This window comes from Syngnathus scovelli, chromosome 11 (assembly GCF_024217435.2).
Source record: "Syngnathus scovelli strain Florida chromosome 11, RoL_Ssco_1.2, whole genome shotgun sequence".
Taxonomy (NCBI): Eukaryota; Metazoa; Chordata; class Actinopteri; order Syngnathiformes; family Syngnathidae; genus Syngnathus; species Syngnathus scovelli.
The window spans coordinates 3463992-3608170 of NC_090857.1; the positions used below are offsets into that span (position 1 = coordinate 3463992).

The 144179-nt window shown below is 42.1% G+C and overlaps 4 protein-coding genes and 2 long non-coding RNA genes across 13 annotated transcripts; 4 read left to right on the forward strand and 2 right to left on the reverse strand.

Moving 5' to 3' along the window:
* Positions 1-1211: 1211 nt before the first annotated feature.
* On the forward strand, positions 1212-11423 carry rybpb (RING1 and YY1 binding protein b). Its single transcript, XM_049733780.2, has 5 exons — positions 1212-1440; positions 2025-2147; positions 9234-9545; positions 9631-9729; positions 9863-11423. Exons 1-5 carry the CDS (start codon positions 1415-1417, stop codon positions 10113-10115), a joined length of 813 nt encoding a protein of 270 aa, XP_049589737.1. The 5' UTR covers positions 1212-1414; the 3' UTR covers positions 10116-11423.
* A 7890-nt stretch (positions 11424-19313) lies between these two features.
* Positions 19314-21967, forward strand: prok2 (prokineticin 2). The gene is made up of 3 exons (XM_049733784.2): positions 19314-20982; positions 21186-21311; positions 21397-21967. The coding sequence occupies exons 1-3, from the start codon at positions 20911-20913 to the stop codon at positions 21520-21522; spliced, it is 324 nt and encodes a 107-aa protein (XP_049589741.1). The 5' UTR covers positions 19314-20910; the 3' UTR covers positions 21523-21967.
* A 63-nt stretch (positions 21968-22030) lies between these two features.
* On the reverse strand, positions 22031-23586 carry LOC137840761 (uncharacterized). The gene is made up of 2 exons (XR_011087770.1): positions 23043-23586; positions 22031-22242 (listed from the first exon to the last, which is right to left on the reverse strand). It is a non-coding gene; the product is annotated as an uncharacterized lncRNA (long non-coding RNA).
* LOC125977364 (eukaryotic translation initiation factor 4E type 3) lies at positions 22748-25380 on the forward strand. Its single transcript, XM_049733782.1, has 7 exons — positions 22748-23064; positions 23582-23654; positions 23728-23822; positions 24041-24101; positions 24242-24308; positions 24403-24558; positions 24632-25380. The coding sequence occupies exons 1-7, from the start codon at positions 22886-22888 to the stop codon at positions 24676-24678; spliced, it is 678 nt and encodes a 225-aa protein (XP_049589739.1). The 5' UTR covers positions 22748-22885; the 3' UTR covers positions 24679-25380.
* Positions 25381-27023: 1643 nt separating this feature from the next.
* foxp1b (forkhead box P1b) lies at positions 27024-111973 on the forward strand. 6 transcript variants are annotated; one of them, XM_049733764.2, is made up of 19 exons: positions 27035-27393; positions 32729-32814; positions 46850-46910; positions 57876-58044; positions 72647-72745; positions 84313-84450; positions 84533-84619; positions 86979-87126; positions 92771-92957; positions 95499-95606; positions 99347-99434; positions 100276-100359; positions 102918-103125; positions 103205-103281; positions 104214-104315; positions 104740-104861; positions 105584-105653; positions 105829-105995; positions 108507-111973. In XM_049733764.2, exons 4-19 carry the CDS (start codon positions 57886-57888, stop codon positions 108649-108651), a joined length of 1989 nt encoding a protein of 662 aa, XP_049589721.1. In that variant the 5' UTR covers positions 27035-27393; positions 32729-32814; positions 46850-46910; positions 57876-57885; the 3' UTR covers positions 108652-111973. The 6 variants fall into 6 exon arrangements, with proteins under 6 accessions (XP_049589722.1, XP_049589721.1, XP_049589719.1 ...); XM_049733762.2 differs by having other exon boundaries at positions 27036-27393; positions 84530-84619; XM_049733763.2 differs by having other exon boundaries at positions 27036-27393; positions 86976-87126.
* Positions 93875-97387, reverse strand: LOC137840735 (uncharacterized). 3 transcript variants are annotated; one of them, XR_011087699.1, is made up of 3 exons: positions 97307-97387; positions 94451-97161; positions 93875-94378 (listed from the first exon to the last, which is right to left on the reverse strand). It is a non-coding gene; the product is annotated as an uncharacterized lncRNA (long non-coding RNA). The 3 variants fall into 3 exon arrangements; XR_011087698.1 differs by having other exon boundaries at positions 93875-93921; positions 94118-97161; XR_011087697.1 differs by having other exon boundaries at positions 93875-97161.
* Positions 111974-144179: the final 32206 nt, after the last annotated feature.

Consider the following 144179-nt stretch of genomic DNA (forward strand, 5'->3'; position numbering starts at 1 on the left):
GGACTTCCCACAAGTGAGAACTACAGCAGCCTTATGGTCAAAATAAGTTTGGCCAGGTTGCATGAAAAATTATTTGAAATCAACAATCTTACCATCACCAATTTGTTTACTTCATCTTGGCATTCTTTTAGACACCGTTTAAAACCACAGGCACCAGATTTGTCGTCTGGAATGGTTGGCAGATTTGTTTCACCACGTGCACATCACTTGTTCAAATTAATAAAAAGCCCCCACTGTTTGTTTTCTGAATTTCTCTCCAGAATGTGAAGGATCTGTGCTTAAGGGTCAGCACAAGTCAAGAAAATCTGGAGTACGGCCCTCAAACTCAATGATGTCAATCATGAGCAAAATCGGCTGTATTTATCAATCTTGCAAAATAAATATGAAACATTTTGGGAGGAATTAATTACAGGAGAAGTAAGACAAGGTCCCAGGTTTAATTGGCTGAATTTCAGTTGACCATTTTGATGAATCCCAATTAGCGCAACGAGATAAGTAGCTGTAATTATCGGGTGGAGGGCCGACTTACGTGGAGACAGACAAATTTGACTTGAATCAGAACAGGGGGGATGTACAATGGCAGTCGTGGAGAGCAGCTAATGAGCAGACGAGATTCACGCAAGCTCTCCCCCACAGAGAGTCTTGACTCGGGCAGAGTGAAGCGACACATTCCATGACCCTGCCTGACAGAGACACGGGAGTGATGAAAAGTGTCATTTTGCAGAAGATGGATGAAAGAAAGTTGGAAAAATCTAACGGAGGCATTGAACCACTCAAGAGTCACGTGCAAACATTCATCATATCATAATTAAGGCTGCTTTTGCACAACTTTTCATTGCAATAAATTGTAAAGTAAGTTATTAAAAAAATATATTGAATGATACTGCTTGTAGAAACTATTAGCGTATTATAATGAGTGTATATGAAAAGCATAAGGAGATTTTAATGAACTTATGATGGACTAATGCTTAAAAAAGGAGGACGGGAAAGTTCATATTTCTTCCGACTCCTTTTGGAACATGTACTGTGCAGGTAAATTGGCATGATTGCTGTTTTTACACACATCAAGCCTGCTTGTTTCACTTTCAGTGCAATAAATCCGGCTTCTCGTCTATGATTTCGGGGGTGAGGTAAGGTGAGCCTGTCAAATATGCCAGTAGTAACTGGCTGTTATTAAAAGGGCTGGGAAATCTCCATCCAGACTTTTAAAGCTGCTGGCGCTGTGATTGGCGGAGAGCGATCACGTGGTGCAGTGCAGTCAGTCTCTGTGCCGTGCCTGGAGCCAGCGCTGAGTGGAGCCTGTCTGCCAGCAGCTTCAGCAGCGGCTCGATCTGGATCCCAGCGCACTCGCTGACAATTCAAGGAGGCCCCCTTTTTTTCCCCCCTTCTTATTTGTCGCGGATTATTGTTCACCATGGGTGACAAAAAGAGCCCTACCAGGTAATGCGACCGCCTGTTGACCAATTTGCTCTCGCTCGAGGCGCCGCGGGCTCGCTATTTGGACGCCTTTCCTTCACTCGGGGATCGTTTCTCCCCTTTTTCACTCGCTCTACCACAGCTAAGCTAGACGAGTGCAGTCACTATGGCGGCTTCTCGCGCCCTGCGAGGCAGTCACTTAACAAAGGGATTTTTTCGCAGGAAACGCCTGGCAGTCTCCGAAAGGCTCTTCCGTCTCTAGGCAGCGTGCTGGGCGGTCCAATGTCGAATTGGACATTGTTTAGTATGGCACGACACGTTAACGCTTCGGTGCCGAAAAAGATCAGCCAGCGCTGCCTGCGCTAGGCTAACTGGCGACCCGCAATCGGACGCTGGTCGCAGTCAGCAATTAAGGGATAAGCAACGAGGTCCGCTTGGCGGGTCGCGAAGCAAAAAAATATATATATATATGGGGACGAACCCCCGCTGCTTCGCGCCGTGCCTTTGGACATCGCTCGTTCTCGTCTTCATCCAAAATCGCCTTTTCTTGGTTCTTTTTAGTTCATGTGTCACAAACTCAGCATAATATGTGTCTTGTTGTTTGTCAGGCCAAAAAGACAAGCCAAACAAGCTGACGATGGCTACTGGGACTGTAGCGTGTGCACCTATCGGAACACAGCCGAGGCTTTTAAATGCAGCATCTGCGATGTGAGGAAGGGCACATCAACAAGGTATTGTGGCGCTCTCTCTCTCTCTCCTCCCTCTCTCTCTCTCCATCTCCCTTTCTCCCCTGGAAGCACTGGCGTTGCTTCGTTATTTATAGGAATGCAACTTTGATGGACAGTGGCACTTTTTGATGGTCACCTCTGCAAACGTTGAGCTCATTCGTTTGAGGTTTTTGCCAAGGTAAGGAAGGCATGCTGCTGCTGAGCAGAGGTGGGGGTGCTTTGCGTGCATGCTTGCTTGAAGGTGCTCAGATGGAGAAACAGCAGCGGCGCGGAAAAATAAGGAGAAAGGTGTGCTCGTCTGTATTTGCCAATTAATTGCGCATGACACGCATTTAATTACAATTGAAGAATTGGACATCATTTTGATCGTGTATGTCGTGACGTGATGGCTGTCGTTGGTCATTCTCCATTGCATGCCCCCTAACTCCACTTCAGGTATTCAAGTTGAGTTCGTCAAAGTATTTGAAAGATTCCTATAAGCGTGCTTACGTGTCTTCAGGGAGAATCAAACTTGTGGTGACATTTCTCAGAAGAAGAAACTGAGATGAAATCACAGTCGCGTATCACGACGGGGTTCCCTTCAGGTTCTTAATAATAATACCACCCCCGCTTTCCTGGCAGAGAGTGTTTTTGATGACAAATAAGTGTGTGCACCACAACTTAGTTTGCACGTCATGAGACTGAAAGACAGATGAGTCATTTGTGGTTTGCTGCGGAGTCCTTCAGATTCGAACCGTTCGAATTTGACAGCGAGTGTTCAACCACCACCCGTCAGGACTGGGAGAGCATGTACCTCTGCTGGTTTACGGAGGAACGCAAACATGGCTTAATTGTCCTGCTCCCCTCCCCCACGCGTCCATTTGAGGACCGCGCCTGACTATGCGCACTCTGCAGAAGCAGGAAACAGATAAGCGTGTTGTGGTCGTTGCATCGTAGCGTCTTGGCAGAAGTCCGCATGTTTGTGTTTGGCCCGTGACAACACTGTCGCGCTTGTCGTGTACGTCTGTTTGATCTGAGGACAGAACCTTTGATTCGTGCAGTTGTTGGGTGGCCTTTGATTTTAATGAGTACCAGTGATCCCCGCTGAATTCAATTAGGGTCGGAGGATAGGCGGAGGCGTTTTATGCCGCGATGTAGCTCGCATCGAGTGGCTCATGTCGCCGTTTGAAACGCCGACACTCTTCCGCGCATCCAGGGCTCGTCATCGGCGGGTGCGGGATGGAGAACCTGTTTGCAAACATCTCCGAGTCGACTCGTGCCAGCTGTCCTTTGCGCTGTTGTGTTGAGCAAAGTCGTTCTGGTGTTTTCCAATCACGTGATCACGATATCAGAGAACAACTTTGCAGTCAAGTTCCACTTTGCATCCACTCGTTAACGTTGCAGTTGGTTAACAATGCTACGGCAAATTGGCAACGGCGAAGGCGGCGGTTGACCCTTTCGGATTAGCTCCCACTTGTGCTGAGCTAATTAATTGGCAGCTTTTTTGACCAGGAAACTAAAGACTGCAAGTGCTCTCATTCAAAGCGGCAAGATGCACGCCAGTGTCAACTTCTGCAGAGCACTTGCTTGTTTTGACAGTCGTGACACTTGAACCAATGTTGGTGTTCCTTTAAAATAACAACTGCGTGACTTGATTCATTTCAACTCAGACGTGGTGCAGTCTGAGTTGAAATGTTCACGTCCAAACGAGCTGCGGGCAGGCTAGCTGGTAGGTCCCCGTTTTAATTTGTGTTTCTCCAGCCAGAGAATGCGTGTTAACAAGGACAAACCGCGGCTGTGACGTGAGCACGGAGGGACACTTCCTCCCCCGTCAGAGCGCAGCCTAGCGAACCTGTTGACCCAGTCCCGCGCCGTGATGTAACTCGATCTCCAAGTAGGCTAAATGGAGCCTTGCCTCTTCAACAAGGACGCCCTCTGCCTTTTGGCACTTGACCCCCACGGCCATCGACAAGCCCGTTCACTGCCGGACGCTTTGAGATGTTGGGTGGGTGGGTGTATGGGGGTACCCCAAATGCTCCTCATTGTTGCTCACAGGAAACCTTCTTCAGCTTTATTGGCATCAGTACTTAAATCTGAGCAGGCCCTGTGTGTGCGCCATGGACCGTGGCCCAATCTTTACATGTTTTTAAACGTTCTTAATGACTTTGTGAGATTTGGCAGAGCATCCGTGCGCGCTTCAATACAATTGCCAATTTGGCCGTCTGACAAAACAGACAAATGTTGAGCGAGCGCTGAGTCGTGGTGCGTAGCGTCCAGGGGAACGCAAGCAGAGCGGGGAGAGAGTCTCCATAGAATTCCGAAAAAGACACAAGGGGGAAATGAGGGCATTTGGATGTGTTGAGTCACCGCTGGCTGAAAACATAAAGCGTGCACAGAAGGATGAGATTTTTACTTGAGGTGAAGATTTGTTTCAACGTCACTGAGAGTGTGTGCATGCGTGTTGCCGAAAAGACCGGAGGGGGGGGGAGTCGACATAGCTTTAAGGAGGATATGCCCATTCAGCCAAGAGTCTCAAGGGGCTCCAAAGCAGAGTCAAGCGCATCATTATCCATTGAGAGGGAGCCGACGCTCTTTTCTCTTCATAGCGGCGCCATCAAGCTTGGCGGGGGAATCGACTGGCCGTACAATAAAGAGCTGCCACGCTCGCGAGGCGCAATGGAGAGTTGCAGCGCCGACATTGAAATGCAATATTTCCTGTCGACTGCAAACGAGATGAGCCGGGACAAAGTTACAAGAAGGCCCACGCTGGGTTGCAAATCTCCTAACCGCTGTCTCTATACTTTCTTGCATCTTTGTTTTGTGTCATGCTAATTTGAGACCCTCTTAAATGTGTTGAGATTTCCAGACGAGAGGGTAGGAATGTCCACTGTCGATTGTTGTCGTTGAATGAATCTTTTGTTTGAGAAGTTTGTTTGCGCGCGGCAAGATTGCACGACTCGAGCTCGGAGTTGATGAACGTGCCGCGGGGCAAATTGTCTGCCACCGTCCAAACAATGCGGGCAGACAATGCTTCCTCACAGCGAGCGCTGCTGCGGAACGAATGCGCGAGATTCCGACGGGTGTGTACTGCCCAGTTGGTTTTGATTGATTCCGAGACTCGAATGCATCATGGAAAGACATGATGACTTGATGTGGCATTTTCAACTAAGTGTGCAACTCTTCCCTCGAGATTTGCTTAAATTACAATTGAGAGCGTGAGGTGTTGATTTGATGACACACTATTGATGAATCAATGCATATTTGTTTTTTAAATAACTTATTAAAACCTTTTCTATTTCTTGATCAAGGTAAATGACAAGAAAGTACTTTCATTTTGATTGAATTGGATTTGACAAAAGAGGGCATGTTTGACACAGATGCTAAAGCAGATGCGGCAGATGTCCACCGGCATGTCACTCCTGCCAACAAAAGATGGGCTCAGCAAGAGAAAGGCTTCCAAGAAGGGAGGCAGACAAAGCATCACGATTCGCACAAGGTAGCCACGGAGGCTAATGTGCAGCGACAAAGCGCGGCCGGTGGCAGGCTGAAAGAAGACAAGAGGGAGAACGATGAAGTGCCGCTAAAGAAAGGAGCTTGACAAATGAGTGATGTGAGCAATACCGCCTGAAGCGGCTCAGACTTTGCAATGACACGCTGCCGTCTGCCTGGACTTCCGGGCAACCTTGTCAACCAATTTTGGGTGAGCACGGATCCGAAATCAAGCCGAACGCAGCCAAGCTGCGGCAACGGCTCTTCTGATTCTTTGTCTAGAAACGAGCTCAAAAAAAGAACAACGTGTCGGCTTCCCCAAAACGTACGCCTGGAATCCTGACAGGAAGGCGAGGATGTAAAACGCTCCCGTGGGTGAGTGAGAACCAAGAGAGAAGCGGTCCAGACCGAAGCTCCTCTTCAGGCGCCGTCCTCATTTAACCTGCTGAGCGCGCACACAAAATACTTGATCCGATGTGACAACGCTGAAGCAGTTGCCGCCATTGATCGTCGGCTCGGGGCGAACGTGAGATGCGCTTTTGTTTTCAGCGATGCATCCAAGTAAACTTGTAACAATGTCACATCTGCTTATTGTCACTTGCGTGCTTGCGGGGAATGAAGCGGCATGACTGAATTATCCATCTTGTATTTTGTTGTGTCTTTAATTTGCGACCTTTTGAACACATTAGGACCAAACAGTACTCAGTCACCGAGGAGTATTCGTAGAAAATAGCGATGACTGGTTAATGCGTTTAAAAGAAAAAAAAAAAAAAAACAGATGCGTTACACAGCTCTGCTCCATTACCCTCCCTTCGCCGTGGTGGGGGAAGGGAGAGCCTCCCACGCTTGTACATAATCCTCAAAGTGTAATACAAGTGTTGACACAGATGAATGCGTGATGATCATTTGTTGGTTCATGCTTGTCAGCACATGATGGGGATCTTTTGTAGTTAAACAAAGCCCCGGAGCCTCCTCGTATGCGAGATGCCAGTGATGTGCTGCGGGATCTGACTAAGTGTGCGAGCGTGTGTGTGCGTGGAGGAATACATGCTAGTCATGTGGCCAGCAGCTACCAAGCTTAGAGACCAACCCAGTTGGCGCGCAAATGAAAAACAAGCCTCGCCTCTTAGTGATGTCAGGATACCAGAATTTCAGTAGTCGGTACCAATACCTGTGATTTACGACGATTCTTGGTACTAATTTGGTACCATGGTTAAAAAAAAGCAACAGAATCCACTTTAAAATCACAAATTTATTTAAAACTGCTGCAACTGTATTGGCCTGTTCGAATCTATTATTGCTCCGGTTTAGAGTGACCAGACATCCTCGTTTTCCTGGACATGTTCTTCTTTTGAAACCTAAAAAAAATATCCGGGAGGGATTTCAAAATTGTCCGGGGTTTTGTGTTTTGACTGCTGCTGCCCACTCCAGCGCTCTCGCTTGTTGGTACCGAAAGTATCGGTTCTTTTGACAATACTACAATGTTGCCCTTGCCTTCAGTCATGGTGGCAGGAAATAATTGCTTTTCGTCCTCACCACTTGAAATCAAGAGCTGTGCTAACTCCCGCTTTCCTGTCGCGTCTCAATCTCTTCCTCTCAACCTTTTTTTGTTAATTGCCGCGTCTCATTTTGCGTACTTGTAATTCCTACGCGCGCTAGATAGCCGGTAATTGTGTCTGGCTCGGATGCTTAACATCCACACACATGCCAAGCATCCTGATTTGTTCGTATTTTGTCACCCATTGCCATAACGTTAGTGTTGTTCTGAGTCTTCATGGTGGCGTCTGATTGTTTTGGCTGACTCACAAATGTTCCCAACCAAATCAACATTTCCAAAATGTTGCTAAGAAGATATTTGGCATATCTCTGTTTACCGTCTGTTGACGGTGTTCTTTTCACGGTCATTTGCCAAGCATCGTTTTCGTTCATTTGAATCTAACTCGGGCGTCCCGTTCAGACAGTTTCGAAGCCTGCGTTTGGTTTCAGGATGAGAAACAGAATAAATCGTTCTTGGCCGAGTTTGTTGAACCCCCCCCTCCTCCGGGGACTGTGTGAGGAGCTTTTCAAGGTAATGACGGTCATTTCGGGGCATCCTGTGAAGAGCGGCACAAATACTGCCAACAGTAGCAGCAGAATCGAAGAGTAAGCGCAAAGGCGGCTGTCAATAGTGCATTGTGGTGCAAAAGGGGAGGTAAAGTAGCGGACAAGGATTTCCCACTGCGAGAGCTTGCACTCACTTGCCGTGATTGGCCTGGAACGGATTGGCAGTTGAGCCGCCTGTTGTGCCCAATGCAGTTGTGACAGTTGCACTCAACAGTTCGCTCCTGCTTCTGCTCACAATTTCATTCATTGTTGTGAAGAAAAAAAGGAAAAATAGGTTTGGTGGTTGTTGCATTAATGAAAAATTCTAAACATATTTCTGATTATTATAAATGCTATCCCCTGGACTGGAGCTACTTCAGACTTAAGGACTTAAATTGCAAAGCTATAAAAAAAAAAAAAATCCATGTAATTGCCCCATGTTGCGCATTCAAGTGTGAGCAGTAAGTAAATGTTTGAACACACAGTGGTGGCAACTGCAACACAAAACCGCTGAGCCCAAAAATCTAACCACAAGCCAGCAAACGCTGGCGCAGAACATCATATTCTTACTTGAACTTGAATCTGTGTAAAAAAGGCTTGAGATAATCACTTGTGGACCAGCGGCTCATAGTTTGGCTTCACTTCTGGACAGACTTTTGATGACAGAAAAACATTTTATTTCTTCTCCTCTCCGTAAAGTACTGTTCCGCAGCCTGGTAGATGGGGGGGGGGGGCTCTTTGGTTAGACGTTCTATTTTGCAACTGCAATCGGAGATGAGAGAAACATTTTCGGTCTATATTAGCATCTCTTATGAACCATTAACGGCCCCGTGTGGGCACTTAACACACGAGCCCCGTCCTCTGCGCAAGCCCGCAATGGAAATGCGCAGCGAAACGGCCCGCGGCTCATCACCATTCGCCACAGCTGCTGTATTGATTTGAAAGTGGTGCGAGTATCATGACAAGATTGACTTGTGGTCAGCTACACAATCCCCGCTCCCTGCGAAGAAGGACTGCCTGAAAGAGCTGGCAGCAGGAGATTACATGTTGCGGCCTCGAGGGAGATAAATTGGATAATCTGACTGTCATGTTTGAAAGTGTTGGCCAAGCAGACTAAAAGGGGTCTTAATACACTGCTCTTGAAAATCAAATCAGACTGTTCAGTTTCATATTATTATTTGCTTTGGGAATGATGACATTTATGCTAGGTAGAATTTAGCCGCAGGCACCGGCAAGAGTCTCTCGGCTGTGCGGCAGCTCCGTCACGTCCCCGCAGAGTGTCGGCCTGTGACAAACAAATGGGGCTGCGCGTGCTCTAATCAGATTAGAAAAGCTAAGTGATGTGTTGCAAATGTTCCACCTTGCGATCCCAAGCATTCATTTTATGACGGTCGTGGCCTAATGAGATTAGCTCCCTCCCGAACAGGCCCGCCTGCGAGTAGCCGTCGCTCAAGCACGCTAGCCCCTTGCTTGTTGCGCGAGCGTGGTCGGCCGCCGGCTCTGTCGGGAGGCTAATCCATATTTGGCTCAACTCCACAGGAAACCCAGGATCAACTCCCAGCTGGTGGCCCAGCAGGTGGCCCAGCAGTACCCGATGCCGCCCCCGGCTAAAAAAGAGCGACGGGAGCGGAGCGAGCGTGCAGACAGGGAGCGGGCGGACGGCGAAGGCGAGAGCGCCCTCGGGGAGGCTCGCCCCGAAGGCGAGCGTCCTGAAATAGTGAGGCCCGAGAGAGACACTCCTCCTCCTGACAAGGACAAGAGTGACAAGGAGCAACCCGTCCAAGACAAAGCCGACAGAGAGAAAGACGTCGTCCCGGCCGTCGCCAAGAAGCCCGGCATTAAAAAGAGCAGGTCAGTGGCGACGGGGGGTCGGATGGACACCTTTCGCCCGGGGTGGCATCGTCTCACATGTCTTTTCATCTGTCCTCCCCCCCAGACCCAAATCGGACAGCCATCAGAGTCCACCCAGTGACAAACAAAGTATACAGTCCGGCAAATCTGCAAGCAAGACCAACAAGAACAGTCACATTTCCAGGTGGGTGGGGAATTCAACGATCTAATTCCGATTCGTTTCATTTTTCAGCTTGATATTGTTTTTTTTCTTTGGGTAACGACTTCACGCTTCCGATGAAGCTGTTGAACTTCCTCTCCCTCGTTCTCTCCGTCAGGCCCAAGCTGAAGAACATCGACCGGAGCACGGCGCAGCAGCTGGCCATCACCGTGGGCAACGTGACGGTGATCATAACAGACTTTAAGGAGAAGAGCCGCTCCTCGTCCACATCTTCGTCCACCATCACGTCGAGCGTGGGCTCCGAACAGCAGCATCAGAGCTCGGGCTCCGAGAGCATGGACAAAGGCTCGTCGCGCGCCTCCACGCCCAAAGGCGGCGATCTCTCCGTGGGGCACGACGAGTCCTTCTGAGGGCCCGGCCCGTTCTCCGTCGACCCCGCCCACTCAACCCCCTTTTCCACCCCACGTACTGGACACTACGGATCCCAAAGGGGGAGAGACTGGAGCTTCCCCACGGCCATGCCGCCTCTGTTCTCTGACCAACCTGGAGGCGGCCCGGATGAAGGCAACGCAGCGCGCCCAACGCGCAAATGAAGGCCTCCGGCCGAAGAGGAAAAGGAGCTGCGGACTATACAGAGTTAACGCCCAAGACGCTTGTATGTATTGTTTTATATTTGGACGTGGATGTGAGGCCAAGTCCATCTTTTTATTTTATTTTTTTTTGTCACGAACATTTCTCCGCCAGGCACAATAACCACCCTTATTTTGTTATTATTATTTGTACCTTTATTTATTACCTGTTGCACCTGTATACTTTGATATTTTCCTTATGATGTTGAAGCTTGGCTGCGTAGCTCTGCCGGCCCATCGTTCCCTCAGTGTTTTTGTTGCCGTTTGAAATGATGCCAGACTACACACACACACACACACCAACACACACACACGAAGGTGCTAGATACACTGTGAAAAAGTTTTGCAGATCTCCCAGTCACTGTATGTGATGAAGAATCCGATTGTCACTCCCGTTTCCTCAACAAATCCCGTCTCACTCTGAACACTGTTAGGACTTTCCTCGTGGCTGCTGTGTGCATCACAAGTCCAAATCCTCAAACTCTCAACTCATAATCTTCTTCAGTATTGTGCGTCCTTAACTGTACAGTGTAGGCTGTTGTGTAAAACACTAAAAGCTGTCGCTATTTGCTCCGTTCTGTTTCGCAAATGTCTGGCTCAAGGTGAAGTTGTGCGCCTCTCAGATTAGAGTTTTCTGAAGGACTGGTGCTCGGGGTCCCTCCGGTGAAACCGTACGGGGCTGTCGAAGACGCCTGGAAATGGCGCGTTTGTTCTGATAGAAGCCAGTTGCCACTGCAAATGAGTTTAATGTCCTCTTTTCATTTTTGCCAAATAGTAATTTAAAGACCACAGTCATCGGAGGTGAAACTCAAATCACTATGGTGCTCTCTTATTTTGGAACAGCAAGGGTTCTTCTCATTCATTTCCACTCGTAGCTGATACCGTAACCACCTAATTTCCTTTCCAACTGTATGAAATTGTATAAAGAATAAATGTGTATATGATATCTTAGTTTTATTTATTGAAGGACCAAAGGAATTTCATATTGACATGATACATAGATGAATAACAATTTGAAATGCAATTACTGCAATTATCTAATGTTTGAGATGAATAACAGTTTAAATAAAGAAAGACTAATATAATCCATGTTAATGGTGTTCTTATTGTGCACGGCACGTCACACTGGACACGTGCAGGTAGTGACGGGCGGGCTGAGTGAACATTGTAGATGTGATCCCCCCTCCACCCCTCCCCTCCGCCCATCAGCACACCACCTCCATCCCAGGAGCATTTGACACATATGCGTTCTCATGAGGGGATAATCAGTTTTTGTAACTCATGTTTTTGTTCTTTTTTTGCTCTTAAGTGGTTCAAATGTAATCATGTACTTCATTGCGTACCAAGAACGCCATCAGTGTTCAAAGTGGGAAGAAGCCAGGCGACTAAAGTGAAGCTGAAAATGTTGGAATTTTTTTTTTTTTAACACAAAAGAACCCAACCCAGTTTTCTAACGCAACATTTCCAAAATGGGCCTAAAAAGCCATCGCTTCACTTGCCTTATCCGCCCGCACCCACCTAGTAGCGCAAGTAAAAAGATTTGTTAAATTATTGACAAATGGTCATGTGATGCATTGCTTGTACATACATTTCAAATCTGCAAACACTACGAAATGAAATGGCATCGAAGCTTTTGTTCCTCGTTTCCTTTCCGCGCAAGCATTTCTGTTCTTGTGTGCGACCAGTAACCTTAATTTACTGTGTAAAGATGGTTACATTTTTTTAGCTTTGTTTGTCAGAGATCCAAATATAGAAATGCTTGTTTACCGACTGTATATCTTAAACGTGAATTCCTCCACTCAGTGTATTATACAAACTCATTCCTCCCTATAAGATGTCTTGTACAATGCTTTTGAAAATGATTGCTCTGTTGAAAAAGAAATGTGGGAACATTTGTAGGACAGTACAAGAAATAATCCATTCTTTGTTTAATTCTTTACGTTTTCCTGTTTGTTTAACTTTTTTAGCTGATGTGTCATTGTTTCTCTTTGTGAAATGCTCACATTCTGTTTCTGGTGTGGAAATGTACGTAGCATTTTCAGCAGCTCACAGCTTCTTGGTCCAGCTTCTAATGTTGAAATAAGACATGTTCCTGGCATGTGCACGACTTTGCGCTTAATGGCTAACCTGATCATTTTTCCTTCTTGCTTCAAATAGAAATGTCTATTTATGAATTTTGCTTGTAGTTTTTCACAAATAAAATTGTTGAAGTTATCTATTTTTGGGCTCTGCGCTGTGTTTTTTCGCACAAATTGAACTTTCAGCCTTTGTTTGCATCAAGAAAGATTGTTTGTGACTGAGGTGGGCGTTTTATTGATTGATCGTTGCTGTGTTGTTGGCAAAAGTGTCCTCACACATGACATGTCCATGACAAGCTCACACGTTGACAAGAGCTGTCAATCATCTTCCCCTCCGTCGGCTGCTTATCCAGTGTGTCATCTCAAATTTCCCATCAACAGTACCTCTGAGCTTTCAAACAGTGATGGGAAACTTCAAATCTGCTTCACGAAACAGTATTTTTTTTTTTTTACTCCTTTAATGGCACACTGATTAAAGTTTAATCATTAAACCAATAATGTTAGAAAATACAACTGGTTCATGAAGCAAATTTGGAGCTTCATTTTCCCATCACTACCTTCAATCATGTGGGATTGAAAGCAAACAGAGCTTTTTATCCAAAGTATCCGAATTATCTTATATTGCAGCTTTCTGCTGTTTGTATGAGATGTAGCTAAATGTATGACACCCTTGTGAATCAAAGCAGCAGTTTAGAGGCTTCTGGGTTCATATTGCAGTCTGCCGTCGTTCGAGCTGGAAACACACTTGTCTGTAATATGAGTAAGGTGTCGCTTCAAGCCGGATGCTGAAGGCAACGACTGGAATCCTTCCTCCTGCTCTTTGACTTATGTCTGCTTCCACAACGCCGACGAGGAAGCGCCGAATGTCTCCTTTGAGGGATACGGTGAGTATATCACACAAAAAGAATATTTGCTTAAAGTTTGAGGTCACAACCCATGATGTTAAAGACAAGTTCCAAACAGCAAGACTTTGAAGGTACCATGATGAAGTTTGCCTTGGAATTTCCTGAACTACTTGACATTTTGTGTGTTGAAATCTGTTTTTTCATTTAGTTTTGACTGGATTTCGTTTTATACAGTATATTTCCCGTGTCCCTGATTTTCATGTCTTGTTTCTCTCGTTACGTTTTTGTGCTAAACTGTTCTCGTCGACGCGGGGGTCTCTTGTATCTACCAATCAGCTCCGTCGGCCACTCACGTCTTGTCCAGATGTTCCTCATTGTCTCGTCAATTTGCTTGTATTTAGTTGGCTCCTGGTTCTTTTCAGTCGACATGTTGTTGTGCGTTGTGGTGAGTCCGTATTACTTTGTGACCTAAACACTTGTATTTTTTGACTGTTGATGGTTTTTGTCTTCCATGTGCCGTTCTTACTTGGCGTTATTTAGATTAGATATATTTTTTCAAGTGCAATCCTGCCCTGCTTCACTGCTTTGGGTCCTCAACTAGGTAAAGACTTGACCCACTGCAATTTAGATTCAAAGTAGGCTACTGACGCTATGCAAGTAGTAGTTTAGATACTGCTACTCTCAATTAAAATGGACTATTTTGCCCATTGTGATAGAGCACAGGTGTCAAACCCAAGGCCCGGGGGCCAGATGCGGCCCGCTACATCATTTTATGTGGCCCGCAAAGACAAATGGTGCATATAATTCGTGTGTAATTACTAGAATTGCAAATTGTCGTCACTCTTAATCTTTTTTTTTAAATATTTGACCAGTTTTTACTTGTCTGATTTGAAAACGAGTTATTTGTCAGTTTGTTTTGTAGCTTTTACTGTATATAATATGAGGTGCTCATACATTTATTTGGGTTGAAAGTCATAATGGCCCTCTGAAAGAAGCTATGACTACAATGCGGACCGTGAAAAAAAATAATTCGACACCCGTGTAGATAGAGTAAGGTTTAGAAAATACAGACAACTATTTTTAAACACATGGACCAAAACTCAAAATGACTGAATCACCAGAAAAAAGAATACTCAAATGCAGTACAAATATCTGAAAAAATGTAGATAAGTTCCTACCAAGTTCATTGGTGCAGCCATAAACTGTTATGACTTGCGTAGTAAATTGCACCCTGTCAAAAGCGTTGACTTAATAATTAATCCATGATGGAAACTCATACTTAATTGTAGCGTTATCCCCACCATCCGTCCATGCGGCAAGTAATTACAACGATTAAAGAAGAGGAGGAAGAGGGCGACGCCGTTGTTCACAATCTCCTTCACGAGTGGGGAGAATATTCAAGCGCGGCCTCCCTCCCGCTGCGTATCATTAGCATGCGATTGCAGCAGCAGCTCGACGCTCTCGTCTCACTTCTAATTGCAGTGCATGCAGATTTGTTTCACACGCTTACGTGGATGTCGGACACGTTGGATGAAGTCAATTTGTAGGCCCGAGCAACACAAAGGGGGCCCCAGCTTGCCCGAAGAGATCAAATTCCCAAATAAAAACACAATGATGAAGGATTTACTGAGCTGCAGTCTCGGTGCTCATAAAGTGCAACACTAAATCTCAGCTGAAGAACCTCTTCCTCCTCATGTCTGTCTGTGGGAGTATTTTTCTTTTTTTTTTTTTAACAGCTGCTGCAAATAGTCTGCTCCGTGGTACGATTGATTGCTTCATTTGAACAGAGAAAAAGATGTAGAACAGATGAAGGGAAAAAAAAGTAGCAATTCATTCTATAATTGGATGCAGTTTATAAGGTCACCATTTGGAATATTTGAAAGGAATTCCACCTAATTGACAGCAATCGTGCTTTATTGTTATGTGTTGTGTAACAAAAACGATGCGAATGAGCACTTTGATCTACGCATGAATGCAGAGTGTGCGCTTCAGCGGCACATAAGTGTGCATAAGTGTAGTGCTAACAAGAGCGGCCGTGCAGTAAATCATTGATGAACCTCGGACCTTGAGAGGCTTGTAAAGCCATTTTACCTGCAGGTCCTTACGCTGCAATATGAAGCTTCTTGACACCTATTGCACGTCTCGATAAACGCAACTGCCTCAGGTTTGATTTGTTTGAATGTAACACTCATTGAAATTCCGATGCCATTTTGATAGGAGTGAGAATATATACGGCTTGCTGCCAAAGCTTACGCTCCCCCCAGAGTGTTCCGGTTTAATGGGGCCGCATTGTGTTATCATTTTGCCTAATTACCGCTGAACAAATGCCTTCTCGTTGTCTGTCAACCCGAAAGTGTGTAATCAGTCTTGACCTGTTGTAAGTATGCCACTGTATAATAGTCACACTGTTTAATAATTAACGGGACTAAACTGTGAAGGATTTGCATATCCATTTCAAAGGAGCTGACGATAACTGCGCTTTCGCAGCCCACTGACAACTCTGTGTGTGTGTGTGTGTGTGTGTGTGGCGGGGAGTCACAATTAGGAAATTGTGTCGTTCAAATAGGTGCATAGGAAAGCAATGGCCCGATCAAAGTAATAAAACAACAGTCATCATTCTTCTAGAAAATAATCTGCCCTTTGCAAGTCATTATGGTCAGGAGCGATTTATTATTTTCAGGTTTCGCTGTCTTGCTCAAGGGCACCACAGTCATGGCTGTGAACTGAGAACTGAGAAGTCTCGCTGTGGAAGAAAGTGTTTTTTTTTTTAACCGAAAACGAAACAGAATCAGGGTTAGACCTCACGTCTGCAATCTCACAGATGAGCACAGAGCAGTCAGATTTGCAAGAGGGATGGCTGCGACGCTGTGGGAGTGATCACAGCCAGCTTCACTCAAAAAAGCTTCTCTTATTCCTTTTAAATAAATTACCTACTGAAGGTCTTGATATGGGGAGTTTTTGACTCATTCTTCTAATATTGGTGTATTGCCATGAAAGGACAGTAAACACGAGTTTTCAATTAAACCTTGCATTTGTGATTAACGACTTTTGACATATGGGAAGAAAAGCTGTGGACTGGAATGTTTGAACGTAAGGTCAGGTGTGCAACTTTGTTCTGCAAAAAATGCCCAGATGATGATTCTATTCAAGCCGGCAGCGGTCATCGCTCACTCACAAAATCCGTGCTGACAATTTGGCCTGACTCCAAAAGTGCCGTTCCATTTGGGAGCGCTCCAAACAAAACAGCGAGTGCTCCGCCAAGCACAGAGGAAGGCTAAACATGGACTCATTCATTTGGCTGACCCTGGACTGTCAATTGTTACCTCTGGCAGGTAAAATGGAATCCGATCCCAGGTCAAAGTGTTCCTCCTAAAAGCTCCCTGCCGCATTAACAAGATGACTCTCCAGCCGGCATGTGCGTGAGTCACAGATGAGAAAATCAAGTGTTGAATGAAAGACTTGGAAGCAACATCCGAATGGCTGCTGCTTCTGCTGCTTCTGCTGCTGCTGTCAAAAGAAGTCACTTCCTCTTCATATTGTGCCACTAACAAGTCTATTGTTTCCTGTCTCGGTTAAAGTGACAATTACTGCCGGATGGGCTTTTTGTCCACTGACAATAAATTTAACCTTGCTGATAAAAAATGACAAAGGCAGGGGGAAGAAACCATCACTCCCTCCATTTTTTTTAATTTTATTTACTCTATATCATGCACAGTTTCACTTCAGGGCCTGCATGTAACCTTGAAGACTAAGGGGATTAAATTAAAGTAAGAATGGCAGTGGTTTTTTTTTTGTGCAAATTAATAATCCACGATGATTATAACGAGTATTTTACCAACGTTGTCGTTTGTCGATGCAATCATGTGCGATTTTCACTGCGAGATTTCATCTGCCTGTAAAATGTCTGGTGAGATCTCACTGCTGTTGTTTGTCTTTGCAAGTTTTTCTGATTGTGCGATCGTCACAGATGAAGAGCGGCGCAGTGAAGCATCTGCAGCTGCTACAGCTGTGCCACGCTCAACACCGCCTGATAATGAAGATAACAAAGGCAAAGAGGGGGGGGGGGATTGGAAACCTGAGGGGATGTGGAGGCAAAATAACGGTGCTTCTGCTGTGATATTAAATCCACAAGTGAGGGCTTGCTGTGCACTGGTGTGATTGTGCTTTGGCTGCTGAGCGAGTCTTACGAGTTGCGGGGAAAAGCTTCTCTGCGGCGGGGAGCATAATAAGATGTTGAGAGGAGATGCAGTGCGTCGTCTTGCTTCGGGCTTTGGGTGTCTGGATTCATAAGGTTGGGATGGGGGGGGCATATTGGGTGTTCCAGTCCATTCCAACATCAGTAGCAGGCTAGACTACAAGGATGGAGCGCGAGCAGCGTGGCGTGGCGTGCTGTCGCCAAGTGGCACTTGTGGTGCTGCATATGGAGCGTCCCTCCTGCAGAGCACCATGGGATCTTCCGAGTCAGCCAGCCGGTGAATCATTTATGTGCTCGCTGCTACTTGTTAATGCGTGCGTGTATGACACCAGTTTTTGTTGTTGTTGTTGTTGCAGGGAGAGGAGATTTAGGGCTGAGACTGATATAACCACTGAATGGAATGTTGCAGCAATGCATTATCAGTTACGAAGCTCGAGCAAACAAATGGCCTCAAATTGGAATGTCGGAGACGCAAGCTGAGCCCTGGATTAACTAACGTTAAGGTGGCTGCATCCTTCCACACTGGCCCGCGAGCGCGATACACAAAGTGATTATGGCTAAGCGGATAATTGGTTCCAAAAACCGCGATAAGTGAAATCCGCGAAGTACGGTCACCAATAAGAAGTACTGGGCAGGCTAGCGGAAATATAATTCGCGATCGTGCAAACACGTGAAAACAGACTTCTAAAGGAATGTAAACAAACATTTGGAGCAATACTACATTGTCCTAAAGGTTAGACACGTTTCCTCAATTTATAAGTTTTATTTTGACTTTTAAATGTTTTTTTTTTTTTGAAAAAAAGATCCGCGATGTAGTGAAGCCGCGATAAACGAAACGCGAAGTAGCGAGGGATCACTGTAGTACTGTATGCAAACATACTTTTTTGCACCGTTCTGCTCTCCTTCTTATAGAAAATACACAAGATGTAACATCCATAAATTATTTAATTCAAGCAGCATATTCTACTGTTTTCAAATTTGCATTTTCTTCATTTCCTTTTTGTATTTCTTTATTGTTTTTCCTGTTGACTCAACTGAAACGTTTGCAGCCTCCTTGGCTTGTCACATAACTGTTGAGGAAACAGTCTCACATTTTCAGTCCAATTGCACCATCTTCTGGTTGTATAGTCTTTTTTTTTTTTTTTTTTGGAGCAAGCGCTGCGCAGGGCCCTGAAATAAATCAAGCCAGTAATGTAGATGGAGACAGCTATTTCCTTTAGCAATGAAACTTGATATGACTCTCCCCGGCCTCAGTTTATTAGGTCTTGAAGTGAGATGTCAGAAGTGGAGAAGAAGATGCTTAAATGTGATCAGAGGTGACACCATGTGGTGATGTGTCACTGCTGCTGCTAATCTCACACCATCACAGACAGTGGCCTCTCTAGACACCCTCGACAGGAAAACATAAAAAAACAGACAGCCTCTTACCCTCATATTGCAAATTAAATTATTCCTATTAATGATTAAGGAGTTTAAAAAAAATATTGAAGCTTGCAGCTTTGAAGTTAACCTATTGTTAAGTTAATAAATTAGAACTATTGATTATAATGATCATTAAGTACATGAAGTAAGAAAAGAGGAAGAGTTCAATTTAAAAAAGAAATTTATTAGCAAAGATGATGTAAGATACTGGTGATGAGACGATGGCGATGAAATACCATGATGAAGGAAAGGATGATGTAACCCCTTTAGCTTTAACTGTGAATTGAGCATCAATTATGAATTGAGAGTTTGAGAAAACCATAGTATTTTTGTTTGTTATATTTCGATTGGTGTTAAGTGTGTTTTGAATTGACAGAATGCAAAATCAGGGTCGTGAGGTCAGAATGGATTGACTATTAGCTCCGCTCACGTCAAGTAAAGCAAAGGAAATCAGACGATGACTTTGAATGCCTCAAAATATTCTTTTTTTGTGTCCTCACAAATGAGTCGAGACTACTTTTGGTATGGCTAAAAATTACTTCTCTTGAATGCACAAGAGATTTGTGTCTTTGATTTTCAGTCATCTGGATCTGCTCGTCGTCAAATTGGATCATCACTTCTGTCACTTTGTTTGCTTGTGGCTAATTTGCAGTCAGTTACGTGTGACGTTTCAAAAAGATGTCGTAAACTTAATTTCAAATTAGGTTGCCATTTATCCCGCATACATGGAGGAAAAAAGAAAAAAGAAAGTAAAGCTGAGTTCAGTTGGCAGTTCTGATTGCTTCATTTTGTTCTATGTTTGGTAAGTGCTGGAGTGCAGTTTAAAAGAAGGTCATACTGAAATTTTGGTAACCATGGAAACTGCTTATATAGACCATTCCATATTTACCAGTGAGTTACTGTAGGGACATCAACAACTTTGATATTTACTCAAAGCTTTGACCTTTTCTCTGTGGACTTTGTCATGTTTTTTCCTCCGCTGGGATCGACGGCAGCTCGCCGATAGCCCTGAACTGGATTTAAGGCGCAGAAAATGGATAGATGGATTTACAACTAGCAATCAACAGGCAACGGGAAGAGTTTTGTCAATATGATGATAACAATTTGCGCCACTTGAACTTAAAGCTCTCCAAAGCTGGACCAATTCATTGCATCTTTTGAAAGAAGATAGATTTTTTTTTACTGTGCTAAAGTGGAAACAGATCTGACCTGTCCTTGATTTTGTATTTGGGACTTTCAGTGTATCCGAAAATGTTATGGCAGTATCTCATTTTATTTTTTAGTACAAGAATAGACTTTTTGAAATGAAAACTGATTTGGTCTTGAGGGCCTATACAGTCGTCCTACTCAAAATGTATATATGTCAACTGACTGGTGGGGTGAGGAGTGAATAGGGAAAGAGAAAGAAAGACTGCATTAGCTGTGACCTTGTACACTGCTTGTGATGGAAGACATTGTGACATGTTGCATGAAAATACACAAAACCTTGCTGGTATTGGCAGCGTGGGTAGTTTAATGCAATTTTTTGTCAATTTGATGATTGTAAATATTGATTAATTCCTCCTTTGTTCAACCTAAACATGAAGGAATGGGCCTCTAGGTATTTTGAGAGCCGCATTCCTCTCTGAACAAGCGGCAAAAAAACAGCCGACATTCATTGATTGAAAATGAAGGTACGCTCATTGGGAATGCGCTTCAAGTGGATGTGAAAGGATGCCATGAAAGCTTCGGCCTTGGAATGTGAAAAGGTAACTCTGAGTGAGGGGAAAAAAAATTATCAGGTGGATCAAGAGTTCATGCTGCGGAAGCTCAAGAGGGAAAAAGACATGAAGGTATTGTTTTTATATATTTATTTATTTTGCTTCTGAAAAGCTATGCTGATGTGAGTGAGTCACAATGATTCTGAATGGCGGGTCGGGTTTATAAAGGTGGCTTCTCTCTTTCACCAGTCACACATGCACGTGGGGCAAAGTCGGACTCGTCTTGTCAGCTTGATTGAGTTGCTACCTTGAAGGGCACTGAGACACCTCTCCATCATGAAATCTTTCTTTCTACAGCTCTTCTTCCTGCTCTGGGTGTCTCTCGGGTCTTCGGTCGTCATCACAGGGGTGAGTCAAAACAAACTGCTCCATCGAAATGTATGCTTGAACTCATTTATGTCTGGACAACCCAAAAAATAATAATAGAAGAAATCAGGATCAGATTTGAAGTATTTAAATGTGTCACCAGTTGAATTCCATTTAGAATGCACAAATATTTTTATTGGTATTAAATTGTTGAATAAATAAATCACATCTGTGTGTGTGTTTAGGCATGTGAGAAGGACTCCCAGTGTGGAGGAGGAATGTGCTGCGCTGTGAGTTTGTGGTTTCACAGCCTGCGAATGTGTACGCTGATGGGAACGGAAGGAGATGACTGTCACCCCATGAGCCACGATGTGAGACCATCTCGAGACCGAGTTTCCTCTAGCGAGCATGAAACTGTTGTACACAAAGTCATTTGTGTATTCTTTTGCCCCGCAGGTTCCTTTCATTGGCAAAAGACTCCATCACACTTGCCCGTGTCTACCCAACTTGTCGTGCATCACTCTGGACGAGGGACAATCCAAATGTCTCCCGTCATATCAAAGAGATCAGGACTACATCTGATCGGGCAATGATTGCAAATGATTTGCCGCTGTTCATGTATTCCTTCAAATATCAATAACAATGAGGGATATATATTTGATACGTCTACCTCACACTTCTCAGGTTGAGGGTTCAAATCTCCACTCCGGCTGAATATCCGAATGTTTTGTTCCTGTGTTTCATATCAAGGAATTAGGAAGTATGTTGTGATTTAGCCTTGATTTACATGGCAGATGCAAATTCTTCCCTTTGACTGATTTGATTTATTTTGTCCATTTGCATGAACAAGGGTTGCATTTCCAATATGAGTTAATAAAAATGCTTGAAATACTTAGGGTAAAAAATAATGAATACTACAATAGGCCTTATATAAAGAAAGAATAAAGAAAAGAACATTTGTATTTTGATCCCAATGCGGGACTGTGCATTTTCAAATGAAACCCACCCTTAATGGAAAATAAAACTAAGCACGAATTTACAATGTGCAATGCATTTTGGACAGGTTTAAAAAAAAACATGACAAAAGTCGTGGCATTTTGGGGATGGTCATTCTTTTATTGGGCGTTGGGTGTCTTCGCGTCAGTTCAAATGCCACAGAATGGTTCCATTGGCATGTACGTTGCTAGGCAACAAGGCAAGCAGCATCTGAAGCGTATCCGGAACTCCTTGATGGAGAGGAAGGAGGTGATGGGGTTTGGTCCAGCTTGAGCAAGTCATCCACATTGCTGCAGACCAGAGGTGCTGTGGGATGCAGGAGCGGGATGGGGTCGCCCAACGTGACATGTAGTAGAAAGTACACAATGCAATGCACGTTAATCACTCTTGTTTGTGACTTAATTGCTTGTGACTTATCATAAGTCTGACTTGACTTGTTGCTACTTGTGAGAGCTACCTGACGGACTGTTGTAAAGAAAAAGCAGCTGTCCAAAAAGTGGCCCAGAGGTAACCAAAGATACAAAAATCACGAAGATGCTCAACTCACCAGAATTAATATTCAACATTTTATCAACTCCGCACATAATGCGACTCTTGTTGGCACGGCGCATTTGCACAGTTTTTATGACGCCGCAGTGTCATCCATGTATTGCACAGTTTTTATGACGCCGCAGTGTCATCCATGTATTTTACCCGACTACAAGATGTAAGCACGTTTGTCAATAGCACACAGGTTAAGCAGACAAAAATCTCTTCGAGTAAAGCATCTTCGCACTTTTTTGTGCTCTCCGCAACCGAGCGACTGTTACGTCTGGCACAGCGACGCAATGACGTCATTGTCGGAGTGCGGAAAGAGCGTTTCTGGAGCAGCAGACGCAACCAAAGCGGTGTTTTGATAATAAGGCGATTTAAAACAGTTTGCCTTCACATACATTTTTGAGACGCTCTCATGGCGCTTTCTGCGGGTAAGGCGGACCTGCAAATGGATAGAGGATCTTTGAGCGCTCCGTCCGAAAACAGCATCGATATCGACGAGGAAGAGTTGGAGAATATCACAAAGAAACACCGAGCCGGAGAAGACAACTCAACGCTGCCGTTGCACTCACCTTGGACCTTTTGGCTGGACAGGTAGTGAGATGATCGCATCGTCATGAAAAGTTTCGCTTTCCTGGAAGGGCACGGCTGAAATATTGGTGAAGGCTGCAGCTCTCGAGCAGGCCTCCGCAAGCAAATGTTATTTGAGTTGTCCTATTTTCTCTCTAACGGTAGTCTAGACACGAAGACGCCGTCATGATCACCAAAACCGAAAATCGGAAGTTCTGTCATTTAGTGATTGTGATAGGAATACGAACTCGAAAAGGTCTTTGTCAGTTTTCCACACGATCCACGCATCTGAAATGTATCCAGGTCATTTGAATTAAAGAATGATGTCTAGAACAGTCGTACATCATTTTGGCCAAATCCACTTTATTCTGTAATCAGTTTGAAGCCATGTCTTGGATTAGATAATTTACCGTAAAGAAAAAAAACAATTGCAGGTCCAGTTATGTTGGAAAATACTTTTGAGAATAGCACGCATAGACTTGCAGGTTGAGGAAAATGCACAGCAAATATGACACGGTGGTTGCTTAATACCTTCATCTAGGTCATTGCCAGGCACAACGGCAGCAGAATGCGAATCCAATCTGAAGAAGATCTACACAGTGACAAGTGTTCAGGTATGCATGAGTATCAACACATTATTAAAAGAAAGACCTTGCCAAACGTGCTTTTTGTTGTTGTTGTCGGCAGCTATTCTGGAGCGTCTACAATAACATCCCACCAGTCACGGCCCTTCCTTTGAGGTGTAGCTATCACCTCATGCGGGGAGAACGGAGGCCACTCTGGTATGTCTTTATTCATACTTGACTTAAGCTTGTTTTTGACTTAAGCTAGTAATTACCCGTAATTGTTGTCCCAACAGTCAGTGGACACTATAATAAGTACACCTGCACAGCACTTCACTGATGTGAATAGACCAAGACCAATATTCTATAAGTAGTTTTTATTCCTTCCAAGATCAAATATGTCTGCTCACATTTTGTTTTTCTTTGACCTCCATCAGGGAAGAGGAGAGCAATGCAAAAGGAGGTGTGTGGAAGATGAAAGTACCCAAAGAAGGCACGGTAGGTGTTTGCTGCAAAAGATGCCACATTGAGCAATCGCAAAGGAAACGTTAGAGCACTTGCCAGTTGGCCAAAATGTGGATGCCATTGAATGGACGGACTCGAGTCAAGTTCTCACTTGCTTCTTTTTCTCGTTTCAGTCTGCAGTTTGGAAAGAATTGTTACTTGCCATCATCGGGGAACAGTTTGTTGATTATTGTGCCTCAGGTGGCGAGCTCTACTTTTTCAAATGATAAGACTGACGTTGATGATTTAGTTCCGTTGACTGTCTGTTTGTTCTTTTTGTTTTTCCCACCTTCAGATGACGAGGTTGTTGGCGTCAGCGTAAGTGTCAGAGATCGAGAGGATGTCGTACAAGTTTGGAATAAAGACGCCTCTCTTGCTAACGAAGCGACCATCTTGGGAAAAATCAACGAGCTTCTCCCGGATATATCTTTTAAAGCAGTTTTTTATAAACGTGAGTATGCGTTTTAGTCTTTAAATGTTGTCGGACTTTCATTGTGATTTTTGAATTATTTTTCATTTTACAGCTCACATGGAACATCATGCCTTTGAAGGAGGCCGTTCAAGACATTAGATAGTGTACGCTTATTTTCTATGATTATTATTATTATTATTTTTATCAGAACTGCACCTGCCTTGACTGAATGACACTGTCCACAAGAGAATCAAAGGTGTTATCAATATATTTTTGTAGCGATCAAATAACCGATGCCTTGTTTTATTTGGACCGTTGAAAGAATGTACATCGAAACATTGACTGATTTTTCACAGTTTTTGTCATTTCACTGTCTCACAGCTCGTACAGTCGTTTCCTTGTATAAAGTTAGCTGCTATTTTCTCGTCTACGTTCAACAAATGTTTGCCTTTATCCACTCGTACAATGTTTAAGAATGCTGTTAGCTACCAAAGCAGTTTACAAACGTAATCGCAAATGACGAAAATGAGTTCTTGTGTCTTCATCAGTTGGATGTGAAATGTTAAAATCGGGGGTAACGCTTGAATGAGTCAGTCCGCTCACAAGTGGCCCTCACTTGGAAAGCCATACGCAGCCGTCATATAGATTTTCAACGCTGAAATGTCTCTTTGAATGTTCCAACCTACCGCAGCACATTTGGCAAACTCTTTGAATGCTGAGTGGGAAAAGTAGAACTTCACTTTCACAAATGGATCATTTGATATGTTAAACACAAATTGCACATTTGCCGGCATTGATTTGTACTTGTCAGTACTTGTCAGTACTTGTTTCCAGTACCAATAAATCTTAGTATGTCTTTTGTCCATACCCCATTTTGTCCACCTCATGGCGAGGCATTTCACACTACTATACAAAATTAACATTGCAGTATTTGTTTTGAGTATAGCAATATAATTAAAATCGCAACATCATGAATACAACATGCTACTTTAAAATTCCTCACAAGCTATCAGAATTTCTCCTTGGCTTTTATTTCATGTTGAATGTTTCTGTCCCCGCCACAGTGAGAGAAAATCTGTGCGTGTGCGTGAGCCATTGGAACTCTTTCAGAATTCATAGCGGCTCCTATTCATTAGCCTAATTACCTAATTAACAGAATGCTAATTACTTGTTGTCTGCATGCTTGCGTTAGAGAGGCTATCACGTAACTGATAGTGATCCTCAATTAATTTACAACTGCGCCCAATCAAGACGGGCCCTTAATCCACACAGCGCAGCGGCATGGTGACACGGGAGGAAACAGGCTAATAAATGGAGGCCAACAAGCATGTTGGGAGCTGGCCTTGTTGACCTTGTATTAGCGAGTCTACGTGCAAGATTGACTTTATATAACAGTGCACATCTAAATTGTTTAAATCAAGCCAACCAATCATGTTCAGAACCCAAGCAATGAAACCGTAGTTTATATTTTTTTCAAAAAGACAACTACACCCATTTTAAGGAAATGCATTTTAAAAAAGTGTGCATTGAAATACAAATATGCTGAAAAATTTATTCACAACCATCATCAGCAAATAGTGGAAGAATCCAATTGGGGTAAACTAATGTTGGTCAGTAAAGTCTAAAAGTTCAATAGCATAATATTTATTTTTTTTGCTTATTTCTTCATGTTATTTTACCAAAACGCTTGTTCAGGCAATTTTAGATAAACAGGTAAATTGTCATGAACATATACAGGATGTACTAAATTCATGTTTGAAAAAAATGGGCTGCCGCCTACAACCAAAGGGTGGCGCTGTCTACTAAGAAACACACTGCAACAGCAGCAGCAGGTCTCAGCTGCAGCATAAAAAAGATGTACACTTGTAATGTCTTCCATAATGAAAAGGGCTGTGCTTCTCAGACCTTGATCAAGGACAAAAAGCGACTTAAAGTAGTTTCTCGTGAAATCAAATCAATGTTGCTTTACAATTAGTGTTAACTGGACTGTTAAACTGCCCTAGTAATTTCTTTCTGAGTCAAGCAAAATACACCCGCTGTAACATCAGTCATGCCCAAGGCAAAGCAAAAACTCCCAAATAAATTTGCCAATAACCAGTCTTTCTTGATCATTTAAAAACTAAGCAAATAATGGACACTAACCAATGAAAATACTGCATGCACCTGACCCATTTAGCCTGATGTACTTCATCTTTACAATCAGGAAGCTTTAAACTCCTCCCAACCTATTTGGTAGTATGTCAAAGTCTATTATAAAAGTATTTGAAATGGCTGAAATGAAAAAGAAACATTATTGGTATTTTAAAAATAATATGTAGTTCATTGCCTCTGTGTTATAATTAATAGACATACTTTTTCCTGACGCCCCCCCCACCCCCCAACCGCACCTTCTGCTAAAATGCATATCATTACATCCATCCCCCCCTGGAAAGAAGCTACTTATTGCTTCTTAGCGCTCTTTTCCTCTGAATAGTATTGTGGCCGTTGCAATGCAAATGAATCTTGTTTACGCAGCAGGTGGATATGACGTCATGGACCTGGAACATCAAAACAACAACATCTAAATCGGCGCTTCTTGCACCGTTTCTTTGTCTTTTTATATCTTATAACAACAGCCAGGAAGGAGCACGAGTATTTTTCATCTACCTGGACGACAAACTATGTGCTTGCTTCAGCGACCGATACGCTAAGTTAGGTGTGAAGTTAGATAGTGCCCCCGCCACCGTTACCAAAAAAGGCTGGCGGAGTAATCTTGTTGGTGTTTACGGTGCGATTTGTATCGCACGCTGTCTCCGTACACAAGCTGGCGTGCAGCCTAACAAGTTGTGTTCATCCGCGTGCGTCAATAGCAGCCCTAAAGCCACTCGGATCATGGTAAGTTTCTATTATCGCGCTAACCATGTTAACATTTAATCTTTGTTGTGTCCTATCACGATGCCTTGTGCTTCGGCGCGCACAAGTGCATGCGCACAGACATTTCTTTTGCACATGGCTGTCGCCGAGAAGTTTGCAGAACGAAATGGACAAATAACACACACACGCACACGCACGCACACGCACTCACCTGTAGTAAATACAAACTCGTAGGATTATTATGTCGGTGTGGCGTGTAGTCAATCAAGTGTTTTAAAACTTCACCAACGTTGTGTTCTTGCGGTGTTTTGAAAGTTTTGGCGAACTTCATAGGATGGCAATGTCTTAGGGTATTTTTGCAAGCAAGGTAAACTGTGTGCATGCAGTTAGTTACGTCATGACGTCCCATTGACGACCATCTTTGGATAAAATGACATCTTGTAGCTCATGCAACAGAAGATTTGCAGTGATTTTTTTTGCAGGAAGAGCAAAGTAGCAGCCGCAGCAGCAGCAGCTTTTGTCCACGTGTTTACTGTCTCTCAAAGTCAAGACACTACAACTGGCACATATTTAGAAAGTTTCGGGGTTTTAATAGTAAGCATGTAAAGATTTATTTTTGGTATCTTATACTGTATAGAGTTGTTCGGCTTTTATTTGCTATTCTTATTCAGGCACTGCATAATTAATTAAAAACTGTCACTTCATATATCTAGGCATATTTTTTGATAATTTACCTCCGTTTAGCATTTAGTGTGTTTAGTATGAATAAAGTTTAACTTTGCTACTTTGTTTTTATTTCTAAATGCAGAAGATGCTGACCACTTGATTAATTCATAATTGCCAAATATTTTGTCAAACGCATTTTTTTTATTACTTTCTAACTGCAATTCAGAACTACTTTACTTAAAGCATTTTGTGTGTTTTAAAATATCTTTTTTAGCAAGTGCATTACCAATCGACAATAAACTTGGCTTTAACTTTTCAGGAATTTGATTTGTTCAGCCGTGTATAGATTTTGTGCACTCATCACTTTGACAGATTATTACCATTACCATTGCACCCGCACCCCCCTTATTTAGTTTTGTCCCCCACTTGTTTCTGAAATCACTTCAAAGTATGTTAAAGAGAAACTGCCGCTTTAAGACGGTTTATGGCAGTGCTCCCTCCTCCTTCGTCTTTGGATTAGTCATTGTCTGAGAGAGGAGGGAAAAATACTTTTTGATAGAAGAAGGAAAGTAAATACACTCCAACAGGCGAACCTTGACAACCCAGATTAAGGAAAACATCAGAGATCAAATAGTGCTGCTGCTGGGCTGTTGTCATGAGCTGCCTGAGGGAGGGAGGGAGGGGGGGGGCATACACTATTTGAACAGCCACTGGGGTCAGTGTGCCTGCTCACTTATGCAGAAACGGACCTTCAAAAAATGGCATCCAACTTTTGAAAGAAACTTGTTTTTCTGTAAATTCTCTGGCCTTTGTGTTTGACCTGGATATCTGACATTCAGTCCGATGGAGTCAAACGTAGATTGTCTATTGCCGACATCTGTAAACCATTCACTAATAAATGCATATGAATGTTCATAGTCTGTGTAGAATGATGGGTAAGGCTTGAAATATTTGCATCCACTCGTATGCTGGAAGCTGTGCACCGCTTTCAAGCGAAACCTTAGCACCCGTCAGCTGTCGGCTCTGGCTTTCAATTATGCATGTGTAGAATGCAAGTGTGATGTGGGAAGGTCCAATCAAACAAACAATAAGCAAAACAAATGTGTGCCAAGTCAACCGACTCACTGAAATAAAGCTTGCACATTTTTTTTTAAGAAAAAAACTGTTTATCGTTGCTTATTCAGTAATCAGTCTATAGCAGGGGTGTCAAACTCAGTAAAAATTGGTCAAATATTTTAAAAAAAAGATATTAAGAGTGAAGACAATTTGCCATTCTAGTAATGACACGAATTTGATGCACAATTTGTCTTCGCGGGCCACATAAAATGATGTGGCGGGCCGTATCTGGCCCCCGAGCCTTGAGTTTGACACCTGTGGTCTATATGTTGAATAAATGACTAATAAATCATTGGAAAAATAGAGAACCTGACGAGTATTAATTCCCAGTTAACGTAGACATCAACAAAGCCTCATAAAATGAAATGGCAGTCGGTTTTAAAGTTGTCTTGTCTGTCTACCCGCTTGGCTTACAGGAAACCCAACAAGTCAGGGTCGTTCCGTTGCCATTGCTGGTTGGAAAGTTGGATTTCTTTCATCCCGTCTTCTGGATGCATCACTCTGGCTAAGCCGGCTACTCGCTATGTTCTAAAACCATCAGCGTGTTCAAATTTGAGTCGGCAACTCTGTGGCTGGAAGAGGGATGAGCCGAGCGATGTTAATGTTGTTGACAGGCTGTTGCTGCTGTTTTTATTACTCTTCTCTTGTCTTTGAAGATCAAACCAGTGAGTGTCAGAAGTGTGCTTGTCTTCCGTTTCGCAATTTGAGGTGCATTCCAACAACACTTTAAAAAAAAGTTCACTCCAGAGTTGTGTGATCACTGTTACCGCCGCTATCACTGCATAAAACATCAACGTGAGCCGCTGTTCCGAAAGGGAGCTCCTTAATTGACTGGTTGTTGCTTGTTTATTTGATATATATTTACAAGCCGGGCCGTAATTGGAAGGTCGTAATTACCCAAGATGCAGTGCTGTGCAGCGCTGAGGTGCTAGCAGGCAGATGAGAGCGCAGCACAGATAAAAGTTTGCAGGTTCTTATTATAATCTAGCATGCTGCTTGATGGCAGACGGGGAGATTGCTAATTGGCCCATTGTCTCACACACAATGTCATTGTTTACTATTATGGTGTCCAATATGAGCATCAAACACAAGGCTGCTTTTATTGTTGCACCTTTTTTTTTTTTCCCCGAGCATTAACGGCGTCTTCCAGAACAGAACTGAATCATTAAGTGACAATTGAACGAATGTTACTCCTTCACTGAGAATGACCTAAATGAAAACTGATTATTTCCTTATGCCAAGGTGCTTGAATAATGAAATCCATTTTGGCCTCCTGGGTTTACTACTATGAAGTCATACTTGTTGTGGTTGTGTGTGTGTGTGAGCTCTTCACGGAGGATGACGGTATCTTCCCTGACCCTTCATGATTCAGTTGACCTGAGAAGTGGCAAGATAGCGGTGCCATCTGATTTATTTTGTCTCTCGGTTTCATGTCCAAACAATCTCGGTAGATTTCTCAGAGACACTATCTCTTGCTTTCCCAATTCCCCCCTCCAAAAGAGGTGTAGACCTTGTTTATACTCTGCCTGTTGTTTATTTGCTAGCTTGCTTTCCCAGTAGAGTTTCAGACATTGTTTGCCTCTTAACGCCGGAGCTCCTTAGAGGCACTTTGTTTTTGCTCTCAGAGTTGTAAATAAGGTGGGGTGCCATTCCCAAACCACTATGGTTAGAGTTTATTTTGTTTTGAAATATTTCACTTTATGGAGAAGTATAAGTAAATGTAAAATCATAAATGTGCATTTTGTAAATTGCCCAAACCAATATGTAGGAATGTAGGGAAACCAAGCCATCACTTACAGCCGTTTGATAGCATGGTTGCAAAAATGCACACACCCTCATAAACATGCTACTTTTTTTCACCAGTTACAACAAATGTTCACATTAGGGAGAAGGGGGCAAAATGCTTTCCTTTCATGTCATTTTCTATTTTGTTGCTGCCATTCGTGTTGGACTTTAGCTACCAGCGATTCATCCAAAAGTAGGGTTCGGGTTAGGGTTGAAGATTTAATTGGAGCAGCTCATAGCGTTTGGTTTTTTTCACCGTCACCTTGTAATTGTTTCGGTGTTATAAGCAGCTCCCGCTATTGCTGCAAAATGGAAATGCTTTGAGTCATCTCTTTGGAGAATGGCTCTCGATCACACATTCTTTTAAAAGGGAAAAGGAAGATGAATTTTGCCCATAAAGGCTGTATCACAAGGGCTTTTTATCCTAAATGGCTCGGGGAATTGTTATCTGTGGGAAGTGTGTCCTGCCTCGATCGTGTTCAATCAAGTGTCCACTTAGCTGTGACTAGGAGTAATTGTTCCCAAGTGGGCCACACACTGACCTGTTAATGTCTGCTTTGACCCGCTAACCTTGTCAGCACGTCTTGGGGAGGAGTTTAAATCATGTGGATTTCTGTCGTGTCTTTACCCCACCGGGTCAAGTGGGCACCGGCCCAGAAAGACCACTCTCTTGTAATTGTTCCCAGCACCGCGGGTCAGCTCGGGGTGTTCCCAAAGATCAACACTTATTGGATGCGTTACTGAGAGTGGCGTTACTTAACAGGTCAAGCTATTGATCCCGAGCAACGCCCGGTCGGTGCCCTTCCATGCCTTCGAGTCACAGCAGCTGATGTTTCGGTTTGTTTTCAAAACAAAAAATGTTTCACCTCTTTGCAAAGTCCGCTTTACTATTGATCCAAGGTGACAGGACCTCACAAACAAAGGACATGCTTGTTTCATGGACATGTAAATACAGTTGTGTAGCCACAAATCCACACGGTATGGCCGCCTGTCGGGATCAACATATTTTTGGAAATAATGACAAGCATGCCAGCGAGTAATCAGACGGGTGTTATCTTGGGCCAATAGCAAGCCCAAGAATGTGGACAGGCTGTGGAAACACAGCTACAAGTGGAGATGCTTGAATTCCTCTGGTGAATTATGGAGAGTTGGGACATTGGACATTGGTTGCTTTGTTATTTGTCTACTTGTAAAGCTGCCTGTTAAAACCAAGACACGTGTTTGCATGCTTTGAAATTAATATTTGACAGCTGACCATATTTGCGTGTTTATTTGTACTGTATTCAAATGCAATGTATTTTCCAATGATCTTCAGTAGTCATCTGAAAAAGTACAGTCCTGTCAAGTGACATTTGAGTCAACATTTGAACACACACAACTGTATGCAAAATAATGTGTGGTCCACATCACACGCACACAAAAATGATATGAGTCAGTTTGTGGCATTCCGTTGTTTTAAGATGAGCAATGAATCAGTCAATCTGTGCTTCAAGACACAAGCCTTGTGGCCAAAATTGCTTTGATATGTTAGTTCCGATATGACACAAAAAATTATGCATGTAGGCCAGGAATCAATGTGTCATAATGTGTCAAATTTGGTAACCAAAAAAATCACATTCGCCCCTTTTAATGTCATTTCTTGGCTCAGTCAACGACTGTAGGGGTTCCCCCCCACACACGCACACCTTTTTTACTTCCTGTTTGTAATTGTTGTGTCGCTTCCTTCCCTCCTTTTTTTCTCTCTCTCTCTCTCTCTCTCTCTCTCTTTCTCTCCCTCTCTCTATTTTAGATGTGCCAGTGTTCTTGGTCTAAGACATCAAACTCAATTCTGATTGGTGGAATGGCGTTCCTGGAAATTCAGCAGGCGTGATTTGGGTACGTAAAATCTAGCCCACTCTTTCTTCTTTCCATTTGACTAATTACTGATATTTATTTTATATTAATTTATATTTAAATAGTTTTGCCATTATTTTCAATAAACCTCTTGGTTTATACATATTACTGAAATTTATTATTATATTATCCACCTTTGCCAATTATATTATCTTTGATCTGTGGGACTGTGTTTGTTAATAAAAGTCGGTTTGTCGGATTTTGAGGTGTTACGCAATGACTAAGACCGTCTTGGACCTCCCTTAGTTACGATAACTTAGATTCAGCTGCTTGCCACGAGTTGGTTCAGTGCGGAGAATTACAGACGTGCGTATTTATTCTCCGCTGACCAACTGTAAAGACACAAAGTAGTGCTTTCAGTCATTAGCAGACGTTTCTTTGAACAAATATTTCCGTTCCCGCAAGTGCCTTTCCAGTTATTCGTATAATACGAGGATATGTTCCTCTTGTTCCTGCCATATGACTTGTGAACGCGTTCTGTATGTGGCTACATGCCGCCAGTGGTTACTGTAACCGCTGATCAGGAGAGAATGCGACACTTGTGCAAAGTCATGTAATCTGCAATTAAATATGGGACTGCTCCCCTCCCATCAGCAGGGGTGCATGTTGGCCGGACCATAAATCCAACACAGCAGGGCGTTTGCTGTTCCCACTGTCTCCACGTCAGCGTGTTTTTTTTGAGTCTTCCAAATCTCTCCACAAAATCAACTTTCATAGATGACCTTTGAACGAGAGGCTAACACATCGCTCCTGATCTTTTTAGGCAATAGATTTGTGTTCCACTTGAGCATGTTTTGACAACGTTTCCCAGTGAGGAGCCCGTTCAAGTGAGAAAGCAACGTCGGAGAGATTCACGCATGGATGAGAAGAGGGTCATATCTTTCTGCTCCTTTTGCGCGCTTGCCCCGCCATGACACTTAACGCCTCATTTGTGGGCTCTGTGGTCAATGGCTTGAGTCTGTGATCTGTTACCATAAAAGGCAGCTTTTCTCTAGCTGCTGATGGGGCACTTACTTGTGGGCACCGGCACTCCCCCCTTGGATTGACTATCTACAATATAGAGGCTATAGGAGGACTTGTATCTAATGGATAGTTATAGATCATAAAGACAAAAAGCTCTTCTGCCATTTTGCTTGGAAGAGCGAGTTGAAAAGGACACGTCGACTGTGAAAGCACTTCCCTTGAACTTGTGTAGGAGTCTTTCTTGTCAACACTGGGTGGACAGAGATGCAGGATATCCAGGTCAAGGTTTGGGCATGTCTCGTTTCTTCCCACTCGGTCCACACCCTTGTGTGTCTGCAGTCCATGGTAGTCGAGCCAGGTTTTGTCATCCGTTTTGCAGCTTTGTTGGTATTTTGTGACAATGAAAATATTCGAATGTTAAATGGCCGCGCTTTTGCTGCCTGGGATGGATTTTGAACAAGTACCCAGATGATGCCCCGTCTCAAATGTGCATAGTTGCTCACCAACATCCTGCTAAAGGCTTGCACTGTAACTCTATTCCTCTTGGCTCTCTTTGTTTTCCACTGATGCAGAGGCTTTGCCTTCATTGTCATATAGGGGAAAATACTTTGCTCGGGGAAGGATAGAGAGAGCGGCTTACTCCATTAGTGTCATTTGAATGGCTTATTAGATCAGTCTGACTGATAGATGCAGAAAATTGTTTTAATTGTATAATTTCTGTGGTTAACCACTTGTGCGTAAAAGAGCCGTGAAGCGGGCGAAGCATTTGGCCCCTTTTTTTTTTTCTTATCGTTGCCTTTGCACAGGAAAAGAACAACAATCGGGGCTCTTTTGGATTAGGCGTAAACACGGCCAGAGTCACGCAGACTCACGCGCCCCTTGGGCAGGTTCAGATGAGCTCAGTGAGATGCTGCCCTTTTAGTAATGCATCTGACCAGCGAGACTCCTCAGGCAAAAAGAACAGCGCCTTTAAGCGGCGGATCAAGATGGCATAACTTGGCACACATTTTACAGCCTCGGAGAGCACGGCTCACTAAGCCCGGCACCCACAAGAGATGGAGACTCAATATGTACAGTCGGTCCAAGTCCAACATCAACCTCCGTCTGCCATCTCCTGCATTTTCCTGTTTGGACTTGAAGGTGATTCAGAGCCAAGGTGGTGACAGTTAACGGAAGCTCGGCAGAGGAGAGAGTATTTATTTACAGTGAGGCTCAGTGATGCTTGTTCAGGATGCGGTTTTACGCAGGATGCCCCCCCCGACACCCACCCCTCCCCAAGAAACAAAACAAAACAAACATCCAAGCTCCAAAGCTCATCTTATCTTTCTCATCTCCACCCTTGCAGGTTTGATTATGAATGGGGGAATGTGTTCTAGTGGAGAGAGGGGGGGCTTTGCCCCTCCGTATTGTGTAACTGTCAAGGTCTGGACGCAGCCAGGACGAGACTTACTCAAATTGCCTTCCTGCCTGCCCGGCCCAGGACTGGCACTAATGTCACCACAAGTCACCGGAACAAAATGAAGCGCCAAAGAGAAAGAATTTTATTTGGGAGCGATAATGTGTATTGAGAACTTCCTACGATAAATCAAAATCAAAATAAAAACTGCAATGTCATGACATTTAATTGCCTTACTGTCATTAGAGATGTTTGGAACATTTCCAAAGAACCGTATCACCAAAAATCATTGAATGATACGGGCCTGCTCATTGAAAACAAACCACGTGGAGCTTTTCTCCTTTTCTGCCATGTTGACAATCTTTTCCAAGTTTCAGCAGCAGGCTTTATGGTCTGCCTTACGGCCTCATCTGTGTGGACGGGGCCATTTCAACTGCCACATAAAAAGCACATCTGTTCAAGTCCAAATTGTAAAACGGACGCACGTGTCCGTCCGTCAGGGAATCATTGAGTTCAGAATGCAGTAGGAGACATCACCACGTTCAAGTTGATATTTTGTTCCGATTGTTTTTTTCAAACACTTCCATTGTGGTAGTATAATTGAACAGCGTTTTGAATTTAACCAAACATGCATGTTTGAATTTATGACTCCAATAGTGAATTTGGTTTATAAGGTGGTTTTGCTCCAATCAGTGCATTACGTTGATGTTTCAGAAGTTCACTATGCAGGCCTTCTCTCCACAGAGGCCTTCAATATAAATACTGTATATTTTTATCGATGCATTTATTTAATGGTCACAGTTGTGCATTTTACAAGCTCCCAGGCACGTCACGTTTTACTTTCTCAAATTGTTTTGTATATTGCCATCATTTGTATTCTTAGGATTCCTTTATGGTGTGCCGTGAAGCCATTTGCCCTTTGGGGGAACGGCGTGAGTAGTTAGTCATTTCTTTTTTGAAACCAGTTTTATGAGTTACTTGTTGTTGCTTGTTGAAAATGCACACCAATGAAAAATTTGTACATGGATTAATATTTTAGCTAATATCTGCAGATGTTGAGTCTTTTTGTGAAGAAGACATGGTGTACTCAGACATGTCATTTTGCATGTAGTGATGATGTCGAGCTGTTTCCTGTGCTTTGTTGTGGAGAACTTTAACACCTCTCTCTGAACTCACAAAACTTCAAATATAATTTTTATACACGACATATAGCTATCTCAACACATTTTATAACTCCAATGGGAAAATGTAACAACTTTGTTAGTATATATATATAAATGGACAGAAATATTTAATATTTTCCATAAATAGTTTGTCCAGTATATTCATTAATTCATCAAAAATCTTTGTTTTTCTGGCCTGCAAAAATATATATATATATTTTTTAGCTTTTGTATTCTTTGCAGTGAAATTCGGACAACACTTTTATGTTGTGGTTGCAGAGCCTTATCTGTGTTTGAGGTCTCCACTTTAATGGGCTTTATTGATCTAAACAACATCAGGGGTTGTGGTCATGTTCGTCAGGCTGAAGATAACTTCTGTGTAATTCCACTTCAACTATATATTAGCCTCTTATCAGTCTAAATAACGTTGCCTTTTAGGCTGTAATGCACCAATAAGTCACAGGAGCTCTTCATGTCGGCGGGATCTTAATAAAGCATATCCTGTGGACATCTTCCTGCGGAGAGAGTGAAAAACTAAAAGGTTAAAAGGCATGCTGGGAAGCTTCCACACCATTACTGAGAATCGTCTCCTTTGAAATGCTCAGTACGTAATAAATGTAAAAAAATAAAATAAATGAAAAATGGTGGTTTGGGAATCATTAAAAAAAAACATACCATACCATTCTGCTCAAATAACATCAGGTGGCAACTAACTCATCTGTGTAAATCCAAATCCAAACTATCCAACGCATTTCAAGTTGCTAAACGAAATCCCAAGCTAACTCCAAAAGAAAAATCCTAAACAATAATAACTCTGTTTCTGTGCTGACAAAGAAATCTGTTAGCATTTCTTTTTTTTTTTTCAAAAGACAGAAGTGAAATCACTGCGTTTGGTCATCATTTATTCTTGTGCAGGCTGTGAGTAGTCAGTTCCTTACAGGCTCGTTCAAGCCAAGTGTATTTTGTTTCCCTTTAATAACCAAGCACAAAACAGAGATGGGCATTTGACCAAATTTGAGATATATATTTATTCATAGTCAAGGACAAAGCGTGTTGGAGAAGGCAGCTCTAGCGTAGAGTCCCCGAGCTCTGGTTGAGCAGGAGATCCCTTTTCAGTGCCAGCTGTTCTCTCAGATACGCCGTTCTGTGCTGAAATTCTCTTAATATATTTCAGCGGGCTCAGGAGAATAGTCCAAAACAAGCGTGCCAGGAAGGAGAATGTTGAATTTTTTATCAGCGGGCCTCAACTCGCTGAGCTGGTGGGCAGCGCTCTCATTCATGAGCAGATGTTCGGTGCAGTTCGACACTGCAGCTAATGTGAACTTGCTGGCCTCTCTGCCATTGGCTGCAAGGACGTTGGCAGTGACCTGGCATCTGAGAATTGTTCTCGGTAAAAGGCACGGGTTTCAAATCGGAGCCCCCACCTTTTTTCGCCGCATCTTAGCCCAGGAGCTGTGTCCTGCCTGGACAGCCTATCTGTCTTCCGTTTGACTGTGATTAAACACTCACTTCTGTTTATTGGGGCATACACAGGGCAGCAAATTTTCTGTTTATTTCTAATTGAGAGGATGAACCGACAATCCTCGTCATCAGGAAAATATGGTTCATGATTTAGAAGATATTTTATGGGTGACGATTTGTCAAAAAGCAAGAGTTGCTTCTTTTTAACATTTTATTGCCAGTCACAGGTTTAACCAACACACAGAAAGTTTGCTATTTTTCTTCGCCCCACATTATTGTGGTTTTAGATTTCAGTGGTGGCAGGGTTGAGCTTTTTTGACATTTTGACTCCCCACTGGTGTATTTTTAAAGGCCAAATTTTGTCGATTAATCGGTTCACTCTGACAGCTCTAATTTATCGGTTAAATCATAATTAAACATAGGCTCGGTAAATTGAAAGTAACAAATAACACGGTGTCTGTAGTTTTTAAGTGAAATTTTGACCTTTGTTTTGTTTTGAAATCAACAGTATAGATCTTGTTGCGTTTAATTGGACAGTTGTTCATTTTCTCTTCTTGTTTACTGCCGTTGGCATCTTCACATCTTGGCAAAGGCGCACCAGCTTTTGGCGGGTTCCACTTGTGACTCGACGAGCAAATTGCATAAGTAGTCGTGAAATTTACTCAGAACATAACCTGCGTCGTCGGCGGTGTGACATTGCAAGGCATGCGGGAGAATTACTGCCGAGCGGCGGGCGGGCGGTCGGGCATTCGTATAAATAAAGCACCTGTGAGAGGCAAGCTGCTTGGCTCTGCTTGGTCTTCTCCTTAGCTGGAACCAGCTGGTGCTGCGGTCAGCCCGGCGGACGCTTTCCTCTCTATGGACCGGTGCTGCTGAAATCTGCACGGACAAGCTGCTCGGCCTGGCTTTGATGCGGCCGTATAGATTTCGAACGCTTTCCTTTTAACGAAGCTATTTGGTGCGTATAGTGCCATTAACAAATTGGTTTGTGTGTGACATTGACTAGAGCAGGCACCCTGCCAGTCATTTTCCGTCGGAGCGTATGAGTGAAAGTCATCCCACAGTAAAGTTGTACATAAGGGACTCGAAGATTGGAAATGACAAGCTCTTGTTTCGTCTGCATGTCTCATTTTCACTTTCTAATTGGTCGTTTTTCAGGTTGGCTTTATGAGAGCAAAACTAATTAGTGTTACTAAATCCAGCGGAAAAAAAATAGCACTCTGCTTGATTGTTCTGGTTTCCTCTCCTGTGTCAGGCGCTCAACAATAAAATGTGACTGTAATAGTTTTCCAATCGCTCGTATTTCAACGTCCCAGAGCTGAATGGAAATCCCGGTCTCTTGACATTTTGTTTGGCAAGATCCGGGAACAGTGGTTGCCCTCTTGCTTGTGTCTTTGTGACTCATAGGAAGCTTCATTTTTTGGGTTGTTGTTTTTTTTGCTGGGAGGGCAAAACAATGTGCTGTGTTTTCGAGGGGGGCACTCTCTGCTTTGATTTGGACGTGTCCTGCTGACAAGAGCAGCCAAACAAGTTTACAGTAGCGATGACATTTAGCGTTACCTTTATTCAAAGCGCTCCAGCTGCAGCGAGCCCTCAGGAAGCACATCGCGGGCCCACACGGGCGGCCACCGTCCACAAAGAGGAATACGAGCTGTGTTTGAGTTGGCACACGCTCTTCTCGCAGGGAAGTTTTGCTGTCGGTGCAGAAAGTCCAGTGGTGGCGGCTCTTGTGGGGTGGCGCTGATTCCAAAGGCAGGATGGGCCTTTTCCACCTCTCCCCTCTTTCAGGAAGCACATCTTGTCGTTTTTTTTTGTTTTAAAGTAGGCGACGGCAACGAGCTGGCTTCCTGGTGACACTAAAGTTGTGATATGATTTTAGACAGAACTTACCAGGCCGTTCTTTTGTTACGCAGCCACTGTGGCTTTGTGCAATGAGCTAATAAGATGTGTGGCAACATCAGTGTGACAACAATTCAACTTAACCATTGCAACCATTTTGTAACCCCCACCAACAACACAACAACTCTGTTGGGAACTTGTCCTCAGAAAGCCGTAATTAAGAAGTGCTTGATCCAAGGTTAGGGAGGAGCGGTGTTTAACCGCAATTAGAGCAAAGCGCAAATTAATTTGGACTCGTTTACAGTTTTTCAAATGTGTCATTATTTGTTTAATCAAGGGGGGTCACGTTGCTGTGTGTGTGTGTACCAGATTGGGGGTAGGGTTGTGTTGCTGCTAATGGGGAAATCTATTTATTCATTCAGCTTTAATGAATCGTAATTTGAAAGTGACCTGTTTTGTATCCCCATGTTAGTCCGCTAACATTTCTCTCTGAGGTGCACGACTAATGTACACACACGCGTCTGCATTATGTCTCCTGGCGGTGGTGCGGCTCTTGAAAGCTTAACACATAAAAATAAATTAGGTCCAGGTTTCCTTCAGTCAATTGTCTAAATAATGTGGTTTATTTCTGTGTGAGCACGGCAATAATAAATCACAGCATTTACAAGCATTTCTAAAGGAATCAGGAAATAAAACACACACACATTTTTAAAATACAAAGACCCGCTTTTTGTCGGAACTCCAATAACACATGATGATAATAAACAATATTATTATCCAGATATGTGGTGGGAATCAGAGACAGTTTTCCGGGTCTGGATGAGCAGGCATTCGCTAACTATCCCACAAGTCATTACTCCTTGTGTGGCATATAAACACGTTGAAAACAAACAATGACCCTGCGCAGACGCCAAACCGCAAAAACAATTTCAAAGCTACGCAATGTAGTGTAAACACACAAATGACTAACCTTCATGCTCGAAAGGCTACACCGTGGACATACTGTATTGTTTGTATTATGTTGACCTTTGAGGGATTTACTTTGTATTTCTTTTTTGGTTTAGGGTCCCTTTTTTTTTTTTTTTTTCCAGAATGGCCTGAAGTCTAGAAGAAGTTGCTAAGAAGTTGATGAGAAGTCAAATATCCAAATATCAAATAGTGAATATTTATATGAACATTATACTCCTGTGAGCTCTTAGGAGACTTAAGGGTGATGCAAAGTCATACTTTTAATAAAGCCTAGCTGCTGTATGATCAAATCATTTCCCTAATTAAGACCTGAGTGTACACATATGTAACATTCACCACGGAATGCTAACAACCTGTGATATTTCCAGAAGAGTTGGCTGCACGTGAGTGTTTGGATTCTGAGCTTGGGGGGGGGGGGCATGTTCATGTGGCAAGATAACATCTTGTTCGCATCCATGTCAGGTTGAAGCTAATGAAGGCCAGAATGATTCTTAGATGCAAGGCTTAAGCAAATGATCCCTATTTTGAATATATTAGAGCCCCATAGCTGCAAAGTGCCTCCCCGCCACGCCGGTGCTGCTGCATGTTGACTTGTGGTCTGCCGAGGCAGTTCAAAACGGCAGTCACAGTCTTCACTCATGCTGTAAATCACCTTACCCTTAAAATAAAAAAAATAAAAAACGCAAATTCGGGTCTTTTAAAGATCACTTATAATACAGGCATATTATTAACCACTTTGATAGATATAAGGTGCATCTTCTCACAAATAAGTTTCCATTAAAGCATGGATGAAGTTTTCCTGATACTAATAACGCTAAGCAACACATGTAAGTAAATTTGCCGTATCGAATGTGTCATTTTCTACGTAGCGTTCGTGTGGGTGATCACACATTTAGCCAAGCCACAAAGTGTCCCAGCGGGCGTGTGCGCTGCAACATTTTCATGTGGAAAACAAAACTGTCTACATTTATTGTGTTACATTGATGGAAATTTAAATGGTGATGTTGAGATCTAAAACACACCATTTGAATATTCAAATGTACGCACAAGTAATGTCATGCATTTTGGCTTTTAGTATTTGCATACAGGTCTGCTGCTCTGAGCTCGGGTGGTTTAAAAAAACAACAAAAAAAAGGCAACAATGATACTTTTTTGTTTCTGGACATAATAAAGTAAGAAAGTGGAACTATGCCACTTCAGATGTCTAAAGTTTATCTGAGATGTTAAGATGCTTGTGCTGTAAGAGATTTTTTTTTTTTGCTTCATTAACAATATCGCCAGATTTTCGCTCATCTTAGCTTAACATTCAGGTCTTTAAATATTAATATAGATACTTAATTATTTAAAAAGGATAATTTCTGTACAGATTAATTTTATGTCCCTATGAAATATTGATTGATTTTTAAAATTATAAATTTACAGAACTATTATTATATTCATAAACAGAAACGCGAAATGGTAACATGTTAAGTAAAATTTGATCAGACAGCGTTTGGCGTCAGTGAGGAATTCATATTTTATATGTATTTTTAGCTGGTATTTTTTTTAATTATGTCAGTTTCTCTTCTAATGCATTGGTAGGTTTTGGCAAACTGATTCAGGGAAACGTATTTTTTCTGTTTTGAAAAAAATTATGAAGTGATATGTCACATTGCCATTTAAAAGATGAATTCATTACACATGAATCATTTCCATATATATATATATTTGACACTAATATATACTGATACAAACAGTATCATTTAATCTTCATCCTATATATATATATATGTTCAGGCCAGTGATGTTATATAGAGACATGAAAGTGTTTGAATTTAAAATCTGATACTCCTGGAAAGGCAAATAATTTCAAATATTGTGAAATGATTCTCAAATGAACAGAGACATGAGTAGAGCAGAGGCGAGTACTTTCCCCTGGTGATCCTCCAGGCGCCCGCCTTTGTTTCCTTGGTGTGTCTCCAGCTCATTAATGTTCTAAGCATGTGAGCAAACCAGACCATACTCCATAACCCATAGATTGGTGACATCACACATGCACGCACGCACATAGCCAACAATCCCTCAGCCGTTTTAAGTCCTCTGGCTCTTTTAGGAAGTGATGGCCACTGAGCTGCCCTGATTAAAATGACAATAGTCTAATTAACTCGACCTCGGTGTCAGTGCACTAAAATGGCTGATGGCCTGTCAGTTCCTGTTTGAAAACCTTTTGTCTCCTCATTGTCCAAAAATAAGACCCCCCCCTCCTCCCCCACAAAGAATGCCTCAACCTTACTTGATGGGATTTGCTAATGGCAATTATTTCTCAAAAGCTAATTAAATCTAGACATTTATTTCAAGTGTTTTTTTTTTTTTTTAATTTGTTATAGTCCTCGAGTTATCCTTTGAAGGTGTACAGTTACATTAAGTAGCTACCTGCGAAAAAAAAAATTCAAACCAAGTTTTGAAAGGCCAAAAAGGTGATGAGTACATAACCTTTTACTCTGGACCTCGAAATGACTGTGCTACTTGCACCCCCATAAATTCTTACATTATTTGATGAACTCATCTTAAACACTTTGAGGCAGAAAAAGAACAACAAAAAAAGCTTTAATGATTGAAATCGACCCTCCCCCTATTCTCCTATCCCCGATCAAGGCCTACAGGGAGATAATTAGGCTTTAGACTAAAGTTAATGAAATGAAAACCTTTCTTTGCTTTTGAAGGGGAACTTCATCGTAATATCTGCAGACATCTCTGTGAATTAGTTTTGTTTTGGCTTACAAGCACCTCTTCTGGCTGTCAGTCTGTGGCTGATATGGGTAAGATGCAAGTGGAGCCAAAATCATCCAGGTCTGCCTTCTCTGCATCTGCCTGTCTGTGGCGATCTCATGAAAAACTCAGTTGAAGTCACATGGGATAAGTCTGGATTTGTGAAAGAAAATCAATTCTAGGATAAACGTCGGTGGCACGTACGTACCTGCCAAGGGCTAACAAATGCCATTAATTCTATTAATAAATCATCCATCATTATGTAATCATTGTTCTACATCACTGACTCTCTAACAGTAAACCATTAAGGGGACCAATAATAAAATATACATCATAACGTAAAAAGCCACAAACAATGAGTGAGAGACAAGAAAAAAACAGTTATTTACCGCATTTTCCGCACTATAAGGCGCACCTTCAATAAATGGGCCATTTTAAAACTTTGTCCATATATAAGGCGCACCGGATTATAAGGCGCACCTTCAATGAATGGCCCGTTTTAAAACTTTGTCCATATATAAGATATATACATTTGGCCCACGGGCCGGACTTTGGACACGCCTGTTGTAGTGGCTCAATATTGGTCCATATATAAGGCGCGCCTGATTATAAGGCGCATTGTCGGCTTTTGAGAAAATTGGAGGTTTTTAGGTGCGCCTTATAGTGCGGAAAATACGGTAAATACAATGGACAACAAATCCCTGATTGGCTACTAGTTAGCACAAATGCAGCAACGAAAAGAAACACGGAATTCAAACGTAACGAGTTGTTCTTTGACTTGTAACGCATGACATTAATTCTTGCAAAGAGCAGACACCTTGTTTATTAACACAAATTGAGGTGTTAGCCATGCCGTTGTCTGACCCAAAAGCACAAGTGGTGACCAGAGAGCAGTGCATATATTAAACTGTCCTTGTGGAAATTCACATCTGGTGTGTGTGTTTGTGTGTGTGTAGTGTGCAACAACCCCCACTTCCCTTCCCCCAACTCCACTCTCGCATTTCATCCTCTGTCCACCAGTGCCGCGGTGCTTCTGCATTAGTTGTCTGCTCTGCGTCCATCTGTTGTTATTATTTTCCATTGATAATTGGCTTCAACAATGGAATGCATGTTTCCCCCCCCCTTGCCTTTGAAATCAAATCCCGTGTTTGTTTTCCAGAGGTCTCACTTATGCTCTCTGTTGTCTGGTACTCTCTCTGACCCCACAATTTGTCACTCATCTAACTACCTCCCTGCGTTATGTTTAAGACGTTCAGATCAGCAGGAAAAAAAAAAAAAATGACGTCGGTACCGTTTACATCACTCCTCAAAGATTCATAAGGTGCCGTGTTCTGTAATTTGGCCAGGCATTTACTATATGTTTGATGGAATTTGATGGTGGCAAGTGTTGCTTTTGGATTTAACAAAGTCTCATTTTTTTGTATCATAGCTTCTTTCGGAGGGCCATTATGACTGTCAACCCAAATAAATGTATGAGCACCTCATATTATATACAGTAAAAGCTACAAAACAAACTGACAAATAAGTCGTTTTCAAATCAGACGAGTAAAAACTGGACAAATATTTAAAAAAAAGAAGAAATTGTTAATATGACACAGATGACGAACCGAAAAGCCAATTTTTGGAAAAATGAAAGGATTTTAACTGGTCTAAAAAAAATTGGTGTACAGCACATTGCTGTCCTCCCTACGTTTGCAGTTCCTATTTATATTCCGATCAGTTCTCCGCCACTCGGTTGTTCATACAGAATAGTGAGGTGTAACATTGGCGACCCACTTCTGCAGTGAAATGGCCGTAAAAGGGGCTATTGATTTTAGCATGAATTAATATGATGGTGATGTGTGAAGTTCATTAACGAGCCAGCGCAGACAGTATCAAGAGTGCTTAGAGAAATTAATGGAATATCTTACTTAATGTAAATATTCATGAGCTCTCATCTTTTTATCTCCACAGTGTGAAACGTGATGAGAGCCTGTCCATTAGAGGACCTTGAGCCCATTGTTGGGATTGGTCACATTTCTATGGAGGGGTATCAATACATATGAGCATAACCTTACAACAAAGCCATTCCCATTGATTTCAAATCTGGGCCGAGAGAGAGCAAATTGTGAAGCAAAGTCCTCTTCACAGGTTTGTGGGCTTAATGGGTCCACCGTTGTCCATTAGCATCTCCAGTTCCTCTTAAAATGTAAAAACACAACACAACAAAAAAAAAAAAAAACCCCACAATGGTTGAGCTGTATTTTCTGAAAAAAAATTATTTGGATCACCAAAGAATGTTTTGCACACGCCGGTTATACATATTTTACATTTTAATGTGCCGTATTAACAACATCTTAATGTGTTCCTTTGATTGATATTTGTAATTTATTTGTCTAACAGAGCATTCAACTAAGCCACCTAGGGGGATAATTATCTCGACAATAATTTGTTCCGTTCCCTAAATTCCGATGTCGGAATGTGTGATGACTTCTGACGCAAGCTCCCCTTGTTTATCCTCACCGTGTGTTACCTGCTCCCCGACCGATCTAAATGGCAACTTTGCAGCCTGTTGCGGTTTGAAATTGAGGCAATTATCTTTCTCTTATTAGCTCTTCCGCTGTTGTCTTTACAGTGCACAGAGAAGAGGTGTGCCCACCCTGGCTATTAGGATCTAGTTGTTGCTGGTTTGTTCCAAGCAAATACCAATTTGCTGTCGTCGAAAATGATGGAACACGTTTGGAGCTTGAAATTAATTCATTTCATTTGTCACCACTTGGAATTGATTGATGATTCAACTGGTGATGTGTTAATTGAAGTGTAATTTATCACAATAATTGGAGGGTATTTGAGTTGAAATGAGACAGCTTTTGTTATTGTTTGATCCGTCTGTCCTTCCGTCCAACCTGTTTCCATGCTCGTTGGTGTCTTTTTACTTAAATGTCTATTTTTGATGAATACCAACTCTTGGTCGCAGTTTTGACTGTCAAATGTTTGACAAAACAGGGAGGGTTTGGGGTTGTGAGATTTTTTTTTTCCTCTATCCGCCTCCATATTTGGTTACGCTTTAATGCTTTTATTCAAATGCACCTGATATCTTACCCCACAGTGACATTTAAGTTTTCCATAAAAATACAATTTTGTTTCCTTCAGCTTTTTTCCTTTTTCTCAGGTTGAGTGCTCAGTTGGGAAAGTCTTGCGCAAACACATCAGTCGCGTCAAATGCATCGCACACTGGCACGTCACATTAACCACAAGGGGTTGAGGTTTTTCCATCAGAAAGATGTTTTCCATATCAAATTACCAACACAATTTTTAATTTGTGCAGTTATAATAGAGTTGAAATGAAAGGATTTGTAAAAAGTTAACTTCACAGGAGGATAAACCCAATTACCTAAAAAGAAAACAAACAAGCTTCTGCAAATAGAGTCAAGGAAAGAATTTGTTGGTTGCGTTGACAATTAAGCCTTAATCTTATTTTTCCATTTCTTTGGTCTAGGTCAGTGTTTTGCCAACGCTGGAAGAGAAGATTGCGTTGACTAAGCAAGCTCTTCAATAAGGTAAGCGATGTTCCCAAATTCAGGGACTACACTGGGGCTGGCATTTGCGTACTGTACGTAATGCAAGAACATTTGAAAATAATTATAGTGTTTTGATTAGAATAAAAAAATATATATATATTACAAGTGAAAATAAACAATTTGGGCTTTGTGCACATTTTGGAGCTCAGTTTAATTTACTCTGTTGCCTTTACTGGCTGCTTTAAAATGTAATTTCTTTATATCAGCATCAAACGGAACTGTCCACGTATTAGTATTTGGCTTGCTAAGATTCTAATTCGGTGGCATTTACTGCCGTCTGTTTTTCAATGCATTTATAAGACTTTGATTCGACAAAGCTCTTTAATCGTTTACGCCTAGGTTGGAACATAATAAACAACTGTAGCAAAAGTGCCTCGCGGGGGTAATTCTGGCAACAAAGTGAACCGCTTCTGTCACTTGCAGTGTTGTTGCTGCGCTTTAAGTACCTTCATCTATTCTCTCAGCATTGCTGCCATTGTGTAGAAAAAGAAAAAAAATAAAACAGCAAAGCAAATGCCTTTGCAAGTTGGAAGGATCGCCTTACAAATATTGTATGATGTGTTGAACAACAGCTAGCCTGCTGTCTGCTATTGTTGTTTTGGCTCAGCTGTCTTTGCATGTATTTTCCATTTGCGTGTTCAACAAAAAAAAAAAAAACATCTGAAAGTTTACTCTTTCGACCTTCAACAATACGTTGATCAAAATACATTTCCAGTCCAAAAACAAACAAACAAAAAAAAATCTGTTTCATTTCCTCCTATATTACGTGGTGCTCTTGTATGTATTGGAAGGTAGAATGAATCACATTTTTGTTGTATAGATGGTCATGTCCAAGAAGATTTCCTTTTGGGAAGGAAAATGCATTTGCTGAGGATCAATTTATTTTTCTATCACTATCAAAAAGACCATTTGCACTCCTGGTCTCACACCTTCTGTGTTGACTTGGACGTGGGTAATATCAACCGGCAACCAGCAGCTGAACACGTTTCTATGAGATGTACAGTATATTGTCTTAACTGCTAACTAATGCGTAAAATGTAGTAATAATGCAAATTGTCTCCTTAACAATCACTAGTTATGATAAACAGTGAAAGCAATCATACAAGGCTGAATACTTTTTTCTTTAGGATTTGAATGAGTTCTGGCATTGCAGGTATTCTTTAGTATTGTATTGTTGTTGTATAAATAACAAAATAATTGAAGTGTAAATCTCCAGGTAGAGTTCTTGAGTTAATTTCCAAAACAATCTCCGTGGCTGGCTAGAAAAACACAAAGCCAGCGTTGCAACGAAAACTGGAATGACAAACGCCATTAGCTGAAACGTGTGCGGGTTGACAAATTATTTTGATCGTATGATTATGTTGGTACGTCGATTAGAATCATTAAGTTTGTTAAAACCTTACACCTTTCCTTGACTCTGGAAAGTTTCCACATTCAGTTTTTGAAACTTTCCAAATGATGTGGAAGCATTCTTGCTTAGTTACTTATCTAAAATGTAAAAATCTAGTTTCCAAAACCTTATAAAACAAAGAGCTAAGACCTTCTGCACTGATTAACCAGGTTGCAAAGGTGACCCCCGAAACCTGTTCACTCTCACCCCCACCTTGCTTTCTCTCAAAATATATTCTCTGCTTTCAAGCACCTCTGTACCACACAGGGTGCTGATGGCTTTCTCCGCTTGCAAGTGTAAAATGGACCAACTGTCTCACATGTGGTTCTTGCATAAAAGGTAGAGTGGGCAAAACTATCAAAACGTTTCCATCCTTTTGCAACAATCTTGTTGTTTACCCTCCCGTACGCATTCTAATACGCTTACCCCCCCTTTGTCAAAGCTGGCCACGGCCGATCCGAGAGGCCCTCGAGGGGAGACGTTTTCAGCTGTCACTTCGACAATAAGAAACAAATGTCACGGCTGGGCAAAAAAAAAAAAAGCTGCCTGACTTTCTTACAGTACTTGGCCTTCCTTTGTGTTTGACTTCAGCTCCCCTGTGTAAGCACTCTCTATTGTGACATGTCCACTTTTGTGTTGCCACTTGTCTTTCTTGCTTTTTTTTTTTTTTGCTCTGTCGTTGTTTGTCTCTATTGATCTGTGTCCGTGGCCTGGTGTTAGCTATGTGGAGGTTGAATTGATGGGTCTCCGCTTGCTGTGTTGTTTAGACGGAGAAAGGATTGCTGTGCTGTTGAAGTCGCTGTTGCTTTTGCCACTATGCAGGCACAGGATTGAAATGAAGCTTCATGAACAAAATCAATTGTCACGCTAGATATTTTTTGATTTTTTTTTTTTTTTGCTTCGGATCCTTCCACCTGCTCTTTCTTGTTACAGGCTTGATTTAACTCCAAATAACTTTTTGGGTTTCAGTTGAGTTATAAACTTAAATTGTGCAAGGGAAATGCTGATAAAATATGACCAATCAGGTCCCATCGCTGTCTGTCTTTAGCAGCGCAATCCACTGAGGATACTCTGACTGGGGTTTTGGCAAAGAGGTCAGCAGCCTTTTTCTGGCGGAGGAAATCGGGCTTCATCAGATGCATAGTCTTTCTTTTCCCCAGCTGGTGGAGGTAGATGGCAACCTCAGTTAAATCCTAAAATCCTCACGTTTATGATATTTGCCCAGCATTATCTGTGCCTGTGGATGAATGGGAGCGCCGAAGATGTGGAATGTAGAAGGTCATACGCCGTGATTTACACAGCGTACAGCCCCACAATCCCTGGGAAAAGACTTGGTCGAGGATCAAACGGACATCATGCAATATGTTCATAACACTGACCTTTAGATTCATTCATTTTACTTCTGCCCCTCAAATCGAGCACTATATGGATAACGTCGACATTTAGGAAATTCGTGATGATAAATGTATTTTCGGCCCTGGTTTGGAGAGTGCATCTGGGTTAACTCTCATGTGAAATATCCTTGTTTCGATTAAAATAAAAAAGCTCTATGAAACAAGATCATAGTCACTTCCAAGTGTCCATCCAAATCGCCATTGAAACGGAACTGATACCTTCATCAGGTGAGTTCACGTAAGCCAAATGTCTGTCTGTAGCCAATTTAGGGATTTATATCTTTGTCTTGGTTCTTAAGCAAACGGTCCTGCTTTCAAAGACTAAAAATAAAGTTCTGTTGTTGTTCCACGTGCCCTATGTGATATGCAAATTTGCCTTTATTTGATGTTGATGAACTCTGTGGAAGGCCTCAAGGTCACTTGAAAGGCAGTTAACGTTCGTAAACATATTTTCAGCCAAAGATTTGTCAACACTGTAAAGGCATACATATCAAGTCACTTACTCAGATTTCTCAAGCTATGAAAAATCGGCCTGCGTTTTCATTTGTCAAATGTTATAATAAGAAGAGCCCACTGTTAGCCGTGGAGGTGCATTTGGACTTCAACTCCTTTTAATTAGAAGTGAGATATTAGCATTTGGTTGGGCTTTATGTGGGGTGAGGGGATCGGGCAGCGACTGTGCCTTCATTAGCCAGCTTCTCTGTGTAATGAGTGCCGTCATTAGCTGATGGAGAGGATTTGCTCCAGCTTTACCTTGAAAGGCACATCTTTTAAATACTTGCAAGGAATACGGCATTTTAATGGATTTCTTAATGAATAGAATAAAGATGCTACATGTTGAAAATTTGAGTGCCCATCGTGTGGATCAGCAGTGGAGGGGGGGGGGGGATTGAAAAGCCTGTTGGGGGAAGAAAAATACAAAACAATTAGTTACTAAAAACAACATTAGAGATAATAATTAAAAAGTGATTTTTATTGTAGTGCAATTTCTGTGGGATTTGCAAGAGGCATCGAAGCTGTAGTGCTTGAATTGAAACACTCCGCATTTATTAAAGAGCACTCGCGGGATAAAGCTGACGGCACAAATGTCTACACTGAAGTGCATGTGGACTTTCTGCCGTCCTGACAGTCAGAGAGCTGGGGTGTGTTTTTTTTTTTTTTTTTTTTTTATTATGATACGGAAGTCAGTCTAAGCCTTTGACGGTGACTCCATTCTCGAAATCATGCATGAAGTGATTTGTATTTTATTGATGAGTTTTTGAAGTGGCAAGTGTGGGAAATTGGATCTTTGATCTCCTCGAGTTTGGGAAATATCTTCTGAGTGTGTTGAGCTCTCCAGGTAAAATACCCCCATCCAGCCATACGCTCTCACGAGATGTCATTTCGGAGAAATATCCCCCTCCCCTTTTTTTTTTCCCCCTCTTTCAAAACACTTCTGGTATTTGTTGTGGATGTTTTCCCTGACTCTAATTACCGTTGTTCATTAACAAAACTGGGTATTTGTTTTCGACTTCAACCAATCACTTTGATATGCTAATTACAATGTAATTTAATTTGAGCCCCCGTAATGATGATGCCGTTATTATGGACATAAATGATGCAGTTAAGCCGAGAGTAATCTCATTTGCATACTGTACATGCCAGTAAATTAAGCCCTTTCCTGTGTTGCTTCAGCTTTAATTTTCCACTCCTTTTCACACGGCATCCCTCAGCCCCTGTGCCTAATAGCAGACCAGCTTGTTTGATGTCGACAGCTGCTTACCGCACTAAATCTACTCACAATATGTAGTCCATAAAGCCTCCTAAGTGCTCTTTTAAGAAGTTCCTATTAATAAGCTAGCAAGCTTTTCGTACTTGGTGCTGACAGAAAAGCTTGCTTTTGTCTCACACCATCTTTCACCCGCAGTTGATACGATCAACTTGTGTACTCTGCACAGGAAGGAAATTAGTTAGATGAGCTGAAACATTTAAATGTGATCAATGCAGAAAAAAAATGCAGAAAATAGGAAAGGAGAAATACTTTTTCACGGCACTGTACTTCCTGATGATTTCCGAGAGTGCCCTGGAGAGGGAGAATGCTTTATGGGCTTTTTACTCTCGTATCACAATCGCCCTTTGCTGAGACTTCTCCAGCGTTATTTATATCATCAAGAATATTATTATTTATTTTTTGCTGGACAATTTTCTGTTCGTCTCTAATTGGCCGCATAAATCTAGTCAGTTGAGGGTGAGAAATGTTCCAGTGTCATCCAGTGTAATCTTCACCCTTATTTACCAATTCATTAAGATTCATTGATGCAGGCTCGCTGAGAGGAAATGACAACATAAATCAGGCCTCCAACATAATGACCCTAATCAGTTGGGAATTGCACAAAATGTCATGATGAACTATGTCCTTGTGTTAGTGCCACTGTATATTGTCGTTTTGCTGCTTTATGAGTAGGACACATTCCCCTGACAAGGGCTGTATTTAAAAAAAGAAATGGGGACCACAAAAAAAAAAAAAAAACTATTAAAAGGCAGAAATCCATGTCAGGTCTTTTGATATGTTGTCCTTCACCCTACAACTGCCCTGACTTTCTTCCATTTAACCTCTTTGTCCATTTGCTGGCAAGTTGTGGCTTTTAAAATAATAACATGCTTCACAGGGTTAAATGAGCCTGGTGTATTGTTGAAGATGATTTGTGATTTCAGAAGCCAGCCGAGGTGTCAGAGAGTAATAAGCGCTCCCGTACCGATGAAGTGAGCACAATTAGATGCCTAATTGAAAGTTATTGTGCCGCAATTGTTTTACGACACTGACAGTTAGTCAATCTTGTGGCTATCACGCGTTTGGTTTCCGAGCAGTGATTGGATGACACAAGATTTGGACTCAACCAGCCAGGTGAGCTCAATACCAGTCGTTCACACTGCTAAATTCCTACTCAAACGCCAATGGCTCTTTAGCGTGATCATTTCGAGGGTGCTACTGGCATAAGAGGGCCTCAGAATCAAAAGAAGGAAAAAAAAAGATGAGGTGACTCATTGTCAGCTCACACAGAGGACATCGGTCCCGAAAGACCGTAGCTCTAATAATATTGTCCCTTCTTTACACGGGGACACAATATTAATTAGACAAGTTCGTCAAAGCTAACCTCGGTTTTCCCAAGAAAATGCGTTTGACATATTTCATCTCCGCAAGTTTGCATCCCCACTCGCTTGGGAAGACTCCGTACATGACTCCTTGTAAAGATGATTAGAACTATGACACCGTTTAAGTAATGTTAAAACAATAAGTAGCTTTACAGATCCCAAAGGATGGTGATGGACTGAAGGTATTTTTTTTTCTAATGGTGCCTTCAAGGTCTAATTGGTTACCTCAGATTGAGGGAAGAGGTCCGCACATCTTTTATTTCATGATGTCTGTCCTCTTGCTGCCGTCTTGATGGGCATGAGCCACACGCAAGCCAAATGATCAAAGTCAAATGAAGGAGAAAACGTGCGGGGAACATCTCCGGAAAGAAGCTCCAAATCCCAGAATTGCCATTCCGTTCATGTACAAGCAGATACAAAGTCATTAAACTTTTCTATTTGCTTACTCCCACTCCGCCCTAGTTGGACTAAAAATACCATGGCCTGCCTTACTTTGCCACATGTCATCGTCTGGGCACAGTGGGCCTTTATGCTGAGCTGTTGTCGGCGTTAAGTGTTTTTTTTTTTTTTTCTTGCTTAGCTTCTTATCTGGAGTATTCATCATGAAACTATTTGTGACCTTGCGTAATGCAAATGTATCGTTATATTTGACATGCGTAGTCATGCTATTATAATTATTGTGCGACTTTATTTTGGCTTGATGACTTTCTCTGTGCTTGTCACGTTTTATTTTTTTTTTTTTTTGTTACAGTTGCTTGTTGTAAAACTAGCTCATGTTTACCAGAGACAAATTCCTTGTGTTTTTCACATACTAAAGATGATTCTGATTCTTTGCAGTTCTGTGCATCAAAGATTCATTGTTGTACCAAATGATTTTTTTCCCCATATCATGTGCTTATTTTATTGCACCACTAGTATTTGACATTATAAATGTGGGTTTTCTATGAAATGTGTGATTTTTTTTTTTCATGTATGTATTTTTCCAACTGCATCTCGTGATGTTGTCAGTATCAAACTTCGACACACAGGACCTATTGTCATTTCCTTGAACCAACTGTAGTTACTGAATAATTAAACAAAGTAAATGTTTAACATGTTTTTGCAAGTTCCTGCTGTTGTGTTGTGAGGAGCCACTGCGCGACATATGCACTCTGGGAGAAACACTTTTGCTTTGACGATGGCAGGAGCTCACCTTGTTGACTGCCCGCCGCAACGTGGCTTTTTCTCAAATACCGTCTCGCTAAGCAGGTGCGACACGCCATTGTATTGAGTCTTCAAATGTCAGAAGAACGGCCATTTGTTTATCTTGACTTGTGCCTCGCTGTTTATTCTAGCCCAAGCTGCATCTGCATCAACAATGATTCCCTAAAGATACGCCCCCACATATCTGGACCTGTTTACACTCTGCCTGCCCCCGAAAGCCTGGGAGGATATCGGCTGATCATTCTACCTGGTTAATATTGAATGTTGCTTGCAAAAGAGAGCTGTTTGTTCATAAAAACAAAAGCTGCTTCTCTTGTTTACTGTCGCCATAACAACAATCAGCAAGACACGTTTGTGTTTTGTAGTTAAATCGTTGAAGTGGTGCGACAATGATTGCTAAATATTGGTCAGTTCTCAAATCACAGCAGATTTGTTGTCCATAATCTGAAGACTTTTCCCAAGAATCTGAAGCCAAAATACAGCAAAACACAAAGTTGTTCAAAAGCCTTGAGAAAGATTCTGTTGTCGTACGAATTGTTGTGTTGTCTAGACGAGCAAGCGAGCTGAACCCAAAGAACTCTAAAGTGAATGACTCCCCTTTGTCCCCTCCTTTGTGTGTCCTTATCTCACTCAAGAATTGTGCTCTTGTTGTGTGCTTGTGTAAACAGGGCTTGTGTGAGAACTGGTTGAATTGTAGCAGATGGCTGCTTGGGCTTGACTGTCATGAGCATTAAGGAAAAACACAACATGGAGAAGGGTCAAAGCACAGCTGTGCAAGTCGAGCCTACCTTGAGTGGACTGCGGTCTTGCTTGAGCAGCCCCAAACCAGGATTTGATTTCTAGAAAAATGTTTTTGGGGGAGGAAGAAGCAACAGCAAGGTGAATGAGCTCCGGACACGTTCTCTTAACCTTCAGTTAGGAGACGGAGGTGACGCATTTTTTTTTTTTTTTGTATGATACTTGTCTTTTAGTGAGCTTGTCGAAAATTTCTAATTCAAGAGCTCCAGATTTCCATTTGTGGGTTGAACCACTCTTGCTAAAATTATTTCATTTAAAATTACTTTTTTTTTGCCATGTAGTAGGGATCATTGATCTAGTCATCGTTGCAATGTCACAGTTCATCTAATTATTTGAGAAAAAAAAATGCTTGACACTCTTGAGCTTCATTTGCCGCATTCCACTAAACCTAGAAGTTTTAACTCACGAACCGGAAATTATATCATGACTGAGTCTGAATATCATCATATTCGCTGGTTAAATCTGTGATGAAACATCATATTTAGAACCAAATCTTTCTTTCTGCTCTAATGCAACATTTCGACAGCGGGAATGGATACTGTTGGAAAACACAGCACAGACCCGACGATAAAATGATCCAAACTTGTAACGTTAGACAGAAGTTTTCTCTGGGAAACCTTGCGTTGAGCAACCACGAGGTGAATATGTCACTTTTGTGTTTACAATGTGAATATGAAACCATAGAACAGCGGTTAGAGATAGCAATACCTGCTAACAGCAAACTAACTCAAACCTTGTATTTTTCCAAAACTAATACCCCTTGGAAAGTCTTTAATAGTATATGATAACATGTTTAGATATATTTACGAAAAGCTCAAAGGTTAACTAAATAAACATCGCTCGCCATAATTTCAACCCTGCAGATCTGGTTTTATGATTGTTCTGTATGCACATAGTATGTTTGTTTTTGGAGTAGGAACTCCCATGTTCTTTACCTTAGTGAGTGCAGCACTATATATTTTCTGGACACCTGACCTATAATTACGGCTGCCCGGCAAGATTAGAAGCATACGAGTTTAATGGGAACATCTAAAAAGCACACAAAACATGGCTATCCCTTGAGTTAAGTGAAAATAAATATATCATATGAAGAAAAATGCAGGGCAGAGGAACTGGAGCTCCCTGATGTGGCATCGCTTTTTTGGCGTTTTTCATATCGACTTGATATTTTGGATGTATCTGTGATTTTTGTTTCATCTCTAATTTCTGATATTGCAACCTTAAATTATTCAATGATCAAATTAATGCCAGTGCACATTCATGGGTACTATTTATCAATGAAACTAAATTAAATAGGCAGACATTTTAGCGGTGCCTTCGTCACTTCATTCACTTTATCTGAATGCCTGTTTTGATTTAGTGGCTCGTGGAGGAGAAACTATTTGCAGTGGCCTGCAGATGGAGTTGTTAGTCGATGTGTCCCATGCCACGGTATTCCTTTTTTGCCTTCTGCCTGTTTAGAAAATCCCATTATGGAGGGAGTCAATGCCAGACTGGAGGGGTTAGTTGGGTCAACATCTGTCTAGAGAGGGAGTAGCCTGGTGAACAGGGCCTGTAGGCTGGGCTGGTTGGGGCTGTTCAGACAGGCCTCTAAATGTGTGTGTGTGTGTGTGTGTGTGTGTGTGTGTGTGTGTGTGTGTGTGTGTGTGTGTGTGCACAGGCCACAGTGTCAGATGACTCTTGGCGAGGTTGGGCTCTGTAGTATCATGCAGCCATACTGTATTTAATTTATGTTGGGTTGTAAGTTCACAGTGAGCGCTTCCTGCAAATCACGACCTCAATAGAAACCTGCTGTTTATTTTCCTTGAAATATTTCGACGTTGAGATGATTATCTCACCTATGCTTTTCACATTTTCCCTTTGACAAGTTGTCAACTTCAATTTCCTGTCTGTCAGCCTGAGTGTCGAGGCATGTCCGTATCTTGTTTCCATCCGCACCTCCAGAGAGGCTCGATCCGTCCGAGCCACCGAGTAGATATTAACATACGTCGGCCACCCCCATTACATGCCTTAAACGCAAGGCCATAAATCTGTATTTAGTTCCATTTTCTCTGGCTTTCATGATGAGGCCCTGTGTTTTAAAGGCAATTATTCCGTTTCAAATAAATAATTAATCGGCCAAGTAGATTCGCTTCTGCCTGACTTGGTCAGCTTCATTAACCCGGAATTGGGAGGCTCGGTGAGTTGCGCCGGTGTGGCGAGCAAGCCATGCGCAGCAGCTGTAAATCACCCTCCTGCTTAAAAATAGAGGCGCTGATACACACCAGTGTCATGAGGACGCATCCCTTGGGCTGCATCATCTACTGTATGTGACTTTATCCAGACACGGACCATTACAGCAAAAATGTTGGCACGTATCTGAGTATGCGTTCTTGGTCCCCGATTTGACTTAAAACATGAAACAAAATGTATTTGTTGCTCTCAACATTCTTCCCAATCATCCCATTGGGATTATTTAGATTCCAGACTGCATTTTGGTGTTAATTAAACCGCCCTGGAGAATTGCGCTGTTTTCGCTCAACCACGCATTGGATGTTTCTCATAGAGCTCGTTTGGCACGCCTCACGTAGTCGCTCGCCCTGGTTCCCATTAAAAGGCCATTGAGCAGCGGTTCTTCTGGGAGCTATGCGAGTAAATATACCCATTTCCATAGGACGTGTTTTCTGTTTTGTTTTGGAGGGCCGGTGTTTTCTTGGGCTCCCCTGCTTTAACTCAACCAGGCTGGGTTCCTCTCCGAAGAGCAACCATATTTATACTTCGTGATGGCGAACACAAACACAACCCCAGTTTGACTCCATATTTTCCATACCAGTGCTCGAAGAGCAAACAAGATACAGGCAAGCAAAGACCAACGAGGAGATGTGCAATAAAAGTGAAATTCTAAAGGAAGGATATGACAGATGTTTATATTTTGTCCTGGAGTTGTAACACAACCTGATTGCTGTGTTTTAACAGCTGTTTGACCTTGTCTCTCTCTCTCTCTCTCTCCCCCCCTCGCCCTCCCTGTCCCTGTTTTCTCTCGGCAAGTTTTTAAGTCATGATGCAAGAATCTGGGACAGCGACAACAAGTAATGGAGCATTTAATCAAAATGGAGGCGCGAGCACAGAGAGCGATTCCAAGGAAGGACAAGGCAAGAGCGCCACGCCATCGGCGGAAGTGACTGCAGCCGATCTTGCGCATCTCCGACAGCACCAGGTAGGGCAGCCCCTCCCCCCGCCCCCGCCCATACCTGTCTTCACTTTATTAAGACATGTCATCAGCAGGCCAACAGCACCTCTTTAAGTGCCAGTTAATATTTAATTCATCCTCAAAGTACATCTAGTACATAAACACATTACTATTATTATTTATGTATATTGAGGCACTTTTTGAATATTTAAATAAGGGGAAGTGCTCTCTGTGTGTGATTGTGTTTGGTTGCTAATGTGTTTACCGTAGCATGCAGCATCTGAATTTTTTAAATATTTATACGGATGTTAGGACATATTTTAAGTGTGTAGGTGCAAAAAGATCTTGCTGACAGTTGGGGGGGGATATTACATTCAATGGAATGACAGCATTTTCTTGGGATGGCTGTAAACAAACCTTGCACTCACGGGAAATGCCACGCTCTGACGCGTTAACCAACGAGGTGCAGAGTGTGCTTGTCAGCCAAGCCCAAAACATTTTCTCCCATCTCAGTTTAGAGGCGGAAAGACAGGCTCTTTCTTTTGGTGTCAGTGTTATGTGTGGCACACGACAGCGTGTTTAAGGAAACAACATTGAAAAGATCAGCGTGTCTTGTGCTATCTCGCTCTCGCCGACAGGGCAACGGAGGCTGTTGTCACGAGCTGTTTGGTGATGATGCGCAGGCTCCGTGCAGCTGACTCTTGTCACAGCACATCTGTCAACTTTTGCTCCGAGAGCGCAACAATACTGTAGATGGAGTGATAATTCAAGAATCTTATTCGGAAAAAAATGTTTGTCGAGGGTCACAACCCAAAGTGTGTCCTTAGTCCTCAGTTTTAGTGTTCAGCTTTTCTGCTCTTCATCTCGGCCCCTTTTTTTCCATCGCAGGAGGAGAATGTCGTCAGTGAGAAATTCCTAGCCATACTGAATTCATTACTGCAGTAGTCAGAGAAAACCACGGATGAAATTTCAATAACTGCGGGCCACACTTGAGTAAACAGTTGTGCTGAAACCAAATTCCTGTTGACTTTTTCCTTCATTCTTTACCAGAGGCATTTACTTTGGTTCACTGTGCAAAGAACACTCGGTTGCATGTGAGACGATGTCAAAAGATGACGGGCGGGGGGTGACACAATTTTATTCTTGGGTGTTAAGGAATAAAAATCCCCTAATTGATGGAATCAATCAAAATCTTTTACCTCTATGTAACATACTGTGCATGTTTATTTCACTTTTTTTCATCTATCAAATTACCTTCCCAAAACATCCAATAATCAGTTTCAAGTATATTTAAAAAAAAAATCAATCTGAAATATTTTTTCGTCCTCAAATACAATTGTCATGGACTCACTTAACTGCGCAATCATAACAAACCTGGCAGTGACATATCATTTATTCTTATTAGGCAATGTAACAATGAAAGACAGTCCTCATTAATAAAGACGGGGGGTGAAATAATTGTAATCTGTTTGATCATCTTGATTTTGACAGGGGAATTCATCTTGTCGACTAGTCAGATCTGCGGGGGGGAAGTGGACCATGAGCTGAACTCAAGCATGTCTGCTCATGATATTCGATTCAAATAGAAACCTTTTTTTTTCTAATTGGGTGTGCTGTATGCTTTCGCAAGACTTACTCCCTTAAAATGTGCGTATGTTTGTTTTGCAGAAGCTGTGGTTTACTTACTCTAGACGCGCATGAGGAAGTGAAGATAGTCTTGGAAACAATTGTACAAAAACACTTTGCACTCGCCTGTTATTTGATTCGACAAATTTTGCATTTGCAAATAGTGTGACTCCTTTAAATCAATAGATATTCATCCTGAGAAATTTTGAAGCATGATCTAACACCACAACAAAAGTTGACAACCGGAGGAGTTATGTGGTCGATCCGATTTTTGTTCTTAAATATAACAGGCAAACAAATTGAAAGCTCACTTTCTGTTCTTCTTTTGTACTGAATGGCCAAGATGGGCGTAGTATTGTGTGTTGAGGGAATAGAGAATGACACGCATAACAGACTGCAGAAAGAGCTGAGCAGCTACAAATTTCCACTTTGCATAATACAAGTCATACATGATTCCCCCGTGGAGGCCCGAGAAAGTGAAAATGCACTTTTCAACCCCGCCGTCATCGACCGCTATCCTGTTGAGCTTGCGATGACTTGGTGCTAAAACCTTACCACATGATTAACGTTTAAAAATAAATAGATCTAATAAAAACCTATTTTGTTTTTAGCATTTGGTCTAGATTATAATACATTCAACGTATTTACCAGTCACATTTTTTTTTTTACTCCACACTACTTTACGTATCCTAATAATTATAATATCAAAATGGTTTAAACTCCAAACTATGATCTCCAAACATTTTGATATAATTACAAACTCATTTTACAACCTGACGCCTCAAACTACAAAAGCCTTCCCTATCAAATTGCTGAAATCATTCTTCCCCAGTCTGGTTGTGAATTCTCTGTGAATCTCAGGTATCTCCACCTGTTCTGCTCATATTGTCCCAATATCACATGAGGCCCGCCCGGCAGAGCTTCTGCATCCAGCTTATTGGAAAATCAGTGAAAGAGGATAACATCAGTGTTATGACACTGCATATTGCCTTAAATTGCTTTATTGGTAAAATGATAGTGCTCGTCCAATTTGAATAATTTCATGGAATCCCTCACAGAACAGATTAATTATGTTATCACACAACTGGCAACATCTGTCTTTATAGCACACCACATGACAGTTTTATTACAAGCTAAATTTCTTTGCTGGTTCTGGCAATTGATGTGTGATCTGATTATTAATCACAGATGCACAGTGATGGTAAAAAAAAAAAAGGGATGGGAATGATTTGAAAAACAAGGACATTATTACAGTGGAGCTTCCAAATGCAAACACCAGGCTATATCATTTGGGAGCTGATTAGAATTTTCTGAAAAGTTGCACAAAACGCAGAAACAGGAACTAAATTTGCAAGAATTTAAAATTGTTGACCATGTTTTTTGCTTGAGACTGGACCTCTGACAACTTGCCCGATTTAGTGAAAATGGCAAATACTGCACAACTTAAAAAATAGTATTTTATTGTCAAAACACTGTTTACCCCAAACCTGTCCTTTCACCCATTTAGTTGTGTAACAATACCCGTTTTAGAGCGGGGCGTCCTTTAAGGACCGCCACTTGAGAGACTTAAAAAAACAGAGGCGCAGGGCCTATTCATTTTTAATGAGAGCACTACTTTGAAAACTTCACAGAATTAATATGTATCAGTGAAGTCTTTCCTATGCATAAAACTTGAGGGTAATTAATATTCATAGGCTGTGCTTGTTAACACCCCAATGCCAATGCAATGTAGATCCAATTAACATAGAATGGACCCAAAGGAATTGTCCAGATACTGTAAGCCATTGAAATTGATAGCTGGGCTGGCTTCTTTTAAAACACGTTATTTGTTTAATTCGGCCCTAATCCTTGTCTGATGAAGGCAGCGTTCGGGGCCTGGCATAAAAGCAAAAAGATTTTCGTGTGTGTTGAGGTACTGCGGGAGGGGGTTGACGTACGCAGAGAGGGAATCACCTTCACTGGCCGACTGATGTGAAATTCCTGTAGTAAGTTGAGTTTTTTATATCTTATTCATCATCTCTCGGCTTAGAGGTTGTTGTTTTGCTTTTTTGTGTCAGAGCAAAAGTCTTGTGAGTGGAAGAGAAAGTGCTGCAGGTCCAAGGGGAGCAAAGTGAAGAGAAGGGGGATGCCACGCTGTCAATTGTTTGCACACAGCTTGCAGGTTTTGCGCCTCAGCACACACGCAGGGCAAGCCCCACTCAACATCTTGCTGCATCGCAGTTCAATGTGATTATCAGCAGAGGACTTTGATTCCACTGTCAGTTGACATCATCGTTGCATCGCGGCAAAAACGTTTGCGTGACGCTTTTCTACCGTCCGTGAGATCAAACCACGTTCTCAGCTGCTGATGAAACGACTCAATCTCGAGAACACGTGGTCAGAACCATCGAGTTAGCCCATGGCCACTCAAAAATCCAGTGGAAAAATAATGAAACTAAAATCTTGTGCAAAATGTTGATAAAAAAAATCAGAATATAATTATTTGCAAAACCTTTTTAATCCATGTTCACAAAGACAAGAATTTTAATTGCGTCCGAAAGTATTAGAATTAACGAGTAGACGAGTCGAACATAATTATTGCTACTCGACGTGGACAAAAGCGGTGTTTGTAAAATATATGCTGATCAGTAACTGATGATAAAAGTACCGTATTTTCTGCACTGTAAGGCGCACCGGATTATAAGGCGCATCTTCTATGAATGGCCCATTTTAAAACGTTCTCCATATATAAGGCGCACCGGATTATAAGGCGCATAGAATAAATAACTCAACGTGGCTCAAACGTTAATGCACTCGAAATAGTGAAAACAATAACAATATATCAATAACTCAACGTTGCTCAAACGTTTATCACACAACACACAAACACGTAAAGCTTACTTTAATAAATTAGTCCTCATCCATATTGGTTCATATATAAGGCGCACTGGATTATAAGGCGCACTGTCGGCTTTTGAGAAAATTGGAGGTTATCAGGTGCGCCTTATAGTGTAGAAAATACGGTAGTCCTAGTAGTAAATATGCATAGGCAGCCAAATTGTGTACATCTCAAGGTAAACGTGATAGTTTGTCATTCAACCATTACAGAACGTGCCTGTGATGAACGACATCTGCTGTGCACAGTCAGCAGCGAGACGTGGAAGGCGGCCGAACGACCGCGTGATATAGCATGATGAGACGCCTCGTCATAAACAACCGGGATGTTAGCGCCGTATCATCTGAATGACAGGTGCCGTAAATACCTAAGGCAGAATAGAGACAACGGTTCTCATAAATCCCATCGCGTTTCTTTGTACATAAAACAAGTCCGCTTTCAATGGACGAGAAGAACATCACTTTGACTTAATTTGCCAGCAGGAGAAAAAGACGATGTGCGCATGTCCTTTACAGTAATGGCTGTTGTTATTTACTTGTTTACGACTTTCCACAAGATGTAATGGGATGGCTGGGTGAAAGTACTTGCTGGTAAATGACACAGAAAATAAGACCTTTATGTCTTCCCTCTCTTTCTCCCGCTCGCCCACCTCCCTCCCTCCCTGGCTATGGTCTGCATTTAAGTGAAGAAACATGAGCCTTGAACATAAGTAACTGTTTTTTACATTAGGTGCTCCCTGGAGGTTTGAGGAAAATATCGGGGCACTGTGTGAAATGTGAATGTGAAATCTTGCAGAAAGAAATATTTATGACCATTTTCTGCTTGATTAGAGGTGGAGGACAGGACTTGGAAGCCATTGAGTGGACAGTTGTGCTTCTGGGCTCACATTAAACAAAGAATACCATCGGGAAGATATCATGGTGTTTTTTTTATTGTCGCTATTCCTATGTTAAAACAAAAGCTAAGGGTTTCGTCACTTTTGTGCAGGTTAGTTTCTTTTGTTTATTTTCCAAATGATTCTTTTGGAAAACAAAAAAAAGCCTAAATTTCCTTGTCATTTTCAGTAAATTGAGTATGACAAGTTTTGAGAAAATTTAGTAATGATTTAACAGTCCAATCAAACAATCCATCCAATCACAATCCAGTTTAATACCCGGATGCACCCTCGACCATCTCAGAGACGTTTCCAACGCATCTACAAAGGCAAAATGGAGAATATAATTAATTTTTCAATTTCTCTCCGTGGATATCTAATGATTGTGCCCATGGATAGCCAAGGGCTCCAATTAAACATTAACATGCAAAAGAAAAGTTAGAAGCAGAAAGATGGTATTTTGGATTGAAACATGTAAAATATCTGGAGGGCAATATGGAAGGCATCAAACTAGTCGTCTAAGTTTATTTTTCAAATGATTTCCAGCAGAGTGACACCTACACTTAATTACTAAGATGTTATCCGCGTACTCAACGCTATATTTAGTTCTCCACACTGGAAATTAGGTTTGGTTCAACCTTTTCATCCTACGTAGAGAATATCAACAAGCTTTCAAATTGTCGGCTATGTCTTTGAATAGGGTCGACTTGATTATGTATGTATGAGTGGATGGATTGATTAATTGCTTTATTTATTTATTTATTTATCCATCTATTTATTTTTCTGCCCTGTGATTGGCTGGCAACCAGTTAAGGGTGTCCCCCGCCTACTGACCAATGACGTCTGGGAGAGGCTCGAGCACGCCCGTGACCCCCGTGGGGACAAGCGGTACAGATAATGAATGGATGATATTTTTTTTTTTTAATAATTAGGAACTCTCATACACGTCAGACTACCTTCAAAATAAATAATCCTTTATTGTTTGCCGAAGCTTGAATACATTCGAGGTGTCACCCTGTCCATCTATTTGCTTGTAAATTAGCTTTAAGAGCTTCCTCAGTAGCGAGGGTTGATTACATGTTTGATCAATCCTGCCTTTCAGCAGACAAGGAAACGTTCGGAATGTTCCCACCACTGTCCCCCACAACCAAAGCCACTCTGTGACCCGACAAATCCATTTGCTCGATACTTCGAGAGAATTCAGATGCTTAAGACTGCGGATTTGTCCTCTTGGTGTGACGTGCTATCACACCTCCAGTCTACTCTGACACTGTGATCTTTTGAGACTCTACTCTTCAAAATAAAACCGGCGTTTAGGAGTGATTGAATTAGCGATTTGTGGCAAAATTGATCTCAATCCTCGAGTAATTTGGTGCTCACTGTCTTAACACTCATGCTCAATGAAAACAATAAATTGTGTCCTTATCTTCGGGAGAGGAATCAAGATAGGAGCTTGAGGCTGTGGATTAAATGGGATTGATTTGGTGAGGAAGTTGACACAGGAAATTGATGCCCAGCTCACATTGCATCTGGCGGGAAAGAGAGAAAGCGTTTTCCTTCTTTAATCATCGGGAAGCTTTGCTTCAAAAAGTCTCAGACGTGTCTTCGCCTCGCAATGAGTGAGACCTGGTTATGTCCAGTGTTAAATTGAAAAAAGGGCTGTTGGGATTTGGAGGTCGCGAGACAAGAGAATTGGTGCTCACGGAAACTTGATCAATTATCACAGTTTGCGGAGCTCTTGAGGGCTCACTTCAAAGTGCCCCATGACAAAACAAGAAAACGCGCCGGTACTATCATGAGCCCATTTAGATGTGCAATTTAGTGAGATGCCAAGATTTGTCTTTGCTTGATGAATTTACAATCGCCTCGAACATATGACTCGGACCGCTGACGGACTTGATGTATTTCCTGATCTTCTGTCTGTGGGCCAGCTGTAAGTAAAGCTTCCACTCCCACCACATGTCCTGGCGTTGACGTGGAACATGTATGAAGCTCTGTCAGGCAGGTGCATCCTTTTTGCTGACTTCCGACCACACCGTTCCAGTTGTGTGTGTTTGGCTGGCAAACTATTTTAAACGTCTGACCAGCGGCCAGGAGGCCAGCGTGTTCTTTTCACCATCTGTTTGGAGAATGAAAACAAAAAAAAATACTGAAAATCAAAATCCTTGCAAAGCGAGATGGATTATGTGGGAAACAAGATTTGCTTTTAACACTTTTTTAAGGGACAAGAATCTACTTCACACCTTCTAACACAGCCAAGAAGTACTGTACACAGGCACTCGACTTTATTCACATTTTATTTGAGTCTTCATTTTTTATTCACCTCAAGCTAATTCATGCATTAATTGATTGAGCAAGTAATGCAGAATTGACAGTATGTAGCCCGATTCCTAATAGATTCCCTCATTTACCTTCAGGGGAGTTTGTTTTTGGAGCGCATTAGCTTTGCCGCGTCGTGGTCTGTCAGACGTTTTCTCTAAGGAATCTGTGTTTAATTTGAATAATTATACAAAATGTGTTCTTTTGGTTTGCAGGGACATCAGTGCCCCAGATGAATAAAGAAGTAAATTACTATAAGAAAAAAACACACCCAGGTAATTATTCTGAACGAGTAAATGAATGACCCATTGACGCCCAGTTTTAATTGATTTTGCAGCGGAAATTCATTTTATTACCCCTTTTGATGTGTTTTTGTCTCACGCGTTGGGGAGGGTTTTAGCCGTGTGTATATTTCACTCTTTATTTGAGCATTTTAACATAAAGAAAATCATTTCTATTTCTACAGTACAACATATTTCAACTCAACTCAATATGGCGCACGCTAGTACAGTGAGGGATACTAAGAATAGAAGGGAGCTTATTTTATACCACCAGTGTTATGTTACCAAAAAAAATACGGCTTGACCGTTTTGAAATATGCATTGCAAATTAGAATACGAGCCAGGAAAGCCTGAAAGGCTGTGGTCAGAGAACGTCGGTTATTTGTTAAGTTGCACTCCTCTACTCGATGTGCATTTTCTCGGTGATGACATGTGCCACTTAGCATGTAAATTCTTTAGCGATTCACCTCAAAGTGAACCCAGCGAGAGTGATTCCGGTACCGGCTTAAAGACAGAGGTGTGTTTTTTACGAGCAGGCGAGGCATGTCCTTTCCAAGGCCCTCGAGCACCGTATCCCGCTCCCCTCCCCTTTAATCACTGTATCAACTCCTCTCGTAAACTCCATGAGCTGTGTGTCGACACGCACGCGCGCCAATTTCTCTGGCTTTGTTGTAATGTGCTCCTTTGTGGTTGGCCATTTTTTAACCATAATCAGCAAAAATAAAGCTGTTGTAAGCTACCTCGTATTAAAAAGGCGATTATTGGTAATAAATACTTTTTTTTATACATACTTATTACAGAGGTAGTTTTCTTCCTTTGCTTAATGAGAGTAATTTGACGTGCTTGAGAGATTACAGTGGTGGAATTAATGCTGCAATCCCCATTCCAAGATAGAGCGAGATCGAAGATTCTTCACAGGTCGTGTGCTGCGAGATGCGCCCCTCTCACACAGCGGCTAATGGAGTTGAACAGCAGTCTGTCATCTGGCCGCCCACCACCCCAACATCTCTATAGCCCTCATGCCCTTGGTTCCTGCAATGTTTGTTGTTGGGACAACTTGGGCCCGCCTACGTTTTATTTTAGGCAGGCATCTTGAGTCTTGTGGCTTGCTAAAGTGTTAGGAGAGTAATAAATAAATACAAAATGAGTTAAAACCTCGAAACTTTGCCCCACCACCACGAGTCCGATCATCTACTTGCGAGACTTTAACACTTGTGTGACGATTGATATGTCTAGACCGTGTAGGAGATTGCTCCTCTATGTGGCTGAAGCAATCAGATCCCTCCCGCCCTCCTCCTTTTCTCTTTCTTTTATTTCTTTCGGCCCAGGATCACATTTCCCATCTTGGAATGCCTTCAACGGAGACAGCGCTATTCCCAGGGAGCCATCTCACTGCTGCAACTCAATCCACAGCCAATTGGACGTGGCTGTGATTCATACACAGTCCGTAGACACGGTGGGAATTCTTTCCGGCCGTTTATGATGTGGAAGGTCTTCCATCAGGAGAAGTTAAAACGCTGAGCAGCACATGGCATCCAACTGGTCCTTTGGATGCAGAATTCATGATTATTGGGTACTTATTTTAAAAAAACAATTCTACAAAAGTCACTGCGATATTGCATAACAATTCAATTGTGATTTTTGGGAAAATCTTTTCTCTCAATGCAACTTCTGCCTTTCGGTTGCTTCCTGGTTGCTCTGGCTCCACATGGACTACATTCATTTATATTCACCACAAGTGAATTGGAAGATTTCTGGATTTTACCAGTCATATCCCCAAAGTTTCAAATGTATCGTGTTGAGTCTGCTACCGACAAGGCAACGTTAGTCTCCCATTTTAAACAATAGCATTCACGCCATGCATGATAAAATCCTCTCATCGTACTCAGGGTCTCACGCTGGGTTTTTGGAAGTGCCCATTTTCCCAAGCGCAACACCCCCCCCCATCAAGTGATGCAAGACTTCCAACAAAGATGCAATCCGGAGGAGCGCATGTTTTCTGACAGTCCAACACAGTTGGCATCTATCGTCTTTCTCACTTAAACTTCTTGATTTGGATTTTTGTGTCTGCTCTGAGTATCCTATGGCATCATGGGAACAAAAAGAAAAAAAGTTGTACCTGATATCTGTCCTCATCATTGTTTCCAATGATTCGATCATCTCTATTTTTAGTTTCTTATTTATGAATTTAATCCATCCTCCTTTAACGCTCGACCACTCCAATTGCTAATTCTTTTGAGCTTGATGCACGCCAACAAGGCAACACTGAAACTCTATTTTCTTCCTTATATTTTCACACAGCATGTTTTTAACACGTCCACCATGTGTACTGTGGATGTCACCATTGCACGGCATCGCTTTGAAATCTTTTAAGGGTGCGTTGACAATCTCCTACAGGAAGAAAATTGTCTTTTTCTGGTCATCTGCCTGCTGTCACCATGTTGCAAAATTACACATCTGTCTGATTTGTCTGTGTGACCTCCCTCCTTTCCCAGCCAAATCTGAAGCTGAAATTTAAACACAGCACTTGGCTCAAGGTGGAAAGACATAAGAGAGACGCGAGAGACTTTCCGCCAGAGTGGAGTAAATCAGCATCGAGTGCCTGTAAGCTCTACTGGAGCTGATGACGCTAAAGAAGAAAATGCGCTATCTTAATGGTACATATTTTCACGAGGCAGCCAAGTTGCCTAATATGTCTATTCTTATGAGTCATTTACTTCTTTAATTACCTTTAGCAGCAGATGCACAACGGTGTATTAATGTGAATGATTTTTACTGCCACTTTATCATAGCGAGCCTCGGAAGTTGAAAGGCGTAATTGAGGCGGAACAGCGACTCACAAGAGAAACAATATACCGTAGACTTGGGAGTGTGTTTATGAGGTAACGGCCACACGGACGTTGTAATAAACGCAGAGTCGATTTAATAATGGCAAGTGAAGGAAGGAAATGCTTTTAGCCTGATCTGCTCGGTTATTGAATCATCCTCATTGTTTGGCGTAATCAGACAACAGCGTGTTCACTTCCATGTGTCTCTTCAAGTGTCTCATCACAGTTTGGCCTGCTTCTTTTTTTTTGCTGGCAACAAAAAGTTACTGCTAGAGAAGCTTATTTACTGTTCCCATATTTGCTGCCTGTGCAACTCCCAACAATCCATGTCATTTGCATATGCTAGCTTTTGGTGTGTCTGTGTGTTTTGTCTGCAGCTTGTGTACTTTCCTTGGTGTGATTTTCACCCGCAGCCCGCTCTGAATAGAGGCCTTCTTTAGCCATCTGTTGTTAAGCTGCTGGCTAAGCGAGGCTAGAGAATCCAAACAAATGCAGAATACACAGCAAACGGAAGCTGGCAGGCTTGCATATGTGGGCTGACCCCGCCGGGGACGTGAGGGCAAGGGTGACCTCGCAAGCCCTGGGCTCCACCCGCCTCAACCGCCTTCTTTGGGCACGCTTTCATTTGCTGCTGTGTTAGTTGAGTTGGATTCACTTCATGTTACTTAAAAGTCCCATTCTTTCTGAAATACTGGAGCGGACGCGGCGCGTGACCCTACTTTTACTCGAATAAGTGAGAATTGCACATCCTCTACAATCTTGTTTAACACGGCCTGGATCTTCTGAAAGTAAAAGACCAAAGACTGGTTTGTCTTTGAAAGGAAAGAGCAGAAGTGAAGAATGACAGGTGAGTGTAGAATCGGTGGCAAAGTCAAACACGTAACCTTGACATTTAGGCCCATGCTGCCGAAAACCCCGCAGAGGCCCCAGACGGAAGCAAGAGGGCCCGCTATCTTGTGAGACGGACTACATTAAGGGCTAACCTATTACTCGTGTTGTTGCTGGCTGTCTCCGAGCTGCCATCTCCTGCCTAATAATGTCTTCTGATACGTGTCTGTTAAGTAAATACAGCAAAACACACACGGCGCCGCCTGCGCCTGCTCCTGCGTGGGAACACGTGCGCATCTCATTCCATCTCCTCCTTTCGCCGTGGCCGCAGGGATCAAGTTACACCTGCTTGCACATCGTCTGGCAATTAGCAGCAATCTGCTTCAAATCATTCCACGTTCAAGGTCTCCACCACCTGTAGCGACGGGAGACAGACATTTGTAGAACGAGAGAGAGCTCTTCAATAACGGTCCAAGAAAACCAATCCTGTGTTAAATACATCTGCTAATTTATTTCATCCATACTTTGGCTTCTTAAATTAAATTTCTGCTTGGTATTCAACAATTGTGATGTACAGCATATGATAATGTTAGTATTTTTTTTTATTATTATTTATATTTGTGCCCAGAGGTTTGCTTTTGTTGTGGACTGGGGTGATGTGTTGTATCCAGCTGAGTACTAACACGACTGTGTGGCAATGCTCTGAGCTGGGATTTGTAAGACACCCAGAGCTGGCTTTAGCAGCAGGAAACCCCAAAGCCTGTAAATAATCCACATGTGCAGACAGCACATAAAGACATCCAGTACTTAGCAGTTCTCTTATCGCAGCTTGATGGCCCCGGGGACAAAAGAGATGCGCCTCCCTGTAAACACTAATATGATGCGAAAAGTAGATGCGGATAATATTTTAGCACGGGGAATCAATAGTACAAAACATGACTCCATAGGACAAATGTGTTGCTGATAAAGCTTCTCGTGTGCTGCAGGTTGTTTTATAATAACAACCCCTGCAGCTTTTCCTCCCTCAGTTGTGTGTTAATTTGTATTTTTTTTTTTTTCCTCCACAATGTATGGCCATAGTGATTGTGATTATTTGCCTTTTCCACTGTTCACTTCTCAGGGGAAGCTGCTTAGCATAGTTATCTGGCTCAACTGTCCTCTGCCCGTGCATTGATTTGTTCAATCAACCCGTTCGATGTTCAAACAAAACAAAATGGGTTAAATTTTGAGGTGCGACGAGTGTTTTGCGCCTGTCAACACTTTGCTTTATCACGTTTGGCCGAAGCGGCTATCAGAATGGAGTTGTGACTCAAGTGAGCGGTATCTCTGAATGGAAGATCAAAAAGATGAGATTGCAGAGTTAAGGGAGGAGAACGCTCTGAAATAGTGGACTGGGTGTTATGTAAACTTGTAGAAGCAGTTTACATGCTAAAATTAGTAGCCTTCCTGATGGTGAAAGAAAAAGTCCCATTTGGTGCTTTAGTCGCCTTTGAAAAGTCACTTTGTCTTGCCAGAAGAAATAGTCAAGTGCCGTCAGGCAGCAATTTGAATTTAATTTGCCAAAGTCAAGATGATCATGACTCTGTTTTCAATTGTGTGATCACATAATTATTGTCCTTGCTATAATTAGAAGAATGATTTCATATAACCGTTGACATGAATAGAATGAGGCTGGTAATCTTTCTAATTCCCCGCAAAATTGCCTTTGTTAAATTGATATGTTCCTGAGGCAGGGCGCTACCTAATTTTTTTTTTTAGAGCCACCAAATGTTCTGAATAATTTGCATTTTGTTATGGTTTTCATTATTTTTCAACAAATGATTCTTTACTGACAAAATAATCAGTGCAGGTTAATTGATACTCGCTTATTTACATAGCTACAAACATTTCAGTCAGGCAAGACTCAGAAATGTATTTCTTTATCCATTGCTCTCTGAACTTTCCATCATATCCTGTTGACTCAACTCATATGCTGACACACACACACGCACGCACACACACTTGAATGTCTCACCGCATTTGTCATCGGTTACAGTGGAAAAACAATCATGTTGACATCTTTTTAAGAAAGAACACATTTGCTGTCGGTTACTTTTCAATAACATTGACTGCCTTGCTTCTTGATGAGATTCAATTCTTCAAAGTTATCCTTCAGTTCTTCATCCAGGCACCCATGTGACTTTTTTCAAAGCCTAAGTCACACGTCAGTATCTTCTGGCGCCAATTCACTACATGTATCCCAATAATCGAAGAGAGAACCGATAGATTTTCCCACTATGAGATGAGCGATGTGCCCCTGACTCTTTGTTTCATTGTGGGAGCAATCATCTGAGAATGGTGGAAAGAATGAAGCTGGTTATTTACCCAGATGGTTTACTGGTGGAGGTGTGAGACAGGCCAGCTCGCTGTGGGAACACAAGGCTTGCTTTTCTTGGTATCGCTGACCGTTTTGGAGACCGCAGTCTTTTTTTCCCCCCCAGCACTCGTCAGCTTTGTTTGCTCTGGATGGCATGTTTGATTATTTATCGTAAGGGAAAAGGGAGTAGCTGGAGCAATAAACATGTGACTTCACTGTATTTTGTTTTCCACCGAGAAGGCTGTGTCCTTTAACAGATATTTGAGGCAGTCATAAAGTTGTTTATTTGCTTTCTTGATTGTAGTTTGGCAGAGCTGAAGGAGAGCCAAAAGCTCTGATAACTATCAGACAATATAAAATGCTCTCAACGGAACGTCTCTCTCTGGATACACTTGAGTTTGTGTTTTGTCATTTGATCTTTGTTTATACCAACTTTACCTCCGGTAAATGATATCATGGGAGCGTATCAAGCGATTGTCTGCTGTGTTTATCTGTTCATTGGCAGACAATATTGTTTTTGAAGCATCGGCGCTGAAAAAAAAAAAAAAAGGGCACAGGTGTGCACTCACAGGATATATTGCTGTTTGACAATTTTTCTGTTGGGCTTCATGAAAAAATCATTTAACCTATTTTCTCTTTCAGACTCTCCAGGTAGCACGACAGTTACTTCTGCAGCAGCAGTTTCAACAAAACACTGGCCGCAGTTCCCCCAAAACAAATGACAAAGACAAAAGCCTACAGGTACGGTGAAATATTTTTGTGCATTTTTCAGTCTGCTCAGCCATTGGATTCTGTTTCTCAAATTAAAAGGAAAAAGTAAGCTCAAATATTGATTTTTCTTAATTATGCATTTTAATACACAAATGCATCATTGAAAAGCAGATATGCGCTACCACGGAGGCGTTGACTACTGATTCGATAGCGATTTTAGCCACACTCTCTAGCCGGCCGAAATTCGTTACCAGTACGACGTAAATGGATTGCGTCTACCTACTACCCGCACAAAGGTTACACAAGCGCATTTGAATCGCCCGGCACATTTTTTGGGTACCGTTTCCACCCTTACTTTTTTTTTTTTTTTCTAATCTGTGCTTCTGCGTTTAGACTGCTGCTGCAGAGGTGCTAAATTGACATGATTGACTTTTCCATTCAGTCTATATGCTGCTGTATCTTTGCTTGGACGAGCGAATCAGTTGTTTGTATCAGTGTGAAATTGCGAACAACATCAGGGCATATTAGGTGATTAATAGGGAGGCCCTGTCCTTTATGCATGTAGTATATATAATATTTAATACCCCGACTGTCCCATTGGGAGCCCTTTTTAATGAGCCATTGTAGCGGCTAGGTCTAATGTCAGGTTGTGAAAAAAAGCTTCTTTGTTGTGCAGATGTCTTCAGAGTTGCTCCAGAGGATGAAATATGACTGCGATGACCTTTCAGTTATGTGCATATTTGTCAGGATTCAAATAAGTTAAAGGGATCAAACCCAATAGTTTCGCCAGCCTGGCAGGGAATTGTGCGTCAGAGGTCAACAGAGGGGAGCACAATCGCAAATTCCTACGTACAGCCAGTTGTTGGTACACAGTAAAGTACTCGGCCATCTTGGGCAGACAAAGACAAAATTAGAATTCTAATTTATTAATGTATACAGAGAGCTTGGCCAAGCTGTCACTCAGCTTTTGAAAAGAGAGTTGCCCGCCACCCCGCCCGACTCATGCCCACTCGGTGTGAAAAGAGCGTAGACTTGCTGGAGTATCTTTACTAACAGCATAAATTGCCTGATGTCCATTGTTCTCCTTTGCCGGGTTAAATTTGCAGCAATGCAAATGCCACACGTCCGGAGGGTGTTTATCTCTGAATTACATGTTCTGCTCATTAAACAAATCCCAGTCCCACACAATCACACTCAGAGCGTAAACATGAGTTGTGAGTACATCTCAGATTGCTCTCTCTCTCTCCGACTCATCTACTGTCCCCTTTTAAAAACCACGCAATCAGCGTGAACGTTCACCATTATACGAACACCCTGTATAATGATTTGCCGTTGGACCAGACTAGTTAATAAAAGGCATGATCCAGCAGTTATTAGGCTGTGTAGTAAACCTCATAAAAGCACCTGATGTGTGGAAAAGGCTGTGCTCAACTCAGTGCTCTTCCCATTAGGCACAAGAAGATGCGCTTAGAGACTTTTAACTCATTTGGAGATGGAGATTTAGAAGCGTACTTTCCAATTCACTCTTAGTCAAGTCCAAAATAATGAAGCGCAGTGTACGCACGGCATTGGAAATAAAGTGACTTCACAGAGGTATTCGTGGTAGTAAGTCAAAGAGGACGTGGAGCGCTTGATTTAGATTCGATAGCTCTTTTCATGGCTCCAACCAGGGTGCCCGCACAGGCACGACTCCTTTGCTGGATAAAAGATGCCTCCGATTTATCCCATCTTGCCTTGAGGCACCTTAATCATCCTCGATATACAAACAGCTGAATGGAGTGCAGCAAAACATACTTGACCGGTCGAAAAGCCAACGAATTACATTGACAGGACGACACGTGTAATTAAAAGCACCCATGTCACTCGTACCTTTAACGCTTCACACCTACAGTGACACGACGACGAGAGCCAGCGACTCCCACCCCGCTAATTACCATTATCAGTGAAATGCCGAGGCTTGACTCATTAGTTCCTTGTGCATTTAATTAGAAGCCGGCTGAAATTGGATTTAACTTATTACTTTTTCATGGATCACTTTCTTGTCATCACTTCAAATTGGATTGCAGCCCCAGGTAACTAATTATGCCAGCCGTAGGATCAGGAATAGAGAAATAGGTAATTAGGAACAACACTGTCGGACCCTTGCTGATAGTCCACTAGCATCAAAGAAGGGGGGGGGGGCAAGTAGGTGTCATTGCAAGGGATCCCGGGAAAGGCATCAACCTCCCGTCGCGGGATTAAGCGCTATTCAGCGCGGCTTGAAGACGTTATGTCAACATGATGTCTTTGCTACCCGTTTGATGCCCGGATTGCATTTTTTTACGAGACGGGATTGGCCGACATTATTCATGTCATTGGCACGGCGATGGGTCGGCCACAGGCCAGCTAATGTTCCCGTTGCAGACTTGACTCGGAGGTGGATACATTTGGCATGAAATATACATGGACCACAACAAATGATGCATGAGCCGCAAGGCCGTTATGAGTTGCATCATAGCAGAAGTGGTTTGCTTCCTCCAGAAAAGGGAACTCAAAGTGCTTTTGTGGACTTTCACCTTCATGTGCTGATCGCCTTGTCAGGTATTGGAATCGAAATTTGATTTGTGTACGGTGGTATGAATTACATGGGGTAATATTTACTACTTTTGAAGAAGTTAGTACTATTTTTTTTTCTCCCCTCTATTTACTGCTTTTGTCCTCTTTCCCTCTGCCTTGGTGTTTGTTCGCCATTGTTGTCGTGCCTCGCTGAGGGGCATCTCCAGGTCAACAGTCTTTGGTGTGTCCAGGATGAAAGGCCCTTAAGTTGCGTGGCCCTCAAACGCCCCCATTCAAGCGCATGCGCTTTTTGCATCCTTCGTTTGTGGTCTAAGCGTGATGTGACACAATCCATGGGCCAATCCTCCTGCTGACAGGACGAGGAGGAGCTGCCGTCTTTCTTTCTTTGAGTCTCCTACTGCTTCTGCAATGGGCCCGTGGCATTGCCCTGACACATGTATACCACAGCGCACCAATCTGTAAGTCATTAGAGCACTGGGCCAGCCAGGCCTGTCAGCTGGAGCCCCGCCCGCCAATGCCGCAGGGTGATCGGAGACAGCATTATGAGGTGTTTCTCAAACTAAGTCAGCCAGTTGCCACGAGTGTCAAAGTAGTTGTTGCCTGCTCGCCAAGCAGCAGTGAGCATGAGATTGTATGATCAGAGGTATGGTTGCTGCGGTCCATGCGGAAACGGAGCCCACCTTTTACTTGGTTTTAAATTTTCCCTTTAACAGAGGCTGTATTGCTTTTGTATATGCCAGGCCTGAAGTGCCGCTAACGCTGTTACAGGAAGTCACCAAAAACAAGAATAAGTGAGTCTGTGCAATGTAAACAGTCAAAACAGAGGAGGGAAATGCGAATTGCGCAAGAAAGGAGACGTTTGTGTCGACTGACGACGAGCTACAACTTGATCTCCCTTGCTAGATTTTTTAAAACAAAGACGTTTATTTTCTCAGCTATAAGGAAAAAACATTTATCAAATGTGCAGTGATTTTTGTTGTTGTAATTTTAGTTTAAGTGCTTGCACAACATAAAATTATCTCGATCCAGATACATTTTTTAAGTCGCCTACTTCAATAATATATCTGGATTCAAATGATTTCAATTTGTGCAAAAAAGGGAATCAATTGAATATCTTTTTTCCTGTGTGTATATTTGCTCAGTTTAAAAAAAAAATCCACATTCAAGTGGAAGATTCTCAAAAGATTTGATTCTATGTTTCTGTCTGTTATTTTACGTCTGGAGGTGATACTCTAATTTAATCATGTTTATATGCTTTGAGGTGAGACACTCTGTCCTTCATGATCAGCCCAAACCCGAGAATGATGCTCGCGTGAAACCCCAGGATCAAGCTGTCTCTTTTGCCGTCTTTTGTCATTGTCATGTTGTAAAAATGCATTATGCGCACTGTATAGATTCAATCCAGGTTTGGGCTAATCCTGTCAGAATGAAGTCATCTGTCCCAATTCCGTATAGCAAACAAGCACTTGGGGGGGCTGCTGTGTTTCTCCTCTTCTCCTAGCCAAGATGATGAGTGTCGAATCAGCTCCAGTCACAGCGCTGGGAGCCATTCTATCCTTTCCAGGCCTTCATTTTTGCCGCCTTTCCCTGCAAGCAATTTATGCTCTCACATTCTCACTCACTCACTCACCTTGGACAATTGAGGCACTGGTTGGCATCTTCCATCCTGGCTGCATTTGACTTTTGAGAAGACTTTGTAATTGGAGCTGTATCGTTTTCTTCAGCCGGAGCGGAGCAGGGCTGAGCCTAACCAGGCATTACAGTACTTTCACTTGAACTCAAGCAGGAAATGGGAGTGTTTTATAATGCAATTCACTCTGTCATGGGCACAAACACTCACTCCTCCTCGAAAACTATCACCGGGGATGCAGTCCAAGGCTCAAGGTTACTGATGTTTCTCTACGCGCGGGGAAATAAAATCTATATAGCGTGCATCCCATCGACACCAAAGTGTAATTATTTTACATGGCGCTGGCACAGAAGCAATGGATTAGAAAGACCGTGTGTGAGAGGAGATGCTTGAACTGTGTGTCTGCTAAATTTATCACAAGGCCGTTGGGAGTGTTGAAATGAGAACAGTGGCCTATTACTGCTAAGAAGGTGTTTTATTGAGAATACGTCGACATGCCACCCCAGGGAGGATGCTGAGGAAGAAGAAGATGGCCCTTGGCCTCAACCGAGAGCGAGCACGCATGCAGTTGCGCGAGAGCTGTCTTGCCCGTCTCGGATACAAAATAAAAGCACCTTCGCTGGCGTTTAATTATTCAGTGTGACATACAATGGAATTGTCACTTTGAACACTTGAGGTGTCCCGTTCAATAATTAATACGGGCCGGGCCGGCTTAGCCCTGCTTATTGTTAGTTATTAGCCGGTCAGAGAAGTGGCTTGTCATGCCAATACTGTGTTTAGCGGTGTTTATTTTACCGATGTGTTTGTGGACTGGAGTGCAACCCGTGAACATTCTTTCATCCTTGGCCAAGGCTTTATAGCTTGTTGATATGTGATGCGTTTCAAACTCACGGTCGCTGCCTGCTGTTTATTTTCACAATCATTAACAAAGTGAGGTGTTAATCTTTGCTCGTATTCTTTGTTGAATAGATTTATTTTTATCACTGTTGAAAATCGCTTTTAATGGCAACTTTCAGCCTTTTATTAGGGTTTGATGTACTCTTGGATGAGTAATAACATGAAGCCGGTGCTACAAAAAAAAAAAAGGGTTGGCCACATAAGGCATGCTTTGCCTCCTGCTGTCTTGGGCAGTTCAACTTCATCTCCAGTAGGTGGCAGAGGTCTATTTTCTTCTCGTGTCTTGGCTGCTCAGTGAGTGCACATGGGTGTTTTTAATGGTGTGACGTTATCACGGCAATAATTGCTCTCATTGGGATGTCATTGACGAGATTGCTTGCTAGTGGCTCTCCCTTTTTAGTTTTTCTAAAGGCCGCTAACTGGGCGACATTTGTCACTTTCATAGTCATTTTGATGACACAATACACTCAAACATGGCATTTTTGTCATAAATAACCCTCTGCAGTTGGGAAACTATCTAAACAACAGTGGGTCAGAGTTGTTTATTCATTTGTTGTTGAGTCATATCTTTTGTTCTGGCACTCAAAACATTTCCATTGAGCAGAACAATAAAGGGCTGATAGCTTGGCAAGTTTTCTTTCTTTCCGCTGGATAGCAATGTGTACTTATCTGTTGTTTAATTAAAAGCGCTTCTCATCTATAGGCTTCCATTGTTTGCATAGCATGGCCAGAATCCCAGCAGAGGTCAAAGGGTCAACTTTTTTTTTTAAGGGACACCCCTCATCCCCCTCCTTCCACAAAGCCACGGGTTCACCTGCAGCTCAGCCTCCAGCTCTCCATTGTGTGGCCCCATTTGAATTAATGATGTTTAGAGGGATGCTTGTGATTGGTGGAGAAGGGTGTGGTTGATTGGGTAGTTTTGTATCTTGTCAGCCTGGGAGTCACCTCGCGCGTGCAATCCGTCTGTATTCCGAAGAAGGTTGGAGACGCTACAGCACAACAGAGCTTGTTCTCAGCCTGCCTGCGTTGCTGCTGCCTCTCACTATCTCCCTCCCTCTCTCACCCACTCTCTCACTCCCACTGTGTGCCGCCCCCCCCCCCCTCTCTCTCTCTTTCCGTGGCTGCTCTGTTCTCCGCTCTGCTTCACTCCACACCGCGTGGCCCGGCTTTCTGTTTACCCTGCCAGCTAAATGGAGTTTGTCAGGTTTGTCAATATGATTGAGTTCTTTGATATAGCGAGCGTTTTGACTTAGAAACTTGACAATTGAATTTGACCGGGGGGCCAAATTACAAATGTATTGTCTGCTTGTTGTTATGTTCTGTCATTAATAATGGGTTAAATGTGTCATGCACATTTGCATGAGCCACAATTGACTACTTTGCTTCTCATGCCTGCTGACAAGAGAAGCCAAAACAGTTATCTGCACTTCCGTGTGTCTGTTTTATATTTTCATAGGGATGTTTGGAGTAGTTTCTTCTTTCGAAAGTGTGCTCGCTTATCTGTCATTTTACTCCTCGTGGAGGAAACAGTCTTAAGAACTGAAGTCCTTAGAAGTAAATTACCTTACTTTTTTTTTTTCCCTGCTCCTTCTGTCTTGTTTACTTTTCTGACAGTCGGCTAACCAGTTAAACAAGATTTAGAAAGCTTCTGTATGATGTTTTAATTATAGACAGTTCCTGGAAAAACAGGTGTCACATCGTCTCCACTATAATTTCTGCGGTTGTTGTTTTTAAGTAAAATATTTTATCAGTGGAATTTTCTTTTTGTTTGTTGTAGTGCCAAAGCTGGACATTCAAAATTTGATCGAACGTCTTAAGTATGTTTTTTTTTTTTTGCCTGCTGTTTATTTTGTCATTGGCCAGGTTCTGCTTGGTTTTGTTTAAATTAAATGATCAGAGTTTGTATTTAGCTCAATCACTGCAAAATACATTTGGAGGCACGCTGCCAGTCGTATGAATAGTATCGTGAAAGTTGTACTTGTGTGATCATATGTATTATTGCACGGTGATACATTTTTGGTCTAATTGCCTGACATTATTATCCCAATAATTTAAAAAATTGTTGTAAAGATTTGGATCTACTTTTATGCACCATATTTGAGTGTTCAAAAAGTGGGTAGGTGGAAAAGTATAAGTAAAGAACAGTTGAGCAGATTGTCAGCTGGTCGAGCCGAATCGAACGTCAACAGGGCAACGTGCACCGCGATGCCGCGCAGCTGCTCCGAGACTCACACTTTGGGAGAGCTGGAGTGCGAGCTGATTGGCTTGACAGTTTGTAATCAAAGTTGATTTATTGTTCATTAGTTGTGCATTAGCCCTTTCAGGCAGGGGCCTGATTTGCGCAGTGGCCTGTCAAGAAGAGGGGCTGCCAGCACCTGTCATTTCTTAACTACAACATCGGCAAACGGATTCGAGGTGTGTCCCTCGGTTTGTTAGGATATCCTGGACAAATGTGGCCTTTCGAAACGAGCTGACAGTACACAAGAGCAGAGACAAGGGAATAGTTGAGCAAATGTGTGTGCCACCTTTTTAGTCTTGCCTTGATTCCCTCACGTGTAACTATACTTAAAAAAAAAACTTTTAGTCTGTCTTTTAATGTCACTACTGCTTAGAAAATGTGCTTGCCACTTTTAGATGGTCTGATTTATTCCACCTTGAGATGCTTAGCGATGTAAAGTGTCGACATAGTCGTTGAGGTGTCAACATTTTCACCACTCAGCTTGTATAATTCAAAGAATGAGGGCTAAGGCAATATTGGCAAGTTGCACCTCCCAAGAGGACTTATTTTGCGCCACAAGTTTTGTGAAAGACACGAAACCTTTCGACATTAAAGAGTGGCGGAGCGACACAATTTGTGTTCTTCTCGTCTGCCGTCATGGAAACAAGGATTAGGTGTTCTTTGCTGGATAATATAAACAATCAGCAGCAGGATGTCAACCATTGTCTTGTGACTACAGTTTCATTTGAAAGGGATTCATAGGCTGCGATCTTAATTAAATCTCAATTGACTAAAATAATGCGTCTCAAAGACATGTCGTTGCATAACCGAGTAGCAAAGATGAGACGCGTGTACTTGTGCAATATTGTCGGTAAAAGATCAAATAAGCAAATAGTGTTGTATCGGACTATGGTACAGTCCTCTCCCAATTTGTGAGCAAGCTCCATGTTTTTAATATTTTCTGGCTCCCAAATACATATTCGAAGGTGTGTGCGACTTGACATTTACATCAGAATAATGAGGATGGAAGGACGTATTTGTATATTTTTTTTTAATATGATTCTCTATCTGGTATTACAAGACATTCTGAATATTTTCATAGTGTGTGTGTGCGCGTGTGCGTGTGCATGCGTGTGTGTGCGTGTGTGTGTGTGTGGGGGCGCTGGGTGTCATCAGCAGTGGTGAGAACCAGGGTGAGGCACACTACTCAGCTGCTGTTGGGATGAGCTCACCCGCTTTGCCGACCAGTTTGTTTATTTAAGTCTAACGGCGGGACCACCCCCCCCCCTCCAAAAAAAAATGTAGATTGAAGCGAGTCCAAATCCTTTTTTATACAGTACATTTATACATTTCATCATTTATGTGCACTGTAGACATCTGAAGTGTTTGACATTTTCTGGGTTTATTTAAAAAAGAAATTTGCATATCAAATATTTTTCGTCATTTGTAATCCTCGGTATGAAATGTTTTGGCTTGAAACATTCTATTTGTTTATCGGTGGTACAAATTGTTCAAAGTGTTCACATTAGAATCCAAAATGTTCTTATGTAATAAGATCAAATCTTTATTTCTGACATTTTGAAGGCAGTTAAAATTGTTTGCCATGATGACCACAGAGGTGAGAAATTAAAAATTGATAAGCCCCCCCCACCCCTCACCTCGACTTTACTTTGAGCCAAACGGCAAGTGAAATGTCTGAGTCTCACTGGCACCTCGTTGTCTCTATTTTTTCATCTTCTTGCGTTGAAAGTAAAAAAAAAAAGTTCTCTCCTTTCTCTTTTCGTTCCCTTTTTTTTTACGTCATCTCCTACTCCTTCTAGCAGCCCGGTGACCCCTCACATCTCGGGAGGGTCTCGGAAGCATCTTTATTATCTCGCAATCCTGTCAGTGTTAGCAGTTGAGCTCTTGTTTAATATCTTTCATATTTGTTGTGAGGTGAACTCCTCGACAACAAGGGCGCATAAATTTGGGTGCTCCGAAATATTTTGGCCATCAATGTCAATCTTACATGCCAAGATTATTTCGAGACGTCCAGAATGTGACATATTTGTGGAAGTTGGACATGTGTGTGTACATGAACTCCCTGTGCAAATGTGTCCGTATACGAGTGTGTGTATTTGTCTAGCCGGCCCGAGGTTACACACTTGATTGCCTCTGTCAGTCTGCTGCTCTGCAAAAATCTTTAAGATGTTAATGTTGGAGAGTGCCACACCTTCGTAGAATTCATAAACTATTTCAGGCTTCTTCAGAATGTCCTCTTTTTTTTTTTTTTTCCTTCCCCCCTAACACACTCATAGTTGTGAGTAGATTAGAGCTGGGCTCTTTGGATCCCTTTCGTTATTAGTGCCAGTGTCTCTGGTAGACTATCTTTAGATGCTAATGTATCTTTTGTAAATCATCTGGATTAATCCCAGAGATAACAGCCAACACCATATGGGAGTACTCCAAATGGCGACTGGCGTCTTGTGTTTGCGTTAAATGGGAATGATACAGCGGCCAGGACGATATTTTCTAGTTAAAGTGCTCCCTCCTGCCCTTCCTCTCAATAGCGTCCCGTTTTGGGCAGATTTTCACTCCTTGGGCGCAGGATTAAATGGCCATAGTTACATTGATCAATAGGTTAAGAAGCGGACAATCCCTCTCGCTGTTAATAACCTCAGTCGTATATACGTAGGTAATAAATAGGTCATAAAATGGGAGTCTGTAATAGGCTGTTGTTGGGCTGTTGCTCAGAGCAAACTAAAATAGGATCTGTTGATGCTGTGAGTCAGATGTTGGAAATCACACAAAGATGTAAAGAATTAAAGCTCTTAAAATTTGCGCTTGTGTGTAAAAACCGGATGTTTTTGCCATTCTTGGGTTTTAACATCATTTTAATGTCATTTTGATATATCGAATAAAACACAACACTGTGACATGTGCGCTCGTAAAATTACAAAATGCGTTCATGACTAGACTGAAGAGAGAATGAATATCTATTACATTCGCATCATATGATGTTTAACATTTGCATGTCGGAAATATCGGGCCGCCCGCTTGACCTTCAGAATAGTTCATAAAAATTAGTGATGCCGAGAGAAAAAAGACCTTGTAAGAAAATGACTGTGAAATTAGGGAATTAGAAGGAGGGTGCCTATGCAGATGACAGGACAAGTCATGTGCAAAACTCAAGATGAACTGCATATTAAGATACAATGGGCGAGCGGGGGGGATTAATATTGCATTTTCCTCCTCAACCCCCCGCTACGACCGCCGAAAATAAGCCAACGTGTTAGTCCTGCATTAAGGTTGAATCTCATTCATTGGCTGGAGGCTTGACAAACACAGCTCACTGCATTTTATATTATGAAGAAATTAATTACAGCACAGTCCTCCTCAGTATGTTTATTATTTATTATTGCTTTATTATATACATGGTCAAACTTAAAATGTTTCAGGTATGCTAAAAAAAAAGAGATCCCGTCTAAATTCCCTCCAGAAATTGATGAAAAAAATCAAAATTGTATAATTTTAGCGTGACATTCCGGTACCGTTTGAGCGACCTTGACTGTCAAACGTTAGCTTGCCCGACATTTTAACACATTCATTGCAAAAACGTGAATAATTTCGAGAGGGGAAACACTTTGACGTACGTTTAAAAAGTCTCTCACTTGTCAAGGAAAGGCGTTTTTAATGGCACCGCACATCGCCGCCTGCAGATAGACGGCGAGTTCTCCTCGACACAGGAGCAATTAAGGCACCCTGACAACTGTGGGGCCTTTTTAGTGTCACAACAAATCAGCGGCTTTGAAGAGCCACGCACTCGCACCTTCCAAGAGTTTGTTAGAGGCCCGCGTGTTCGTCCGCCTGGCTCCTCCTCCGGGCGCTCCAAATTGTCAGAAGAACAGATCAATGTTGACAGCGAGTCTAATGAAATGTTCTCACATGACATGTCCTGCGAGTTTGGCCTCCTCAGGTACGGCGCCTTTGCCATGTTGTATAAGTGGCAAACACAGAGATGCAGATCATTCTCAATGTGTGTGAGCGTGCGTGATGAAGGGATGTTGCTGAAAGCGAGAGGATGGATTTGGGCGGACAAATATTCTGCAGGCATGAGTTATCCCTGCCTGGCTTTTTTTTTTTTTTTAGTTGGAGGGGTGGAGTGGCAAAATTGATATGCATTGTTGTAAGGGAGTGTTAAATTGAAACCACTCGGGAGCAAATGGCCGCGTTAAACTGAGATATTGTTGTTGTTTTATTGGCTGGTGGACAATATAGCCTTGTGGATAACCTGTTTTTTTTTTTTTTTCTGTACAGGTTCCAGTCTCAGTGGCTATGATGACACCTCAAGTGATAACTCCTCAGCAAATGCAGCAGATCCTTCAGCAGCAAGTCCTGAGCCCTCAGCAGCTCCAGGTTCTTCTCCAGCAGCAGCAGGCCCTCATGTTACAGCAGGTAAACACGCTGGCCGACTCCCTTTCACACAAAAAAAAATCTCACCAAATGTCATCTGGGTTCTCTGTCTTCTCTGTAGCAGCAACTCCAAGATTTCTACAAGAAGCAGCAGGAACAGCTCCACCTCCAGCTCCTCCAACAGCATGGAGGCAGTAAGCAGAATAAAGAGGTAATAAGACTGACATCACTGCAACTGGCTGCCAGTGTGAAAACCACTGAGCAGACAGAGAGCATGGAAGACATGCGTGCACCCTCCCTCAAAGCCATCTGCCTCCAGACTGTGGTTAAAGCATGGAAAGGGGGGAGGCGAGGGGGGGAGTCAAGTGCACCCATGCTTCTGATTAGTATGTCAGACTTTCTGCTTAAATGGCAACGAGTGAGTCATGATGTGAAATACTTTTAAAAGTTTTTATTTCCCCCTACTATGATATTTTCCTTGCTTTTCTTTGGAGCCTTACTACAAAGACATGAGCGCTCCTGAGAGTCGTGTGCAGGACATAATGGAAGGCGAGGGGAGGGGGGGGGGGCAAGAAAATGGGCGCATGTAAATCGGAGAGGCTTTTCTTGGTGATTAACATGGAAATGGCAGCGGATGGGAAGGCATGTAATTGTGAGATATCAGTGCGGCGAGCGCTCCCAGCTTTGTTGTCTGTGTTGCCGTTTTTATTTCTTGCCCCATCTTTTTCGTTTGCACTCTTCCGTCCACCCCCCTCAAGTACAGTGGGGCATGCTCGTAGGCAGCGGCTTATTGCGTGCTAATGATTGGCGGATACGGGCGTCGCTACGGACAAAGCAAATGATTGTGCGGTCAGAAGAAGTTCAAAGACAATCAGGGAATTTTCACCGGTCCCCATTGAGTTGAGCGTTTGCGGAGGAGAGGAAGCTTGGAAAAACGCAGCTCGCCATCCACGCCGCTCACGTGCCGGCGCACTGTCAAAGCTCGCAGCTTCAAAGTCGAAGCTCCCTAATTAATGAACTGCGGGCTTCAGTTTGGACAAGTTGTGGCGTGATGCTCCCATAAATCAACATGACAGCGCGGCTCCTCGGCCTGTCACGAAGTCGCATCTGATGTAAACACAAGAGGAGCAAGGGAGACAAAAGGAAAGGGGTGGAGGAGCCAAGGAAGGCCAATTGATCAGTTGAATGGAGCATGAGAATAGAAGAAAAAAATAACTTTGCAAGCATATTATGTGTGATCACAGGAAATAGACGCAACCCCGCGAGGCTTCCCCTCTCTGCTGTCTCTTTCTCTCGCCGCTCTTTTTTTTTTCTGTGGCATTTCGGGAAGCCATCAAAAGACAGAATAAGAATTATGCTGTGACTCCCTAGTGGCTGCCAGACAATAACCCCCCGTTGTTGCTTTGTGCCCCCTTTTTATTTTAAAGACATCAAAATTTGCTTTTTCAAAGATCTTTAAGTTTATATTTGAAGCTCCACAATGAAAGGCCTGCCAGTGCCACTCTTTATCATTTGTCGGGGACTATATTTTTCTCTCCCTTGTGCCACTTCTTATTAACCTCTTATTTGGTCTGTTGGTTCGTGTGGTTTTTACGCGTCTGCATGCTGGGAGTGCACAGGAGACCCCCCCCACCCCAACATACACACACACACACTTCCCACCGCCCCGGCCCAGAAGATAAAACGTGCAACGACTGAAGAGACTGAAATTAATTTGCAATAGTCAGTGTTTGGTTCTTTTCTGTTCTTTTCCAGAGAAGCCAACTTGTATTTATTAAGATTTTTGATGAAAGGCCTCGTTCCCTGTGAACTACCACCCCCGTGGTACGACTCTTTGTATCAGACTGCCAGTGAGGAAGTTGCGGAGGGCACACCACTAAAACATCTCGCACTAATGAAAATGAGAAGCCATCCACCTTTCAATTAATACGGCAGATCATAGAAAATCGCAGTTGGTCCTTATGTACGCCGGAACCCTCCTTGGGACCCGTCATGTCGTCTTTGTCGTCTCATCTTTTGGATCAAATCACATTTCATCTGTAGCTTCTGTCCGTCACCCTTGCTTGGTTCAAGAACCTTTCAAAAGTTGACCCGATGAGATTTCTTCTCTCATTTTATCCAAACTAAGGGCTTTCCACATCCATCTTATCTGGCTTTTATTTCCGAGCTGCTAACAAGCGACCTGACAGCTGCTCACTGTCGAGACTTTTTCGTTTTATATATGCACTCGGTTGTGAGAAGTAAACAAAAGTGCGGCATATCCTGTGTTAGCTTAACTGGGTGCGGTACACAACTTGGCACAGCTTTGAGTGCCCCCTTCTCTCCTCCCGCTTGCACTAGCCATGTTCAAAAATGGTTGCTTTATTGATTTGACAAAAAAAAAACGGTTTCCTGATCCATAGCGCCATCAAACTGGTAGTCATAAATTATTTTTGGGCGTTATTTTGAATGTATTCAATATACATTGTTGATTTTCTTAGTTTGTAGATTTAAAAAGAAAATATTAACACTCGCTCTTGAGCTTGAGTGACTACATTTTGTGACAATATGAACGTGTGTGTCTTCAGCAGCAGGTGTCAGCGCAGCAGTTGGCTTTCCAGCAGCAGCTCCTTCAGGTCCAGCAGGTCCAGCAGCAACATCTGCTCAACCTTCAGAGGCAAGGGCTGCTCACCATTCAGCCTGGACAAACGGCCCTGCCACTGCAATCCCTCACGCACGGTCAGTACACTATATCACTGCAACTGTTTGAATTAGCATGTGATGCAGCTATGCCACTTTTTTTTTTTTTTTTTTTGTGATCAAACAAAGTACCGTTTTAAATGCCTCATTACCTTGATACCAAATTAGAGCCAGTATATTTTATGATGGGGGGGGGGGGGGGGAAGTTAATTTGGCATTAGGAGAAATAAAGCAAATCTCAAGAGAACAAAAAAAATCTTGAATAAATATAAAAAAGATAGATGGATGGATGGATAGATGGATAGATAGATAGATAGATAGATAGATAGATAGATAGATAGATAGATAGATAGATAGATAGATAGATAGATAGATAGATAGATAGATAGATAGATAGATAGATAGATAGATAGATAGATAGATAGATAGATAGATAGATAGATAGATAGATAGATAGATAGATAGATAGATAGATAGAAACCTGCCAAGCCAAATCCACACCCGACTGTAAACAGCAGCATTCAAAAGAACTTTGACAAGGTTGGATTTATGATTCATAAAGTGTCAGTATGTTTGCTTGTCCGGGAGCCAGTGTGTCTGTTTGCCTCCCAATTTTGTGTCTTTATTTATTTTCTTTATTATTTGTTAAGGAGTGGTGGCCTTGTGACAAAAGAGACTGTGGCAACATGTCATTGGCTATTCATTCCCAGCTAAGACAAACAGTTTTGAAATAACAAGATAAGGGTGATTAAAAACAGGAGGGTGCAGAGGTGCTTAGGTAATAGGCACACACAAACACGTTTGTACAGTGCTGTTATTGTTTGGACTGGCTATGGAATCACTCATCCGCTTGCAGGCAATTGCCGTGGGCACAGGCGTGGAGCGTTGCTGTGTTGAGTGTGTTTTGTGTCAGATGTCTGGCAAACAAACACACACCCTTTGAGCAAAGCATTATATGGACGCATAACTGTACTTTTAGGAGCCTTTGCAATCGTCCCATCCTGTTTAGACTGTCATCGGCAACCGTGCGTGCGTGCGTGCGTGTGTGTATTTGGATTTAACATCGCTTCAAAGTTGAGACCGTATTTAAAATATGTATTTTATCATATCTACCTTAAACATAAATTAGATACATTTGTGCAAATTGTGCAGTGATGGCAGTATTTTTTGTTAATCACAGAAATTGCTATTTTGCGTTAAATGCAAATTTCAACACTGCTGTTTTTCAGAATATTTAGAGTTTATTAATTTAGATCCATTGCCGTCTTTAGTTTTGGTCCCCACAATCCATTGATGTTTTACTCTTTGCTTCCGACAGCTGTTACATGACTTAAACTAGTGTCTCAGCTCCCCCCCCCCCCCTCCCCTTTCCTTTTTGTCTTCCTATTCAACACATTTTCTGCTTGACTGTTTGAAGTTATTGATGACCTTTCTGTTTTCCACATCACTTAACTCTTTCACGCATGAGTGGTCTTGGCCTACGGTGCTGTGATCTTATCGACACTACTCGCCTTGCGTTTAGCGCTGCGTCGTCGCAAGTGATGACTTGATCGGTTCTATCTGGGCTCCAGTGATCATGAATTCAAACTCAGGCGTAATAAATTGGCACGGTTATCTTACTCTTCTTTTGCTCATTATAATATGTTATGAATACAATGATTTTGTAAGGCTATTGCTTGCAGCCTACTATATTCTTTTTTTTTTTTCTTCCAAAAGTCAAGCTAAGTAATTTAAAAAAAAAAAAAAAATCATATCCTGTCCAAATTCTGAGGTAATTGCCTGGGCGCGATTGTTCTCTGAAGGTGGAGCACATGTTGATTTTTTTTTTTTTTTTTTTTTTTAATGAATAGCAATGATGCAGGAAAGTGGCGGTCGAGTTTATAAGTGTGGATATTTGCTATTTTTTCATATTTTTTATATCTAATGCTGTATGGAGTACTTTATTCGAATGATATAATTGACTATTTTGCAAAATAATTTTCCAAGTAGGGTCTTATATAATTCTCCAAATGTAAAAATAAGAATAAATAGATATAAATGGTGTGTATTTTTAATAGCACAAATTATTCCCATATAAATCAAACAATTCACAAAATAATCACTTTAACTGAGATTTTAGACTGTCTAAAAATTATTGAACTCTCTAACCACAAAAAAAAAATTGATAAAACCACTTTTGTTTAGCTTAATGTATTTTGTATCATTCTAATGTCCTATAATTAATGCCTTCCAACAGGCTGTTGAAATTTTGTGTCAGCCTGTAGATAACAAAGTCAAACACAATTTGGGTAGCCTCCGTACTATCCGTTTGTGCAGCCGTAAATTCTTTTGACATTAATGTTCAAAGTCCTGGAAGCAGTTAGACGATATCTGTTATAAATTATAACAATTTGCTCTGGAGGATAAAAGTCCCCCCCCCAACCCACCTCTCACCGCCACCACATGCACACACGTTTTCACACACGCGTCCTCTTGACCTGATAAGAGAGTTGCCAGTAGTGTGCTCACATTGCTGAAGGCTTGAAAATGTGTTTTCATTTAAATGCAAAACACACACACACATGCCACATCTGCACACTGTGGCTAAAATGCCCCGGTGCCCCTCGGAGTCTCGGTCTCGTTGCCGCACAACATCATTTAAGTTGCCTCCGAGAGGCCGGTGGGACGGTGACAAGACAAATTTGCCGGTAATATGAAAGCAAAGAATGTGGCCAGCCATGAAGTGGCCACGGAACAGCAGCACATCAGGGACAGCGGTGGCTAATGTGGCCGACCTGTCAGTGATTGATACATGCAGCCGTAGGTTACTGGTAATAGTTCCTGCAGCAAGAAGCGGCACATATTTCTGGCCTAGGGGTGCATATCAGCAGGCCAATGATTACTGCAACATAAACAGGGGTGCACTAAGGTCCCAGCCTGACGGAACAATAAACTAATAGCAATGTCACTCCCCCCCCTCCCCCTCCCCATGACACCGGCACCGTGTGCGAGGAGTAACAGCCCGGTTTAAAGAGTCTAGAGCACAAGGGGCCATTTTTTATTTCTAGGATGACGGCCCGCAACTGATGTCATTATGAACCTTAAATCAACTTTCTGCTTGCTTGAACATGGTCACCTGGGTACAGGGGGACAAGGACAGGAAGAGGTTGAAGTGCCCGGCCCGTCTCCGTGCCACAGCTTCCTGCCGCGGCAAAATTGAGTTGGGAGGCGGGTGATCAATCAAGTGTCCCACCAACATACATTTTTTACGGGCTTGTCCGTATTTCCCCATTGTAATGAGTGGAATCGTTGTGTTGAAAAATGGAAAGAGGAAAGATAAACCAATCGGGCGGTTGAAAGGCGGACAAACCGCCTGGGCAAGAGAGAGGTTTTTACGGATCAATGTCGTTATGTGAGGTTGTAATCGGATGGAGACATCTGCAAAAGCAACTCGATTGTTCAAGCATAAAAGATAACGTCGTCGGGGAAATTTGTGTAATGACATTTTAGTGTCATTTATGGGAAAGTGCCAGCCGGAGCTGTTGCTGGAGTTTTAGATCAAGGTAAGAGGGAGAAATGAAAGAGACGAGATCCACCTTGGTCCCACTCCGTCGCCTCTCGTCGGCCTCCTCCATCCGTGGCGCTTTCATCGAAGTAAACAGTCGAGTTGGGGTCACCGGGACTGCTTGGTAATTGAGCCGGTGTGGGCCGCCCTGTCAAGCACATCGGCTAAAAATACATCGCCCACTGTCAGCGGGCACCAAGTGGGGGGAAAATGATTGTTCCCGCTGTCTAAGTGCAGGACACCAGCATCAACCAGTGACCTTCTCTTTCTTCTCAAAAAGCAACTTTTGCCTCAAAGTCTCTTTCATAACACGCAAAGCTTGAATGGAACATTTAGTCATGTGATTGTAAATCGGCAAGCCGGGGATTTGCATGCTCAAATACGAAGCATGTTTTGCCTGTCATGGGCGTGCACTTCCATTAGAACTCAGCAAGGCGCTGAAGGCAAAAAGGGAAAACACACGCCCGGCGGAATGCCAGCCAGCGCCTTGAAATATTCCAATGAGGAAAGACGCTCCTTGGAACGTGGAAAGGTTATTGATATGTCCTGCAATCATTTCCTGCTCTTTGATATGCAAACGATCTGGTGTGAATTTAGAGCAATCCTATCAGACTCATTTCACACTTCTTAGCCCTGGCGTCTCTCTGGAGTCCTCCGCCTCATTAGGCCAATGTTCTCCATTACCAGCATAATTAAAATCTTTAGTAGCTTATCAAATTAAAAATATTTTTTGCTGATCGTACTGAGATCTTCACCTCACATTTATTTTCCACAACAGGAATAAATGAAGACTAAGCATTTTGCATACGACCGTATGACAATTTGGTGCTTGAAAGGAGCACTTGTGATATCCATAGAGCTGCTGATGAGAAATGGGGAGGGGGAGCTGGAGACCAGAAACTCCAGGAGATAAGCACGTGCAAATCATCTTTCATTTAACACTGCTCATTTGGAGAATTGCTTTAATTAATTGTAATGTTAAGCGATTGGCAGGTTTTGTTTTTCTGCGCACCACATATGCAAGGACTTCTTTCGTGGATTACATCAGCAGACTGGATTTGAATGGCAACACACAGTTTCAGATTTTCCTTTTTTATTTTATTTTAAATGGCCGTCATAAACGGGTTACGCAATTAATTAGTTAAAATAATCACCTCCCTAAAGTAATGGCCTTGGTCATTTTTTTAAAATTATATCATATCATATATATTATATTATATTATATTATATTATATTATATTATATTATATTATATTATATTATATTATATTAGAGTTATTAATAGGTTTATTTCATGCTTTGAATTAATTGATCGGAATGTATCCGATTTTAGTATGGTTGGCCAGCATCATGAGATGTTTACAAACAAAAAATATTTGGGGTCAAAATATGACTTAAGTCATTATTTTCAGGTGACAAAATGCTATAGGAGAAAAAAAAACTACAGTATATGGCTTACTGATAAAAAAAGCCAAAAAACGGATTATGTCTTCTTATTTCAACTTCTGACCTCCGGGTTTCAGGTTTGCTGTCAATCCAAAGCAGGAACACGCACATATGCACGCACATATGCACGCACATATGCACCCCCCCGACACACACACACACACTGTGGATGCGTTGTCAACACACCAATAATGTCATCTGTCTTGAAGGGATTTATTTTTCAAAGAGCTGTGCGAGATGCAGTGTGCTTGACTTGTTAAATGAGGTTTAAGTCTTGTGTGTCAATTGGAGGCGGTGCAGAGCTTTAAGTATTTTGCACATTAATGCGCTTTTGAGAATATTACCCCAGGGTCCTGTTTCTCAAAGAGGCAGGGGGGGATGTTTTCTAGTGTTGCGCTCGTAAACTTATTGTCGTGTGCGCACGACACCGAAATGATGGCCATTATTCAGATTTCATGCCTTGTCTGAATGTTAATGATTTTACTCTGGGCATGAAATTTGCGTGAGTACGAAGGGATTTGTGTATACAAATATTATCCAGATGACAGGAGAACTGAGGAGGGGGGAGAAGTACTTGCTTGGGATTCTAATTAATACGCGGTTTTGTTTACAGACAAATGATTGAATTAAACGGCGAGGACGAGAGTTGGATTAGCCGCTAATTGATTTGATGATCCAATTTGTTTGTTGCAGGCATGATTCCCGCAGAGCTGCAACAGCTATGGAAGGAGGTGACAAATGCTCACGTGAAGGAGGAGCACAACGGCAGCAACAACGGCCACCGGGGCCTGGATCTGTCCTCGCCGGCCCCGCCAAAGAACCCTCTCCACAACCAGCATACCCCCACCAACGGCCAGTACATGAGTCATAAGAGAGAAGTGTAAGCCCTTTCTTTTTGTCAGACATCATTTGCATACGCTCACAAAAAGCCGGTTCACAAAAATTCTGTGATTTAATTTTGCACAGTTGGAATGGTATTAATTTGACATTGCCAAATATATTCGGACGATCTCTATTTTATGAAATTCTTTTCTGTGTAAAGGCAGAACGTCTGGGCATTAGTGTTGTATTTAATTTTAAGTGGTGGCAGTGCCTAATGTACATGTCCATTGAACATACATTATCCATCTATCCAGCCCTCCCTTTTCATCTTTGCTTTTTATATAATCTTACAGTGGCTCCTCATCAGCGAGGACACAGCGGCATTGTCGGAGATCTCATATAATGTACTTTCTTACATTTTTCTCATTAAGTCGCATAATCTTGCAGAGTCTCCACATATTGCAATGTCCCCCACAGGCATTGCCATGTTTATGATTAATTTATATTTCATTTAATATTTCAGTAGTGTTAATGAGGGGGTCAAGTCTGCCTTTCTGTCATTCACATTGCCTTTACTTGAGAACATTACGACACATTTGCAGTTCTTGGTAACCCTATATGGGACTTGTCGGTTTAAGGCTGGCTTTTTAATTCAGACCTTTTTTTTTCCAAGTTTCAAAGATTCACCTGTGCCGACACGAGGTTTTATACAGTAGAAAATAATCCGATCCACTGACTTCCGGTGCTTCATTTGGCTCATAGCAGTGCGTGCGTGTGTTGAAGCATCGTGTAGGCGGGTGATATTGACTCACTCACTCCATCGCACATGGTCACAAGTGAGCAAACAAGGTGAGCATCGGTTGCAGAAAAACATGGAAGACGACATAGCGCTCTAGCTGGCGAACGCTGAGTGTTGGAGATTAAAGATGTCAGCGGCAGTTTAGCACGGAAGCTTAGGTGAAGACAGTATTCAGATGGAATATTCTCAGACTGGTCATGTCGTCATACGTCGTATCTTAGATCTGTCAGAAAAGCAAGCAGGTGACTCTTTTCCCCCGAGTTGTGTCATAAATCTTTGCTCATTAACAGCAGATAAAATAACAAAATATGAAAAAATATAAATGAATAATAATAATAAAATAACAGATACTACAGAATTAAAAGCCCTATCTGAAAAAAATACAAATAGTTCATAGCATTTGAACATGTTGAATTTACCTTTGTTTGTGAAGATCAAGTTTATATTTTCACAACGCCGTTATTGATCATATTTCAAAGAAAGAACCGCCTCGTAATCCATGCATTTAAAATTCCAGTCTGACAAGGACGACGAGCGCATCCTGCCGTCTTGCCGATGCTGAAGCTAATGAACTTTTAATTGATGTGGTTTCGCAAGTCCTTCTGTCAGGCAACAGCAACGCGCCTCCCTTCTGATGGACCTGTTTTCCCGACCGGCTTCAGATTGGTTTACAGCGGGCCCTAAGTACCGTGTAGTTAGTTTCATGTGTCATATCAAATCTGGCCAGGCACGACGACGCCTGCAACTAAAACCTTAAGTGCATCCACAGGAATCACTCATCGGCTTTGCGCTTCCGTCTCGAGGAAGGAGGAGAAATTCAATCACTGCCGTCTTGACACACCGAAGCCGCGGCACGTGCTGCCGCCGAGTCGTCTTGAAGAACAAACAGGCTCCGAACAGGCCTCTGTTTCTGCACATAGATCACAACCTATGAAAACCGGGCAGCAAAGGCTTTAGATTTGTTTCTTTCTCTTCTCGCGTCTCCAAAAGAAACCAATGACATGGTTGCCCGCGGTTATAATATAATTTACGCCTTCTACCCTCAGGCTGCCCCATAACTGAGCATCGTAAAATACTTGTCAGTGGTGCACATCAAATGTAATACAATGCATTGGACCATGGGATATTTTCTTTTCAAGATTTTTTTTCTCAAAAATGGAGAAAGTATATTTCACATTTAAAGCTCTACTTCTGTTTAGCCATCCGCTGACTAAAATGCCTTATACTTATTGCTGTTTATGTTTGAAAATCAGATTAATACAACCAAACAAGAGTTCTCAGAAAGAATTTTAAAAAATTAAAAAAAAATTAGAACAATAGGTAAATAGCAAAATAGTGGTAAATTAAGATTATTCACTATAGATACTTTTTTACACCAATTGTTAGACACTAAATCGTGTCATTTTCAGTACAGTATTTGGAAAGCATCAGCTGAGGTGAGAAGCAGCAGCAGTGCCATGCACCATTGGGAAGCTCAGGTGGGAGCGATACAGGCCGCTCCCTCAGGCTGTTGTGTCGTGCTTGTTTCCATATGGCGGACTGTCTTGTTCTCATGCTAGCCTCTCCACTTTTCTCAAGAGCATATTGGGCTAACATTCCTACTACACCTCTTGCCATAAGGAAGATGTCGAGTGAGTTTTGCGAAGATGTCCCTGCTATGGCTGGCGACAGTAAATAGATAGAGTGAATTGATACCAGATGGAAATATTTACAGTTTGTGCTCAATTTGAAAATGATCTGTTGCTTTTCACATTGTGGCAATAAGTTGCATTTTTTTCCCCTTCTGCATTTCTCCTTCAGATCCACCATTGAAGACTGCCACCCCCACAGCCATCCTCTCTATGGTCACGGTGTTTGCAAGTGGCCCGGATGCGAAGCAGTGTTTGATGATTTCCATTCATTCTTGAAGTAAGTAAAAGCCATCTTCGGAGCTCTCTCCTCCATTTCCAAACGTGTGTCCCGGCGATGGGTCGATTACATGTTTTTGTGGCACCATCCGTGCAAAAGCTAGTTGTTATTCCTGAGCCTGCATGGGACGGTCCTCTCTCTTGACAAGGGTACGGAGCCCGGGCCTCCCTCGGAGGACGCCATGGGCCTCTAATTCCCGTGATAAGTGCAGTTCCCATGGTGACGGCGAGCATTTTCCCAAACAAACAACCGTAGGATGTTTATCCGTAGCAGGCCACACTTTGGGCGCGCTGCGTGTTTGCCCTTGTCATGGGGACCACGGGGGTTTGTTGTTTGCCTTTGACTGCTTTGTGCTCTATTTCTGTCTTTCTTTTCCTCGCTGTATGTCCTAGCGTTCTCCTTTTCTGCTTCGACACTTTTTTCTGAATTGAATTGTTGTCCACTCCATCGCTGGGTAGCCCTCTATCTCAGACAGAAACACCTGCTTTGAAATGACAAGTCAGGAATAGATTAGAGCATGTTCAGCCAGGCGCGGACCGTTGTTGTTATACATCACGATTGGCTCGCCTGAGACCCCGCGTTTGCTTATCAAGCTTGGGGTGTGCGGTGCGCTCTTGTTAATCCTGCTCATAACGGCGCCATGGTTACGGAGAGGATGAAAACATCTGCGGCGTGGCAGCAGATCAATGGCTCACTGTCACCCCGGATTAGTCTCACTTTAAACAAGATATGACACAATTCCATTATCCCAAAACAAGCGCTCACACAGCCTCCCAACAGACGCGGGGCCAAAGGTGTCGTGCGGTGCAGCCTGAAGAGATGACTGCGACTTTTGATGCTTTGTCAATATTTTGAATCCTCTTTTGATCGTTTGCATAAATCCACACCATTGCAGCTCGCCTTTGAAGTGCTTACGACGGAGGCTTGTTTGCTAATAAATAGAAAGTGTGCCGTGCAGTTTGCTAAACAGAAGGGTAGCTTTTGCTTTTCGTCCAATCGCCACGTACAACACTTGTATTAAAATGTGCATTACATCCAAATACCCTGGCATATATTTTGCCTTTGGGGGTGCCTTTAAATCATTCATTCTTTATTGTATTCTGACATTGCCTCGCCCTTTGTTTATACAAGCAAAGGGAATAAAATTCTGGGCACACACACACAGTCGAACTCTCCCTAACAATGTGTGTAAGTGCGCTCGGCTTTGTTTTTACAAGTGTTTTTATCATGGCAACATCTTGTTTACTTTAGTTGCCTGCTCAAACTGCTTGGAACATGTTAAGAAAACATTTGGGGAGAGTCTCCACAAAGCCGTCTTTGTCTAACAGCAGGCCAGTGTGCGTGCAGCTCACCAAGGTGTTAACTCTCAAAGCCTTAAGCGCTTCCATATGAAGCCAGGCAACGGTTGCTGCGGGCCTCTGAAAAGAATAAAAATGACAACAACAACAAAAAATGTATTTAGTGGACTAAAATGTCAGAGGATGGAAGAGATTGTTGAAACTTGAAGTCAAGCTCTATCAATCTGGGAGTGTTGAGTCAGCAGCATACACACTGCCTAGCAGACAGAAAGAAAGGTGAGAAGGACTTTAATGTCAACCACATTTCAGCGGCACATGCCAACAGTAACAACCAACACCGGGCTGAAATGTTGTTTTAAACTGTGTGTGTATTTATTCTGTTTCAAAGAAAACATGACATACCTTGGTTCACTATCTTGATAAACACAAAGCACCAAATCCCCGTTCCTGTTTTTGTGCTGAACACACAGGGTGTGTGTGGTAAGAGCTCGGTGGGGAGGGGGGGGGGGGAGCGGTCAAGAACGAAATCGACAGTGTCCCGCCAGGGGTCAGTGCCAGGAAAACACTGCAGTGCCCTCTAGTGCTGCTCTGTCCGCAAGCCAAAATCCACGTTCCCAATTCAGAGATTAGCAAGGGCAGAACATGATGAATTAAAAAAAAAAAAAAATACACATGGATTCACTTGAAATTCATTCTCGTGTTAATAGCTGTAAATCAAATGACGCATAGAACAGAAATGATCCATTTGTAAATTCGAATCCAAAACATTCAGTGGGGAAAAAGAAATGTTGACCTTAAGATCACTTTGTCTAGTTTCTGTTCTCAGTAATTGCAGACGGGCAAAGTAAGTGACATACAAAAAGGATTGCATCACAGGCTTGTCTTGAGTGACTTGTTTTATTGTTCCATTTACATGAAACATTGTCAGTCTGCCTCAGAGCTTTTAAAAGTGGCTCCATTTGAAGTCCAAAAAGTGACACACGCCAACATTCATAGTCTCCGTCGTTGTCAATTCGCCGTCGCCGCTGCTCTCGTGTCCAGACAGTTCTCTCAAGGCCGCATTAGGGCCATTTGAATATTTCATTTCCTATTAATTATGCACTGTGACTCTCCATGTCATTAGAAGAAATAAAGTGGAATGTAACAAAGGATGAAAAGAAGCGGGGCATATGTCGCCTATGAACGGAGAAATTTCAAAGCTGCTCACGTCGGCTGCCCTTCATTGAAAATTCACTCTGTGCCGCTTAAATTGAACTTGAAGCATCCTTACCTATTATTTTCTTCTTTGAACATTTTTACACACCGAAATGTTTACCAGCTTCATTTACAGAGCTACTTAAATTGAATTGACATTTATTTGACGCAAATTAACAGAAAGCTCGTAGAAATCGGTAGAAGTGGAAATTAGAAGGTTTTATCTTAATGCTGTGCAGCAACACAATAATGAATTTTAAGTACCAGTCTCATAATGTCCTTTCATGTGTCAGTGTACAAGTGGTATTAAGAGCAAAAATATATTTAATACAAGTTATGATAAAAAGCATCCCCCCCACGATGCCGTCACTGACCATTTTTGAACGACAGCAAAAAGTGTATTTCAAAATCCGGGCGCCGCCGAGACGAGCCTGGTGACAGTGACCTACATGGTCACTGAAGATGTGATATAATTTATGATATATATATAATATATTGGATCCATTAGTGAGCATAATGAAGTAGTGAAATGAAAGGGTATTTGTGAAATCAGTTCAAACATCCTGCTCGGATTATGATTAAATGATTAATGAAATGCCCCTGCATAAGCATTTTCAAACAGTAATTCATGCGGCGGCTGATAAAATTCCTCCAATCATATTTCCTTCACTCGTGAACCTTATCTGCACCATTTTATATGAATCACTGGGGTAAAAAAAGAAAAAAAAAAACCTTGTCTGGAGCCTGCCGAGCTACTTATTTAGATTAGTTATAAAAGTAGCGGCAAAGAGAATATATTTTCCTGTATAAGATGATCACATATAATTATATCCATAACTCAAGTTGGTGACAGCTCCCATTTGCTTCTTCTGTTTGCTTGGGTTTTATTTAAAATATTTTGATATATTTTAATTACATAAATAAAGCAGGGGGGGGGGGGACACAGATATGTATGCTAATGTCGTGTAATCCGAATGCCAGCGCAAATTCTACAATTCTTCAGTCATTTCACTTATCTGCCATATAACACTGACTATCATCCATCTATACTAAAAAGGAATTTCCTTGGATATATTTCAGCTCCATACAGCATTATTCTCTTCCCAGCTATTTGCAGCTCCTCGCAAGCATCGTTAAAAGCGACTTGACTGGACTGTTTCTGACATCAAACAAGTGAAACAAGCTGCTGCACGGTGAAAGTGACAAATGCATTTTTTTTTTATTCTTGCTCTGTGTTTTGTTTTCCAGGCATCTTAACAATGAGCACGCTTTGGATGACAGGAGCACCGCCCAGTGTCGGGTGCAAATGCAGGTCGTGCAACAGCTGGAGCTGCAGGTATTGTCTCGGCTTTTGTTTTGGACCAAATATTTATGTCCTCTTCTCCTGACAATGCTTTTGCGCCGAACACCCCCCCCCCCACCCCCCTCACCCCTCCCGAGCTCGTCTGACATCAACCACGGGGTCACCCGTAGACGCCCAATGAAATAAATTTGTACATTGGCAAGTAAGCAGTCATTAAAAATGTGTTATGAATGCATGACAGCTAGAAAAAGATATATGAAGAGCCGGGAGCTAAGTAGAGAAGATAATTACGTTTTGTATATTACTGGGTTTAAAAGTTATTTATGACTAATCTTTTGCGCAGACAATAAAATAAGAAATCTCTCACATTGAGGTGATGGAAAGAAAAAACTCAGTGATGAATTATAACAAGAAATAGACAAAAGATCATTTTCCTTTGTAAAATCTCTGGATTGTTATTTATTACAGTTTTTTTTTAGATTTTCTGAAAAAAAAAGTCTATAACATTTCTCCATAAAGATAAGCCATTACTCACATTGTCTGATTTTTAGAGGGACTTTAAATGGACTATTAAATTAGTTTCAATTGGACATTGACAGGTTAAAATAGGGAATATCTCCTATAAATAACCCGTACGACTAAAAATCATCTAAATTGTTCCATTCTGTGGCTTCATTTTATTTCTTTTCTGCTTGTTTAATATTCCAAGAGCTGGAGTGAACATTTATCAAACACACAGTTCTTCTTTTCTTGCTGTTGACTATGAGCAGCAAACCCAAATTCTTTTGACCACAGTTAAAAACATGTTTGTCACTATGATAATGCAGTGTTTGTACTCATTAAAAAAAAAAAAATGTGCTGTCCTCCTTTCCAGCTCACAAAGGACAAAGAGCGTCTGCAAGCAATGATGACACACCTTCATGTGAAGTCGACAGAGCCCAAAGCCACGCCACAACCGGTGAGCCATCCCATCGTACATCTACCAGCCCCCCCCACCCCTACCCTCACCCCGCCATTCTTTTGTTTGTCTTAATTGGCACATATGTATCCATTAATCTGGCCCTCCGTCTTCTTATTTTATCTACTAAATAAAAACAGCTGTTGTCTCCAGGGAGGCAGTAGATATTGTTGGGAGCACATCTGCTGACATCCAAGATTCAATTTGGTGTCAGAGATAAAGTGCACACAAACAGCTTCGTCTCGGTAACTGAATAGAAGCTCTGCCTCTTTGCCCCATGAGATTATCTTTTATCATTATTACTATTGATTATTAAAGCCAAATAATTGACATCTGGATCACAGTCATCATTAAAGCATCTCCAAGAACGTCTAAGGTGTTCTGTTAGATAACATACAACAATGGATCCAAATGATACACAATTATACAAAAAATTAAAACGAAGGTAATAATCAAGTTCAAATAAAATTTGAATTGGTGTGATTATGAACAAACTAAACAAGATTGATATATTTAAAAAAAAGCACTCTTTTTTTTTCCAAATAAAATATTTTAAAATAGAGGGATTTACTGGTTATTTTAAAAAAAATAATTCCTAGAAATAATATAAAGCTGCGATCAGCGAGGAACCAGTTGAGGTATATATATACGTATATAGTGTGTGTGTATGTGTGTGTGTGTGTACACCGTATATATTTCTTATAATTAGCTTTCTTGCAGCAGTGTAATCCTTATCCTATTGACACAAGTGTTTAGCATGTGGCATTTTAATGGGATAGGCTATCCTGCCATGTTTTTGAAGGGACCATGTAACAGTCTGAATGACACTTCTTTCATCACACCACGAGCCGAAGATCATCGTGCTGTAGTGCCTGAATTCAAAACGAAACACACACACAAAGTCGCCGACATAAATGCACCATAGACAAGCAAGAGTCGTGTGTCTCATGACACTGTGCAGCTTGGATCATTTATTTACAATGGCCTATTGATGTGCAAAGGCGACATGTCTACTTGTCTCTGCACTAAGAATCAACATAGCCTGCCTGGAGACATCAAAAGACAACAACAAAAAACTGTCTGTTAACGCTGTGCCTGTGTCACACACTGATCGTGTAGATTAGAGTGCCAAAAGTGGGTTTTGACACCGGGACATTTGTATATGAAAAGTGGCTGAGGCGGCCGATAGCATCGCTGTCTCCCCCGGGGCCTGCGAAAATGGCTGTGTCAGAACTCAACAAGAACGCTCTCAAGGGGAGCTCAGATTTTTATGCAAATTAATAGGCTCCTTTCATAAAAAGTTCTTACATTAGCCACTGTAATCTGCTATCAAGTGCTGGAACTGGATGTCTGGCTTGGCTGGGTGATTGGTGGATTTACACAGGTCATGGACGTGACCCCCCTTAGTGAGTGAGAGATATCGTAACCACCCCAGAAAACCGAATGAATGCAAACTCATCTCCTGTAAATTGGTTACACAATGGTCTGCTATATTAGATGATAAAAGTATCCAGGTGACACAATAAAACAGCAAATTGTCATTTTGATTATGATTAATGCTCACTGATGGTGTGCGTGTAAAACATCAACCCAGCAGGATTCATTTTATTCTCATAAGATGGATGAGGTTGCGGGTTTTAAAAACAAACCCGTTACATCCCCGACGCGTGCTTGTGCCTGCGTTGGGTGTCACTAAGCATTCTTGTCAGAAATCTGACCTTTTAACGCCATACATAATTGAGGAGGGACTTTTTGTTTATTTTCTTTAGCAGCTTGCAGAGTCAAAGCCAGTATAATTAGATCACCAATTACCATTTAATTAATTTCAGTCTGAAGTCTCATTTTGTCTGTACGCTGGAGTGAGTCCAAATGGTGAAGCAAACAAAGGCCAGGCTATTACCAGCCTGTCTGGCCTATTGTAAACCTCTCCGTGTTTACGGCCGGGGAATATGGATGAAAGAAGAAACAAAGCCGGCTAATCCTCACCAAGAGAAGTCAACGTACTATTGATAGCATTGTGCGAGTGTGATTTATTTGCTTCATCATTTGCAATAGCTTTTTCTCTGGCTGCTGTTGGTGAGAGTGCTTCAATGTACATTTTTAGCGTTACTACAATTTTGTTGGTCCGATGTGCTTTAGATTGTTTTTTTTGTTTGTTTGGTTGATGAAGTTAAATTTGTGTTTGGGGCCTAACTTTCAGCCGTATGTGTTTATCAACACATAAAAGTGTTTTGTACATTCTTGCAGATGGAATGTTTAATTTGACAATAGCAATCTTATTGCAAATTAAGTGTACCATACGTTGGCCTGCAAATTAATAGCTGGAGCAAAGGTCAAACTCAAATTTTCCACTTGTCAGGCTGGACATTGCTTCCAGCTGCCTCAAGCCACCTTCTGAGCACTTGCCATAATTAGTTTACCTTGTTGACATTATAACTTAGCCCCAGCATTGACACAGGCCTCAAACTACTTATAAAGAAAAGACAAAAGATTAAAAAAACAGGCCGAAACATGGAGGCACTAAATGAGCTTCTCTTTACTTTTGCTCTTTCTTGTAGCTCAACTTGGTGTCCAACATTACATTGTCAAAGTCCACCCCTCCTGAAGCTTCTCCTCCGCTGAGCCTGCCCCAGACCCCGACCACACCCACAGCGCCGCTCACACCCCTTTCGCAGACTCACTCTGTCATCACGGCCAACAATCTCCACAGCATGGGCCCCATGCGAAGGCGTTACTCTGAAAAATACAACATGCCCATCTCTCCAGGTACCCGAACATATGTTCTCTTTTTGAAATGGTATTGCCCAGTGTAATGATGCTACTTCAACCTTTTCTGTCATTGCAGATCTCAGCCAGAACAAAGAATTTTACATGAATGCAGATGTTAGACCACCGTTCACGTACGCCTCATTAATAAGACAGGTAATGTCTTACATATTATTTTCTCTTCAGGAATCACTTAGGGCCTCATCTACTTACAGTTTACACATGCAAAAACTACTGCATAATTAATCGCTCATGCAAATGGTTATGTAAACTGTTCTGCTAACTGGGTACATCCAGAATTGCGTTTGCCAAATACGCTAAATTACCACGTGATTCATTTTGTTCATTCTTAAAGACGTTTATCGAAACAAATCACCGCCATTTTTATACCTGTTGCCAGCAGCGAGTGAAATATGTTCAATTGAATAAACACGCAATTTAACAACCGCTATTTGGAGTACTTGTAAAATGTCTTCACAAGTTTAATCAATCATTTTCAAAACACACACTAACTTGCTATCTGTTCGCTATTTTGGTTCTCGCTGTAATAAATCAGGGCCTTAGTGTCTCCAATAATTTCAATTCAGCTTTTTAGGGGACATTTTAGTTTCTCTGTGTTTCTTGTTCAAATTTGATTGGATGTAGACTTAACTGATTAGTCAACCTCAAGTGATTGCATGCATACGAGATTCCAAAAACATGCAGATGAAAATTTCATGTGATTAAGCATTTGGGTGATTATAAGCAAATTCATTTCACACAAGAGTAGGGATGAACCTGTTTTAAGAATGCTAGTCAATTATGGCTTGCTCCCACTAATCTGGAATCTCAGGAATTAATCTGAGCTGGCCATAATTGCTGCCCTGTAATCTGCCTGAGAAATGTTTTTTTTTTTTCCATGCCCTTCATGTACACCCACAAAAGAAAATGTATTCAAATCTGCTATTTGAATGAAAAGTGGATGGGGGGGGGCATTGACTGTTGCAGACACACACACACACACACACACGGCTTCTTATGATTTATTTATTACTTTGTGAAGGAGGCAACATTTGAAATATTTGTTTCTGTCACTGTTCCTTACCCAGGCGATCCTCGAATCTCCAGAAAAGCAGCTGACGCTAAACGAAATCTACAACTGGTTCACACGAATGTTTGCATATTTCAGACGCAATGCGGCGACGTGGAAGGTAACGTTTCTGTTCATCATTTGACGTATTCAAGCTGTTACATGACATATTGCCACAATGAAATTCCGCCCAAGAATGATTTATTAACTTTGATCCTTACTTTTACCAAAACCCTGATAATGACCTCCTTATTGCATTTAAATGGACCATAAACAATCTCGCTGTAATTTGTTGGGATGCTCACTTGGTGGGTGGCTTCACTTTCCACTAAACCACAAATGAGCTGATAGACGCACAATCCAAAACCGAATCAAATTTAAAAAGAAGACATGACCAAAAAAAGGCAAATTATCAATGCCCAGTCTTACTCGTGACAAAGATTACAAATTGTGTATTTTTTTTTTTATTTTTTAATGAAGTGTTCCTCATGCAGAGATGTTTACTGATAGAACCTTTTTGTCTCTTTGTTTTTACACAACTGCAGAATGCAGTCCGGCATAATCTTAGTCTACACAAGTGTTTTGTGCGGGTAGAAAACGTAAAAGGGGCTGTGTGGACAGTGGACGAAATAGAGTTCCAAAAGAGACGGCCTCAAAAGATCAGTGGGTAGGTTTGTTTGTTTGAGTTCCTCGATGGGAAAGGGCCGCTGCTGCCGCTGTTGCTGCTCCATCTCATTGTCTGTGTGCCACATCGTCAAAAGTCCCCGCTTGCTTGGGCGTGCCTCCCCTCCATGCTCTCAGAAGGCTTTTGGTGATGCTCCGTAACCCACCGCGGCTTTGGCTTATTTTCATTGTGCTCCTCCCCCCCCCCCCCTGTGTTTGTGTGTGTGTCCGTCCGTGGTCTGTGTCGTCACACACTGCATCCGCATCTGGCTGTCCCCCCCCCCACCGGTCGGCTTTGCCAGGGTGCTGTTCGCACCAACCTTTCCCTGCATAAGTGCTTTGTGAGAGTAGAAGATGAGTTTGGGTCCTATTGGACCGTTGATGATGAGGAGTTTAAGCCCGGCCGACACGTACAGCGACGCCGTCCTCGGAAATACGCCGCTGACGTGAACTTTGATGAGCTGCTTGTACAGTAAGCCACCCCCCCACCCCCAACCATGCATGCTCCCCCATCAGTGTTGCTGTGAATGCGGTCAACCGTCATGCTTTTGTCTTCAACTTGTTCTCGCTTGCCATGCACTTCAGTGTGTTGAAAGATACTTTGTCATTGCTCCACCACTAAATGTATTTTGCTCTCCCGCCAAGTGCATTGATTTCTTATTAGCAAATATGATACCGTAACTGAGGTGCAAGCAAGTGGCGGTAATTCGATTTTTATGTTTGTAGGAGTCCAGCGTTGGTGAAGAATATTCAGACAAGCCTTGGCTATGGGCCGGCCCTCTCCGCTGCATTCCAGGTGAAAATAGAAAAACAAGCTCTGGGAAGCAAAACACGCCTTTCGGTTTGATTTCCTCAGTCACTTAAAGTCATGGCTCGATGTATTTGTATAAAAAGAATGATGGGCGACTGAGAAGGTGCTGACAAGTCTCTTCCGTTCCCGGTTTAATGCTCGGGGCCTGCCTGCATTTCAGGCTTCGATGGCAGAGAACAACATACCTCTATACACAACTGCTTCCATTGGAAGTCCCACCCTCAACTCTTTGGCAAACGCCATCCGAGAAGAGATGAATGGAGCAATGGACCATGGAAACAGCAACGGTAGTGACAGCAGCCCAGGACGCTCGCCGCTGCCAGCTATGTGAGTGGCATATACTATTCCCTTGAAAATATTTTCTATCTTCCATTCCGCAAATGTTGTCAATGAACAAAATTGAATGGTGCCAGTAGAAAAGGGAAATTGAAACTTTGACAAGCTTCTGTCGAAATCAACAAGGAAGAAAAAAGGAAGTCGCCCCCTTTTGTTATTTTAACAATTTATAAACTGCGTTTTAAAACTCAGAATAATGAAACACTTTGCAAATTACAGAGCGCAAAGCGAGTTAACCGTCGGCTCAGATATCGTGAAACGTGAGCCCCGACACATTAAACAGTGTGGAGGAGCCGCCTAAAGAAAAACAACACGAAAAGCAAAATTAGTCTGGGGGACATGATTCAAAAGCTCTTGTGTTGGAAAGTTGCGCTTGGCCTGCCAACCGCAGTTCCCAATTCACTTGTTGAGTAGGAGTGTCTACTAAGTTGTTTGAAGCTTAAAATAATACAGCGCCACGCATGCTTTCCAGATGTGAGGGCACAGCACTCGAGGATGGCCTCCCGAAATTTTGCCTGCAAACAAAACGCACGCGGGGAAAAAAAAAAAAAGAAAAAGCTCAGGGCCAACTAGAGGAAAGTGCCATCCCTTATCACAGAGAACATACTGTAGCTGTGAGCATGGCCGTGGAACAGGAAAGGCAGAGACAGGATGGGTGTGCTGGCCTAAAGGCAGCCTGCTTCTCCCTTCTGCCCCTCCGCGTCTCGCTTTAGGCTCAACACTCTCACTCTTTCTTTTCATAATTAAGTGTATATGCTTTATGCCAAGACAAAAGTAGTTTCAGCGCTTTTCTTTTGATTTTTATTCGATCCACGTTGGCATTAGCACTATGTAGTAGGTTTGCTGAAAATAAATATGGATTTTTTTTTTGTCAGTTAAAGGCAAGGCAACTGTATTTGGAGAACTCAAGTAGTTTCAGTCGTTATGACAACAAAATATTTAAAGACAAGAAATAAAAAGTAGCCTGGAGAACCTGACTTGGTCTATATTCAATTAGCATTTCCTAAAGGTATTCAAGACCCATAACTTTATATTATAGTCCATGAGTACACTTTTAATATTATAAACAAACAGTTGGGACATTTTTAAACCCATCCTGAAATGTGTATTTATTTAACTGGTTGATGTCAAATTCATACGTTCCCAAAGTCAAGATGTGTTCAAGCTTAAAATTTGAAAGGCAAGCAACGAGCATTTTTCTAAACTGGCCAAATGAACGTCAGGTATCCAGAGAAGGCTAATTATAAGCAAAGTGTTGAATCAGCATGCTGTTCAATAGCCGAGTGATAACAATTTCATGTCTGCCTTGCAGCCACAGACTCGTGCCTCAGGCTACAGCGCTTGTGGGGTTACTTTGATGTGAAAATGATAGAAAACCTGACTTTACTCCCCCCGCCCCTCCCACATTTGCAACAAAATATGTCAGCTTATTAGCATACGGTCTGATTGTCAAATACGAGCTTGAGAAAAGAAGCAAGTGCCAGTTAGTCCCTTGTCAGCACGGGTAAATGAGCCCAGCGCTCGGCAGTGGGCCGCTCAGCCCCCACGACGGCGGCGGCCTGGCGCGGCGAGTCTCCCGCAGCTGCTTTTAATGTTTATCGCCTGCTTTGTGCCACACTCACCGTCGCCCCTCACGCTTTATTCCTGCTCTGTTTGCGTAATGAGAAATTTGGCACATCTCATCTCTTTAGTGCCTCTTTTGGCCAAACTGTGAGCTGGAGGGGGGTGGCGCTCATGTTTTTGCCTTGTTTACAAGTGACAGCGTTATTATTCTCCTAAGGGCCACGTTTCTTATCGCAGAGTTGTGGCGGCCGGGCGGGCGGCTGCTCTCTTTGCACGCCTTCCCTGCCAGCGCTTTTCTTCCTTTATTGACACTTGCTTGAAAATATGCATTAATTGCGGGGTTTAAAGCGCGCGCGGTGGTGTCTGAGGGCTGTGTTTGCTTGAAGTTGATTAATGATAGAAGCCGGCTCGGGGTCATCCTCCGGAGACCCGTCTCGCAGGTTGTGCATGTTAACGAGCAGGAAGGGGGAAGACGCGGCGCGCCACCGCAAGGCTGACAACACTCGCTTACTCGCTCGCTCGGCGGAGTCCATTCTCTCCCGTTCCCGTCTCTCGCGGTTAATCTTCCTCATTTATCAATTCTGAGTGAATACCTGTTTCTTGGTTGCCATGAAAATAAAACACGTGGATCCGTTCCCGCATTAGAATACCTGAAAAGAAAATTATCATTGGCTCCAGCGAGGGGGTCCCCAAATGATGCCAGACATTTGTTTTTGTTCCCGTTTCTTTACAGTCACCCTGAAAGGTTACACAAGCTGCCAACTGTTTTGAACGCTAGCTCGTTTCTCCCGTAATTCAAAACTCCTGCGTCGCGTAATCTCGCAAACAAATTGTCAACAATCCAAAAAGAGTTTGTAGAACATTTCTCTCGGTTGGCACCTCTGCTTTATGATACAAAGCAAAGCATATTCTCATTTTTGAACTCCTCTGCTGGTCAAGGCATCACATCAGCGTCAAAGAGGAACCACTGGACCTCGAGGAGCACGAAGGACCTCTCTCCCTGGTAACGACTGTCCATCACAGTCCCGATTTTGACCACCACAGAGATTACGACGACGACCAGGGCCACGATGACATGCTGTGAAGGCCACGCATCCATCCGTCTGGGAGACGCACAGCGAATAGCCGTCTCGGACGCTTGATTGCCGCCGTCGCCAAGTCCCTCTTGAATAGTGCCATAAAAACATATTGTGACTCACAAAAACATGGGTTCTTTTCCTTCCCCGGCCTCTTTTGACTTTTGAAGTCAAAGCAACTTTGATTTCTACCCTGCGACGGACGGATAGATGAGTTTGGTACGCGGCGACACGCTCGCCTCATCGATGAGAGACCAGAAGGGGACGGAGACCCTCAGCACTCGGGCAGGACGGCGGACTGTGACGGGGTTACATCTTGCCCTCCTGCTCCTCCCCACCCCCCACTCTATGCCCTCTCCCCACATCTTGCCTGTGTGAGGACACATATTGACAGAAACTGAGTGACTGACATGTCAAATCGGGCGATGTGCTTTCACTGCCTTCAATACTTTGCATCACGATGAGTCCATCTACTGTGAGAGGGGTGTTTTTTTGTTTTTTTTTCGGTTGGGGGACAGTTCAATTTTATCAACACAATGTCTTTCCATCAGCCAATGCTGTTATTGATGTTGTCTTTTTTTTTTTTGGGTCTTTTCTATAAACTCATCAGACCTCATGCCCATGCTGTGGAGATTTTGTGTGTGTTCCGCACTTGATGATGAATGTTTATGATTTCCTCTAATGTTGTTTTAAAAAAAAAAATGTCTGACAATGTATCATTTTTCTGTCATTTACTCTGCAAAAAAAAAAAAAAAAAATGTAGCCTGGCTATTCATCACCTCAGCGCCCCTTCGCCACCTCTTTTAATGAAGTCCACTGGCATTGCAGCATTCCTATGATGAAGGCACTCTCCGTGCATCCATGAAGTTTAATTTAAGATGTGAATAAATGACAGAGAAATTATACAGGTTCTGATTTATCCTTATGACATTACACTTCGAAACAAACCCGAGCACGTTGGACTGCAACACAATTTTTGATCACTTACAAGCAGTTTAGTGAGGGGGGAAAAATGAAAATGTCAGGCGTGCACCAGCAAGATAATGATTTGGACTAATTCCTGAACATAGCCACCGTTGTTGATCAAGTGTGGGTTTCTCCTCGCTGTCATTTCTAACTTGAGTCCAGATAAACTTTCTTTCGCTGTGATTTTGTTCTGACCTGGGCGTTGATCATTTCACAGCAGCAGAAGGTTTACTTCAGGAAGGGAAAGAGTCTAAATATTTGAGAAAGGTCTGCAAATGCACATTTCCGACAACGTATCTACACAGTTAGAAAAATTGGTCTTTTATGAATCCCACTTTTGTTTCTTATTTATTCTCGCAGTCGTATGTGGCTTTTGGGGAATCATCGGGTGCTAAAAATTGTGTTCTGACACTACCAAAGAGATACAAAATCAATAACCATGCAGCAAGTGGATCAGGCCCAAAATGGCTTCCTCCTCCAGTTTTCTCAAATCGATTTGTGAACCTAAGGAGGTGTCACAAAATGGGCTACTGCAATAACCAAAAAATAATGAGCCAGAGGCTTTGACCAGCCATTCCGACCAAATTAGGGAAACATTTTGTCTTTGTAAGTGCGGTAAATAATATTATTAATATTATAGAGGAAAGGGGAGGAATAAAATTAAGAAATCTTTGCTGAGACCATTTTAGACAACTTTCTTGACTTCAAGTGGACCACGGAAATCATGCCATGTTTTGTTTCTATATTCCATGTTCATGTCTCTGTTTTTGAATGATTCTATGCCTGTTTATGCATCCCGACCGGCTTCCAATGTACCCTGACACAGATGAGACGTTCTGATTGTTTTTAAGTTTCTGTATTACTTTTTATATTAAAAACAAAGCACTCAATTCAATTTAAGATGGGCAGAGGGTACTTTGTGACAGATGCGTTTAATGCTCATTCCCTCCCCCCCCCCCAAAAAAAAAAAGTAGAAGAGGCCAATTTTTCCAAACGAGGCATCACAGTGTCAGTACCAGTCTGGCAGATGGTGAGAACAGTCCGATTTTGCCCAACAACCTCGAGTCCCAGCCTACAAGTGAAGAAAATTGTTGTGGAGAATCTACTCAATTTTATTTTGTCAAATGGTTGTAAAAAATAAAAACATCTGGATCCAGATACATTTTATTCAGTTTTTTGCAATCACTAGACAAAATAGAATTGAGCAAATTCAACAAAAAATATTTTGGGTGTTTAGTAAAAGGCAAAAATCATGTGGAGGATATTTTCGAGGTTCGGTCTTTGATTTGCATCAAGCACTCGGTTGCGCTCGTGTGTGTGAGCGTGTTCGTGTGTGTGCGTGCGTGTGTGAGATGAAGCAAAAGAACGATTTTAAACAATTAGCTTTCTGATGACTCAGTTGAAATTTTATTTTTTTCCCCTTCACTTCTGTCAAAAGATAGATTTGTGTGTTCTCAACATTATTGGGATATCAAAATTTGCCGCACATGAATTCAACTTCGTAACTCTTAATTTAAACAAAACAAAAAATCATCGTGGCAGATGTGGGGGCTGGCTGGCTAGCTGGGCGGGATCCTCCTCCCAATTTGGGATTTTCAACTGTAATATAGGAACAGAATTTTCTCTGTTTTGGTTGACTTTGCAATTTTTTTGTACAGACTTTCCCTTTGTTGTGTTTTTGATACTTCCTTTCAATGGTCCAACCACTGCCTTCTATGTGAAACGTCCAAAAGGAAGCTTTCTCTTTAAACGGAGACGTGTTGCATGACAAACTCCCGGCTCGTGTAGAAGGAAGGGTCTTATGGTGGAAGTGGCCCCTAAAAATAAAACAATGATAATTTTATATGGAGTTAATAGGAAAAAGACAAATATGCAGTGCCAAGATGTAAAAGATGTAAAGACTATTGTTAAATAATGTCTTTTTGGTTTTTATTTTTTAAAGGAGAATTATCAGTGGTGCATCAGATTTGCCCTCCTCATCAGCCTTTATCGTTGTTGTTTATTTTCTGATTTAAAGTTTCATTGTCGGTGGGCAGAGGTTATTATAGACTCTTGTCGCATAGTTCCATCGCCGCCAAACATTCAGTCCGCTTCTTGGATTTCAGCCGCTCTTACCGTGCACTTTTTGGGTGGGTGGGGAAAGGGGCCACGTTCTCATCTTGGCGCTCGGTCTTTCTTTTCTTTTATTTATTGGAGGATGAACTATGTTGTTTCTTTTTGGGTTTTTTTATTTTTGCGCATCGCTTCCACGAGTGTGTCACCTCCTCATTCCTCATCTAACCGATGCAGACCACTCTGTTGTAGTCAGTGCCAACTACTGACGTGAGCGTTCTAAACATGCAATAAAATGCTGGTTGTAAAGTCCGCTTCTTCTGGCTCCATCTGTTTTTCCTGCACTTCGCTTTATTTCAGGGATTACATATTACCATGAGTTCACGGGTTTCTTTCTTTCCATATTTTATTTTTCTACTTTGAAACCCTAACACTTGTTTACTCGAGTTTGTAACCCTTAATTATAACCCACAGCTCATTTTGGGCCCTAAACCATAAGAACCCGGCACCAACATGAGATATCATGCAGGTCCACAGGTGAAAGATTTTATACGACGTGAAGGTTTTAAAGTCGCCAATACACAATTGCAGGAGGATCAGAAATACCGCGACAGAGCCACAAGGGTTTAGATTTGCCGTTATTTTTCTCTATCCGATGCAATTTAATAGCGACTTGTGTTTGTCATCACGACTCAGAATATCTGGCTCGACATTAAATGATATCATAATTAAAAAGAGACAGTTATACGGTCTTTTGCCCATAGCAATTTAGGTAACTGCATTTGATAAGTTGTAAATTGTTGCGGCATAAAAAAGTGTCGGAATAATATAATAGCGCGTGCATTTTGCTGAGGCCTAATGCTGATGACCACGACTTGTGTTTTTACGAGCAGGGCGCAGGTCAGGCTGGCCGCTAAACAGGAGGCAAAGATCAAGTCTAAGTACTTTTAATCTTGTGAAACAAGCAATTACAAATACTTGCATTGATTTGTTAAAAAGCTTTAGGTGACATAAATTGTTTCTTGCTTAGCTTACAGCTGGAAGACATAAATGTCACGGGATTATTAATTAGGGCTTTTGAGCAAGAAGATTTAATGGAAACAATATAAAATCCCGAGCAACCTTGCTGGAGGCGCTGCCACGGTGCAGGGAGCGCAATTGTGTACCCGACGCCGTGTTGTTTCCATGACAATGGCCGGAGTCATAGACGGATCCAAAAAGATTTCAAATAAATGAAACAAAAGATTTATTCCAAAGATAAATAATAATTACGCAAAACAACTCAAATAGAACCTTGATGCAATAAGACATGAACACAGAGGCCTTGAGTCTTCACATAAGAACCCTGACCCAAGTTTTCAACTTCGACCCTACTTTGATGGACAAATGTGAAAAACCCCGGTGTCATGTCAGATTAAAAGAATCTATACAAGCAATTCAAACGTACATTTTTAATTACATGCCACTGTTTACATGATTTGAAAAGAAACACCGTGTCCTCCACCGCCTCCAGCAGCCAACACTGACCGAATCCCAACATTGTAGTCCGGCAATTAACAGTGCTGCCGTGTTTGCTTTTTGTGGTTTGGTGTGAAAATGTGTTTATTAAGATGGGCTGCAGGCACGCGCCGCTGCGCAATAGACCTGCACGTAATTACATTCCAATTATTTGTCCGTCTCGGATATTGTAAACCGCTACTTAGCACATCAGTTAAATTGACACAGTGCGCGGCTTGGTTTACTCTGTAATTAAAACGTGTTCTGTTAATGAGATGATGACCACTTTATTCCAGGGCTCTTGTGTTTGGGCTCCTCTGCGGCTCGCTGTTTGGATCATGAGTTGCCAGACGCTTCCCTAATCAGCCCTTGTTTTCTTTCAATTACCACCTGCTGTTCAAAAGGCATGCATCGCTGCGTCCGCCCCTGCACACACACACACCACACACACACAACAATACGGCAAGGCCAGCACAACATTCACTCATTCACAGCCAGCCAAGTGTTTTGCATTATTAGAAGGTGCAGGCACGTCTCAAAGCGAGTTCAGGCAATTAAAAAAAAAGAGGATGGGGGGGGGGGGTATAAAGGTGCTTATCACGTCAGTTAGCAGTGATGGTGTGTGTAAGCAGGGATAATTACCCTCATTGGGTGAATGCTGGAGGTTTCATGCTCTCATGTCTCTTTACTTGCTAGATGAGGGTTAACATTTTTTAATGAAAAATGACCATATAGTAAGGCTTTTTTTTTTTTTTAAATGACCATGTATCGTAAGGCTTTTTTGAATTTAATTAATTTAATTAAAACCCCAACACTTCTTTCAAACCCTACTTTTAAAACATGACCCTATGTTGAAACCCCATTTTGAACTATCGGGGGACGGTTTCATATAGAGACAGTTTTAAATGTAAATTTGAGAGAAAATCTGTTCTGCTATTTTATATTAATTGTTGTTTTAAATAAATAAATAAAATACATTCCTCTTAGCTCAAAGTTTTTTTTTCCTCTGTGAATTTAATGATATTTTTCTTTCAGAGAAAAAAATGAGCTATTTTTCCAGCCTGTCCTGAGCAGTGTTTACCCGCAGTGGCGCTTGATTAAAGAAGCTTTTGCCTTTACATTGGTGCACCCCTAATCTATATGATTGGCATGTTAATTTCTCTGACGCTGCCATTCAAAACACAAACATGAAATGTTGGTTTTAGTACGGGGAGACCCGGTAGAGTGAATTTCAAGAGCTTATTCAAATATTTCATTAAAATGTAAATTTTTCGACAAGGCTGTACGGCTAGCTGTGCACAAGGCATGACTTGCTGAGTTATGAACTTATAACAGTATTTCTCTTTCTGATGGCAATTAACAAGGGTTTGTGCAAAGTGCTTACCTTGTTTTATCACCACGCGAGAACGCCAACAAATGCAGCACATGCAACAGGAACTTTATGTTGACTGGTGACAAAGTAGATGATTAATTCAGTAGGGCCTCTGCCAACTTTCTCTTTTCTTACTTACCTAGGTTTTTTATTATCATTTACAAGCATGTGAATGTGTACCATCAAATAATTCATTGTAGAATCTGACATATAGAGACAAACAACTGCCGCATCATTTATACACAAAGGGATAATGCGTAAGGCTTGGGCAAAGCTCCAGCAACACGTGTTTTGGAAGTGACGTGACGATTCCTACCAAGTTGAAGATTTAATACTTGCCGACTCGTATTTACTTTTGACTTTTGCCAACACGCACGTCAAGCCGTGAAGGTTTTGTCAGCAAGACAGTCACTTATTTTTCATCTCAATGCTAAATAAATGTTAGATAAATCAACGAATAAACAATTGTGTGTTGACTTTTAGGGTGTCTGTCTGGCATCCGTGTTTGCTCTGTTTTTGCTTTGATCAGCCACTGAAAAGTTTATCGGGAAGAACCTGCGGTGATGGCATCACTCAAGCGTTTTTTTGTTTTTTTTTTCCCCACTCCATCACCTGATTTCTTTATTTATCTTCTCATTTTTAACTGGTGGCGGGAAGAAGACAAAATGGTTGCAGGTGCTGATGAAAATAAGAGCCATCCATCATTATTTATTAGGCATGAAAAAGATACACAATAATGTAATTTAATCGCTCGGCAGACAATTATTTCCGCATATTGATAAGATAATGCGGAAAGTGCCATGAATCCTAATATGATGTTTGCTTTTATTGGTGTATAATACAACCCGAACAAATAATGTAATTGTATCACCGAGGAAATATGATTATTTGCTCATCCTAACATTATAATACTAATCGGCTGCAGACAATGGTGTCATATTATTTTGCGGTGCTTAACTAGTTACAATTTGCATTAACTGATTCCATGTGGATCGCAATAAAGCATCCTGGGCTCCCTTTGTTCCGTTTCTCATTACAGCCGGATGAGGCTAAAAAAAATAATCATTCCGAGTTAAAGCAGAAAACTTTTGCATTGAGTTTTAACAAGAATCTAATGTAATTTTTGTCCTTGCAGACTTTTAGCCAATTTAATGACAGAAGCATGTAAGGGGGGGGGGAGTCCAAGGCTAAAAAAAACATGACACGGTGTTGGAAAGAGAACATTTCATTAAAGAGTAAACAGGTTCAACTATTTGCATAGGTGTGTTGATTTGCTTATTGAAAATCGTCTGATGATTAACATTAATGAAGCTGAGGCTTGATGCGCCAACTGTCAGCCCGCATCAGCCTACCTCTGTAAATCTCGTGTGTGTGTGTGTGTGAGAGAGACAAATGACGAATTCGACCTGTGTACAATTAGAGTCCACCAATGTCTTTGTGACATTATGAGAATGTTTTATTGATGGCTCATTATTAGCAGTCCAGTAGCAGGGCGGGTAAGTGTGATCCACTCCGAAAATGCAAAGTGTAATAATATTAAAACCTGCTTTATTATTAATACACAAACCCTAATCCATCTCGGCAGAGAATATGTGCATATTTTAGTGTCTCATTTGAATTTTTGCAACAAACACACACACCTAAAAACCATTAGAAGGACACGGTGATGACAGATTTAAATGGACTGACTTTTTTTTTTTTTTCTTTAAGAATTCATGTGTTAGCGGCATGGTTATTGGCAGAGTTAAAGGGAGACAAAAAAGGAGGGGGGAGACTTTCTGTTTGATTGTGAAGCGCGCAGCGTCCCACAGCTCGTCCCTGTCGTGAGGCGAGCGGAGAAGCCGCTGCGAGGAGGCGGCATTTTACACCAGCGGCGAGAGGTCTGTTTGCAAGTCATTAGTGGTTTGTAAATGATATTTGCTCCCATGTGACAGCTCCTTTGAAATGTTTTTCCAAATAATAACACATAGTGAAACAAGAAGGCCCTCATGTTGGGATTATGCTTCATAAAAATCTCACAACTGCTTTGAAAACAAAAAGCAGGAGCACAATATTTTGCTGCTGTCAGACATTTGGCAAAAAGGTTCATGATGGTTAATATTACGAGAACGAGTCGGCTGCTCTCATCTCAATCTGTCCTGTGAAAAGGACTCATGCTGAGATGCAGGAATCTTCTGAAAACATTTTGTTCCATCGTGCAGAAGAGCATATTCAAGTCAAGTCAAGTCAAGTCAAGTCAAGTTTATTTGTATAGAAAATTCAAAATGCTTGTCTTGTATGCCCATATCCCTCCATTAACTTTTTTTTTTGTTAAAGGCAAAAAAATTTGAGCTTCTCTGCCGAGTCATAACGTCGCAGATCAAGCTAATAAGTGACTGTTTTTTTTTTTTTTGCTAGCTACCAACAACAAATCGAAAAAGTTGAAACAGGCTCGGGTTTCGGTGGTGCATCCTTTACATTTAATTACCCAATAATCAATTTTAATTTCCATCCACACTTATCCCTATCACTTTAAATTCTGCTTAACTGGGATTAATTTTAAATAGTCCTCAGCTCAGTTTTAAAACCTTCTGGGTGCAACCCAACCAAAGTGATTGAAAAATTGGCTCACATTGGTAATTCATTGAAAATTGCCAATGTAAGCCAAACTCGTACGTCTTTTATGTCTAAGCAGATAATTTTACCAGCTGCACGGTTACCGGGTTGCTTACAGGTAAACGGCCATGACCCAAGCGTAACAAAATCCTTCATGCACACATTGCTACCTCATGTAATTAAAATGAGACTTTATGGCCCGGTGGGATTACAACTCAAAGCAAAAAGCATGAAAATGTGCAGCTCTTTCTCCCGCTTCCCTTTTTCTGTCTTCTTCAACTCGCATTGCATCTGCAGCCCTGCTGCTCTTCGTATTGTGTTTGACGAAATGAGCACACGTCAAGACCGTCAATTGGCCCCCACGGTGAATGCAAACAGCGCCGGCGGGCGCTTATCGCGGGACTACTGCCAATCTGTGCCAAGCGAAGCCTGCACCTTCCCTGGATACACCACTGGTCTTTGAAATTAAAGTTGACGCCCGTAATCCAGGCAAATGGTCCCTCTACTCTCGCTTAGCAGCGGTTTAGTTTCACTCCAGCTGACGATAAAGCCTGACAGAAACACGGAGCGCTATCTCCTTGCAGGGGTTGTGGCAGCTTATCGCCAAACAGCCCGCTAACCTTCTTGTGTGGAACAAAACCCGAGTGTTGCCGTACAAAGGACGCCACGCAGCGTGGCTTGTAAATAACACCATGCCAGGCAAGAAATCAAAGTCATTTCATCAGCCTCCCAAAAATAAGTCTAATAGAGAAGGTTAAGCGGTAGTGATAGAGTGTATTCATGTAAATCCATCCGGACGCAGCTGCAGGAAATTGACAGGGATCTACTGGGGCGCGTTGCCTGTAAAGGGTGGGATTTACATGCCTAACGAGGGCTTAAGCGCCCTCCCCCCGACTTTACCTGTTACTCTTTGGCCTCGCGGCGCACGTCTACACGGGCCGAGGTCGCGCCGCTTATTCTTAATGCCTTTTCATCCCCCCTCATATCTGTCACTCTAAGAAATGAACTCGTAAACTCCGCCGGGGCCGCTCAGTATCGCTAAATTGGCTGGGCTTGACGGCCCGTGAGATGTTTTGTTTGTTTCCAGCTGCGTTGACAACCGGATCAGCTGCAAGTTTATGCGTTTGGGAGACAGGGGAGCAAGCGAGAGCACGGCGGTGCTTTATGAGTAATTGAGATTTGAGTTAATGCATTTGTTTCTCCTGAAGAAAAAGTGCAAATCTTTTCCTTTTGAACAGGATGTGGCTTTGGGCGGTTGCAGAGAGCGGGCACGGCTGGCGGCTGGCAACACGCGCTCCGTGTCGGCCCCTCAAGGCACATTGTGCAGACTGCTGAAGGCACTTTAGACTAAGCACAAAGTGATTTCTCTTCTTTTCTTTTAAACAGAGCAGAAAGTGTCTATTGAAGGAGCTCCAACAACAAAAACAACAAGACGTCAACATTTGTTGTTCTCGCTCTCAGTCTAAGATCCCTGCCAATGATTAAAAAAAAAAAAAAACGGTAGCACTTCTATTAACGCCAATGTCCTATCACACAGGAACCGAGCCCGGATGCAAATTGTCCCTTTTCGCTTGGTGTGTTTTGTATTTTTCTCCCCCCTTCTAAACAATGATTTTTCTAAACCGGAGCTGTCGCCAATAAAATTAATGGGAGACTTGCTGAGTGCATACAGGAAGTGGCCTTTTTAAATAAACACATTGTTTCCAAACTAATCCACACCCCTATTGTTTACAGACGGGGAACTGGGCTGGGTACACGCCACTGGGCTAGTCCAGACCGATTAGTCCCCGCCGTACCTCCACCCTCCTACCCCTTGACTTCTTTTGTCAAGGCTGCTGCTTTTCTAAACAAGAGAGGAAAAAGTAACGATAAAAGTGTCGATGTTATTTCAGGTCAACATTAGAATCTTTATTTGAAAAAAGCATGTTCAGCCCACAAAACAAAGTAACGAAAGACTGAATTTGTGTTTAAATACTTCAAATGATGAATCCATAAATTTGTTGGATGGTTTTCATTCTGTTATTTGAACAGACAACAATGTCTAAAATGATTTACTTCTTGAATTTTAATTCAGCACTTAGTTGCCAAAGTATGGAAAAACACCCCATATTGCCAACAGCCAACCAAACTATGGTAAATATTAACTTCCTGTATTAGCAAGCAGGGAGCCTTTTGTAATGAATATACTTTGCATGATAAAATTATCATCCCTGAATTTAAAATATCTACAACCACTCTGTCAGCCACTCTCACTTATCACCTCCCGCATTGATTTTTGTTTCAAATACAACCGGTCACTTATACCGCCATTTACATAATGGCCGATGAGAAAAATTTGCGCGGCGGATTGTAATTCATAGCTCCACTCTGAGTGCTCACCAGCGCTAATACTTCAGCTAGCTTCCTCACATTTACATTTCAATCAGTGATTATAGCCTCTCCGCCTCTTATCCAGCTCAAAGTAAATACACGACTCAACTATGTCGGACTAAAATGCATTTGCTGGAACCTGGAGAGATTCACATGAATATTCTGTCTGGGACGTAGTCGCTGCTCGCGTACCCTCTAATAGCTTTGCTTTTTATGTTCTAGCTATTGTGACTGCTAAGGGCTTCACGTGTGCTGAAAATGATCCAGGTGAAAGTTTCCTAACATGTCGCATGTTAACGGCACACGCCTACTATTTACACGTCTTGATCATTTTGTGGATTGACAAACAATTATGTTAACCTTCTTTCTCGCCCACCGGCTCTATGTCTCCAACATTAGCGAACGGAAAATAAAAGTGAGACACGCAGGCCACTTCCTGGAAGCTTTTAGGCAGCACAGCTGCAGTGATTAAATACGCCGTGCAAAAGGTCAAAATGTGGAAAATGTGTCGATTGTGTTTACTGCAGCTGTGAAACTTTGTGGGTTAAAATAAAAATCAACTTCTCAGAGTGGACCGGTGACAAAAGTGGGGCTCGTACGAATTAGCATGCAGCCTCGCATGGATCGCTAAGTTTATTTCAAATATACAAACTATCGAGCGGTAAACAGAACCGATCAAAAACAGACGATTGCAGCAGTTAGGTAAACAAATGCATTTTTTTGAGGTTAATAAATCCGCCTCACTGTTTGGAGGTTAAGAGTTCAAATCCGTCTTCTCGCTTTCCAGTGCAGCATTTTACCGGTTCTCCTGTTCCTTCCCACATTCCAAAAATAATGATCTTAATCGGAGACTTCACGCGTGTGAACGTGAGTGTGAACGGTCATATGTGCCCTGGTAATGTCTGGCAACCAGTTGAGAATTTGACTTGACCTCTCACCCAAAGTCATATGGGATAGGCTCCAGCCCACCCGTGGTCCCACGGCCTGACGTCTTCCAAGTCTTCTTACATACGTTGGTCACAGTTGAGCGTTCGGTACACATTTAGAGGGAAAAAAAATTAGTATACGAATGCAAACCATATGGCATTCTGAGGGTTCATTTGTAAAGCCCCTGCATCAAAGCTTTTTCCAGCTTAAAGCATATTAGCAATGTTTTTCCAGTCCAGCAAAATCAGGAAGGTAACCACAGACTTGCCTGATGCGAAACACATGAGTGCGGTCCGTGGGGATGAGGCATGGTCAGGCAACATGGTGAAAACAATTATTCTCCGATTGTCTGGATGGAAGATGTCCCCCTGTCTTGAATCTAGTGGGGAAGCAGCGTTAGAGTTTCATTTTTAAGAATCTCACCATCAAATCAGATAGGTCCCATAAATTTGAGGCGATGAAGAATTCAATGTATTGACGCCTTTTGTGCAGCTGCTGGTCTTAAGAGTAGACAGTCTGTCGACACTCTGGGTGGTTTCTCCTTCACTGTTGATCTTGGGCTTGCGGAGCACACATGCAAAGGTCTTTGCCAATGTTGGGCCTGCTGCGCCATACCACTGAGAGTCCAGCAAAGGGTATTATTCTAGCAGTAGACACACATTTGGTTGCCTTTTCATAACCTTAAAGTCAATGATCCGACATTTGTGCTTATGACGTGAAGTCAGATGCTCGCTCTGCTGTTCCCGTGCCTATAAACACACACGGATAACTGCAGCACGGACACCGGCGTGATGCGAGCCCGCTGTGTGCCATTAGGTAGTTGACCTCGGGATAGACAGAGAAGCACTTCCAGGAAAAGAAAAGCCGGGGATTCCTGCTGGGGGCTAACGCATCAAAGAGCTTGACTTGAGGCTATAATTAGCTGCCCTAGTGTGGCGAGATGTAAATGGATTCAAGACGTTGAGCTGTTTATTTATTTACATTTGTGCTTTTACATTTTTCATCGTTTGGGGACATTCTTGCAAGAGCGATCAGGTGCCGTGCGCTATTGTAAGCGAGCTAATGGGAGATTACAATTGGGGACAAGGGGCTTCCTCATCTGAGGAACGTGAAGGAGAGTCTGCGTAATGATGTTTGAAATCCTAAACTAATTCAAATGTACTACTTTCCCTCCCCACGTCTCCTGTCTGTGATTGCAGCCAAACCGGTGCCCCAGCTGGAGAGCAGCTGATGCAGCCAAGACCTTTAAAAGAAGTTTACTAATGTCTTCCCTCGACGCATCTTCCTGCCAACAACACCAGTGGCTCACTGTTCCGACCATTTTTCATCACTGAAACATTTTATAGGTATTCAAAAATGAACTCATACTTTCATGTGTGCTCATAGTAAATCTACGCTTTCCTGTGCCATAGATGTTCTAATAAAGAAAACATGAACAACAGCAGGAACCTTTCAAAAACATGAACAGCAGGAACCTTTCAATGTCTGAACGACACCGGTAAGTCAAGATATTTTGCTGCTGTGGTTTATTATCATGATTATCAAAATGTACTCGGATTGGTGATCATTCAAACGTCCGTCCGTCCATCCGTCCGTCCGTCCGTCCGTCCGTCCGTCCATCCATCCATCCATCCATCCATCCATCCATCCATCCATCCATCCATCCATCCATCCATCCATCCATCCATCCATCCATCCATCCATAAATAATACCTTTGCCAACAATTATTGTTAGCAGCATCGAGTATTAGTCTTTGAAACAATACTGTGTGACAGAGAAAGTCACATTTGTAATATACATTAATATATTAAGGAACATATATACTGTCAGTGAAGAGTAGAAGGCAGAATTTATCATAGGAACTCCCCAAGCAGTCTGTAGATCTGTGGTAGCCTAACTCAGAGAAGATTAAAAGAAAATTCAGAGTCCTTGGCTCTGCATGCAGCAACCTCATGAAGTTTGCTGGATTGCTATTTCTACTCCATATGAAGTCAATGTGAAAAAGTAGCAGATGACATGTGAAGAACTGCAGACAACAATAACTCTTGCAGATCTAATGTGAAACAGGCGCAACAAGTGTGGAGCTTGTCTCACGCCATCATTTCAAGAAACGGCATCTTTCATGGATGGACATCCAATCTGGTTGCCTAACAAATTCTACACAACTCAAATATTTTGTGTGTGGATCAATTGGAGATATGTCAAATTCATATCAGTTCTCTAAAGAGTCTCGTCTTCCCCCCCCCCCCCCCCCCCCCACACACACACACACACACAAACTCACTGGCTTGTGAGAAGTTACAGTGCAAGGCACTAATCCTGTTTCTTTAACTTGAGCAAAGCACATATTTGCTCATCATTTATTCAACAATGTGTAGCCAAGTGACTCTGTAAATCTATATTCATGTTATTGTCTTTGTCCTGAGCAGTGTGACGCTTGATTAGGCCTCACACGGCAACCGTGCCCTTCATCACCAGCCTACTTTACGCTTTTGCAATATTGATGAGCAACAGTTGCGCTAGGACTAAAAGCTCCCTCCTGGACTCGGGTCCTGTTGTGCGAGTGTTCACCGTTGGGCCCCGTGGGCTCTACTGGTTTCTCAGCGTACTCGCTGAAGATGTTTTAGAACAGACCCTGAAAAGTGTCCAAACAGAGACATGGAAAAGTGAAAAATATCATTTTTATGTATTCTAACAGATTTTTTTCTTATACAAGTTGCGTTAAATAATTTTAAAAAAAACAAATTACCAGCTTGTTTACCTTGACTTTTTTTTGGTACTGTACAAATTTCATTTTGGCATCCTCATACCATGGATGTCTTTGTTAAGTGTCCAAATGCCACACACCTTCTGAAAATATAATTAACAAACACAATTATTGCTGCAACCAGTTTCACTGTATTCACCAAGTGTGTGCTTGAGGCATGCAAAACAGTCCCAAACGATGTCTTACGAAATGTTCCATGATGTTGCTACACGGTGCTCATTTAGCTCATTGTGTTAATCTAAAGATGCGTACAAATTGTAAAACGATTAACATTTCTTGCCACGTAACGTCATTATGAGTTAGCCACAAGACCTCCTGTCTATCTAATAAACCCTTCTTGAAGTCTATTGACTTGGCCAACAACAATGGCGATGTGCACCCTGAGGAGTATTTAGCTACTACTGACTTACTCCTGTACAAATCTTCTTTTTTTTTTTCTCTTCACTCACAACAGTTCAAATAACATTTGTGGTTTTCGGGCAATAACTTAACAAACAGTTCAAATATATCAAAAGAAGTTTACTTATTGCAGGAAGGGACAGATTGTCTTTAAGCTTAACATTACCTTGAAGTTTTTTGTCAATATTTAATATTCGGAATGTAGAGGGTGTGTTCTTACCTTTATCTCTAAATATTTTGACACATCTAACACATTACAGCAATGCTAATGTGCACCCTGAGGTCCATGGCTGAAGTTCTGACTTCCTAGTCTCACGCCTCTCTTGTTTGCAATTATGAACACACAGGATGAGAGCTACAGCATATTGACTGTTAAAGAAATCATATAAAGACACTGTTTGAACTCGTTGCCCTGTAGCTTCTGTCAATATTTCAGATAAATAGCAGAGTTGGAGAACAAGTCGGTATTTTTACACAAAAGAAGTTACAAAATTGTCCATAGAAAATTGTTTTGGGTGTTTTCTTGGCTTGAGTTTGGCATTGACAACTTTATTTTAACAGTATATGTAGAAAGTTAAGTTGTGTCAGTCATGTTATATCATGAAAAGCAATAAATGTTCATTATGGAGGTATTCGTGTGGAGAGGTGAGGTGTCAAGGCCACGTTCGCGCCTGTTAGATGCCTCACAGGGAGAATATCAAAGATGCAAGAAGGTATTTTCAGATGTGGTACAACGTTCCCACAACATTTTATTTTTAATGAAGGCCGAAAGGTGTCTGGGTTTCTTTTTCTTTGATTGATGGATGTAAAGTTTGACTGTAAAGCACGGTGCCCACTGACAAGCCAGCAAAGTTAGGGAGGTGATCCGCGGCTTGTTAATTAGAAGTGACGAGAGCAGGTAGCGCTGCATTCCATGCGAGTTTGTTTTTCCACCCACAAGGTGAAAAGCGATATGCAAATGACATGAAATGACTTTTGGCAAAGAGTTTGTCTAACAAAGGGTTGATTATTTCAGTCATCCTCATTATCATCATCAGTTGAACCCTTCCGTTTACAATTTCGCAACTTCACCTTCTCAGCTCACGGCTGTTCGCAAACTTGAAAGCTGTTGTTTAGTTTGTGGTTGAAACAAAACAAGGAAGACGTCAATCAAACGATTAATCAACACCCAACCTGCTTTGAAAAAGTTACATTTTGGCCTCAAACAACTTGACAATCCGCATTTTAAATCTGCAGTTTATATTTTTGGAAGTGAAACCCAGCCTTCATTCTGTGGAAAAAAATTATCATTATATAAAAAATCCAAGGAACGAGGCACCAGGGCAGGTAATTTTCCAAATAAGCAGTTACTATTGATTTTCCTGCCCAATGTAATCCGGTTACCCATCATAAATCAGTCTGACATCTTCACAAAGCTCCATTTTAGTCCGATTCTGCTACGTGATGATCCGCAGACAGTCTCCATGACAACACCTGCTACAATTAGCCAACAAATTCAACCTTCCGTCATGCACATATGTTGATTTCGATATGACAGGAGCGAGAAAGTAACATTGGAAAAAAATTGGACAAAAATGGAAAACAAATCTGGCCGATTATTATAAAAAAAAATCGGCCTCATATTTGCTGACCGATCACTCGCTACAAGCAATGTCTAAAAGGGAACTTTTGAATTGAATAAAAACGAGTCCGTTTTGTTTCTATTGTTGGTCTGCAGGAGTGAAAACGTATCGTCCACTTCAGTGTTGGTGTGTTTCTGTCACTTTTACTCGGCAGTCAAAAAGCACCACAGGCTCCTGTGTTGACTTCGACTGCAGTCATATTCCCAAGGTGCCCTCTACATGCACATTTGCTCCCGCTCATGGCATGTTAACAGAAAAAACTCATTTGCCATGTATTGTTAAAATTTTTATTAATGGCAATTTATGTCACTCGCACAAGGCCTCTGCTGAAAAAGAAAACAGTTGGGCCTTGTAAAAATCTATCACTCAAGTTGTCAAAAAAATTTGTTCTCATGCAATATGAATCGGGCCCCAGTCTGCGGGTAGATGCGATCTGTTTCTGTGAGGCCCGACACGCTGGCTGTTTGGAGACTGGCAGTAAAACAGGTCATGCTGTTCACATCATGGAGCCTCAATCACAAACAAATGTTTTATTTAAAGAGCTAAAGTGTTGTTTACCCCTGTCTGCTTTCTCTCCTTCCCTCCCGTTCCTCTGCCGCCTGGCTGCTCGCTGTGTACTCAGCACATTTAAATGCTGCAAGCGTACAAAGAGGAAACCCAAAGACTCCTGACAGGAAGCTCTACCCTGTCATGTAAAGGAACAAATAAGCGGGCGTGGAGCTAAATGTACAAATTGCGCCGACACAGTTTAATAAATGAAGCATTCAGGGAGTACAAATGTGTTAACTGTGGCAGAACAGCGGCGAAGAAGCTCCTGTTTGCTGAGTGGATGCGTTAACCATTCAAGGACTCAAGCGTTATAGAAAATAGACGGCTGGATGAATGATATATTTGTAATTATTGGAAGCTAATGGTCAAAGCAAACATTTTTGGGGTGGTGTGTACTGTATATTGATGTTTTCAAGTGTTTTGTTTGGCAGATGATGACATGATTGTATGTGAGTGGGTTTGAATGAGTGGTGCTTATCATTGTAGCCCTCTTGTAACTCTTAAATATGGAATCTCTGTTGCCTTTTATACTGGACGATTTGGAGCCTAATTTATGGGTGGCGCTATGCGTGTGTATAAGGGGAGGCAGGTGAGGCAAAGTGAAGTGAAGGAGGCGTTTTTGGGATTTGATAACGTGAGTGATGATAAACGAGCCCGAGCTGTAGCTAAGTATGTCTTAGGAGTGTTGGAGAAATATAGCTGTTGTGGCCAGGCTGAAATAAAAGAAAAGGTGTAATATTTTCAAGGTGAACTAATTGATGCCTAGAACACTGATGAGATATGAAATAACCAGTAGCGTTCATATATTTGTAAATCTGACTCTTAAGGAGTCAGTACATACACATTATGTATGGTGTTCCACAGGGTTCAACTTTGGGGCCCTGGTTGTTTTCGTTGTATTTGCTGCTCCTTAAAAACGAATGGTGTATCTACTGGGCATGGGTTTCCACCTTTATTACTCACTGCATCAGCACACACAGAGGAGACGAAAGGTGAAGGGTAGGTGGGTCAGCACACCCGTCCGTGCGAAATCCTTTTGTTCCTCTCTTTATCGTCACCTACCTCTCACCTCAGTCACCAAACCACCAGCCCGCTTTCATTTTAACATCACTTGCCGCCTCTCTCACCTTAAACATCAACAAAAGTAATGCGGAGCGATGGCTGTGCTCGCGAACGCTTCAAAAGATGTCAGCGTGCGTGAAGGTCCGTGTCGGTTTCGATCACAAAGAGGGGTGACGCCAAGGAAAATAGCACTTCAAATGATGCAACAAGACAGTGGCCACAATTGACGGTGAGCCTCTGCAAACTGTGATCACACGTGTGAAAAAGGGGACCCTTGACAGTTGAAATAGATGAAATGGTCGGTTTGTTCCCGCTCAGATCAATGCTGCTGGGAAGAGAAAAAAAAGGGAAAGGAGGACAAAAGGAAACAACAGAGCCAAAGTGTTCTTTTTCCCTCGTCTGATATTCACCTGCTAAGTAAACATGTCATAGCTACACTCTGGTATCACACGGCTCCGCGGGACAACTTTTGCTCGGGATCCTGGGTAGCGATCTCCCCTGGGGACATGAAACATCATTAACATTATTATTGTTTGACTTCCTCCCCTGCTCCCTTTTTCCCTTCAAAGGAGATGTATTTACATGATGGATCCTCACTATTGACTGAATAATTTCTATAGAGCTGCAAATATGCAAATAGCTGTTCAAACGTTGGAAAATGCATACCCCACGTGCAATTATGTAAATTGTCTTGGTTCTTCCTTCAGCTACACACCCGTGTATTCGCTCATGCATTCATTTGCCATATTAGGGGATGGCGGCGGTGCCCCGAAAGCGGCCGGCTCTCTCCGCAGGCTGTGTCAAGGCACAATGGGCAGTCAGACAATCCTCCTCATCTGAGTTTGGCTTGCAAGTTGACCCCCTCGCAGCTCAGCAACACCATATGGAGGGAGCTTTCTTTTGAAGAGGCCCTGCACACCGTTAGTGCACACACATGTTCAGGAAAGCGTACGCACACACATTTGACCTTGTGCACACGCATACTGGAGTTGAGCGTTTTCTTCTTTCTTGACAATTCTCACACGCTGAGCTGCTGCCACATGTACACGTTTGTCTCAGGAAATGACATTCCAAACCCCAAAAATGTCATTAAACTCTGCTTTTTAATATGAAACGGTGACATTTGGATGAGCAATATTAGACATTTAAACTTTATACTTGGTAATCTCTGATATGGAGAATATTGCATGGAGATTTCTCAAGGTAGATCACAAGCAGTTTAATCATTTAGCACCCTCAGCAGGTGTGTTGTTGCGGTATTTTAGCCTTGAGCCGCGTTCACAAATTTTTTTTCCCATGTATTTCTTTGCATATTTGGGTAACTCAATTGACTTCCATATGGGGCAGGAATGCTGCGTTAAAGGTGACACGCCCGGTCATGTGGAGATATTTCGCAACAGTTTGTTGCTCACGCTACAGCTGCAGGTGTTTTGTTCTCATACTCGTACGCATTAAAAAAATGCATGCATCAGCAAGTAAACACTAATTTTGGAGAAGAACAAAATGTTTAACTGACATATTCAGGTGCAGCACGTAAGACTCAATAAATGTGCTGTCTATCCACCCCCCCCCCAAAAAAAAAGCTACACGTTGATGTAATAATGGAGCATTCCACATCACAGGCAGTATCTGGTATAAGGCATTGCTGGGGGGGGGGGGGGTGAAAGTATATCCCGTTGCAACACCCAGTGTTACTTAAAGACCGGTTTCGAGCAGGAACAAAGCTCAGGAAGGAAATGCAGAAGAGACACAGTGCAAAGAAAAACAATTCCAAACAGCAAAACAAATGAAAAAAAAAAAAAAAAACATCACACGACTACTTTTACCGGAGCCATTTAATGAGTTTAGCTGCTGGCAAAGTTCAACTGACTTCATTACTGCTGCTAACTGGATTATCTGCTCTTATTTTACTTGATGGAACTGTGTGTCGATAAAGAAATTCTCGTAACTTTAGTCGTGACATCTCCTTTGAGCAAAATGACAAGAATGAAAGCAGTGACCCACCAAGATGCATTTAAGTTAAGTTAAAGTTAAGTTAAAGATTCATAAATACAGCATGTTCCAAAGTGGTCTTTTGCCCCATTAGGGAGTACATTTTTCTCACCCAAAAGTGCATTTGGTTCCTCTGTGCCTCCGACACATGCAAGCCTGATATGCTCCACGCTGCATGTTTGGCTAAACTGCGTAACAAATTGGAGGTTGGAAAAAAAAAAAAAAGGGCAGGAGCCAAAGACACAAAAGTAAACTCCCTCCTGGACAATTCCTTACTGTATTATTAATACAACAGCATAGTGCAGGTCTTGCAGTTGTACCCCGCTAAGATGGGGAACATGCTCATGGATGAGATCAAGGTGACTGAACACACGCAGAGCAGCAGGCCCAGATGCAGCTCCCACGGCGGAGTTGCTGCGCTCACGCTGTGGACGAGGTACCCGCTCGCTGTATAATTGGGAATTATTAAACATGACTCTCGTAGCTAATCATGAAACTGTGTTTGCGGTCTTGAGGGATGAAAGCAAGAATTCAAATGTGACCATTTGGTAGGAGGCAGAAGAAAAGATCTTGTCCTAAACCTCCCACGGTTCTACTTCTTTTAAGCAACAAAGAAAATGCATTTAGACAAGAGGGAGATGGATGGTGCACATTGGTGTTATAAATTGTGGATCGTTGTAAATTGCAGCGCGGATAAATATTTCAGTAGTAACGGAAGCAACATGATGCAATGCATCTTACAAAGCTGTTTAAGTCTTGAATGAAAGAATAACTCAAAGTTTTGCTGTAGTGCATTAATAAAAGGAATTAATATTTAAGATAAAATATTACCACTAGCTTATCTACGCAAATACAGTAAAAAAATATTTTGTTATTGTGTGTTTCAGGACAGTTTTCTTTTATACCACAAAAGTCAATTTCAGATACTGGACACAATGTCATGACAAATATTGTACGAGAAAATATTCAAATCCATGAGCAGTGGTGACAAGTGACAGGCTTTAAAACTGCTTTGGTTTATTTGGAGCAACAAGCAGAACATTTCCCCGCATTGCACTTTCAAATTACAATGCAATCATATTTTCCAGCATAATCTAAAGTAATGTTGGGGGGGGGGGGGGTCTGCAAGTGGCTTGATGGAGCAACATGGCTGAGGGTGTTAGTGACTGTCCTATATTGCTCATGCTCTCATGGATTACTTAATTATCAGCCAGTGCCTACGTTCTGCTCTGTTAATGGTAGGCAATATGGCCTTTGCCTCACTTAAGGAATAAATTGTATTGCTCCATCTCTTTCCATCTTGCAGTGAACACCCCCTCACGCATGCATATAAACACACCTTTTTTCTTTTTTCCCCTCATAGCTCATAAAGATCATTTAGGCTTGAATGAAACAGTCGTGTCTAAGCAAAATTCCAATGGGATCCAACGCTCAATTTCATTAATTGAGCGTCTTTATTTCCTCCAAACCTGTTTGCACAAATAAAATAAAGGATCCTCTTTGGCACATGCTGGGTTTATGATTTTGTATCAGGAAGAATAAAATTTCTCTTTGAAATTTGTAATTGTCACAGTGGGAAGCAATGTTGTGTCTTAGCAGATGCGATAAAAATGCGCTCATGAAATCAGCCAGTTGTGACACCAAGAGAACATCAGAAGAAGAAACTAGACCAAAATTATTATATTTTTTCGCCACAAAAAAGTCAGATATTCAGTTACATTGCTGTCATGAGCATTAATATATGACGAAAAGAAGGCTTTGCCTTTACCTTAATGATAATAAATTATTTTTAACATGTATAATATATGAAGAACTCTCCCAAATTTGCTAAAAAAAAAAAAATGCATTAATATTATCATGCGTTAATATTATCCTGTTCATTGACTCTGTCTAAACATTTTCAGCTTCACAGTAAAGACAATTATATATTCATGATTCTGAGACAAGTTTGACAACATGGTCAAGTGCTGACTCGTCAAAACAGACATGAAATATTTGCCCCCCCCCAAAAAAAGCATGACTTGGTGTTTATTGCACTGTGGAAAATATTTGGGTAAGAAGAATCCTTTTCACACCCCACATGCGTTTTTTGGGCAAAGTACGAATATCCACGTGCCAGAGGATTATTGGACATTAATTACATTAGCATTTTCTCTCTTGACAGAATTGCGTCTCCTTATCTGGGAGACTGAGAACTATTGATCTGGGCCATGTTGTCATTCACATGATAATTAGGAGCAGGTTGAGAGGTCATCGTCCAGTCCGTTTGAACATCTGGATGAGAGTAGCTCAAGGACAACGGGGACCGCGGGATGCCGCCACTCTGGCGAGCCCCAAATGTCTTTCTGTGCCTCAGTCAATTATACAAATTGTCTAATTAATTCTCGCATTCCAGCAGAGAGGCCCGACAATCAATGAAGCCAAAACCCACCGAACAGAGCCCAAAGGAACATTTATGTTGCAGATGTAAAGAAGAAAAAAAAAAAGCCCTGCGCCAAGATTAATATGTAGAAATACAACTGTAGGAATATATTGTAAGTCATCTGCAGTAACTGTAAAGGCTCTTTTATCTCACTTGAGGCTTATCTATAATTAAAACTGTATTTTAAGGGCATGCAAATGGAGGCTTTAGCAGACCTAACATATACCACGAATATCCTTTTACAGACACCATAAAAAGTAGCTGTGTTCTTTTTCATAAGTAAATAAAGTCATCTACAATTCTGTCATCGCTGCATTTATCTTAGTATTAGTGCGATGAATAATTCCGTTTGCACACTGCAAAAATGCTGACGGGGAAAATGTAAGGATCAAGTGAAACCATTGTGAAACTATTTCTTAAATGCCCTATTTTTTGGTCTCATGCTTCTCATTTGTCATTTTGTCCCCCACTTGGGGAAATAATTTGTGAATGCAAACTATGACAATGTTTAAAATGTACAATCAAACAATGGCAAGAGCTCCAAATAGTTTGTATCACATAGATGAACATCCCAAGTGAACTTGATTCCAATGTGCAAATGCACAAGTGAGATGCAAATATGCTTCGTATGCCCGTGGAGGATGCAGCAAACAATGCAAATATTGCCCCCTTGTGGTTTCATGTGCACTCAAGGAAGGAACCTGTCAGGCCTCTTGTAAAATATTTCAGAGATGAAACAACAAAATTGTGGGAATAACTGGGAAAAAAAAAAAAAGATCAAGTCAAGGTTCTGGGGAATTATCACTTGGCTAAGAAAAATGTAAATAAAGTAACCGTCCCGTAGTACCGGCCATCAATCTCCGCCTTCTCCCTTTGTCTCATTAGACTCGAGTAAATTTCAATGTCACTTAAAGTCATGCCTGTAATTTATTGTCTCCTTAATAGTGACGGACAAAGGTCGCGCGCGGTGCTGTGAGGCATTCTATCGGGTTTATCTGTGTGGGTCATTAACCTTGACCTGGTGCAAAAGCACTTGAGCGCAGGAAGCTCGGCGTCCTGAGCCAGCGCCCCCGAGAAGTTCCTCTCTGAGTTCCTCTCCGCTCTCTCCACTGCCCCCGCTGGCTCCAGTGCCTCACGCCGGCCTTAATTGTCATATGGCATCCAGCGCCACTTTCTTAATTGATCTGACCTTTCACAGCACTTTTTCTCATTTCCAAAGCCATTTTCATTGTTCCATCTGGCACTTTTAAAATGACATCTGCTTGACTGTACTCTACCCGCTGATCTCTGTACAGTTATTTTTAATCTTAATTTATGCTCCGACAGATGCCGGTTTTAATAGGTGAGGGGCCAAACTCAACTCCCAACAACAGCCTGTGTCCATAACACTTCCCTTAACAATTTAAATATTGACACGAGCCCGGTTGCCGGCCAAAAATGGCTGCTAAGCTGCCCTTCTTGAGTCGTTCACTTGAACTAAACATCCTATTTAGGGCTGCAATTGAAGATTATATGTGCCGATTAATCGATGGCAAAATAAAGTGTGCAGAAAATGCACACACAAATTATGAATGACTCATTATTTAGTCAGAAATTGGGGAAATTTATTTTCCAATGTAAAAGCAGATGTTTGCAAATATGTAATATTTTGATTAAAAAAAAAAGACAACTAATCGGTCGGCTTTCACGGATCGCTACAGGAATCGGAAAATATTTATGGTTGAGGCTGAAATTTGAATTTAAAAACAGGATTGAAACATGTTTGATGAATTGAATACTCAATTAGTTGTTAATTGATTGATTTTTAGTTGCATAATTTTAACTTATTAAAATATCAATCCAGCCAGCAATACAATAATTTCCACTCACTCACAAATTCAGTTATTTGTACATCGCTGTGACCACATTCCCCATAATTTTGATTATGCAGCAGTCTTGCCCGCTCATAACGTCGCAATCTCTCTTTAGCCCGTTCCCCCAAAGTGCAGCTCTCTTGCTATCTCCCAACATGAACCACATGCTGCGGACTTCCTCATCCCTCCATTGAATAGCTCATTTCCCTCAGTGACATTTTCCAAAAGATAAATTTCCTATGGCTTGCATTTTCATGGGGAAGTGCTCCGAGATGGCTCTACCTGCAGGCTGTTAAATTAGCGCCATATAATTGACTGATTAAACGCTTATTGATTGCTGGGGTCTGGATGGGCAGAGGATATGATACGCTTGCATTTTATACACTTCCCCACTTCATGATGCAGACATTTTGAGAAAATACTCCCCCCTAAGTTTTAGAATATCTTCTTTTGGACTGAGGGATAGAACGTTTATCAAAATCATACAAAGTAATTGGACTAGTAACCAACTTTATTCTCAGTTTGGCATAAAACTGGGTACAGACAGATTTGAACGATTTCAACATGTACTGACGAGTGTCTAACGTTTTTGACAAACTTTCAATTCAATGACTTTTTAGCAAATTATAAATCTGGTTTTAGGCAAGTCCATTAAATAACATGAGGTGTGCCACAGGGATCAATTTTAGGCCCTGCACTCTTTAACTCTGATAATTGTGATGATTGCTCTAACTTGAGCAACATGTATGTTCACCAAAGTTTTTTTTTCATTGTGTTACCATACCGCATCCACATTTTAATTAGAGTGTACGTAATGTTGATTTGCAGCATATAATGTGGCAAACAACGACAAGTATATTTATCAACTCAAATGACTAGCCTGTAGTAAATGTCAAATGCGAAAGAATGAAAATCAAAGCCGACTGCTGGATCCGCCTCGAGTGCAGACTTGCAATTGGTGTAATTGCACGCATTGTGTTTGCACAGCGTGATTCAAATCTTTTTGATCACCAATTAGGGACATTTTTGGAAGTCTCCAAAGGCTTGAGCAGGGAGCGAATGACACGCGGCCTCAAGGTCACAATCAGGCTTCCCCCTTGAAATCCTCCAACGACTGATAGGCACGTCTTCTCTCCTGAGTCGTGCTGGAGCGGACACGCCGCAGAACATCTGTTCGTGAAGTGCCCTGATGGGGTTGACACAATGCGCACACACGCCATCCGTGCCTAACAAACCCAATTCCCTGGCCGGGGCCAGATGGTGGCCCACGCCGCTGCTCCCTTCCCTCCTCATCCAGGACAAATCATGAGGAGGAACTTTCTGCAGGTACCGCCCCAGGCACACCTGTGCCACTCACCGCTGACCACCCTCTGGTGGCTTCCAATGTTCCCTCCTGTCAAAAGACAAATTGGCCAACAGACTGCTCTTTTATGAATTCACCCCGCGGTCCATTTTTTAAAAAGAGGTTACGGAAAATCCTTGGCCTGAGCAGCTCAACATTGAGACGCCACTATTCTTTGAAAAGTTAAGAGACCTTGAAACCGGCTTTAGTCCCACATCCTTCTTATGGTCCGGCATTAATCTGGTTTGAACTCACAAAGCTGCAAATAGTGCTGCCATTCCATCATTGACATTCTCAACCACCGGTTTGGTGCTTTACTTCATCATGAGTGGAGGAACACACTGGGCAGTATACCAAACTTTATTCTCAGTTAACTTAGCAAGCTATTTTTTTTGTTGAACAGAATTAAACCGCACTGGTTTCCTTTATATGGAGTTGAGTCTTCATCGTTATTTCCTTTTTAAAGGGGACATTTTTAGTTGAACCTTTACTTGTAAAATGCTTATTGGGCTTGACCTGTCTGCTCCATAATCTTTGCACATTTTACTAATTTTATATACACACACACGTATTGAATTAACAACAAATATCAAACTACGGATGTAAAAAAGGCGAATTAAATAGTTGTCTTGTGAAAAGAGTGAGCCATTGCTCTCACAAGCGGCGCCGTAAGTAGCACTTGAGCATGTGATGTAGTCTTTGGGAATGACATGAGATCTCCACTAAATGGCAGCGGTGTTATTCATTGAGATTGTGCTCATTAAAGATGTGCTTTACATGGCAAACTCAGCCCTGGGAGGAGGTTGTATTTCTCCAAGCACTCCAAAGCTTAATGGCGACGGGGGCATGGCGATCAGAGGTGGTGCGCTGCCTGCCAAGCAGCAATTTATCTCTCACCTGCGAGTGTTTACAGGTCACTTTGGCACAGTGACGTTTTCATATAACTCACTGTTTTTTAATACTGAGAGTGATTTTGCAAAAAAAGATGACTTTGAAAACTACAGTATGCACGTTACTACTGCACCGAGGAGCACACATCCTGCACATGCATGGAGAGTATATCATCATTTAATGCCCATGCTGCAAATCTTTAGAATGATTCCACATCCTCAGCCTTTAATGAGACGCTGATAATGTGTGTAATTGGACAATGAGATTCACTCATTCAATAATTGACCATTGCATCTACTCAAGGGTTTTCATCCTCATGTTCTGGCTGCTGAGCTTGGTTTTCTGCAAACTATTATTTCAAGCATACCTTTGATCGGATTAGGGGTCCTTGATTTGTAGCGCTAAGAGAAGAAGAAGAAAACGACGCGTCTTGATTTTTGCGCCAGAATAAGGCTAGTTTGGGAATTTGTGTGTCCCCCTGAGATAATTTTTTAAGTATTTCACATTTCAGCTATATTGTCAATTTATATGTTAAATAAACTGACTGGAGGCCATTATGAGTCAAATCAATGGAGGATATATTTTACATTTTGCTTGATCAGATGAGGGTCAGATGTAGTCAGCAGAGGACAACAAGTAGCAAAGTGAATATTTTTCTTTGACTGAAATCAAGCAAGTCTTTCAATAAACCAATCTGGACTACTCCTTAATGCTCAATTGAAAAAAAAACCCGTCACTGGATAAAGGACTTGTGCACTTTGAGTGAATTTGAAACCTGAAGGCAAACGACTGTGAAAAACCCCGGCGAGTTGGGAGAATTCCCCCACCGATCATCCAATTTGGCTGATAGCAGTGCGTGGGGAAAAAAAGGAAGCAGGCACTAGGAGGAAAAAAACAACATCTCTATGGAATCTTCCATCATGCTAGTTCTTCCTTTTTTTTCATGCGGCATCCCACTCGGATCCAGCGCATTAATCATAAGCAGACAAACAGCGCGTTGTGCCTGTTGTCACGCTCATCCATACTTAGCCTATAGCGACTCTCAACATGAACTGATAAAGCGCTCCATTACTGCGACGCAATGTAGGACACTTTCCATCAATGGCAGCTTGAGAGCAAAACCTCCTGCTACAAAAAGGAACAGTAATGAAATAACACTTTCCACGAAACGGTGTTTTTGGATTATTATTTTTGTGGCATTACTCAATTAGGAGGAGCCACATTTTTACACTGGTGAGGAAGATGCTCTCCACGTTATTAGCCCCTCCGCATCCGAACCTCTTTCATTTGTGAATTTCACACCTCCAGCTAAAGTCATTATCAATATCATTATAATTATTGTAATAGTTACCAAATCGTGTCACTCCCAACTTTTAATTGCCCCGCCATTTATTTGCAATGATTCCCTTGAACAGACAATTTAATTTTCAAGTTGACACCCCAATTGGAATTATTTCATATAAATACAAGAGTAAAAGGTGCTAAATAAAATAAAATAATCCAGGCTGTCTTATTATGAAGTCAGTGGCACTCTGAGGCTTCCAAAAACAAATCTGCCCTTCAACTGACACATTATCATTGTGTGAGAACTCCAAATAAACCCCGCTTTGCCTCATTGCTTCTCAATTTGAAGGAGCAGTCACTTGAGTATAATGGTCAAGCCGGGCCAAAGAAATGAAATAATCAAGCATTCATTCAATCACACGCACAAGTGGTAAGTTTTCTCCTTAAAGATCCCGGAAGTTAAATAAATAGCCATCGTTAGCGCTGTTTTAAAACTTATCGATTTTAAGCGAACAATATATTAAAATAATGTTTCCTCATCCTCCCGAGACGGTACGTCCTCATTGTCATCAACAGATTGTTAGACATGCATTTTCTCAAAGGCTGACGTACGAGGTCGCCGGCCGTGTTCGGAATCCTTCCATTGGCACAATTTATGATCTTATTTTAATTGTATACACAAACATTGAGGTGATTTAGGTGACATGGTGGAAAGATGAAATCTGTTTCTATTAAAAGGGTTGCTCACCCCTGGAGCCTTCAGCCAGAAACACCTTTCAGTGACTGCTTTTAACAACACGGTTATTGTTTTATTGATCAGGATTTTATTACAGATTTGACACTCATGTTATGAGTTAATCGAACCCCATATAATTTTTGACACATATTTTACAAGACTGCAATTAATTTAATAACTATTATTTTTCCCCGAGATTCCCGTGTTAACGAGCTGTGCGGGAGAGTGCTCCATTCGTCTTGGCCCCGGTGTCACTCATGCACTCTGGTGCACTCGGACCCTGGGCCCGACCTTAATGGAAGTCGCGCAAATGGTCGATCCAGCCAGCGTCTGCGCTCGCGACGGAAGCGCCGTCTTTTGTTCTTAGAAGTGATATCACTATTAAGGAAGCCATTCATAGCCATATAATTCCTCCTTTCCACACATAAACGCTCCAAGCTTATGGGGAAATTATACAAGTCAGCCATGGCTCCAAAGTCCTTTGAGGGTGTGTCATTTTTCAGCCCATGTACGTTTAACCCGAGAGGGGGAGGCGGCGGGGGAAGAAGCATTTTTTGCTGCGTGACAAAGGATTAATACCGTTTCTTAAAACACAAATTATGCAACTTTACACGTAGTAAATCAGGACAACACGGACGCCTGCCGATGGTTAGAGAGGGGCCACGGAACGTAACAACGTGTCAAGCCGAGATAAAGCTCACATATATGGAAGGCCTCGATGGTCAATAGCCTCAATCGGCGTCACCTCTCATCTCTAAGAGGTGCACATCTGCTGAGCGCTGCACTATTTATCCATCAGAAGAATTATTAATTAATTGCTCAGCCCATCCTGTATAATTGAGGACGGATCTGGAACGCCATTAGCCGCGATAATAAAGAGAGCGCTAGCTCCCGCCCACCTGGGCACACGGGGAAAACCTCCTCTTAACCGACTCTTTGTGGCCTTGTCAGCAAATGTATTCTTCTGCGCTGAGCAGTAGTTAACAACGTATAGGTTTGTCAAACCAATTTTAATCTCTTGAAATCTTCATAGCAATTATCTTTTTGTATAATCGCTTTCAAGACCTTGGGGGAAGAGGGGGGGGGGTCTACTGGGGGTCCGGTAACATCTTTAAAATAATTGTTCAGATAGTAATTTGAAGTTTTATGGAAATTGCTTAATAATCAGATCTCAGAGTTCATATTTGGCAAAGGAACTAAGTTGTCGATGAAAAAGACTTCATGAGGTTTTATGTCAAAGTAAAACGACATTAGATGAAACCGGGAAAAAAAAAACACCTGATAGAAAAACTTCACGGGTTGTGTCGGTAGATGACATAGATAACTTCAACTGGAAACCGCGTTAATTCTCCAAATTAAGACTCCATCAAATGAAGCAAAAAGCAAGATAATCACGGCGAATATTATCGTGAAGCGCTAACATCTGTTGTAGACCTTACAGGGCGGTTGTTGACTTTGAGCTTTTGAAAGCGATCCAACTTAAAGGGTGGGCGCATGGATTTTATGTTTGTCCCAATTACCCTTGTAATGAGATGTATCTGAGCCCGTAGTAATGACAGTAATGAGCAAGATAAAAAGACAATGTGGAAAAACAGAGCAAGCATATCAATGACTCGCCGTTCTGTGCCAAACGTCGCTTTCGCTCTGATGAATTTTGCGGACAAAAGAAGAAGAAGCAGGAGATCCGTGATTGCCAACAGCAAGGACAAAAAAAAAATACAGGTTGAACTCCCGTGACTGCTAAAGTCTATATGAATCACCGGCCTTATTATCACTCTGACACAGCGAGAAGCTTTGCTTTATGAATGCTACTTAGGGAACATTTTGTAACCCGCTCCAACGAAAGACAATCATCATCTGTCTTGGCCAATAACAACAAGACGATGCTTTACGGGAGATGCCTCGGTGTCATATCATCATTACACTAATAGCAAAAGCCCCTGCAGGCAAGTCTTCGCATCACCTAATTAGTCATCCTAAAATACTATTGGTGAGTAAGGGCCCCATGATCAATTCAAACAATTTAGTCTTTGGAGCAAGGCTTCAGCCAGCACCGGCATTGATTATCCCGATGAGCAAAATGGTCTGTAATAATGGACATTGAATCAGGAAGGCTGCACGGGGAGCCTATTTTATTCCTCAATTGATTTTTAACTACTGTAAATTAAATACTTTCATTTCCTACTCATTTATGGTTTTGTAGTAATTTATTCGTCAACACATTCTCTCAAAGATCAGAATTTTCCGTAAAGACATTTGGATGTAGATTGATAGACATCATAAAAGCTGAGAAATCAGAGCAATACAGTCCAAATGTTAATAGAAAAAAAATCTATTTCATCTTTTAGTGGGTTGAATAACTTCAGGGCCTTTAAGAACACCCTGTGGATCTTCAAGAGGTCCCATGTGGCATTGTTGCCTTAGGAAAGTGACTTTCCAGGTCCCAGCTGGTTTAAGTCATATAGCACAGAATCCAATTTCCCCCTCCCCAGACTTCCTTGGTTTTCATTCTCTGTAAAGGTGTCAATTTATTACATCAAAAAAATTATGACAGATAGACCTTTCTGGGTCAATTTTGACCCACTTGTGGATTTAAGAATTTTCTGTCTAACATTTCATATTAGTCCCATGAATCTATGTGTGGCGGGGGCGGGGTGACATCTGCTTATCTGAGAAGCTTTAAATATTTGAAAAAGGGGAGAGTCAGAGTGACATCAAGTGTCATCCTTGCCTTTGTCTCGGCCAGGCTCAAGGTGACATGGGAGTGTGCGCTCATTACCACAGCTAACGATGACACCGAGTCTCTGTGGAGCTAATTAAAGGGCAGAAGGGGTCTCTGCACCGCCAGCATGATCAGCAAACTAACATTTAACTAAGAAAGGCGGGGCGAAAAAAAACTTCTAGAGACTGTGAAACACTTTTTTCAAAATACCCAAGAACAAAAAAAGGGCTCTAAGTCATTTGAATAAATTGGAAATGTGAAACCCTTCTTTAACTTAAGCTGGCTAATTGTTTATCTCTCTTTGCTTAAAAAAATCTGAAGGATCAGAGGCAGAGCCGGTAAATAATAGAAGACCTGTACAGTAAGTGCAAAAAAAAAAAAAAGTGCAGTCACTTTGATGTAGTGGAATTTCACCTTGATCTTGAGCTGTCACCTTTTTTCACATTAAGGAGAGCGTTAACGTGCAGAGCGTCCGCAGTTCCCCAAAAGACGTGGGGCCACAAAGCTCATCTCACTCAAAGTAAATCCTAACTAAGTTACTGCTGAAGACAATATGACTGACACTGACCAATGAAAAAAAAAGCACATGTCAGAAGAGTGAGAATATTAAACAACACGGCAGCGCAGTGTGAATTTTTCATCTCCATCGGAACAAGACTGCTTTGAAAGACGACGAGCGAGACATTAAAAAGTGTCCGTGACAGTTCTCCTCAGGAACTGAATGCAACATAGTGCGATCCCAGCAGACAAATACTCTCACATCTTAATTTTTCAATTAGCATGGCTCTTGTTCTCTAAACATATGCACACTCAGCGGGACATCTATTAAAATGCAACTCTAGTGTTGAGCCTAATTAGAGTAAATTGGACGGCTTGTATGTGCAGAAATTGGAATGCGGCTCCCTACCCATGTTTCCCCGCTTGTTTTACTCCCGTAATAAACAAACTGCCACTTGCTGCCTCGTGTGAGCAGAATGTCTGCTTTTATTTGTATATTTCCAAAATCTATGACTTCATGGTTTATATTTTAGCCAGCAGTTGACAATTAGCCTAGAAAAGTACCGGATTCCGAACGTGTATACATCGTGACCACGGTAGATTTTACGGCCTTTCAACGTTTGATACTCAGCATTTGCCCTTTGGCATCATTATCACTTCACGGCGGGAACTACTCAAGGTAATAAAATGTTGCTGACTTTGTCTCTGTAATGTTTTGATCGGAGTGGCTGTTTTGCCAACGTCATTGGAACGCTGAAGAAGCTAACAGCAGGCAACGGGCCAAATGGACCCCGTGCATGAGTGTGAAGGGTAGTTTGTCCTGGACGTTCTTTGCTTGGCTGAGCTTTACAGTTGCCGCTACGCTGTGAGGAACTTGTCCTAATTTTGCTTCAAGACACAAAGCTGTGGTGTAAAGCATTGTTTAGTTGGATTGAGTTTCGTATAAGTGTTGTATTTGTCGGTGATGCAACAAACTGGAAGTAGATGAAATGAGTCTAAGAGCCGTTGTAAAAGATTAAAAAAGAAGAATCCGTGCTGAGGAGAAGAGAAGTTAATAGTAGCCGTGATGCAGACGAATGAAAAATATTTTATATTGTTGGAGCCTTCTCGATTGTTTGCTAGCCAAACATAAAAGGACACTCTTGATGTGTCTGTGCTCATGGTCAGTTGATGATCTCATGCTTGATGGCACCCGAGGGACTAACATTTGCCAAAGGCTGCTGGGAAGAGAGAAACAGAATCACTTGAAATTGCTTCTTCCTTAATTGATTGTTACGTCTCCAAATGGCTTGCTTGGCTTACAGGATAGGAATGCAGTTTCCTACATTTTGCTTCTAAAAAGAAAACAAGATTTGAAAGGAGACATCCATCTATCCATCCTTCATACCTTACCCCGCCGGCTCCACATCCCCGATTGAAAGCGGCTCAAACAGTTGAATCTACTTGTGAAGTCCTTTTCATTGTTTTGATACCAGCCTAGTTGTGACAAATGTACTTGAGCTCCGAACGAGTGACTGAAGTGATCTTGAATCGTCTCGGCCCAAATCACTCCGAGCTATGGCAGCGGTGTCATCACCAAACAAGCGGCCCTTGATGCCAGCGAATAACAAGAAACATACCAACAAGCGCTCAGGCGTTGACGTGAGCGTCTTTCTGAAGTATGAGGGGAAAAAAAAAAATCTTGAAGCCTTTCCCCTGATGAGCGCCTATTTGAGCTCAAGTGCCACTGGAAACACGGGAGCCTGTTGGATATGTCATTTGTAGGACCCTCGTCCTTGTCGCTCCCCTCAACCCCTCTTCTCAAAGACGGTTCTCTCGAGTGGCAGATCACTGTTTGGATCACTTGAGTCTGAAATATGTCCCGGTCTCATAATAGGAAATGAACACTGGAGCGTGGCAGCCATGTCACTATGTGACTGTACACATGACAACATTGTTTCCCCGCAGAGGTCAGTGTGAATGTGAGAGCAAACAACACAAAGTTACTAAATTATTTTCAATTACCAAACATTTGTTTTCTGCCATTAGAAATCGAGATCAAGAGTGTGCTCGATCGAATAACAAACGGTGTCAAGTTGGCAGAAGCACCGCAATCTCTTCTTGCGGCAATGATTGGCATTCCGGTTATACTAGAAATCAAATCACAAAGCTAAATAGAGAGATATTTGACAGAAATCATTCTGACAAAAGTAGAAATAAAAAAATAATGAAATACCCAACATTGCTTTTTTTGAATTGTGCTTCAGTGGAACTAAAACAACAAATCCAGTAAAGAGTATTTTCATTTTGGTATTGCATGGATTGCAGGGCAAACAATTTTCTTTGCCATTTTATATTTGGAGAAAATTAGTCCTCTGGTACGAATTGAGCTCTAAACTGTGACCATGATTGACCCCCGGAAAGCTGAAATATAGATAAAGCACATGCTGTTCAAATTGTGTTGCGGGTTACATCTACAGGGAGCACTGCTTGGGAGCAATTTTCTCATTACCTGGTGCGGCACAATTACAAAGCTGAGTGCTCTAGCTGCTACTGCTCCATAAAACCTATGGGAGGTCCTTTGTGGTTTTACGAACATAAAGTGTGTCTGCATAAACAGATGCCCGCGTTAAAGCAAAAACATCTGCACATCTTAAATTCACAGAGTCCCTTTCAAATTACCTGATGGCTTTGGGACTAACACAAGCTGTAGAATGCAAATGTTTTCTCATAACATCCCAATGTCCTGTCCTTTACTAACGGGGTTTCAAACATTCTTCCATCCCAGCTGAGCGGATATGGACAAGGTCAGGTTGGTTCGTCGCAACACATTCGAAATATAATTCGAAACATTTGTGCACAAGGTCAAGGAGACAGAAAAAAGATCAAATCCGAAACATTAGCGCCGCTTGCAAGCCTCCCTAGTGTTGTCTTTAGTCGAGTGATGTTATCTCACGCTGCTTGGCCTTGTTTACATGTATCTCAGGCCGCTAATCGGATGTGAAGCTTTCTCAAAATTCAGGCCTTGATCGCTTCATTAGTGTGAGAGACTGCGCTTCCTCCAACAAACACACACCACTAATACAACCTCCCTTTAGACGTAGCGCTCCAACTTAGAACGGTCTCCCGGGGAAGCAGCCCCATTAAATATTAATGCCATGTGTTTAGAGGGATTTTTTCTCTTTTTTTGTAAGCTACTTGTGTAGTGGTGTTATTCATGATTAAATCCATGTGGAAAATAGGAGCCCAAAGTATTGCGGCGTTTTGTGCCCACGGAATGATATTTTCCGCGTACATGATGGCGTGCAGTGGTGGGCTCGTCAATACAGCCTAGCTGAGTCACCTGAAAAGGTGTCAACGTCAAAGAATGAAAATTAAATATCATTACAAATATGTAAAAATACATATGTTTCTCTTTTTAGATGAGCATGATAAGTACCGTATTTTCCGCACTATAAGGCGCACCTAAAAACCTCCAAATTTCTCAAAAGCCGCGCCTTATAATCCGGTGCGCCTTATATATGGACCAATATGGATGCGTGGATGAGGACTAAATTATTAAAGTAAGTTTTACGTGTTTATTTTGTGTGTTGTGTGATATTAACGTTTGAGCAACGTTGAGTTATTGATATATTTTT

What these genes read in the sequence shown, in the direction of transcription:
- foxp1b (XM_049733761.2), top strand. Translation starts at nt 57,886, where the DNA reads ATGATGCAAGAATCTGGGACAGCGACAACAAGTAATGGAGCATTTAAT. An exon ending in CGCATCTCCGACAGCACCAG is followed by an intron (nt 58,045 to 72,646) that starts GTAGGGCAGCCC and finishes TTTCTCTTTCAG; the next exon opens with ACTCTCCAGGTAGCACGACA. An exon ending in GATTTCCATTCATTCTTGAA is followed by an intron (nt 95,607 to 99,346) that starts GTAAGTAAAAGC and finishes TTTGTTTTCCAG; the next exon opens with GCATCTTAACAATGAGCACG.
- rybpb (XM_049733780.2), top strand. Translation starts at nt 1,415, where the DNA reads ATGGGTGACAAAAAGAGCCCTACCAG. An exon ending in GACAAAAAGAGCCCTACCAG is followed by an intron (nt 1,441 to 2,024) that starts GTAATGCGACCG and finishes GTTGTTTGTCAG; the next exon opens with GCCAAAAAGACAAGCCAAAC. An exon ending in AGGAAGGGCACATCAACAAG is followed by an intron (nt 2,148 to 9,233) that starts GTATTGTGGCGC and finishes TCAACTCCACAG; the next exon opens with GAAACCCAGGATCAACTCCC.
- prok2 (XM_049733784.2), top strand. Translation starts at nt 20,911, where the DNA reads ATGAAATCTTTCTTTCTACAGCTCTTCTTCCTGCTCTGGGTGTCTCTC. An exon ending in CTTCGGTCGTCATCACAGGG is followed by an intron (nt 20,983 to 21,185) that starts GTGAGTCAAAAC and finishes GTGTGTGTTTAG; the next exon opens with GCATGTGAGAAGGACTCCCA. An exon ending in GTCACCCCATGAGCCACGAT is followed by an intron (nt 21,312 to 21,396) that starts GTGAGACCATCT and finishes TTTGCCCCGCAG; the next exon opens with GTTCCTTTCATTGGCAAAAG.
- LOC125977364 (XM_049733782.1), top strand. Translation starts at nt 22,886, where the DNA reads ATGGCGCTTTCTGCGGGTAAGGCGGACCTGCAAATGGATAGAGGATCT. An exon ending in GGAGAACGGAGGCCACTCTG is followed by an intron (nt 23,823 to 24,040) that starts GTATGTCTTTAT and finishes GACCTCCATCAG; the next exon opens with GGAAGAGGAGAGCAATGCAA. An exon ending in TAAAGCAGTTTTTTATAAAC is followed by an intron (nt 24,559 to 24,631) that starts GTGAGTATGCGT and finishes TTCATTTTACAG; the next exon opens with CTCACATGGAACATCATGCC.